The 116019-nt window shown below is 42.8% G+C and overlaps 2 protein-coding genes across 10 annotated transcripts; one reads left to right on the top strand and one right to left on the bottom strand.

The window, feature by feature from the left end:
* The first annotated feature begins 3777 nt into the window (after positions 1-3777).
* Positions 3778-56503, top strand: PIAS2 (protein inhibitor of activated STAT 2). 9 transcript variants are annotated; one of them, XR_006290885.1, is made up of 15 exons: positions 4518-5019; positions 22755-23229; positions 36624-36708; positions 38172-38222; positions 38347-38437; positions 39576-39710; positions 45247-45352; positions 46022-46095; positions 47263-47423; positions 48173-48306; positions 49013-49184; positions 51527-51666; positions 52185-52242; positions 53774-53811; positions 55855-55957. XR_006290885.1 is itself a non-coding variant. In XM_037902471.2 (15 exons), exons 2-15 carry the CDS (start codon positions 15737-15739, stop codon positions 56035-56037), a joined length of 1968 nt encoding a protein of 655 aa, XP_037758399.1. In that variant the 5' UTR covers positions 10918-11018; positions 15625-15736; the 3' UTR covers positions 56038-56503. The 9 variants fall into 9 exon arrangements, 7 of the variants coding, with proteins under 7 accessions (XP_043402544.1, XP_043402545.1, XP_043402543.1 ...); XM_037902471.2 differs by lacking the exons at positions 4518-5019; positions 52185-52242 and adding exons at positions 10918-11018; positions 15625-15859 and having other exon boundaries at positions 55855-56503; XM_043546609.1 differs by lacking the exon at positions 52185-52242 and having other exon boundaries at positions 3778-5019; positions 55855-56503.
* Positions 56504-60139: 3636 nt separating this feature from the next.
* LOC102944271 (elongation factor 2-like) lies at positions 60140-96463 on the bottom strand. The gene is given in 16 exon segments (XM_037902478.2): positions 60140-61153; positions 63690-63822; positions 65276-65458; positions 66030-66383; positions 68529-68651; positions 71902-72062; positions 72065-72159; positions 72456-72651; positions 75076-75214; positions 76454-76567; positions 77162-77267; positions 81842-82023; positions 85620-85831; positions 86297-86478; positions 87779-87993; positions 96233-96463. Coding segments are annotated over 16 exon segments (2592 nt in total). The 5' UTR covers positions 96236-96463; the 3' UTR covers positions 60140-60959.
* Positions 96464-116019: the final 19556 nt, after the last annotated feature.

Here is a 116019-nt window from a genome sequence, read left to right as displayed (position 1 = left end):
AGGGCGCATGCTGAGCAGTGTAGGACCCCTGTCAACATGTTCCCACCCTGCTGTTAGCTCCCCTTATGGCAGGGCATGTTCTGAGGGCTAGGGAACACATCTCAGAAGGTGTTTCCCCCATGTTTCCATCCTCTGTCCATAGCAGGGTATATTCAGAAGGATGTGGGATATCTCAGAGCATGCCCACCCTTACAAACCACCACTTGCACCTGATAAACCAGCTGTTGTTTGCCATCTGAGGAGGTGTGGAGCCAGAATGTTTAGTGGGTCCGGGAGGCATTTCGGATGGGAGGTAATATGGGGGGATGTGGTTGAGGCAGGTAGGAGTTTGTCAGAGGATAATATGAGGGATATAAATGGGGGGTGATGGGAGTGTGCCCCGATAGATGATACCTAGGGGGCACAGCAGCTGAATTGGTTTAGGACAGTGCAAGTAGGGATGACATGTAGCTGTCCAAAGATAATTGACCTTGGTGGGTGTGGATGCACTGAACCAATTGAATTTCAAACAAGTTCAATACAACTGGTGGCTTAATTAAAAATGACGGGTTTCAGAGTAGCAGCCGTGTTAGTCTGTATTCGCAAAAAGAAAAGGAGTACTTTTGGCTCCTTAGAGACTAACAAATTTATTTGAGCATAAGCTTTTGTGAGCTACAGCTCACTTCATCAAATGTTTCAAGTCGCTAGCATAGACAAGGTTCTGATGGTAAAGCCAATCCTAAATCTTTACTTTGCATCAGGTAAGACTGCTGCTTGGTAGTTTAAAATCAAAACCACTATTTATAGAAAGACCTGGAGTTCTCCTCACTGAATGCAGATTCTGAAACAATGACAGGAATTTCCAACAACTTTTAAAAAAGGAATCTTCAAAATACATTGTAACTATACTTATACTAAAAGCTATAGGTAAGATTGCAAAATGGTTTCAGTTATCCCGTTTCCATTAGATTCTGAAAAGTTTTCCTTTTGGGATGAAACTGCTCATATTTGGTCTCAGTCTAAAGGTTGGTTTTGTTTGTTCAGTAAGAGGTTAAAAAACTATATTCTCTTCCCATTAAAAAACATGAATCATGATTTTTTTATTATTAGCCAGAACTACAGCAAAAACTCCTAGAGTGTGAAAATTGCATGTATAAAATAGTACCTACTGAATAGTGCCTTTGCAAGTTGTAGAAAACAAAGTTTGAAAAAGAATAAGATACCATATAGGCAACTAAGAAGAAATGTTTGAGTAGCAGCCATGTTAGTCTGTATTTGCAAAAAGAAAAGGAGTACTTGTGGCACCTTAGAGACTAACAAATTTATTTGAGCATAAGCTTTCGTAAGCAACAGCTCACTTCATCGGACGCATGGTCAAATAAATTTGTTAGTCTCTAAGGTGCCACAAGTACTCCTTTTTAGGAAGAAATGGGCATTTAAGGCTGGCTTGTTGAGCAGGCTTGTTTGCTTCTTTGTAATATCACTGCATATTTTCTCTCCACCCAGCTAGACAGATGTAGGGCTGGGAATAGGATTAAACTATATAAGATTGAGAATAGACTGCTAAGTGGTTTCAAAGCCCCTCTCCAAAAAACAAACCTTGACAACTGGGATAGGAAAAATTTCAGGAGTGAAAGTATTGTGGCTCTAGCAATTTTTATTTGGTTTTGGTGTATCTGTACACTACAAATTCTGATGGTTTTTAAAGGCCCTGATCCTTTAAGCACATGAATAGTCCCATTTACTCTAATGGAACTGTATGGTTGCTTAAAGTAAAACACACATGTAAATATTTACAGGAGTGGGGCATACATTTCTTTCTCCTTCCATCATGAGACTAGGAGTCTCAGTGAAAATTAATATATTGCTATCCCTTTAATTCGGCCTACCAGAAAATATCTCCAGTCAAGCAAACATGGGAACTCAACATGTGCTCTCATTTCACACTAATGGGATGCGAGCCTGGAAGCATAATTGGAATCCCATGAATACTAACATTATACATAGGAATTTCTCTTTAAGAATGATGAAAATAAAAAAACCGAGCACAGCAGGTAAAAGGTAACAAAACTTACTCCGCTGCAACATTAAGGTTGTAAAGTTGAAATCAATACAGAAGTTAACATTAACGTGGTCCACATTGCACACCATGTATATTTTATTGTCTAAATCTAGTAAATAGGTATGCATTAAACTACACACTTAGCAGGAATGAAAATACATTGCAATGTAACTGAACCTTAACTTCTACATTTCCTTATTTTTCATTTTAGCTCTGAAGCCATAACCATTACTTTGCATTAAAATATTTTTTGCATTTAATATAACGTGCTAATATATGTTTTAGATATGGTATTAGAACTAAGCCTATCCTTCCTCTTAACTCACCAAGTAAAAGCCTGTTTGTAAAAAAGCCAAAGCTAATGAGTGGTGTTTTGTAATTGGCGTATTGATCATGTCATGTCTATGCATGCATGTTAAAATTCCATCTTATAAATTTTGTTCCTTTAATGGTCAAAAATGGACTGCCACTAGAGCTGTTTGCTATTCCATTTGGTCCCCAGCAGGTGTATCTTCTTGGTGCAGAGACCATGCATCTTGGGGTGCCTCACTGGTGTGGTGTTTGGCATACTCCTAAGGGAGCTCAATGGTCAGGGTGGGGATGGGGTGATGGCTGCAAGAGAGTAAACATACTTTTCAAGGGGTGGGATAGCTCAGCGGTTTGAGCATTGGCCTGCTAAACCCAAGGTTGTGAGTTCAATCCTTGAGGGGGCCATTTAGGAATCTGGGGCAAAAATTGGAAATTGGCCCTGCTTTGAGCAGGGGGTTGGACTAGATGACCTCCTGAGGTCCCTTCCAACCCTGATATTCTATGATTCCATGAAAGTCTGTGCTTGATTTCAGTGGTTCCAGATCAACCCCAACACCTAGTGGTTCAGGATCCATGGACCCATGCAATAATGAAATATGGCATTCCATACAACTAGGACTCTCCTTAGGCTGCTTTCCTGGGATGGGAGAAGGGGGAATGCCCTGGTGTACTGGGCAGTATATTCCAATAGAATTGTTGTCCATGCATGGACAGCAGGACAAATAATGGGTGCATCCATGACCTGGAAACTATGTTGATGTGACTGCTCACCATTAAAGCGCATGGTTGGCAGAATGGCATTGCACTCTCCTTGCTCACTGTGGGCTGCTGTCAATACTTACATCTTGCACATGCCCAGTGGGTCACAGTACTAGCTCTCCCTCCCGATGAAAGACATCCCAGGCCTAGTGGAGCTAGCTACCTGTAGGTATTTTGGCAGCTAGTTGCTCTGGCACTTGGGAGTTAGGCACCTACGCGCTTTTGAAAATCCCACCGAGAGTCTACCTGCATCTTTAGGTGCTTTTGAAAATCTGGTCCTAACGCTCTCATGGAGGGAAGAACTATGAATAAATCATTAACAAAAAACTCTGCAAACTCACACACACACATAGCAAGTGAGGCTATTTCCTATGCTGTAAAATGTTTATAAAAACTCAACCTCCTATCTTGCAACTGGTTCTGCATGAGCTAGTCCCGCAGGCTCAGGGTTGCAGTGGGCAATTTAGTGGTTTACAAGGAAGTGGGCAATCAGGTAATCCAGGCCCTAAATCTAGGGTGGGTAGAGGGGAAAAACATACCAAACCATTTAATAGAACTATTTTAATTAATTTAATAATGATTAAACAATGTATTCCTTGACATTAAACATTCTCCTGTTGTGTTTGTAACCAGTACTTTGGAGCACTGTGCTAGTATATGCGAATAGGAAAGTAAAACAGGGCACACTTCTTTTTCAAAGCTAATCAAAGGACAAAAAGTAAGTAGTGAAGAGAATTTAGATTAACTTTCATTTTAAGCTGTTACTATTAGTACTATAACCAAGGAAGCATTGCTTTAACCGGATAACATGCCTTTAGAACTATATGGATTATTTTTATCAGCTGGTACAACAGATACAGGGTTGAGTTATACTGCTGCCTTCCATTTCTAAGCTTTGTTGTGCCAATCATCAGGCCTACAGGTCATTTCAGGAATAATGCGTAATGGGTGTCTTTCCAACAAAAATTAAGTTTTCTTCAGCTATAGGTAACGGAAAAATAAGGTTTACAACAGGCAGAGCACAAACTGAAACTATAGACAGTAGGCCTGATTCTCCACTAGGCTTGTGTAGTTGTTAACACCTGTGTAAAGAGAGTGTTAAATGCTACTAAATTAGAATTCTCCTCTCACTTTCATTGGAGCTAATATGTTACACTCTCTTTGCACAAGTGTAACAAGACAATGAATCTGACTCAGAACTTGCAGCTTAAAGGTTAAACATCTTTATGGTTAAACATCGTGAACCCCATTCAGCCCTTACCTGTTTCAGCCTCAAAACACAGCCTATCCCTGCTGCTAGTTTGTATTCATCATCCATATACCTGCTACCAGTAAGGCTAAAGAACACAGGAATTTGTTGGGGTGTAATGCTAATAATTTGTTAGATGGCTGTGAGCAGCTGTGGGGTTTCTAACTGCCTGGCCCAGGGTTTAAACCCTGGCTTGCAGGCACCACCTAGGCTTTACTCATGCTATCAATATTTTGTTAGGCAACAAAGCTATACCAGAGTCAGTATTCACCAGCATGCATGGCAAATGACCTTGAAAAGATTATTATTAAGCTAATGATGTATTTCTCCATTAACAAGCCTATCCCTATGAGGGGAGAGAGCAGTCTACTTCTAGAGGCTTAGCTCCCCAGTTTGAGCAGTGTTTGCATAGAAAACCCTGCAGTTCTGGCTTCCTACTAGTAAGAGGTACTGAGGGGCTGCTTTCCTGATGGCTACTTCACAGCAAGGCAAGGTGTCTGCTCCACAGATAGCTGCCCCCTCATCCAGCTCTGTGCCTTTCACTACAAAACAAGAGAGGGCAGAAGGAGGAAGTGTGGGAGATGCTCCTGGGGCAGGGGCTTCCAAGAGGCTGAGGAGAAGGAGGAGGTGGAAGAAGCTGCCAAGAAAAGTCACAGTTGAGGTAAGCATGTTTAAAGCTTAGATGAGGGGTTGGATCATGGGGGGGGGGCTGAAGTCCTAGTAGGCTGCTGGGGGTGACAAAGGCTGAGGGTGGCTGAATATCTGATGGCTGGGGTATGCCTTTTTATGTGGGGAAGCTGAAAGGCAGGGGTTTGTCTGTATGCACAAGGGGTAGTTTTCAGAGTAACAGCCGTGTTAGTCTGTATTCGTAAAAAGAAAAGGAGTACTTGTGGCACCTTAGAGACTAACCAGTTTATTTGAGCATGAGCTTTCGTGAGCTACAGCTCACTTCATCGGATGCATAGCATATCGTGGAAACTGCAGAAGACATTATATACACACAGAGACCATGAAACAAAACTTCCTCCCACCCCACTCCCCTGCTGGCAACAGCTTATCTAAAGTGATCATCAAGTAGAGCCAAAAGGGGTAGTTTGAAATTCTTTGGGGATGCTGAAGGGCTGATGCACTAGGAAGGGAAGGGGGACATCTGCCCCATTTGAGTGTAATTTTCTACTTCTGGGGGATGTCCCCCAATGCAATGAATTGAAAGATAGCCCCAGGGTAGGAAGAGAATGAGGCAAGACCCTGAGTGAAAGGAAGAATGTGAGGGGGTGGGTCCCTAAGAAGGTGGGAAGCAGGAAATGAGGAGGAAAGGGGGATGGCAGCTTTGGGGAAGGAAAAAGGGGAGACAGGGAGAAGGAGGATGGAAGGGGGAGAACACTTGTGAAAAGAAGAGAGTGGGACCTGGGGAGGGAAAGAACATTGCAGGAGGTGGTAAATTGGGAAGTCTTTGAAGAAAGGGAATAGAAAGGGCTGGGGAAGAAGACTGGAGAACAGAGGTGAGAGGGAGGAAGGGTTGAAAAGAAGAGTTAACAAGAGGGAAATGGAGTCAAAAGAAAAGTGGGAGACAGCAGACGAAAAGCAAGGTAGACTAACTTTATTTCTTATTGTCTTATATCATGTTAGATGTCAAAACATTCCAAAAACAGTCTGCTTGCTTATATAGGTCACCTGACATTGGGAAATGTGATTCTATAGGTTGCTGGCTGGATAGATGTGGCTGTGAATTGGAAGAGGATAGAGAAGCCTGGCGTCCCTCTGTGTGAGGGAGAAAATATCATGCTTTCGTGTCTCTTCTGTGTCTCTGATTCTGTCTTGAATATGTTTCCATATGCAGCTGAAGGGAGAAATATGAGGTGCATTGTAGGGAATGGCGGGGAGGGTCTAACATAAGAATGGCCATATTCGGTGAGGTCAGTGGTCCATCTAGCCCAGTGGTTCCCAAACTTTAACAACCTGTGAACCCCTTTCACTAAAATGTCAAGTCTTGTGAACACCCTCCTAAAAATGAATATTTCCAGGAATTTTCTTCTTTACCTGAGTATAAATTATAACAGCAGTTATCTTGGAAATATAAAATTTGCTTTTATGACATTTATTAATTATTTATCATTACAGTATTTTTATTACATTATGAAAATGGCAACACTCTTCCAAGATCTCCCTTTCGTAGCTTGTATCACTTTGAATAAGCCTGTTATAAGACCAGGCTCCTATGTTTCATCAAGGAGTATCAGATATGAAACAGCATGAAGGTACTTAAGAAGCCAACTCAAAGAGTTCCTCCTACACAAGCATTCGGGTCTTGAGCAGTCAAGGCAAATAATGCACATTACAACAAAGTTTAAAGTTTTTCTTCATAATAATTTTAAAAACCATACTAGTTGCCCATTTAATTTGAAAAACAGCAAAAAATATCCATCTCCCTTTCCATTTCTTATAAGGAGTCTTGAAGTTTAAATCTCCTCAGTGTGATAGATATTCTTGCTTTGATTTGCTTAGCTCTTGGAAGTCCAGGGGCTCCGGGCTGCTGGCCCCGGGCTGCCCGGGGTCCCTAGGGACAGCTCTGTCCATCATTAGGGAATTTTTCCCCGAGAACCCCTGTAACATTTTGCAAACCCCAGTTTGGGAACCACTGATCTAGCCCAATATGCTGTACTCTGACAGTAACCAGTGCCCGATGCTTCAGAGGGAATGAACAGAACAGGGCAATTATCAAGTGATCCTTCCCCTCTCGTCCAGTCCTAGCTTCTGGCAGTCCGAGGTTTAGGGACACCTAGATCATGGGATTGCATCCCTGACTATCTTGGCTAATAGTCACTGATGGACCTAACCTCCATGAATAAGATCTGGTTTGGTTGGTTGGGCTGCATGATGTGTGTGTAATGGTCTAACTGAACCTAACTTTTTGCACTAGAACTTATTCTAGTACAGAATTTCAGATGCTACATGGGTTTATTTAGTTTACTATCTTGGATTTTTGAGCCAGATTATGGTAGGTTGTACAGAAGGGATGGGACAAGGTCACCAGGAGCCTTCCTTCCCCTAGGCTAGCTGCAATGGGCTTGTCTTTGCTAAATAAATAAATGAATGACTAAATCAGGTTGTGTTATGATAATCTTGAAGAGTTGTGACAACTTTGTTAAACATGAGTTTACAGTCAGTAGGCAGGACAAGTCATACCTAATCATGGTTTAACCTTGATGGAACCATGAGGTCCATCTGCAACAGCTGACATGGTGCTAAACACAAAGGTCCCTGTCTAAACTGACTGCAAATTTGTGTTTAACATTGAATTAATTAATGTGATGCCTCAAGGTTATAACATGATGCAATCTTTTTAGAGTTGTTGATCCCAATGTGACAAGCGAGTGTAGATGCTCTGTGTGGCGTACCACTACCAGCCTCCCCAAAAGAGCAAGGGCGGTGCAATGTTTGCAGTCTTCCATGGTCAGCAGAGCTGATTGGGCTTGAGTGGGGATTTGCATGTTGCCCTCTGTCCCAGGGCAGTGGAATTCTCACTTCAGTATGCGCTCCCCAGAAGAGTTAGCCAGAATTCTTCCTGACAGCACTCGTTGCAGTGTGGCCTGCTGCACAGGCCGTGGCTAACTCATATAGTCTAGAGCCTTCTGTTTTGAAATGTTTTTAAAAAACATTTTGTATATTTGTTACAAGCTTAAAATAAAAGTGTCCCTTCTTGCTGACTGCAGGAAATTTTGGAATTTCAAAACCTTCTGGGGCAGGAAGCCCGTATCTTCCTTTTTTAATGCCTCTTCTGTGTCTTCTCACAATCTCCCTACGTGAGCTGGTCTGGTTGCTTGCCTGTTTGTTGGCTCCATATTGCCTTTTAATAAATTGGTTGTTTGACTTAACAGCAACATTGCCAACAAAACTGAATATTGTGACTAGGCAATTATTGTAACTAGATAATTCTCTCTAGCTGCTTTTGAAATATGCTTTTCAGTTGCACTTCAGTGTTTGTTTTGCTGTAAATGTCTCAGCATTTCCTTTGCAGCAGGAGACCCATTATTCCATTTCAAAGTTTACTGCCAGTGACATTTTTTACTACATTTTATTAATAAAAATGAAGCAAAAATATCTCATTATCACTTCTGTTGTGACGAGACTGTATCTGATAGTAAATGGATAAAACTGAGAGCAATGAAATTATGGGATAATAATTCCAATATATATAGATATTGCACTTTAACATGTTCAGACTTATGACAGCTATGCTATCTTCCCTCACATTAATAGAATAACATCACTTCATATAAATAAACAAAAATTCAATAGTTGAAGCTCACACTTCTGTCCAAAAGAATAATAAATATTCTTGTTAAGGTGCTGGACAGGGATTCAGGAAATCTGGATTCTAATATCAACTCTGCCACAGACTTCCTCTTTGAGATTGGGCAAATTAATTAATTTCTTTGCTTCCATTGCCCTTCTGTAAAATAGGCTAATACTTCAACAGCTACTACAGTGCTGGAGAGGTCATAGGTAACACTATAAATAAAGATTTTTTGATAAAATATAGATAAAAGCATTCTGTACCCATATGTTGTAAGACTTTTTAGAAATTAAGTGTTTCTTTGGTAAATGTTTGACAGTCATGGTGGCTGAAATCCTCTATCCACAGAACAGGAACAGTAGCAATGCAAGCTTGTGCTACCACTTCCTTTCATATGCCTTAGTCCAGACCTGGAAGGATGGTTTGTGGGGTGAGGAGGTAGTTTTTGTTTTTTCTAACTCCACACACAATAGTGCCAAATAACTCCTCTGGCTTTTGTGATCTGGATGCTTATTCACGAAGAACTGAATTCACCAAATGGACAACCAATACTTTTCAGTCATTATTTATCTGGACTAGATTTGAACTAGCTGTAGTTCATGACTAACTAGTTAAGATTTTTGTTGTGCTTATCATCTTTCTGTCATGTCAAACAAGATTTATAGGTCTTTAGCATTCTATGATTTTCTACTTCAGTTGTAAGCTTTCTGGGGGCAGAGGCGTCTTTTAATGTACGTTCTGTGAACAAAGTGGGCTCTGATCTATGACTGGGGCCCCTAGGCACTGCTGCAGTACAAGTAAATATCAATTTTGAGGAAGACTCCATCGTGAATTAGTTAAAAAGCGTTTTTAACGTATTTCCCTATTACCGCATGTAGCAGTGGATTACTCTTTTGAAAACCACTATCTTGTATATTTCTAAAACTCCTTTTACTGTAATATGAGATACAATATACAACATTTGTAAAGGTTTATGGGGCTTTACAAACATATATGGTGATATTCCCTGACCAGTCCAAGACAAGAGAATGGACAGTCGTTCAGAAGAGGGGGGGTTTGAAGACGAGGGACTGGTAGACGTGGTGGATTTTAAGGAAGATACAAAGAGGAAGGGGAGGTATTCCAGGCATAGGGGGCAATTCACAGTGCAACATGATAGATTTTTAGATTGTAAATGGTTTATCACAGGGACTGTCTCGTTCTATGTGCACATAGCACCTAGAACACTTTGGGTATCATATAAATCAAGAATAGTTATATTTGGAGGTTGTTTTGTGATGATATTCTGGGAGAGTGGGACAGTAAGTGATGCTGTGCAGATGGCGGTGTGAGGGGGAGCCAAGTGTTGAACCAGACTGCAACACTGCAGCGGCGTCATGTTATGGGGGGGGCCAGGCCATGATGCTGTATGAAGGCCACATAATGTGGAGGGACAGTCCCAATAGCTCAGTGGTTTGAGCATTGGCCTGCTAAACCCAGGGTTGTGAGTTCAATTCTTGAGGGGACCATTTAGGGATCTGAGGCAAAAATTGGGGATTGGTCCTGGTTCGAGCAGGAGGTTGGACTAGATGACCTCCTGGGGTCCCTTCCAACCCTGATATTCTATGATTCTAGTGGGGAAGATGTGATGCTGTGTGGAAGCCTCATTGCAGGGGGCTGCCAAGAAGGGGAGGGGATGATGCCAGGTGAAGAGGGGGGCATGACAGGAAGGTGATGCTGTAAGGAGGCCTCATGGGGAGACAACAGTGACAGTTGTGTTTGAGACAGTCATGATGTCTATGGGGTGGCCTTGTTGCAGGGGGGGCAGTGCCAGGTGGGGAGGCTGTGTGGTGGGGGACGTAGTAAAGAGGAGGGTGTCAGGTGGGCAGGGTAGTAGTGGGGGCAAGACATGGTGATGTAGAGGGCAGAGTATGTGGGAATGGGGGATGATGCCAGGTGGGCTGTAGGGAGGATATGTTGTAGGGAGAACAGTGCCGGGTGAGGGGGACATAGTGGGGAACACAGGCTGTGGGGAAGTATGTGGGGTATATGGTGTCAGGCCAGTGCATGCGGTGCTGTGGAGCGGGGATGCAGTAGGTGGGGTATGAGGGGGCATGGGGTGCGGTGGGGAGGGGGTGCTGTCGGAGGGGGTATAGGGATACTGTGGGGCGGCGATGGCCTGGGCACGGAACCACCCCTTCTCCCCACCCCCTGAGGGGCCCGTGGCCTAGCGCCCGCCCCGCCCCCGTGCGCAGCGGGGCCGGATGGGCTGCGGAGCCCGCCCCGTCACGTGGGGAGCGCACAGAGGGTGCAGGATGGTGGCGGCTGCGGCGGCGCCCGGCGGCGGCAGCGGGTAGAAAATGGCGGATTTCGAGGCGCTGAGGGTGAGGAGAAAACTCGTCGCTACCCCGAGCGCCGGCCTCCCCACGCCCACAGCTCGGGCTGGACCCCTCAGCCGGGGCCGGTCACTGATATAGGGTCTACCCCCCCCTCCCCGCCCGCTCCCACTGGCCTTTTGGGGGTCCCCACCTCAGCTGCCAGCCCCCACCAGGGTCTTCCCTCCCCCGCGTCCTTCCAGCCCCGCAGGGTCTTGACCCACTAGCCCAGATCTCCCGCGTCTCCTTCCCAATCTGCCGCCTCAGGGTGTGCGCCCCTCCCCCCAGTGCTCGCACACTGCTGAGGGCCCAGGTTGCATTCATAATTCCCACACGGGGATGGGGGGCGGGGGCAGTCCAAGTGGAGGTGCCCTGCCCTTGCTCCCCAGATTTGGAGCTTTCTGTGATTGCATGCCCGGGCATTGATCTCTCGAATTGTTATTTGTCAAAGTTAGGTGGGGGAGAGGAGAGGAACCCCCCCCTTCACACACACACAATTCATTGTGAATGTGGCTTTTTTTTTTTTTAATCTAAAAAGGGAGGACACTTAAGCTATCTTTTAAATGTGACTTGAAGTTAGAGATGAATGCAGGCCTCAAGTTAAGGTGCTTTGTGTGCGCGCACACTCTATCTTTCATTAGCACATCTCAATGACCTTGTAGTCCTCACCTGTATGTTCTTTGACTTCCAAGAAAAATGCTTTCTATTGTCATACTTTTTTTAGAGGTAGAGGAGTGGAAAACTTGCAAATCCTGGTTTCCATTTTCATGTTGAGATTGTTTTCCGACATCTTGAAATCATCCTTATGATTACATCCAGTTTACACTAGTATAGAAAATTTCTGCCTACTAAGTGAGATGATTTGTAATTGAGATCTGAAAGGAGACAATTACGCAGTCACATATGGTACCTTTTTTCTCTATTTCACAGAAATGTGTATCATTTTGTGTTAATTGGGGGCTAGGAGGATTCTCAAACTGATTTTTAAAATCAGATTTGAGAGGTTAAATTTGCCATCCAAATATATTAATTGAATGAATTTGTGAACAGTATACACAAATGCAAGGGCTATGGAAATCGGTATTTTTTTGTGGCAGAACTATTCCATCTACCCTTTTTCACTTGATGTCTTTTTACACAGTTACATTGAACTCCTATAAACACTTTCAACATCAAGCGCATTTCTTCCTTTGAAATATCTGTTAAAAGTCTAATACAAAGAGCTGACTACATCTGCTTTTTTTTAATATCTTTTTAATTTCTTTAAAGCATCTGCAAACATCTTTTTTTGGTATATGACATATACCATATATGACATATACCTTCATATTCTTATTTTTAGTAAATACAGCACAGCCCAAGTCTGCAAGAGTGCCATGCTTGCAGTGGGAGTTCTATGTGTAGGTTTGCAAAACCACTCTTAAACTTTGTCTACGGTAGGGATTTCTGCTGTCACCAATTAACATGAACCCCAGTGCTAGCACCAGTGGGAGCACCATGTGGGAAACGCTGGCAGTTGCCAGAGCTCTGCCTGTGTTAGGGCTCCCGCCAGTGCTCACATTGGTTCAAACAAATTGGTCACTGCCCTGGTGGGGAATTTTCCTAATCCAGATAGGATTTGAGGGAAGAGCAGAGTTTGGTCTTCCTGAATATGGGCTTTCTTTCTGAATTGATTTAGTAAGATTTTTTTTTTCCCCCCCAGGCAATATAGGTGTCGTTTGGTTTTGTTGGCTTTTTTGGGTTTGCTCGTTTGGTGTTCCAACCCCCCTTCCCATGTCCTACTATTGATGGTCTTGTCTCCCTACAAACTCTACACCAGGGAACTTCAGTCTCTTGTTTTAGCTCATTTGCAGTTTGCAATAGAAAGGAGGATATAGCAAAATGGGTGTTGTCTCAAAGGAGGTATAAGATAAAAGGTTCCCATAAAGTTCATTCCATCTAGCCCCTAATTACATTCCGAATGAATTGGAAATATACATCTGAAATGTCCAGTGTAGAGGTGGACATCCTGAATTTCTTCATTAGACGATGTAGGTTTTGACATGGCTTAAATTGTCTGGAAGGGACTCTTCCTTCTCCATACTTCTATAGATAGAAACTTCTGTAAATTCTCCCCTTCTGCAATTTGGTTGTTGGTTGTGCTGCTTTATCTTCCCCTCTATTTTTATCTCCTCATAACACCAGATAGCAGGAAGTAAGTTATATGTGGTCTTTAAGCATATTACTACCGTGCAGGAGCATAGCTAAAGTAGCTTTAACTGTAAGCCCTTTGAGGGATGTGATTTGTGTGATGCATTAATAAACTATACACATCTATGTAGATTGTCTCTTGCTATGGCTGATAGAGGGCTGTATGATCCAAGAAAGCTTTATATTATTACTAGTCTGGTGAATTAAATGATCCAGCAGAGCAGTGGTTTTCAAACTGGGATACGCGTACCCTTTAGTGGTACGTAAGATTTCATTGAGGCATGTGAGAAAAATCCTGTATTGGCAGACAATGCATCATGTTATCCCTTACAGACCGTATCTCTCTTCTCTCTCTTATCCCCCCCAACCCCCATTTTCATAGGTATATGACAACCCTATCTCCAATGGGGGTACACAGTAGACTGCATTATTTGGAAAGCAGGGTACACAGTTTAAAAAGTTTTGAAAACCATTGCAGTGGAGAGTAGGGGCAGGATCACATTCATTGTAAACTATAGGAGCCTCCAGCTTCCATGATGAGGGTAGGATTTGATGAGGAAAACTATGCTTTCCCTTATCCTCATACCCAGTTTATATTCCTGCCTCAGTTATTGGTTTAGATAAGATACATTGCTAGGGGGGAAAAAAATCCCCATTGTCAAGGCACCTCAGTGACTCTCAATCCTCAGTGTAGATATTTTCAGAACACTTCCTCTGGGGGAAATGTTGTTACCCCCATTTTACAGATAGGACAGTGAGGCCAGAAAGACTCAGGCACAGATTTTTAAAAAGAAAAGGAGCACTTGTGGCACCTTAGAGACAAACAAATTTGTTTGTCTCTAAGGTGCCACAAGTGCTCCTTTTCTTTTTGCGAATACAGACTAACACGGCTGCTACTCTGAAACCAGATTTTTAAAAAGTAGTTCAGCATTGCTCTGCTCAACATTGCAAGACCTAAGTACCATTAACTTCAGTGAGACTTAGGCTCCTAAGTCACATAGGCCTTGCATTGCTGAGTGAGTAATGTCCATATTTTTAAAGGCATTTAGGTCGTAATGACTTGCCCAAGGTCACACAAGAAGTTTGTAGTGGAGTAGGGACCTGGGTCTCTTCAGTTCCAGGCTAGTGCCTAACCCCTGGATTACCCTTTCTTTGTAAGAGTTGTAGGGTAATGCTAGATAGTGACTGTTGGTCCAAAGTGATAGCTCTGATGTTTCAATTTCTATTTATCTTACTTGTAAACTGGGCTGTCTGTGATCTGGATCCTCTAATCCAGAGACTATCTTGATGTCTGTTTAGCACAGGGAAGGTGGTGGTTTATGAGCCCTTTTTGTGATCCTATGTTGCTGCTGGAGAGAGTGCAATGCAGTGCATGTCTAGCCATTAAGGCCTTTATTCCCATTGATAGATCACAGTTTAAAAGACTGAGCATGAAGCTCACCTGTTTGGATTAGTGATCTGAATTTCTGTAATTCAGTTCACAGATATCCTTTTCTTTTAGACAGTTTCTTTTTGACAGCCACTCCTGCATGCCCCACAGTCGAGGAGGAGAATGGCTTCTTCTCAAACTGCTTTTATGGATAAACCTCCAAAAATTTCCTCCCTAAATTAGTGTTTTGTGGATTAATCTACAGTATTGTCTGTGGCAGAGTTACTTGCTACGCTGATGCTGAGCAAGCTGTTCACCTCAATATGTGGTCTCTACCTGTCTTGTGAAGGGACGTTAGGGCAGCTTGGAAAGCTCAATTTTTATAAGTAAGGTCACTGGCAGTTTAGAAGCAGCAGATCAGAGTTCAGGCTTCAGCTTGATTCTGGGGTTTTTTAGGCCAACAGAGTGTGAGAATGCTGTAGAGGCAGCGTGCTCAGCTTTCTGGGGTGAAGAAGCATTTTTATGTTGTGTTTTATGATTGTGGTATTAACATACTGTGTGGGGAACCATTACCAAAAGGTTGGGGGCAGTAAGCCTTTCATTGTGGTGAAAGAAAACCAGGAGATCTTGTAGCCACCATATTCCCAATTTTTTTGGAGGGGAGTCATGGATTGTCACGGTACTCTATTTATTTTGTAAAATTGAATGCTTTTTATTATACTTTATACAAATACACCAAAGACTATTGCATTAAAGTATAAGCTTTTGTTGTGTCTCATACAAATGGTCATTGTTGTTCCTGAGCAAAACAATGCTCTGAACGTAGTTTCAAGAAAGTCTTGAGAAAAGTTGTTACCAAAAACATCCAGAGTAAGCCTTACCGCTCACAGACCTTAACATTGTGGAAAGATAAGATGAATTCTGATCAAGATGGTTTAACTGCATAGTGTATAATGGTATTTCTTTTAAAAGCATTTTGGCAATCTGAGGAACTCTAAGATTTAGGTTGAAAGAAGCACACATTTGTGCTTATCTCTTAATATTTTGTGTTTTTAGAAGGAAGACTTCCATCTGTGTGGACAATAGAAAAGTTTTAGGTGAACAAGAATATACATGTTCATGCCTTTTATATTAGGAAACAAATTAGGTGTGACATTGGGAACCTGTCATGCCATTTGGAAGGAAAGAAGAATGTGCCAGCAGAAAGAAATTCAAGTGGATCCACATTTCTGTACCTAAAAAGAAGTTTGAATCCACGTCAGGTTTCGTTAGGGCTTGTAAACAATGGAAAGTAAGTAGCATCTCATTTTAATAACTACATCTGCTTTCTGACTGGGTAATACTTGCTGAGACGCATCTAATCAGTGAACAGAGTAAGGGACTAATAATATCCTACTCAAAAGACACAGTAGCTGACTTTCTGAGTTTTAAACTTCAGTTCCACAACAGAATCCTTGTGCAGCCATAGACAAGATACTTAACTTTTCTGCATCCATTTCCACACTTTGTAAAATGGGGAGAATAGTTGCCTACTTAACGAGGATATTGTGAGGATTAGTTAGTATTCGTACAATGTTTACAACATGTAAAGTGCTATATGTGTCCTTAGTATTAAGAAATAGAGTAAGAAAATGGTAATAGGATGTGCAGGTATACAAAACATTTTTGTATATCTACAGTAAACTGTACTATTGCCATACTGTGTAACATTAGTTGTTCAAGTATAAAATTAAAACCACTGCACTTAACCCATTTAATTTTATCCAGTATAATAATGCATTTTAAAGCATGGGTTCTCAATTGCTAGCTAGGAAGGAAACAGCATATTATAAAGTGGATGAATTTTGTTTATCTTATGTCCCATTATGCACATCTTTCAGTTTTTGTCATGTATTACTTGCATCAAGGGCTCTGGGTTTATGATTTCTAACCCAAAGCCAATGTGTAATTCTCGATAAAACTTGAGTGGTGGAATGCAGCTGTGACTAGACAGTGAACAATTGTCTGTAACTATATAATGGAGAGATCTCGACATTGTTTAGAACATTCCATTCATTCAGTTTAATAAAATAACTGATTAATTGTAGATGGAAGATAATCTGTAACACTTGGGACTTCATCCTGTAGTCCCTGTACACAAATATCCCACTGATTTGAACAGAGATTTTGTGTTACAGGTTTGGTACCTTAGATATTAAATGGGGGGGAGATGAATTGTAATACTCTAGATTTTTAAGATCCAGTAATTCACACAAGCGATATTTAAAGAATGTTAACCTGGGGAAAAAAGTGAGATAATCCATTTCATAGGGTAAAAAAGCTATGGGTTGCTCCTTAATACCTGAGTGGTGAGCATGAGGGCCAAGTTTTCAGAGATTTGTGTGCATCCAACACAAGCATGCAGTTATGGTTTACAATACCATGTACTGGAATGCATGCAGCTTTGAAAACCTAGTGCTTAATTTCTACATTTCCTCATTAGCTATAAATTGCATTGTTCTTCTTGCCCTCCCTATTAGGGCCAGATAATCAGATGGTGTAAACAAGAATAGCTCCATTTATTTCAGTGCACATACTTATTTTTGAGTTAATCTTGCTAACATAATTTTTGTTACATGAGTGTAGAGTAGAGAACTAGAATCAGGAGGCCTTGTTCTGTTCATGAGTCTGTCACAGTGTTGCTGAGCCACCTTGGCCAAATCACATAAACTCTCATTGCTAGGGCCCTTCCAAATTCATGGCCATGAAACATGTCACAGACCATGAAATCTAGCTATTGCAGGGGAGGGGCAGTGACGGGGGCACCCCAGCCCGGGGCTCCTACCGCTAGTCCACCCCTGGACTGGGAATAGACGAGACTTAATCTTCCCCTGCACAGCTGCTCTGGGCAGGGAGATCAGACCCACCTCGGGCTACCTACCCCAGCTGCAGGAAGCTCTGGGGCTGGGCAGGGAAGAGCAAGTCCTGTTCCTCCCCAGCCCGGCTGGGACTAGCAGCTAGGAGCCCCTGGGGCACCCCCAGCAGCACGGGGGAGGTCAGACTTACCTCCACCTCCGGTAACCTCCTGTGACTGCAGGAAGCTCCAGGGCTGCTGCCTTCAGAACCCAGCTCTGAAGGCAGCGCAGAAGTGAGGATGGCAATCCCATGGATCATGCCTTCTCTTACTTACACACACACACGCTTTGCCACCTCCCCTATGACTCCCTTTTGGGTCGGGACCCCCACGGTTACAACACCCTGAAATTTCAGATGTAAACATCTGAAAATGTGAAACTGACTAATTTTCAAATTCTGTGGCCATGAAATTGACCAGAATGGACTGTGAATTTGATAAGGCCCTACTCATTGCCTGTGACAGTCTTGAGATCTTTGGCTGAAAGGTGGTATGTAAGTGCATCAGCAGCACTATTAGCAGTCTGCAGAGTAAAAGATGAGTTGGGAAAAAGAATGTAGAGATTCAAGTACTACTTGGCTGAGGTTTTTTCCAAGTGGAGTAGTAGATTTAGACATGTGCCTTCCATTACTTTCAGTGGAAAATACCTAAATTCCCTAGATTGCTTTGGAAAGCTCAGTCCCTGTTCACCTGCTACACTTAAGGCTTGAATTGAAACAACCATGACTAGTTTTTGAATAGTAACTACTTCTTAGGAAAAGGAAGAACTACTTTGATTTCAACTTCTTTTTAAATGGGTGAAACTTTCCTGTCTATATTATTTGGATCTATTGACCTTCAAAACCTTGTTTTTGCAAAAACACACTTGAATTATAAAAGCACAGGAAAAACCACTTGAAGTTCCCAGACTATTTTTCCTGTTTTTAAAACTTAAACATGGTCCAACAGAACTTCCTTCAAACTTTCTCCTGCCCGCCGCGACACCCTTCTCTCCCCCCCCCCCCCCCCCCCAAGAAAAAGGAAAGAAGCTGATTGGGTGCAACTTTGACAAAGCATGAAGTCATAGCTGGAAGAGATTTGATTTTTACATCTGAAGCTTGCATCCGTGTTTAAAAAGGGTGATGATGGTTATATGTAGGAGAGACTAGAAATTAAAACTAAATCATGAAAGCACCATCAATAGCCCAGATCAGTAGTGTGAAAAACACACTGGTAACTAGGCTATAGTTTTGCAGTGTCTAGAGAACAAACAAAAAATGAAAATAACTTTTTGGAACCTACATTAGGTATAACTTGTAAATGGAAATATTTACTGGAAATTACTAAGGCATGATATTGCAAATAGATGCACAAGAGTAGATGCTTATGCCCCTACAGGTTCCTGTTGATTTTAATGGGAATCCAGAGAAACATAAGGTCTGTTCTGATGGATCTGTTTGCAGGATCAGGAAGTAAATTATGAAATAGGGACTTGATCCTGCATTCCTTACACATCCAAAACTACTGTTGACTTAAAGGGAAAGCAGAATCCAGCTCTAAGTGGGATGCTCTGTTAATGAGAGTGTTTAATCACTTGCAGTAAAATCAGTGTTAGCAATATTTTTCTTCAAAAGCACAAGTTTCATACATCAGTGCAGTGTACATATTTTTCTACTTACAAGACGTATCTGAGGTGCATTGACTCTCCATTTAACTTGGGGGTTGTGACATTGATACCAATATGCAATAGCAAAATCTAGTCTTTAGAATTTCCACATTAAGCATGAGTTGTTTCTAGACATGCTTGACTGCAAATTTTGCCTTGATTAATTTTCAGGAATGCACATAAGCAGCAATAAGGGAAATGGAAAGCGTACTGCAAGGCATAGCCTGTTTCTTTAACCCTTGATCAAGAGTTTCCACATTACATTTTGGTTTAAATTCTGTTAGTCACAATGGATTCCATAAATACTGTCAGCAAAAAGTTTTGTTCCCTAAACCTAAAGTAAGATTTTCACAGTGCTATAACATTTCTTTGTTGCATTTGGTATATAAACAGTCTGACCTCCAAGAGCATGTTAAGCCGATAAAGCATCTTTCTTTTTAATATTAAAATCTTATTATTTTCCTATATTTTTCTAAATTTTAAATACATTGCAAGACTGTTTATAAAAATTAGCTTACATTAACAGTATAATTAAGCCCCAATGTTTTCTTTAAATCTCCATCCCAGGCCCAAAAATAAACCTTAAAAATTTGACTTCATAGGGAGCATGATTGGACCTGAAGGAGGGAAATATGTCAAAGGATTTAAAATATATATGTCCTTTTGACAGTTTGAAAGTCATTTCTGTTTGGCTGGATATGTATATTTATCTCGAATCCATTTTTTTTCATGTTCAGTTTTTGGAGATTTTCCGCTTTAACTGAAGGGAGTGAGAATTTGAGGTGACACTTTTTTTTTTTTTTTTTTGGCAGTCAACTTGAGAATTCTGAGTGTGCTAATTTTAGCACATGTATTATACTGTATAGTGGGAGAATAGTTGCATATCTACAGTAAAGTTGTTTGAAAAATAGAAGTTCAGAGATCATGTCAATACCTGCAATATGGCTAATAACTGCTGACAGCCAATTTGATTATAGTGATTCTAATACCAAGTTGTTACGGAGAAATAACTGTATAGTGAGTGATGTGAATTGGACATACAGAGCTGGGAACTATACAACCATGGAGTGGAGGGGGGAAGACTAGGATAACAAATCAGTAACTCGTTTCAGAGTAGCAGCTGTGTTAGTCTGTATTCGCAAAAACAAAAGGAGTACTTGTGGCACCTTAGAGACTAACAAATTTATTTGAGCATAAGCTTTCGTCAGCTACAGCAAGTGAGCTGTAGCTCACGAAAGCTTATGCTCAAATAAATTTGTTAGTCTCTAAGGTGCCACAAGTACTCCTTTTCTTAAATCAGTAACTGTGTTACATCTGTGCTCTGGTGGAGGCAACTGTGGTTTAGACTAAAAATAACTTTTTCCCTACTTACCTAGTCCACAATTATATGATGGATTTATCTGCTCTAATACCAAAATAAGGAATAAAACTATCTTGAAATGTATTGTCAACAGTTTCCAATATCAATATTTTATTTACTTTCAAAAATTCCAAGACCATTTACGAGTTGGCAGTAAACAAATAACGTTTTATAGAATCCTAGGTCCCTGCCATTTCAAACTCCTATTTAGGTCATCTGGTTATCTCCCTGGCTAGTTAGTATTGTTACTTACAGTACATTTATAGCTATCCTGGACAAAATACTAGAATGTGTCAGATCATGGGACTTCCTCTACTTCCTCTGGAAGACTTCCACATTGCACACCTTACTGTGTTTCATTCTCATGAAATCTCTCCTGTTAGTCACCCTAATTCTTCCCTTCAGCAGTTTTGATTCTGTAACTTCTAGCAATATCACGTATCATTCTACATAATTCCTCTCCACCTTTTACTGTTCAAATAACTGTAGCCTGTTATCATAGTACCTTTAGATGGCATCTGTTAGCCAAGTATTAATGGGAATTCTCACTAAAAAGATGTATCAAGACTGTCCAAGACTTTATTGCACACTTATGAGAAACTACCTTTCCAATCACAATTACTGTCAACTGCTAATAGTCTAGGAAAAACACACCCCACTTCAAACATTTTAGATTGTAAATATTCAAGATAAGTAATTAAAGGATAATTATTCAGTGGTGATGGGAAGAAATAATAGAAATGTATGGTCTGGTTTTCCTGTTTTCCCTTCATCTTTCTCCCTCAGTTCCAGCTGAAGTCAATGGGAAGTGTGGGTGCTTCACACCTTTGAAAATGAGGCCCTTAGTTGTCATCATAATAAGATAGAAGGGCATGGTTTACAGAACATTGTCTGGGAACCAGGAATAAACTACAGTAGAACCCCATTTAACTGAGCCTCCATTATACAGCTCTCCATATTTATCAAAGCACTAGCTGCCTGGGGCAGACAGTGGCCAGGGCTCAGGAAACCATTCTCTGGGTTATTTGGATTTTTGGTTATCTGATCTGGCCCCAGTCCCAATTAGATCGGATAATCTGGGTTCCACTGGAATTTTAACACCAGCTCAGCAACTGGTCCCCCTGTTGTGTTGAGTGAGTCTTTTCAAGGAACTCTCAACTTTCAATTTTTTGCTAAACTGACTAGATTTAAAGTAGTTTTATGTATTAACCTGCCTCTGGCAGGGGGGAAATAAATCAGTCTTGTGGTTTTGCATACACATTTTCCAGTCATGTTTCCCTCTCTCCCAAAATTATCTTCTCTGTGGAACAGTCCTCTACAAACAGGGAAACTGACCGACTAGCTGAATATACAGGAGAAATAGTAAACAGTCTAAATACAGAGAACTCTCATATTCACAGAGTAAACAAGCTGAAGAAAGACTTTATTTTTTTAGGTGCTACTTGTGATAATAGGGGGGGAAGGTCAGGTGGGTGTGAAGTTTTAAGTTGACAGTATCCTTTTAATTTTCTAAAGCATGAAATCAGATCTGAAAATTAATGAGTTAAGTATAAAATGGCATGTAGTAACTATTGTTTGGGACCTAGATGCACTTTAAAAAAAAAAAAAAAAAGTAATCAAAATTACCTTTAAATGAGCACGAATCCTTTTTAAAATGTTGTTTTACTTTGAAAAAATCAGTGACGTTGAGTAGTAACAATTCATAATTCATATAAATTTTTGCAGAATTAGTTATCTATCGAGTTCATGGTTTCCCTAACTCTGGAAAGCTGAGCCCTTCTTCAGGAGAAGAAACCAACTGCACCTCCTTTTGATCCTACCTGAGGAAAGAAAAGGAGTACTTGTGGCACTTTACAGACTAACCAATTTATTTGAGCATAAGCTTTCGTGAGCTATAGCTCGCTTCGTCGGATGCATTCAGTGGATTCCATCCAATGAAGTGAGCTGTAGCTCACAAAAGCTTATGCTCAAATAAATTGGTTAGTCTCTAAAGTGCCACAAGTACTCCTTTTCTTTTTGCGGATACAGACTAACACAGCTGCTACTCTGATACCTGAGGAAGTGATCCCGCTTTTTAGCAAACACTGGTCTAGTTGAATAGGCAAGATCATACTCAAATTTTGGAAATGCGCAAGGGGCAAAGCTATACTTAGGGAGAGGCATTACTGGTTTTTAAAGAATAAATACTAAACTTGAGCAATAAAAATCTATGTACTTGCAGAAATGAATTTTATATGCTGTACATATTGGGAGTACTGTGCTAACCTTAACTTTTTTTCTCCCTTTAGAATATGGTATCAAGTTTTCGAGTTTCTGAACTACAAGTGTTGTTGGGCTTTGCTGGACGTAATAAAAGTGGGCGCAAACATGACCTCCTGATGAGGGCACTGCATTTATTGAAGAGTGGCTGCAGCCCAGCAGTTCAAATTAAAATCCGAGAGCTCTATAGACGTCGGTACCCAAGGACAATTGAAAGTCTGTCTGACCTGTCACCTGTAAAACCTTCAGTTTTCAATTTGGATAGTAGCTCCTCTCCTGTGGAACCTGACTTGGCTGTTTCTGGAATCCACCCACTACCTTCTACTTCAGTCACCCCTCAATCCCCTTCATCGCCTGTTGGTTCTGTGCTGCTTCAAGACACTAAGCCTCACTTTGAGATGCAGCAACCATCACCTCCAATTCCACCTGTCCATCCTGATGTTCAGCTAAAAAGCCTCCCATTTTATGATGTGCTTGATGTTCTCATTAAACCTACAAGTTTAGGTAAGTGTTAAATTAAGCAATCTGTAGAGTTTGTTGTTAAGACTGACTAAAGCAACCATCATTTTGATCATTACATCTGATCAGTAAATCCAGATCCATAAAATAGTGAGCTTCCCACATTAGACACTTGTATAGAGGTCAACATTTCCACTTTTTAAAGACAGACAGTGCTGCTTGTCATTTTATAAATTGCTCTAATTTCCACTCCCAGAAGCAATAATGTTCTTTACCTGAGGCCAAGTGACGCTCAAAATCATGGTTCTCTTCTGCCTTTGAAAATACTAAAGAAATGACTTCCTATATGATCTTTGCAGCAAAATGTACCTATGATCAGTATAACCAAGAAGCAAACCTATCAGGGCCAGTAGAAAATGGATTTTGGAAATAATTTTTGATCCATGTGGGTGATCACAAATTGCGCTGTCGTGTTGCTAGAAGGAAGTTGTCAAGGCTAGCAAACTGTCCTCCAGCTACAGAAAATTTGAGATGTTTATTTTCAGGGTAGGCTATGAAGAGCCCAGCTCTTCCATAATGAATGTGACATTATACCAAATGAGTGAAGTAGATTTAATCACTTGATGAATGTTGGTTGTGCAGAAATGATTGTTCACCTTACCTGTTGTTGACTGAGGCTGTTGCTACATTTGCAGAGTTTTTACACTGTCAGTTTCACCGGTGATAGGGAACTGGTAAAAGAAAAGTGCTGGTTTGTGTTCTCGCTTACTTCCACAGGGATCAGATCATGTTCACATTTGTAGCACTTACATTGCCGATGAGAGCAGCGCATTGAGGGCAATTATCCCACAGTGCAGCTCTCTCCATTTTGAGGATAGGTCTTGTGGGAAGGAGGGGTGATCGCGGGGCATCCTGGGTCTCTGCACAGTCTCCTCTCCCCAAACACTGATCAGCTCCAGTAGCTCAGCACTGCTCTAAGCAGGGGATCATTTGCTCTGATAAGTGAGCACGTGCCAAGAAAACAGGAAGGGGAGTTTTAAAGTTCCTGGGGCTTTACAGCGGGAGGGGTAGGACATCTGTTTTACCTGGTGTCAGAGCTGCTGGCCAGAGTGGTCACCTTAGGCACTGTGGGATATCCTCAGGAGGCTAAAAGCCATGTGAACAGGAAGAATGTGTCTTCACTTGCACATCACCACAAAAGTATCACCTGTAAGAACTGTACGCCTCTTGTGGAGGTGGTTTTCTGTTTGTGGTGAAACGTCTGAGTTTCACAGCAAAAAGTCATTGGCAAGTGTAGATGCTCTCGTGGTTTTTGCACAAAAAAGGGACTTTTTGCGCTTTAAATGACAAGTATAGACATGCCCTGACTGTTTTTATTGGAGTACAGAATAGAACTGTTGTATGCGCTTCAGCAATTTGAAGTCCTGCTTATCCTCAAAGGCCCAGATTTTAAAGGTATTTAGGCCGTGGCGCACTCAGTGTTGCAATGCTTATGCGATTTAGGGACCTAAATCTCATTTTCAAAAGTGATGTAGGCACTTATAGCCTTGGACTAGATCACTTTTGAAAACAAGATTTAGGCTCCTAAATGATGTAGGCATTGCAATGCTGAGTGGACCAACGCTTAAATACCTTCAAAATCTGGGTCTAAATTCAGCTCCTCGAAAACATATTGTATCTTTATGAATGTTGGTTTCTGCTTTTTTTTAACTTGTTTGTTGCATCATATTTAATATTCATGCCTCCGAGACTGCGCCTAAGATGGTCCCTACCTCCATCTTTGCTCTCATTTTCCCTCACGCTCCCTGCTAATTGTGGGGATTTTTCTTTTCCTAATTCCTTTGTTTTTTCCCTTCACTCTTCTGTACCTGCCCCCATGACTGCGATAGACGTTCTCATTTGTTAGTAGCTCCCTCTTTCCTTAAAAACCCATTTCTTCACACAATATCTTATAAGTGATCCCTATACTCTTCCCTCAATTGAACTTAATCTTTTGCCTTGTGGAGTTTACAATCCAAGGATTGTATTATTTTCTGTTTTTGTACAGTACCAAGCACACTGGTGGTGAGCAAGTAATATAATAACTAGGACTGTTGATTAATCACAGTTAACTCACGCAATTAACTCAAAAAATTAATTGCGATTAATTGCAGTTTTAATCACACTGTTAAACAATACCAATTGAAATTTATTAAATATTTGTGAATGTTTTTCTACATTTTCAAATATATTGATTTCAATTACAACACAGAAAACTAAGTGTATAGTGCTTACTTTATATTATCATATTTGATTACAAATATTTACACTGTAAAAATGATAAAATAGTATTTTTCAGTTCAGCTCATACAAGTACTGTAGTGCAATCTCTATGGTGAATGTGCAGTTTACAAATGTAGATTTTTGTTTGTTACAGAACTGCATTCAAACAAAACAATGTAAAACTTTAGAGCCTACAAGTCCGCTCAGTCCTACTTCTTGTTCAGCCAATTGTTAAGACAAACAAGTTTGTTTACATTTACAGGCGATAATGCTGCCCGCTTCTTCTTTACATTGTCACCTGATTGTGAGAACAGGCGTTCACATGGCACTTTTGTAGCCTGCATTGCAAGGTATTTACCTGCCATATATGCTAAACGTTCATATGCTCCTTCATGCTTCGGCCACCATTCCAGAGGACATGCTTCTATGCTGATGATGCTTATTTAAAAAAAAAAAATGCATTAAATTGGTGATTGAACTCCTTGCTGGGAGAATTGCATGTCTCCTGCTCCTTTTTTACCTGCATTCTACCATATACTTCATGTTATAACAGTCTTGGATGATGACCCAGCAAATGTTGTTCGTTTTAAGAACATTTTCACTGCAAATCTGACAAAACGCAAAGAAGGTACCAATGTGAGATTTCTAAAGATAGTGACAGCACTTGACCCAAGGTTTAAAAATCTGAAGTGCCTTCCAAAATCTGAGGGATGAGGTGTGGAGCATGAGGTTCCTCCCCCACTCTGAACTCTAGGGTACAGATGTGGGGACCTGCATGAAAACCTCCTAAGCTTACTTGCACCAGCTTAGCTTAAAACTTCCCCAAGGTACAAATTAATTTTATCCTTTGTCCCTGGATCTCCACTGCCACCACCAAACTCTAACTGGGTTTACTGGGAAACATAGTTTGGACATGTCTTTCCCCCCAAAATCCTCCCAACCCTTGCACCCCACTTCCTGGGGAAGGTTTGGTAAAAATCCTCACCAATTTGCATAGGTGACCACAGACCCAAACCCTTGGATCTGAGAACAATGAAAAAGCATTCAGTTTTCTTACAAGAAGACTTTTTTAATAGAAGTAAAGAAATCACCTCTGTAAAATCAGGATGGTAGATACCTTACAGGGTAATTAGATTCAAAACATAGAGAATCCCTCTAGGCAAAACCTTAAGTTACAAAAAAGACCCACAGACAGGAATAGTCATTCTATTCAGCACAGTTCTTTTCTCAGCCATTTAAAGAAATCATAATCTAACACATACCTAGCTAGATTACTTACTAAAAGTTCTAAGACTCCATTCCTGGTCTATCTCCAGCAAAAGCAGCATATAGACAGGCACATACCCTTTGTTTCTCTCCCTCCTCCCAGCTTTTGAAAGTATCTTGTCTCCTCATTGGTCATTTTGGTCAGGTGCCAGTGAGGTTACCTTTAGCTTCTTAACCCTTTACAGGTGAGAGGATTTTTCCTCTGGCCAGGAGGGATTTTTAAAGGGGTTTACCCTTCCCTTTATATTTATGACACGCCCCCCAAATCTCAGCTAGGGTGAAATGCTGGCTGGGATTTCTTCCTGGAGCTCTAGGAAAAACAGAGTTAATAAGACACATGCACCTCTAAATATACTACCAAGTACATGAAGACTAACAGTATTTTCCACATCTCAAGGACGATTTTAACCAGTTGATTCTGGGAAACTTTCACGGGAGAGTGCATCAGCCACTTTGTTAGAAGCTCCTGAGATGTGTTGGATGTCGAAATCAAAATCTTGGCAAGCTAAACTCCACCGAATAAGTTTTTTGTTATTTCCCATGGTGGTACGAAGCCACTGTAGTGCAGCATGGTCGGTTTGCAGGTGGAAACGCCGTCCCCAAACGTATGGGCATAGGTTTTCCAGAGCGTAGACAATGGCGTAACATTCTTTTTCACTGACTGACCAGTTGCTTTCCCCCTCAGACAGTTTTTTGCTGAGAAACACTACAGCGTGGAATTCTTGATCAGGTCCTTTCCTTTAAAACTGCTCCCACACCACGCTCGGACGCATCTGTGGTTACTAGGAACGGTTTGTCAAAGTCTGGGGCCCTTAGTATAGGGTCAGACATGAGTGTCGCTTTAAGCTGGTTAAAGGCCTTCTGACACTTTTCGGTCCACTGAACGGCATTTGGCTGTTTCTTTTTGGTTAGGTCTGTCAGTGGGGCGGCGATTTGGCTGTATTGCGGTACAAATCGTCTGTAATAACTGGCCAAGTCTAAGAAGGATTGAACCTGTTTCTTTGACTTTGGGACAGGCCACTTTTGGATAGCATCCACTTTGGCCTGTAGAGAGCTGATAGTTCCTTGACCCACCTGGTGTCCAAGGTAAGTCACTCTGTTTAGGCCTATTTGACACTTCTTAGCCGATGAAGTGAGCTGTAGCTGACGAAAGCTTAAGTTCAAATAAATTGGTTAGTCTCTAAGGTGCCACAAGTACTCCTTTTCTTTTTGCGAATACAGACTAACACGGCTGTTACTTTGAAACCTTTAAAAGACCAACACTCCGATGCGGAATCTCTAAAACCTGAACCCCCAAAACAGAAAATCATCCTTCTGCTAGTGGAATCTGACTCTGATGATGAAAATGAACATGCACTGCTTTGGATCGTTATCGAGCAGAACCCGTCATCAGTATGGACACGTACTCTGGAATGGTGGTTGAAGCATGAAGGGACATATGAATATTTACATGCCAGATGCAGTAAAGATTGCTATGCGAACGCCTGTTCTCCCTTTCAGGTGACATAAACAAGAAGTGGGCAGCATTATCTCCTGCATATGTAAACCGATATAAACAAGAAGTAGGACTGAGTGGACTTGTAGGCTCTAAAATTTTACATTGTTTTATTTTTGAATGCAGGGGTTTTTTGTACATAATTCTATATTTGTAAGTTCAGCTTTCATTGATAAAGAGATTACACTATGGTACTTGTGTTAGGTGAATTGAAAAATACTGTTTCTTTTGTTTTTTACAGTGCAAATATTTGTAATCAAAAATAAATATAAAGTGAGTGCTTGTACACTTTGTAGTTTGTTGTAATTGAAATCAATATATTTGAAAATGTAGAAAACATCCAAAAATATTTAAATAAATGGTATTCTCTTATTGTTTAACCACGATTAATGACACGATTAATCGCAGTTAATTTTTTTAATCGCTTTACAGCCCTAATAATAACTGTTAATTTTTCAGAGCTGTGAACATGTCTTAATGATTTAATAAATTTGTTAATGGTAAATAATGGCTTGTCCAGTAGTGTGAATAACTACCAGTTAGATTTTCAGCATGATTGTGTTCAACTGGCAAACTTCAGAAAAATACTTCTATATGGGTACAGAATTACTTTACACAGGGATAGGTTTCAGAGTAACAGCCGTGTTAGTCTGTATTCGCAAAAAGAAAAGGAGTACTTGTGGCACCTTAGAGACTAACCAATTTATTTGAGCATAAGCTTTCGTGAGCTACAGCTCACTTCATCGGATGCATACTGTGGAAACTGCAGAAGACATTATATTCACAGAGACCATGAAACAATACCTCCTCCCACCCCACTCTCCTGCTGGTAATAGCTTATCTAAAGTGATCACTCTCCTTACAATGTGTATGATAACCAAGTTGGGCCATTTCCAGCACAAATCCAGGTTTTCTCACCTCCCCCCCCCCCCCCTTCCAAAAACCACATACACAAACTCACTCTCCTGCTGGTAATAGCTTATCCAAAGTGACCACTCTCCTTACAATGTGTATGATAATCAAGGTGGGCCACTTCCAGCATAAATCCAAGTTTAACCAGAACGTCTGGGGGGGGGATAGGCTACCTTGCATAATGACTTAGCCACTCCCAGTCTCTAAGTCATTATGCAATGAACGTCGGGGGGGGGGGGGGGGGGGGCGGAGGGTGAGAAAACCTGGATTTGTGCTGGAAATGGCCCAACTTGATTATCATACACATTGTAAGGAGAGTGATCATTTTAGATAAGCTATTACCAGCAGGAGAGTGGGGTGGGAGGAGGTATTGTTTCATGGTCTCTGTGTATATAATGTCTTCTGCAGTTTCCACAGTATGCATCCGATGAAGTGAGCTGTAGCTCACGAAAGCTTATGCTCAAATAAATTGGTTAGTCTCTAAGGTGCCACAAGTACTCCTTTTCTTTTTTCTAAAGAAGCTGACCAAATGCCTTACTAAGGCTGCTTAAAATCAAACAAGTACACAGCCAATATTCATAACTTCGAATGCAAAAATGATACATGCATACAAATAGGATGAATATATTCAGTAGATCATAACCTTTGCAGAGATATGTTACATGGCATATGTAGCATAAAACATATCCCGGTTATGTCATATTTACATTCATAAGCATATTTCCATAAGGCATTATGGGGTGCAACGTCACAGAAGGTAGCAAACCTGCATGAAATTTTTGTGTTCCAATATTTCAACCAGCTCTGGCAGTGTCCATATCTTCCAGGGTGCACTGCTGTAAGTGAGTTTGCTGACAGAGAAAAGTGAGGCAATGAAAATGCTAAGTTTTTTTGGATCTACGTAAATGTGAACTGTTTCTCTACAATGGCTATGATTAAAAAGGAAACTGATTAGGTCTTGAAAATGACTTGATAATTGAGTATTACAGGCACTGAACCAAGAACAAAGAGATCAACATATGGCAAGGAAGTTGCAATCGAGATCTGGTGGTTGTGTCAAATTTTCTTTTAAGACATTTATTAATATAAAGTTTGCTTAAAGTTTTGTGGATTGTTTGTTTATAAACCATCTATACATATTACTATTCTTAAATGGCAGGGTACAGGATAACTTCAGTTTTTTCACTGTTGTATAACATGAACCAAAAGTTGAAATTGGTCTGAAATACTCTTCAGGAAAATATGGCTATAGGCAGTAGGTACTCTAGCCATGGCTCAAATGAAAGTCCCCATGTAGATTGAAGACAGATGTCCTAGCCTTTGTATATATTGGATGCTTATATACTATGGTGTTGGATGCCAGTATAAGGACACAAATGATTAATAAGGACAAAAGAACATAAGAATGGCCATACTGGATCAGACCAATGGTCTATCTAGCCCAGTATCCTGTCTGCTACCAGATATTGAGGGAATGAAGAGAGGCAATTATTGGGTGATCCATCCCCAGTCATCCAGTCCGAGCTTCTGGCAGTCAGAGGCTTAGGGACATTGGAGCATGGGGTTGCATCCCTTACCATTTTGGTTAATAGTCGTTGATGGACCTACCCTCCATAGAATAACCTAGTTATTCTTTTGACCTTCACAACATCCCCTGGCAACGAGGTCCATAGGTTGACTGTGCATTGTACGAAGTACTTCCTTATGTTTGTTTAAAACCTACGCCTATTTATTTCATTGGGTGACCCCTGGTTCTTGTGTTATGTGAAGTGGTAAATAACACTTTCTTATTTACTTTCTCTAATCCATTCATGATTTTTTCAGATCTTTATCAAGACCTCTTCTGCCACCCCTCCCTCAGTTGTCTCTTTCCTAAACTGAACTGTCCCAGTCTTTTTAATCTCTCCTCAAATGGAAGCTGTTCCATACCCCTAATAATTTTTATTGCCCTTCTCTGTACCGTTTTAAATTCTAGTATGTCTCTCTTGCGATGGGATGGCCAGAACTACATGCAGTATGCAAGGGGTGGGCATACTATGGGTTTATATAGTGGCATTATATTTTCTCTTCTTACGTATCCATTTCCTAATGGGCTCAAACAAGGACCACTTTTGCTTTTATAATAGTAATGTCAGTTAGTAGCGTCAGCATAGGAAACCTTCCCAAAGAGATCTGGGGTCAAATTTTGATGTACATGTGCATGGCTTGTTGGCGGGGATAGCATTTTCCTCACAGAACTCAGTACGTACTCTTTAAAAAACGACTCCAATATTAGAGTGAAATTTCACTTTGCATCTGTATACCCTTGAAAACCATGAAAGTGAAACCATATTTTGCAACTGCAATGAGTTATGGCATCCCAGCTGTACGTTTTGAGCAATGCTAGTTAAGTACCTGTGTATCTTCTAGTGGTATTGAAACTTCATTTTGTTAGTATTTCTGTAGGGCATTAAATTTTAAAAGTACTGTGCATTGTGCCTCTAGTGATCTCCACTTTTGAGTGGCTTGTGGAGCTGCTTTTGTTTCAGTCATGATGAAATACTTAATTTTGATTTAGGGATATTCTTTTGTAACCAAGTGCAGATTTCATACACGATTTTTAGAAGGTTTCTTTACCATATAAACTAACTAAACCAGGACACGAACCAGGAGTTTTTCTATCTGTTGGAGGTGTGTGTTTGTAAAAGCAACTAATAGTCTTGAAAGATAATGTTAAATTAGACATAGTATAGAACCAAACCGCAGAATTTCCTTAAATGATTACTACAGTGGGAACTGCCGGCAGTAAGGGGAGACTTGATAAAAATTAATGCTAACTCCAGGAAGAGGAAATGGACAAGTATTCCCACCTTGAGAATCTGGCCACAATATAAAAGCACAATTGTGCTACATGTTTGCATTCCTGAAGCAATTAAACCCTTCTCCTTGCTGGGTATCATGCTTATGAATTCACTTTTTTAAAAAATGTTTTCAACTGCAATATTTTTCAGCCTTTCAAAGCCATAAGCATCCTCAAAGATAGGGTGAGATGGGCCAGTAAGACCCTCTCCATTAACTTGCAAATTGTGAAGAGGAGTGATATTGAGCAGTTGTTGGCAGTATCATTTGTTGGCTTCCCATGTTTGAAGAGGGCAATGACTCACTTCATGACAGCTTTTTAGGCTTGTCACCTGCTAAGTATGACTATCTTTTAAGAGTTCTCAAGGTGAATAACGATGATGATCTACCAAGAAACTCATGCTGCAGACTACAAGCAAACTGCAAGATGCAATATTAATGGTTACGAACTCATTGCTGCTGTGAATGATGTTCAGTGCGGCCTGGGCATGGTCTTAAAGATGTCTCAGTCCTGAAGGATCCCAAGACCATGGGAATTTCTATTGCTGCAGTAAGAACTTGGACAACTGACCGTAATGAATGCGTGCAAACCTCCAAATCTTGAATGGCTGAAGCCTGCATTTCCATTTTTTCCCCATTTGGCTGTGTACCTTGGTAACTTAAATAGCCACCACTCAGAATAGGGCTATAGCAGACATGATGCAGCTGGTGGACCTCATTTTGCAGATGTCTACCATCTTTGTTTAGGTTCAAAATCAGGGACTTCTTGCTTTGGCAGATAGAACACTGAACGCAAACTGGACCTCTGCTTTCTGATGAAAGACAATAGTGGTTTTCCTCTGAAAACTCACAGACAGTGCTTGGAGACTTTGCTTGCAGCCAACACTGTTCTGCTATTCTGCAAGTCAGTTTAGATGTGCATTGCATATGCCGCAGTAATTGTAGAAAGGATACACCATATCTGATCAATCCCAGGACTCTGACCGCCTTGTTTATGTTCTTACCAAAGGTGCTGTGAAACATGTTTCTCACAGCTATCACATGATCTATGCTCCTTGTGGCAGCTGAAGAGTATGAGAAGAACTATGATCTGGACACAGCAAAAGCACTAATCGTCATGGAACTCTGCATGCCTGAAAAGATGGAACAAAATAATGGAGGTTCTTCACTACGCTCATTCTAGTAGTAAAGCCTGGGCGCTCCTCTGTGAGCTTGAAGTCACTGACCTGGGAAAAACACTGTCAACCAAAAGTGACAGCCAATGCTATCACCTCACCGACCTCTTGTAGTTCGAAAACCAAAACTGACCCGTTTGGCTAGACAGAAGGTTTAGAAAGAGCTCTTTCTAAACATCCAACAAAGTTCTGCCACTTAACCTGTATATCCCCATATTCCATAGTAGAAGAAATCAAGGGTCTTGTGGCTACTAAAAAAGGAAAAGCTGCTCGCAAGGATAGCATTGTTAGCATGTTAGAGTAAGGCTGTACAAATGATTTTGGGCAGTTGGGAGGAACATCACCACTTTTTACTGAACAGATGTGTTCTCTGTGCATATTCTGATTTAATAGAAGTCAATAGAAGTGTTTTTACTTCTGTTAGTCCTGCACAATTGTCAGTGAGTCCAAGAATTTTGCCTGATGAATTATTACCAGTGATGACGCAGAAGTCAAGAATTTTTGCTTGATGTTCAGATCCCAGGCTGTTTGCAGGACTGACAGGAAAAACACTTTAAATAAAATAAATTTAAAAAAAACCTCGTAAACCAGGCATGCTTGAGCTAGCGTTTTATTGAGAGAGAGTGAACCCTTAAAACGCCATTTTTACTGTCAGTTTGAATGAAGTACACATCAAGCTCTACAAATTAATATTTAGAGATTGGCTGCAGCCAAGACCTAAACAGAGCTTTACTTGGTGTAAGTAGTTCCATATGAGTTTTTTACATGAAATATATCAAGATAATTACCTACTGATTTTGTGTGTGAATGAGAACTGGTTTTAAAATAAAACAGACTTGGATTATGCATAATCCCATTTAGTAGACCCAGGAAGGCTCTTGAGACTGAAAACAAACAACTTGCTGTGTGTATTTGAGAATTAAGGATTTGGAGGGCAAATAGACTCTTATGGTTGAGCAGCTAAGGAGTATAGTTATTTCCATATGACTTTTTGAAGGGATGAGTAGTTCATATATTTGCATACTAGCAATATAGTGTAGTGTTTGGTTTTTTTTAATCTTAAAAAACCAAACCACATGTAGGCTAATGTAATACTCCTGCCTTTCCAAATGATCATGAGACTTTTACCAGCTCAGGCTCCCCCCCGCCCCCCCCCCCCAAAAAAACCAAAACAAAACAAAAAACAGCCTATGGGCCCACCCTTAACTCCCTTTCTGCATAGTAAGAAAAACTTGTAATATTTTCTGGATCCTGACCCTTCCCACAATCTGAGATTTCTGGACTACTGCCCTCTTTAGATACTGGCAGCCCAGGCTGTTATGCGGCTCAGAGACTTGGCCATGCCCCTTATGACCTTGCCCCCAAATTCTCTGCCTCCACTGGTACAATCAACATGGCAGTTCAGGGCTTCCAAGTTGCCTGTTGCAATCCTAGTTTTTATAGGCAATCTTTGGAGCCATAGCGGCAAAATCTCTAAACCCACACCCACTCTTTTCTACTTTTAAGAGATGAAAATTTCATGGGCCTTTTCTCACTGACAGGGAGGACAAATGGAGAGCCCCAGACTTGTAAACAAGTCTGAACTGCTTCAGTATTATGGGTGAGATTGGTCCCAGAAAAGAAATCCATAAGGTAACACATTTTGCACCCTGTTCTCATGTTAAAATAATTACCACCGCAAATGGCCAAGTAGGAGTCAGTAAGAGGATTCTGCCATTAGTCTGATTTCCTCCCTGCCTCCTTAAATATTCCTAAGGGGGATCCCCAGGCACATTTAGGCCTTGTCTACACTACAAAGTTTTGTTGGTAAAAGTTATGCCGCTTTAATTAAAGCTCTGTGGCATGTCCACACTAGCTCCTTGTGTCACCAGAGTGCATCCACACTCTTGCATCAACAGAGAGCAGTGCATTGTGGGTAGCTATCCCACTGTGCAACTAGCCGCAGGGTGCTTTGGGAAGGGTTTGCAATGCCTCGGGGGGAGGGATAGCTCAGTGGTTTGAGCTTTGGCCTGCTAAACCCAGGATTGTGAGTTCAATCCTTGAGGGGGCCATTGAGGGATCTGGGGCAAAAATTGGGGATTGGTCCTGCTTTGAGCAGGGGGTTGGACTAGATGACCTCCTGAGGTCCCTTCCAACCCTGATATTCTATGATTGGGCAGGTACAATGTCACATGACACAGATTTCTCAGTCCCATGTTCCAGGTATCCTAGTAGATTGTCAGCTGCTTTTCAATTGAAATGTTGGGGGGAGGTAGAGAAGAGTGGTGTGTGTGGGGCAGGGGAGACATCAGGCTGACTGACCTATCCTATTAGACCCCAGCTCAGCTAAGCAGTCTCTTCCCCCAGTCTCTTCTGCTCTGCCTGCCTGCCTGGGGTTTTCTGTGATTCCCTCCGAATTCTCCCACAGCCTCTTTAGCTGCTGGAAGCGGCATCCTGAGCAGCTCTGTGAGCTCTCCCTGCTGAGGAATGTCAAAGCAGCACAGCAGTTGTCCTGTTCTCCCCTGCCCCCCTGTGTTCCTAGTGCAGGGCAGAACAGGAGCATTCCACATTAATGATTTGCTCTTTGTTCCCCAAAGGGAGCTGCACATTCAGCTGTCAGATACTTCCTGGAGCTTTGAAAGGGAAGGGGCGCAGGGCAGCAGAGTTCAAAACAGTGAGCAGAGAGGTCACGGCAGGCATTGTGGGATACTGGTGGAAGCCAGTTATGTCGACAAAACAAACAGCAGTGTCTACACTGATGCCTTGTCACTTTGCCACAAAAAGCTTTATGCCTCTCGTTGAGGTGGTTTTATTTTGGCTGCAAAAGAGCTGAGTTTTGCCACCAAAATAGCTAAGTAGTGTGTGCACACCTCCCGTGTTGTTGGCAAAAGCTGTCTTTTGCTGACAAAACTTTATAGTGTAGACAAGGTCTTCGTATAGATGGTTTTCTTTAGCATTGAGGTCTGGTAGTTTCCAAAGGTGTAACTTTCTTCACCACTCCTGGGATTAGAGCAGTTTTCCAGTGAATCGTTCTCCACCTGGCCAATAACAGCTTGTGCACATGCTTGTCTGATAACTACTTACTGTAATATCTCAAACTCTACTTATATTTTTATGAGGATATGTGGGAGGAAATGCAGGGTTGCTGTTTGCTTTGCACGTTCGCCTGACACCCAGCGAAAATTCTGGGACACTTCAATCCTGTATAGTCCCTTGTAAAATCTAGGAATAAAATAAACCTAGTTTTCCAAGCTTCTGAAGAGGGCAAAAATATCATTTTAGTATTAAATGTAATTTTAATATTAAGCTATCTGACTATAATTGAATGATTCATATCCATTCCTCATTGACAATTGCATGCAATCAGCAGCAACTCCATTATTATGTGACCTTTGTTTTGTTCAAGAAAGCAAAGTTGTGGACTCTTCTATTAACTCACCACCCTTGCAATCATTTGGACTTTTATTAGTGGACCATTCTGTTTTAAAGCTGCTTTGCATGTCTTCTCTCAGTACAGAGCAGTATTCAGAGGTTCCAAGAGAAGTTTTTTATCTTTGCTTTAACACCTCAGCAAGTCAGAGAAATCTGCATTTCCAGGTAAGAGGGAGTGCCTGGCATTCATTTGTGAGCATGTGTTAAATCACTGCTTTTGCAAAGTTGCAGGGGAGTTTCAGAAAAATCTTCCTTCACATCTCTTCGCCTGTGGAACAATCTTTCAAGTAAAGTGGTGGGTGGGAGTCTATTATTCAGAACACCTAAACTAGTGTTTGTACAAACACATAATGGTTATGTTGGGGGACAATCCTACATCATCAGGGAGTTAGATAAGAAGATGGGACCTGATTATTTGAAATCAAATAGCCTTCATGGCTGCTGCAAGAGTGGTTTTCTTCCCGTGTTCCCTGGTTGCTGGTAGGGATGTAAAATATTAACTGGTTAACCGGTAAGTATTAGTCTAACCGTTAACCCACCCTAACCATTAACCCTATGCGCGCGGGTCTCGACCAGGTTCTGGCAAGAGGTGATTATGGCAACCAAGAAAGGGTGGGCATCACGAGGGTCACTGGGAGCCCACCCCTGTCTTAAAGGGGCTGGGTTGATATTAACGCTCTAGCCCAGCAGGGTTTTTGTCCCAGGGGCTTTGCAGGGATGGGGGGGGGTGGGCACGGCCAGCCAGGCAGGGTGTGCGTGTTTGGCCAGGGAGGTGGGCAGGGGCTGCGGGCCCTGTCGGGGGGGGGGGGGGGGTAAAATCGTCCCCTGGCTTCTCCCTGTGCCACTGGAAGGGGTTCGGCTGCAGAGGCAGTCTGCACACCGGTAAGGAAAGCTGCTGCTGGGGTGGCATGGAGTGTGTGCGGAGGCCGCATCGGGACAAACTAGGTACCTGTGGCCCCTATCCCTTTTCCTGGGTACTGAGGATGTGAGGGAGGTCCTGGGCCCCCTCAACTACCCTAGGCTCTCCTGGCTAAGCCTGTTGTCACCCCTGGTATGAGCTCAGCTGCCCTTCCCATCTGTCTGGGGCAAGGCAGGGAGGGGAGATACGCCATCCTCGGAACAAAGGTCCTGCCTGAAATGGAGAGAGTCCTGCACATGAGGCCCGAATCTCTGTTTAAACTATTAAATCTGTTATCTTTTAAAACGATATTTACATCACTAGTTGCTGGGGTGGGAGGCTGCTTCTACCCTCTACCCTTGTTTGTCAGTGGAGTGCAGTAGGGAGGACCTCCTTTGGGCTGGTTTTCCCGCCTCAGGTGGCATCAGATTTTTTTTTCTCCCCTCTCTCTTCACAACCGCCTTGGAGTCCCAAGACCTTGCACAGACCTAGTTTATCCTTTTAATTAATACAAATAGATTGTTTTGGTTACAAGTGCTTTCTTCTTGTACTACATGGGTAGTGCAGTAATGAGAAACTTCAGAGTCTTGAAAGTAACTTAGAGATGTTGGAGCAGGTCTGTCCTTTTTTAAAATGTGATAAATTGGGGTGTGAGATTTTGTTTCCCCTCCAACCCCTGCCCCTCTCTTTCTCTCAATGGACTTTCTTTTTTTTCTTTTTCCCTCAACAGGGACTTCTTGCCAGGGGGCAGGAGGGACTACACAGTCCAAGTTCAGCTAAGGTGATTTAAGGTTTTTCTTACATTAAGTTTGTACTTGATTATTTTAATTCAAATATATTTTAACACATGTAAATAGTTTTGAGTGTAACGTCACTTAAAAATTAAATTTCTCTTTTGGAAATAGGTTATGCTTAGCAGAGACTAGCTGCCCTCAAGAAGATAACTATCCCAATAGTTTGTGCATTAAAGTAAATGGGAAGTTATTTCCATTGCCGGTAAGTTGTTGAAATTCTATTCAATATGTAGCTTTTGCTGATAGATTAGTGTGCTTAAAGTCTAAAGTGGGGGAGAAAAAGGGCCTGACTTTTTTCAAAAATATGCTCACAAATTTATGCCTATTTTGCCTGTACAGTTACTGATCTATACATCGGGCATTTTTAGGCACTGATGATCACTAAGATACCAATGCTAATATTTATCATTTTACATGTTAAAAGTACTATGTAGATATTAATTAATTTTGGTCCATTTGTGACAAAGATAAATTGCAGCATAAAGATTCTTTTTAAAAATTCTGACTGTGGCTGTGAGGGAAGCCTCTCTACTTAGCATCTGCAAAATCTTATCAGGTTTGCTTTGGTTGTACGTAGTCTGTTTTTAATCTGAGTGCGCTTTCTTTTTTTTGTGCTCAGTAGATGGCTTGAATTCCTGGAGTTGTGAGGAAATTTTGTAGAAGATATCTCACTCCAAAATTTGAGCCATTTATAGCTGTTGGTATATAGCAATATTCATGGTGAGGATGAAGGACAGACAAATACTAGGCCAATAGACAAATACAAACATTGACAAAAAGTGGTGGCGCCAAACAATGTTAGCAACTGTGGGAAACTTTTTTTGCAAAATCTCCCTAGCACAAAGAAGGCTAATGTGAGACTCATTTCTACGGGCAGGTGTTTTCATAACAGTTAACATTTGGGCAAGGTCGTGACTTGTATGCACTAGAACTCTGAAGCTTGAGGGTAGATGAAAATGGAGGAGAACATTACCCATTTACAGACAATCTTTGTACAGCTCTGTAAAGCTGTACAGAACTTTTCTATATTGATAACAATTTCAGGACAGAGCATGTAACTTGATGCATACCCAATCACTAGACTGAAGTAAAGATCTCTTTGCTAGTGATTAAAAGAGGCTTATTGGGGTGGGAGAGAAGGGTAGGTAAGTAACTGATTTGTAATGGCAAAATACAAAATGAGTGCCAAAAAATAACTCCAGAAAACAGTATTTTTAACTTTGTATAAAAACTTCTGTTTTCCAAAAACCTTGTAATGGTGTCTCTTTGGTAGATTTCAGAGTACAGTCGGAGGAGTTCCTAAAATTTTAGAGAGACACTTCTTTTCTTCCTTATTGCAGGGATATGCTCCACCACCAAAAAATGGAATTGAGCAGAAGCGACCCGGCCGCCCATTGAATATTACATCTCTAGTTAGATTATCATCAGCAGTGCCAAATCAGATCTCCATTTCTTGGGCATCTGAAATTGGAAAGGTAAACTATGTTCTTTGAAGTATGAGAGTAACCTCACTCAGTATTACTCCTTCCTGATTGTTGCTGACCAGAGATGTGCTAACATATGTTGCCTGTACTCCTTCACTATAAAGATTTCCACTCTCTTCCCATCCAGTAGTTTGCTAGGAAGAAAGCATTTATCTTAAAAGCTTTAATAAAAAGTTAAATAGTTTACAGGAATGTAGGGCTTGCAGAAAAGTTCCATAGAGCGTGTGCATGATTAATCACTATAGGAGAAAACCTGGTGCCATTGAAGTCAATGGCAAAACTCCAATGAGTTCAGCAGTGCCAGCATTTCACCTGAAACTTATTAAAGTAAAACAATAATGTAAAAGGATTTAGAATTCCTTCAGAGAACCAGTTTTTTTATTCTTCACTGTTTGTAGTGAGATGAATAATAAAAATGACGAGTAATGAGAGGAACTTGCCATTTCCTAACTTGATATAGTTTGTGACAAAGAAAATGCTCTGTAGCATGAGTCTTCTATGAGGCAGTTGGCCATTCAGATCAGTAAGAGAAATCAGTGGGCACAGTAGCAGACATTTTGAAAATGACCAGACATGCCCTGTCTCCAGCCACCCTCATACAGACATGCGTTTGAGTTTCCTATTTTCTACCCAAATGCTGTTCATTTTTCAGGTTTCAGAGTAACAGCCGTGTTAGTCTGTATTCGCAAAAAGAAAAGGAGTACTTGTGGCACCTTAGAGACTAACCAATTTATTTGAGCATAAGCTTTCATGAGCTATAGCTCACTTCATCGGATGCATACTGTGGAAAGTACAGAAGATCTTCGTATACACGCAAACCATGAAAAAATGGGTGTTTACCACTACAAAAGGTTTTCTCTCCCCCCACCCCACTCTCTTGCTGGTAATAGCTTATCTAAAGTGATCACTCTCCTTACAATGTGTATGATAATCAAGTTGGGCCACTTCCAGCAAATCCAGGTCCCCCCCCCCCCCCCAACCCACTCTCCTGTTGGTAACAGCTTATGCTCAAATAAATTGGTTAGTCTCTAAGGTGCCACAAGTACTCCTGTTCATTTTTCAGTAATGTTTTCATGAAACCAATTTTAATTTCACAATTAGTAAATAAAAGAAATTACTTGAAAATAGCTAAGTCTCTAGTTTTTCTCACACACTAAGTTCAGTGGCACTGCTCATGATAAAACTGAGCATGTGCATAATTATCTGTGGTTATAATGAGTAGCATATCATCCTCTATTGCAAATGGAGCCTGGTCCCTCAAGGGCTGAGTGACTTCAGGGTGGGTGGAGAGGAAGAGACTCAAAGTAATTCTCTCCTTTCCCTAGTCTCCATTTTTCTAAGGGAGCTGTGGTATACCTTTTAATTTATATAAGCTTTAATTGTTTCTAGTGGAAAAGAGTATTTTGAACTCCAAGTGGCAGGGAGGCGTGCGCGCGCACACACACACACACCACCACCCCCCCAAAGCAGCTCTAGAAAATCTCACTTTCTTGTGAAAATGCAAAGGCTACTGTCAAGTAATTTAGGTTTTAAGATTTTTTTTTCAAAAGAGACACATATTAATAGAACTGTTTTCATGATCCTTTTTAAAAATTGAAATGAAAACTGTTTGTTAGAATTGAAACACTCATCTTCAGTGTGTGTGCAGTTCAGGTATTAAAGCATTCTACCCGTGCATGGAAACCAGAAAGATAAACTGATCAGTTTATTTTCACTGCCTGTGATGAAAGTGGAGTGCAATAAGTAAGCCACATAAATTGTGTAAAGTAAAATGAGACTAGGAACTGCTGAAAGATGAGGCTTTTTTAAAAAACAAAACACTGCAAGTGGAAAAAGAGGGAGTCAGCCATACAAAGTTATAGACTCGTGTAAAGTTTTCATGGAGAAGACAAATAAGCAAAAAGAACAGACTGAGTTTGAGCTACGCTACAAAAAAAGCTTGCTTACGGTGGGTTTGTTAACCTATATTAGCTAATGTAAGTTAAAGTAGCAATGAAGACATGACAACTCTGACTTGATCTTGGGTTAGTAGCTCAAGTTCAGCCCCAGGCTCCCATATGGGCTTTAGCTTTAAGTTGCTACCTCGAGTTAAAAGCAGAGTTGCCATGTCTTCATTGCTTATTTTAACCCGAGTTAATACATTTATTTGTAGTGTAGACATACTTTCAAGAGGCTAAAGGGAACAAGGGTGTTTTAGAAAAAAATGTATTAGAGGAAAAATTAGTTCCAAAAGGAATTTGGCTTTAATAAAGGAGGGAAATCAATGATAGCTGAAAAGGTTGATACTGAATTTGTTTTTTAAAATGTCTTTGACAAGAAAGCTAAAGGAAAGAGTTCGGACAACTAGGAGGTGAGGAAGACCATATTAAAATGGCTATTGATAAAGAGCAGGTAAGGGATACTTGAAAAATTTCAAGATCTATAATTTAGTTGGTCTGGAAGATAGTCGCCCTGTGATTATTAAGTGAAGTTAGCAAGGAACTTGCTGTATGACTGACACTTCAGTCCTAAAGTTGGGAAAACTGATGAGATGCCAGAAACATGTAGTATCTTTACTCAAAAAAAGGAACAAGGTTTGATCCTGACAACTACATTCTGTAAAATAAATATTAGAGAGGAAGACAACCTGTAATGATTCCCTCATAGTATTCAGCATCTATATGAAGCCAGTGGGAAAGCTGGTTAGACAACTTAGGTCTAGTGACATTATAGCCCATCTCATTTCAAATATACTACAACTGATGCTAAACACATCAAGCCATCTGCATAGCAACATGGATTGCCGCAGATACATCAATGCGGTATTCTCTGTGCACTGGTTCCCAAGGCTCCTTTTGTGCAAAGTGTGAAGTACTCTGACACTGAAGCCTGTGGGACTACTTAGAAGATGTAATCTAAGCACACGGTGAAGTCCTTTGCTAGATCCAAGTCAGAGTGCTCAACATCTTGCAGGATTGAGCCCTGAATTCAGTAGTCTGGTTCAAGGTCTCTGTCATGAAATTAGAAATCTTTCATGGTATTGATCCCAGCTTCTGAGAAATCCTCTCTCCCTCAGTGATCATAACCTCCCACAATAGCTACATTCACCAGTGATAAATCTGTTAACTGATAGTGGAAGCCTTGTGAATGCAGAACTTTCACAGGAGCTGGATCTACACTGTGGAAATTGTGCCTGCAAGAGACAAGTATGATCACAGACTGCTTTAGAACTTATTCAAAAACTCTCTCTCCCCTTTCCCCCCGGCTTCCCTCAGTCCCCTCACATGCATGTAGACAACTTTTGTGCACCCAGACATGACTATTCGTCCAACAGGTTTCAAAGGAAGAAATGTTGTTTTCGTTTCTATTTTTAAATATTTAGGAGTGTTTCTGTATTTAAATAGGAGGCACTCTGATACTACAGTGATGGGAGCCATAAGACCACAGCTAAAAGAAAAGAAAACTGGCTGTGAAGAACTGTAAACAAAGGGTTATAAGCAGCAAATTTTGTTGGAGGGGAAGTGTCTTTTGGGGGTACTGTAGTGTCTTAATCTTCATCAGTGATCTGAAAGAAGTGATAAGTGAGTTAATGAAATGAGCAGATGGTATGAATTAGGGAGCAGTGGTAAACACCAGTGAGGACCGAAAATTGCAAACTGAGATCTGATTTAGAAAATATAAGCAAGGAAAAATAGACCAAAACAGGTCAATAATGGAGAAACCTCAAAAGTAGTAATGGTACAAATATACATCAGACTAGGCTTGATTTTGCTATATGATACAGTAGTAAATAGACCAATACCTTCACATATGTGGCACAAAGTTATATCATAGCCCAGGAAGGTAATGGGTGTGACCACACCTGAAATAGTGTGCTCTGTTCTGAGTTTGACCAAAAAGATGGTGACAAATTGAAGGGAGTTCAGAGGACAGCATCTAAAGTTGTTTGAGGCCAAGAGTGCTTAATTTGCAGGAGGAGTGAGTTAAATATTGTTTCATTCATTTGAGTGACAGTTATGTGTGGGATATGCCTTCTAACATTGCCAGGATATAAATAACAAGAACAGGTGGAGGTGTTGTTTGACATTGTAAAAGGAAGTATAACTGGGAGTACAGGGTTGCAGGTAAGAAGGGGAAAACTTAGGGTAAATCAGGGAAAATTTTTTGCTGGTGAGATCTGTAATACTGAGGAATAGTCTTTCAAGTGAAGTATCGGAATCAAGTTCTTGTAATACAATTTAGACAATGCAAGATATTAATAACTACTACAGAGAACTATTGCACACTGGAGGTAGGATAGAAGAAATAATCTATCTCTACATTATTACTTTTTCCCTGAAGCAAACTCCCATCTTGAGCTCTGATCCACTCTACTACTGGTATTGGAGATGTCTAGACATACTACTCTCTTCTACACTTTCCACAGTATGCATCCGATGAAGTGAGCTGTAGCTCACGAAAGCTTATGCTCAAATAAATTGGTTCGTCTCTAAGGTGCCACAAGTACTCCTTTTCTTTTTGCGAATACAGACTAACACGGCTGTTACTCTGAATACTCTCCTGCAGTTGTTCATTTAGGAGCCTGCTAAAGAGATGTGGGAGAAAGTAATAGTGTTAGAATTAGTCTGAAATCTGCACTAATAATGATTAGGTGGGCAGGCATGTGCTTTTGTATAAACAGTTTTATATTCTGTTTTGGGTCACCTTTTGAGATACCTACCATAAAACTGACAAACACATGACTTGACATTTGGCCAAGTTCTCTGTTGGTGTAAGAGGGTGGAACTTTGTGAAGAGGTGCACTGTCTTGAACCAATTGTGAATTTATCCCACTGATTGCAATAGCTTCAAACTTTGGTCAGCAAACTAATAAATGGCTTTACTTAGGAAGAAATTCCATTTCTGCACCATCATTAATCTATAGAAATATTTCAAAAAGGTGTGACCAACGGAGAACTGATTTACATTTAATTCTACTAGCATATTTAAATCTTACTGTATTGTGAGGTATGTCTGTTACTGCATGAAATAAAACTGTTTTTGTATTTTTTTTGTTTTCAATTAAAAGGCAAGGAAACAAAAATGATTAGGGGACTGGAACACATGAGTTATGAGGAGAGGCTGAGGGAACTGGGGATGTTTAGTCTACAGAAGAGAAGAATGAGGGGGGATTTGATAGCTGCTTTCAACTACCTTAAAGGGGGTTCCAAAGAGGATGGCTCTAGACTGTTCTCAGTGGTAGCAGATGACAGAACAAGGAGTAATGGTCTCAAGTTGCAGTGGGGGAGATTTAGGTTGGATATTAGGAAAAACTTTTTCACTAGGAGGGTGGTGAAACACTGGAATGCGTTACCTAGGGAGATGGTGGAATCTCCTTCCTTAGAAGTTTTTAAGGTCAGGCTTGACAAAGCCCTGGCTGGGATGATTTAATTGGGGATCGGTCCTGCTTTGAGCAGGGGGTTGGACTAGATGACTTCCTGAGGTCCCTTCCAACCCTGATATTCTATGAAACTTTTCCATCCATAATCATATTTTTCTTCCTTTGTAGAATTACTCCATGTCTGTATATCTTGTTCGGCAGCTCACTTCAGCCATGCTTTTGCAGAGGTTAAAAATGAAAGGTATCAGAAACCCAGACCATTCCAGAGCACTAAGTAAGTTGGTTGAATTTTTCTAATTTTTTGTTTTGTTTTGTTTTGTTTTGTTTTTTTTTAGAGAGATCTAGAATTGGTGAAAGGTACCAGATTTACAGAAGTCTTCTATCCCCAGTAGAGAGAGAGCTTGCACTGCTTTTGTTCATTCCAGACCATGTTGGAACACCTACTCAGTGCCTGGACACTCTCCTGATATTGCTAAGAGCACCTCTGCAGTGGCGGGCTGTAAAGTGTAGCACTTGTGTTGACATCAATATCCATTAATCTCTCCACATGTATGAGGTGCCCTTCACCTTCCTGTGAAGTGTAAAGACTTTTTTGGAGGCCCCCTTCAAAGGTTGTATTTGATTCAGCCTATATATAGGTTAGGGCCTGCTCTTGCAAACACTACTGTGTCTAGTGCTAACTGCTGTGGGTCATCGGTGGGATTACTCTTGATGGCAGTAAGTACTCTGCCTGCCAGTGTTTGCAGATTTGGGCCTTAAGCTAGGAAATCAATGCAAATTTGATACTTGCTTCAAGCAGATTTCCCAGCTTCTCCATATAGATGGCTTTACATGAAAATTAAACCATATATTAATGAGTATCTACTCAAACACTTGAGTGGTAAGAGTGGCATTTTTAAAAATGGTTATGTAATATAATTTAAATTGTTTTTCATTGTACTAGTTAAAGAAAAGCTTACTGCCGATCCTGATAGTGAAATTGCCACAACCAGTTTGCGGGTATCTCTGATGTGTCCTGTAAGTAAAGTTGTGAAGTATAATATGCAATTAAATTTTGGGGGGAATCATTCTTTATTTTTATTCATCTTAAATTCAAAGTTAGATTATTGTAAAAAAGAACCCACAACTCAGAACTTTGTAAAATAGCTTTTACTGTAAGAGGAATTTCTATAATATAGTAAGTGGTATGTTTTTTAAATACAAACAGTAGTCAACAAGTAAGAGCATAAAAGTGCTGAGAGAGCATCCAGTGCAATATACTTGATCATGTGTACCTCTCAAGACCTTTTAAACAGGAGAAGAAGTATTATCATCTCTCCCCACCCTTACCCCCCCTTTTTTTAAGAGGGTGAAACTGAGGCATTAAAATTGACATGACTCATCTAGAGTTTCTCAGCACATAAATGGCAGAGCTGAGAATAGAAATTAGATCCCCTGACTCAAATGTTCTACCTACTATACCACACTACCACCTTTTTATAAGAATAAGCCAACTCTTGACCACTTTGTCACTGAATGTTACCCAAGCATAAGACCTACAAATAACTTTGGGATTCTCTTTCAGCCTATTTAAATTGAAATCATGCAGGAAATAATGCTTCAAGTCTGTAGTAGTATAATCTTTTTAACAAGAACACGATGCCTGGGAGTCAGAACTGTTTTTACGTTTTATTCTCGGCTCAGTCATGATTTGTTTGTGTGACTGTGACCAGCTGAGTGATCTCCTTTGTTCTTCAGTTTACCCATATAAAGTGGGTATAATACCAATTCAGAAGTCAGACTTCACTAATCAGTGTTCATAAAGCACTTTGAGATCCTGGGATAAAAGGTACAAAATATTATGACTGCTTCAAACATTTTACCATAACAAAATTTTAGCGATAGAACACGGACATAGGGCCAGCACAATCTGCTATTAAAAATGCCTGTGCTGGGCCTTGACATTTAGAAACATTGGTTTTCTCTCTGTGAATGACACAATCCTGTATTCTTTCTGCACATGCAACTCCTGTTGATTTTGATAGGATTTATGGGCATACCAGGACCTTGGGACTGGGCACTTATTTACCAACAGGAAACCATTCTTATCCTGTGATTGGTTTATTTCATTGTTATCTCTGAAAATGTATTGCGGTTCCCTCTTGTCTGTCATGCTGATACTTGTTTCTATTGCATCTCTTGCAGCTGGGAAAAATGAGACTGACAATCCCATGCCGTGCTGTTACCTGCACACATCTGCAATGTTTTGATGCTGCTCTTTACCTACAAATGAATGAAAAGAAACCCACCTGGATTTGTCCTGTCTGTGACAAAAAGGCAGCTTATGAGAGTTTAATATTAGATGGGTAAGAGATTGAGTTTGTCATTTAGCTTTTTTACAGTAGTTCTGTATCTTAGAATGTGAATATAGCAAGTACAAACCTATGCTATGCTTTCAACATTGAGATTTTCAGTTTCTGGCTATCTTATTTCAATGTTACTTTATTTCCTTGAATATTCAGAGATGTCAATGCCAGAAAGGACCATTTATGATCATCTCAGCTCACCTTTTACATAACACCAGACCACAGAGCCTCCTCCATAATTCCTGCATCAAGCCTATAACTTCTGTTTGAGCTATAGCAGATCTCTTAGAAACACATCAGTCTTGACTTAGACATCAAGTGATGGAGAATCCACCATGTCACTAGGTGTTTACATAGGCAGGCTGTACTTCTGAAATCTTTGCATGGAATTGGACCGTAAAATATTCTGTAACTGCTTCAATCAGTGTCAAGCATTTATTCCAAGGCTATAATTTTATCTTTAATCCCTATTACTCCCCTGAAAAGGTTCATAAATACCAGTAATGCTCCCCAGGTGGAGTGGGTGTAGGCTGTGGTATTCTGAACAGACTTGAAATCTATAGAGAAGGACAGCTGTAGCGGTGTGATTGTAGAGTAATGTTGTAATACCCCAGGTAGATGAAATTTTTTTTTCTCTCCGTAGCTTCGTTGATGTAATTCACACTCCATCCAGAAGCTTTTAACTTCATTACTTCTGATTTAGCTCAGGACTGCAAACAAAACCAAAGCAACTCAACTTTATTTTCCAGGCTCTTTATGGAAATCCTTAATGAATGTTCAGATGTGGATGAGATTAAATTTCAAGAGGATGGTTCTTGGTGTCCTATGAGGCCTAAGAAGGAAGCCCTGAAAGTGTCCAGTCCTCAGTCTACCAAAATAGAAAGTATGTATATTTGGGTACTGAATATCAAACGGATAAAAATATCCAAACATTATAGACTCTCGGATGTAATGAGGATCACTCTTTTAGCTACCGGCAACGAGTATGGGGGCTTAGTATCCTGGCCCTTCACCCATTTAGATTTTAAAAGAACATGCCTTTCTCTCTCAAAATATTCTTTCATGTTGATTCTTTTGGGAAATGGACTGTTCATTATCCCTGGGAGAGGCCCAAGAAGCAGTTTGTTCCCCTCGGTTTAACACAGATGCACTGGATGATCCAGGTCTTTCTGGGGCTGGTCTTCGCTATGGCGCTAAATCGGCACCACTGCGATTGATTCAGTGGCATCAATTTAGCGGGTCTGCTGAAGACACGATAAGTCAATGGGAGAGCGCTCTCCCAGCGACATAGCATGGTGTAGACACTGCAGGAAGTTGATGTAAGTTACGTCACGTGGGGGTGGTCTTTTTACACCCCTGAGCAACGTAACATACGTCGACTTAGGCGGTAGTGTAGACAAGCCTTTGTAGCACCCAATCTTTGGTATAGGGAGTAGAAATCCCAAGGTTGCTTCTGAATTCTGATTTCATATATAGAGGCCAGAAGGGCAATGTTTCAGTTCAGTAGGGTAGAATCTGAGAAGCTATTCGTACCACAAATGGAAATGGCTCATGTTAACATCGCTTAAACAATCATGCTTTTTCTTTAGGTTCCAGTGTTGTCAGCAAACCATGTTCTGTGACAGTGGCCAATGAATTAAACAAGAAGAAAGTAGATGTTATCGACTTGACAATAGAAAGCTCTTCTGATGAAGAGGAAGATCCTCCTGCCAAAAGGAAATGCCTATTTATGTCTGAAACGCAAGGAAGCCCAACCAAAGGGTTTGTTAATTTTAAAGTTAGTTGTTATTCTGTAATGTCTCAGATAAGCTAACATGTGGATGGACTTGTAAGTATCTCTTCGGGATGCAGTTCCAAATTTCCACATCAGAACTTCTGTTAGGCTACTTCTTGCAGAAGGCTGTATTAATATATGGTATCTTCGTACAGGTGATTATTTTATATAGTTTTACATCACACAGAGATTTGCCCTCACTTGCTGTGTATGCAGTAATGTACTCTCTTGGTGTGATAGCTGTGGTAGTGGGGGTTCCCTGTGCGAAATGCTAATGCGTTCCTGCTAAACTAGCTTTCATTTAAGGGTTGAAAATACCACAAATAGTAAAGGGCCTGCCTCCTGAATACCTGTAGTGCTGTTTCATTGATATGCTTAAGTCCAGCATGTCAGCCTTGGAAGGGAAACCCTATACTGTGTTGAATCAACTCCTAGATTTTCCTTCCAAAGTCTGCATGCAGCTGAATTTCTTAAACCTGATCATCAGCCAGAAGAGAGACAGAAAACACTGTGTGTGAGAGAGGAAAGTTAAGTGGGATATAGTTAAAGGGTCAACCTTCTGGCATTTCTGACTGGTCACGATCAAATTTCCTACAACATTTGAGAGTCACAGCATAGTCACTCATGTCTTTCCAGCAATGGGAGTTAAGGACCAAAAAACAACAACCACCCCAGAGGTTGGCGGAGATGGCAAAAAGCCATCCTGCTAAAAACAAGAAGGCCGTATTCACTCCTGGTTACAATTCTGTTGCTTTAGTAGAGTTACAAGGGGGATGGATTTTGTTCAGTGGCTCTTGTCAGGCACAGTCAGAAGTGCTGCTTCCTAAAAGTTCTCTTATCTCCTCATCCCCATGTTTTTCCCAGGTGGACACAGGATTCCTAACTTCCAGTGAAGTTCTTACCATTATCAACATTTCTTTCCCTTCTGGGTCCCTCCCATTTTTTACATCACTCAACTGCAGTCCCTGACTACAACTTCCCATCAGGGCTTTTCAGTTGGAGTACTTTGGGGGCCTGAGAGACTTTCAGATACTCATCTAAAGAAGGGGAATATTTGTTAGGCTGACCATTATTAGAGCTGAGCATTGCTCCACCAACCCATTCCAGAGGGTCAACCTTCTGGCATTTCTGACTGGTCACGATCAAATTTCCTACAACATTTGAGAGTCACAGCATAGTCACTCATGTCTTTCCTCAAGTAAATTCTTCACCCCATGCCCAAAACTTACTACTTTTCTCCCTTCTGCCACCTGATGAAGTATTGAGCATGCCCTGTTCACGCTGCAGCAACGGGTGTTTACTGCTCTTTTGCAAGTCTATAGTTGAAATTACTTTTTCATAGATTTCCAGTGGTGACCCTCTTTGAATTCCCATCACTTGTTGTGAGAGCAGCAGAGGAGTCAGACTTCTTCCCCTCTCAGTACTGATTGCAAATGTAAATAGTCCTAAATATCTTCAGGAAAGAATAGGTTTAATAGTAACCTCAGATGCCAGTGACTTCCTTTCATAGTGCTGCTGCCGCCACTTTTTGGCAAGATGGGTGCAACCAGCCATATGTTTGTCCTATGTTGGTCTGAAGTATTCCTGTCTGTTTTCTGAGCACAAAAACATCAGCTCTACTTCTGTAGAATTAAGGTGTCTCTTAAGCCATATTTTCAGTGTCTAGAAATGTGTGCATTGTGGCATCTTTCGTGTGTAAATTTCTATCATTGACTTGAGGTTACAAAAAGATCTTCAAATATTTGAGGGGATAGTTGGCCCAGTGAGTTACTGTACTGTCTTGGACCTTTGCAGAGCTGAATTTAACTCTTGCTTTAAGTTGTGAATGAAGATGAGTTTGGTCTTTTCATACCACACATTGGTAAGAGAGGACTGATAAATGCTGGACCAACTTTGTGGCACTAGAGATCAGCATTGAGAAACATGGGCGTAGCGATACGTGGGGAAGCTTAAACAAGTGCCAGCTTGTTCGTGGCTCCAGCTAGTTCTGTCAGTTCCTCACTTCCCCCAGAGTACTTAATTCACTTACAAATATCCATTTATATTCCTGGATGATAGTGTTATAAATGACCTGAAGCACTGTACTTTGTTTTAATGCCAGCTTGCTCCTATGTCACAGCTGCTGTTGAGAGCCAAGATACGTTCATGTTATAATGAAGACTGTTATGAAAGAGGAGATTAGAGTGGAATACTGTGTAGTGAGTAGCCACACTATAGTTGTGTTGTAACATAGTGACTTTGTGAATGAGAATGCACTGTGGTGCAGAATTTCTCTCCTCTTAACTAACAGCCAGATTGTTTTTGTAATTTCCCATGCTGTTTAAAACAGGGTTCTCATGTATCAGCCATCTACTGTAAGAGTGCCCAGTGTGACAACGGTTGATCCTGCTGCTATTCCTCCTTCATTAACAGACTACTCAGTACCATTCCACCACTCACAGATATCCAGTATGTCATCAGACTTGCCAGGTAGGTGGTGGTGAATTTTTTTTTTAAACAGATTCCAACACTCTAATAACTAATGAGGTATTGCCTTACTGAGCCAGATTACACTGAGTGCTGCACTGATGCTACATCTAAACAAGAACAGTGCAAGCAGCTCACGAGGGTGTCTTTCCACACTCAGATTGCAGTCGTCGTATAGCTTCCAAAATGGTGACGTCAAAAACATTGCTCTAATGAGCACAAACTCGAGTTTGTGTGTTGGTAAATCAGCTAGAGGAGAAGTCTCACTATGATGGATTAGGTTTTGTTAGTGTGATCACCTGGCTGATGTGCTTCAAAAACACGAGACAGGAAGAGTAAGCATCTAAAGTTGTGACAGCTCACCTCAACCTTATCTTGCCTCTAGACAAGGAGAGAAACCTTTTACCTCTATCTAGCTGGTTGAGGTTTGTTCCTAGTGTTACTCTGTCTAGCCTAGGAAAAAGGTTAAGGTGTGAGCTACAATGTGTAAGCTCTGACCTTTGTTGCCTTTTTTTATTTAGACATACCCTAAATGCCCATGATGCATTCTTCAACACTGCTGCTAATAGCAATCAGAAGGTGGGAAATGGTGGTATTTTCTATCCTTGCTCTTTACAAGAATGCTGTTTGTGAGGATTCTTGGGATTCTTTCTACCTACACTAGTACACAGAGCCTTGGAAAATGGTTTCAGCCAACACCCACCCCTTTCCCTGACCTGTCCATGTCCTCCCTGCTGCACTTGTGCCTTTTTTTTTCCTGTTCCAGCCCCCACCTGGATGATGGTATTGGGATAGATCTTCTCCTCTGTGTTTCACTGCGCTCTCTGGTTCTTTTATTGCTCCCTCCCTCCCAACATGCCTCCCTTAAGAAAACCCAGTGTCTTTCTGTAGAATACTCAGAAAAGCCTTCAGTTCACCTTTAATTCTCTCCTTAAGGTTAAAGTGAATTAAAGTTCTAGAATTTCACAATGAGTTGTGGATCCCTAATGGGCGCTGTAGAGAAATCTCCTGAAACAAATCTCCCATCCATTTTTCTCAGTGGGTGGGGGGAGACAGCCTGCTGGTGAGGGAACACCATTGCCTAGATCCAGTTGGAGGCGAGGGCTGGCTGGCAAGGGAGGGAGTAGGAGGTGAGTTCTACAGTAGCCCATTCCATTCTCTATTCTTTTGTCTTTCTTTCTGTCAATATGGGGAAGGCAAGGCCAGGATTTTCAAAAATACAAGACTAAAGTGTCTCTAGCATTGGTAGGCTTCTGTTTTTGAAAGTTCTACCCTAAATGCTTAAGCACTGAAGGTGTATAGGAGGGAAGAAATTCAGTCACTGCTCCTTGAAGCTTGTAGTTTGAACTGCTTCTGCATTCCTAATGTTTCCAGACAGCTTCAACACCATAGGGATGATGTTAGAAGTGTTTCCTTGCTGGCTGCCATTGGATGGAGGAGAGGCCTGCTGTTTGGTGGTGGACTTACTTCTCTACAGCGTGCTTAATATTATGTTTCAGAGTAATGACTCACTTTATGTCCAATTGATAAAAGTTATGGTCACACAGTGAATCTTGTGCTATGCTAAACTTGCATACACTTGCAATATCTCCAATTAGCTACCTCCTCATCTATGCAACTATGTTAAAATCACCCCAGTATATCCAGTGCCTTGCATAATGACAGGTTTCAGAGTAGCAGCTGTTGAGAGTCAAAAAGAAAAGGAGGACTTGTGGCACCTTCAAGACTAACAAATTTATTTGAGCATAAGCTTTCGTGAGCTACAGCTCACTTCATCGGATGGAATCCACTGAATGCATCCGATGAAGTGAGCTGTAGCTCACGAAAGCTTATGCTCAAATAAATTTGTTAGTCTCTAAAGTGCCACAAGTACTCCTTTTCTTTTTCCAGTATATCCAGTGAATCACCTTCATCGCTGGGGAAAAAACCCACTTATAACTAGACAACTTTATTTTTCCTGGCTCCTGATAATTTGAGACAGGTGTTATCACATGTCCTTCACTAAGTACTCTATAGCTAACACTAAGCAATTTAACTATGATAAAATGTTTCTTAAAGCTGTACAACTCTTGATAACAGAGGAGACAACATTAATCTCTTATCTTTCTAGGTTTGGATTTTCTTTCACTAATCCCAGTTGATCCACAGGTATGTTTCCTGGCTACACTGATGTCTTTTAATTTTTTAAGTGTTTTGTTTTTCATGGTTACACACTTCAGAAAAATGAATCGCAAACTATCCGGACTAGTCGGGTGGTCCGATTAGTCAGGAATCCTTCTCAAACAGTGGTTAGTACCAAACATTGAGAGGAAGGCACAAAGCATCCCATGATAGACAAGTATAGAATAACTTTTCAATAAGGGAAGACTCCCTCTCTCCCCTCCCCCCAAATCCTCAGGTAGGTAGGTAGCTAGTGTCCTTTTCCCAGAAACATGAAAGTTTCCGTCCCTTTGTAATGTAACTGACTCTAGGTAGGGTATCAGACCTATTACAGTCCAGTCCCCTGCATAGGCAGGAGGCTATATCAGATATTAAATGGATACTACACTTGATCTTGATCTTAATTAAATGGCCAAGACAAGAGTAGGATTTGAGACAGATTCTGATCCTCTCCTGAGCTTTCAGGACAACTGTCATCTGTCCAGTCCTTGGAGAAAAAGGAAGTACTTACTGTTGCTGTGTCCGATAGTACTTTATGTGTCAGATGGGCAGGGCATGCGCAGGAATTTAAATGTGAACACTTTTTTGGAGGGACACTAAACACACACAAATGACAGGTTTGAGTGGACCCCCGCCCCCATTTCTCGCAATGCCTCTGGTGGGGATGCCCAGCAGCATCTCCCCCTACAGCCTGGGCAAGGAGGAAGCAGCAGGGCACCTGGTCACAAGCTCCTCCTCCCCCGCCCCCCCACTCCTACAGCTGCAGCCTGCTGCTGCTTCTGTGCTCCTGGAGTCCCAGCGCTACTGCCTGCTTTGCAGACACAGCTGAGGTGAGTCAGGGGCTGGAGGCAGAGGCAACATGGACTGCCAGTAGCAGGGAAGGAGAAGCAGCAGGCTGCAGCTGTAGGGATGGGGGGAGGAGGAGCTCAGCCAGCAGCCCTGCCACTTTCTCCTGGCCCAAGGCTGCAGAAACACAGATATGGGGGGGCTCTTGCCCTCCTTTTTGCATGTCCCTGCAGTTGGGCCATATAGCAGGGGACTCTGAGTTGGGGATCCAAAGGCTGCCAAGCTGGGATTGATAGAGGCTGTACACACAGGATATAGATTGAATATATTGCTGTAAATCAACTTCTCCAGCCAATTCAGACATTACAGTCTGATTCCAAACACTTGCTGTGACCTGAGGTCCCAGGGTGGGATGGTTTTGAAGACACCATAACAGTATGAATCCATTTAAAAACTAGTATAGTACGTTTTTAGAGTGCATCAAGTAGGTAAAGACTGAAGATGTTCTGATCCCTTTTGGGTATGGACTTGTTAAAACCTGCTAGAGATTAGTAGTGCCTTAAACATTCCTCGCTGTATTCAACCATAATAATGCTAGTTTAAAAGGAGGTTCTGCCAATTCAGGAAACCTGTTTCGAATTTGCATGAGTTTAGTTTACAAAAAAAAAAATCCGACTATTACAGCCCATTTGTCATTGGTAAAATGTTCTTAGAGTCAAGTATCTCTTCCTGTTAAGTGGCTGCACTTCAGTGGTGTGGATGAAGTGATTCTTGTAGACACAGAATTTGCAAAGCACTCTTGTGTCATTCAGGATTAAAGGTGCTATGTAAATATAAGGTGATTATACAAATGACAGGAAACCCTCTTATACTTGCACATCTGCAAATTGAGGTAAATTTTCCACTAATGAGATGTCATAGCAACACAAGACCTTGCCACACCTCCGTACTAAGATTTCATAGTATGCCAGTAAATGTTCTGTAGCATATGTATTAGAAGTAGTGAAGTGTTGTTAAAACTAACCTAGCCTTCTCAAATAAATGAGCAGAATATATTTTGATGCATTCTTTGCTTGCTGTGTTCTTGCTTGCTGGTTTGTAAAAGTCTGGTTCTTATTATGCATGTATTAGCAAGTTTCTGTTGTAGTTAACTAACTTGTTGTAGGGAAGATGCATCCTCAGAGCTTATTTTCCCTTGTGCAGTTAAGTCTCTTCCTTATCGGCATCATTGTTTGTTTCAAGCAGTACTGTCCTCCTATGTTTTTGGATAGTCTCACTTCAACCTTAACAAGCAGCACCCCTGGCAATATCATCACATCTACCAGCCACCAGGAGAGCAGCACTCACGTTAGTTCTTCAAGCAGGAGTGAGACAGGAGTCATAACCAGCAGTGGGAGCAGCATTCCTGACATCATCTCATTGGACTGAAACGCTGGCAGCAAAAAACTCTAGGAGTAATTGCACAAAGCTGCTCGTCATGACTGGAGAAGGAACTGCAGTGTCTTGGAAGCTATTTTGATATTTATTAAAGAGACAGATTGATTCTGTTGCCTTCTGAAAGTCGAGTAAAACTACATCTACAGTAGGAACTGATATGATTAGAACTCTCCCCTCCCTTCCCCCCACGGTCATAAAATATTTGGAGTAAAAAAGATCGTCAGAACAAATGTACTGTTTGGCTTGTTCTGGAGAAACTGACTTTGTTTTGTTGTTGGATGGATTCCTACACAGCAATAATGTAAAAAACAACTTTTTTTTAAATAAAAAAAGGCACTTAACCACTCTAGAATGAAAACAGCATATGTTTATCCTGGATACAAGAGAAAGGTGCAGAAGTCTGCATTGCTGAATTCTTTCACTGCAGCCTGTAATAAACTTCATTTAGAATAATGAAGGTTTGTGAAATAGCCATGATTTGTGCTATATTTGTTTGTTCCTTACATCCTTCTTTCCCCTTCCTCCCCCTTCCATGGGGGGGAAAAAAATCCTGTAAATTGGTTCCGGACTGTGTTGTTTACTTATGAATGCAAATTCCTAAAGTGTTCTTCCTTGTGTATTTTGGAGAAAAACTATGCAAACCCTTCATCATACAGATGTTAATGTGTGCTTTCAATTCATAGTGTAAACACAACAAACAAACTGCTATGCAGAACCTGGCTTTGGTCCTTTAACTTCTGGCCAGGCCTCTTGCATAAGGTGGAAAGTAAAAAAACAAACAAAAAAACCATGTTCAGACGATGAAATCCTTTTTCTTCCTTCATGTAATTGCCTACCCATACTAGTTCATAAAACTAACCTGTGTCCTTCAGTGCAGCTGTCGGAATCACAAAGTAGTTACTTATCTCTCTAGTCTGTCTTTGGTCCAGTGCAGGATTGTTCTCTGTGCATATTTGCCAAAGCTTTGTCTAGTTGAGCTTTAAATGATTCAAACAGCTTCACCCGCCTTTTTTGCTACTGCACAGTTTGACACTACGTTTGGGAAACTTTCTTTACTCTTTCAGCCCATTACTCCTTGTTAAACTTCACGGTAGACTAGAGGGTTTCTTTGTTGTGATAATCGTCAAACAGGTGTAGACACTGTCCCTGCCGAGCCAAAATATACATATAGGGCCAAATCATACAAGGTTTCTTAACAGTCCTATTGTGTATAGTGTCTAGAAGGGTTTGCTGATCAGGACTATAATTAATCTTTCCTCCTAATCCCTCCCTTTAATATTTTTGATCTTTGCCTTCCTCTTCCCTGATATTTTCTTTGGTGGTACCCAGAATTTTACACAGTATTCTATGGATGTTCTCAGTGCTGCATGTTGGAAGGGGTTACAGACCAGGAAAGTGATAAGGAAATGCTTTGCTTTAGAGCTGGAATCTTGGTATTGTCTGTATATCTTGACATTGCAACTTCTCCAAGTATAGTGTTTCTATTGACTATATTTAAAATTCTTCCCCTAACAACTCATTTTCATTCTTTCCTGTCTCTTCCCTAATATATTTTATTTATTTTTTGATACTAGATGAGGAAGTGTTGCATTTAGTTCAGTGTGCTTTATGCCTTCCGAAAGCCATACTCATGGCACTTGTTACCATAGTATTTGAACTAAGTGTAAATACAGGAGATGTTAAAACAGGGCTGATTTCAGATCCCTTTGCAATCCTCCACTCCCACCCCAAATTATCGGCATTCCTGTTACTTGTAGCTTTTTTTTATGCTCTTTCAGCCAGTTTTCAGTTCATGTCAATCTTAATAGTGCATCCCCTACTCTTTTCCCTTTGTCTACTAACTTTGTACCTATTAAATGAGCAAGTTTTTTCTGGCATGATTTGTTAATAAAGCCAAGCTGCTTATTGTTTCTAATTTTCTTTAGGTGATTAGTGTTTTTCTCTATACTAATTGCATATTTGAAGTAAAAATAGCATAGTCCTGCTAATGTTAAGACACTAAAGATAAACAATATTTTTAAAAGTTCTCTTGTACTGAGAACATCTGGTACTTTGCAGATGCTGGGATGGATCAGTATTTGTCACACACGCTCAGTATCTGGCCTGGGCCGGGGAAGCTAACGATCCAACCAGCAGACTGAATTCAGTGGTGAATCCTGGTTATGTGCCACCTGAGGCATGTTGTGCATACGACAGCTGGAGTAGAAGTCAGTGACCAAGACTGGTATTCTGATACAGTGGATCATAAACTAACACGTGAAGCACTGAATTGCAATATGCAATTCTATAATTTCCTAGTCTGTTGTATCTGCTCAATTAGAAAGAAAGATTTCCTTTTCTCAGAGCAGCAGATAACTGAGGAAACATACTTAAGAATTGCCCATGATCAGATTTGTTCAGTGCTCCCTTCCATTTGAGCAGGGTGGAAGGGTATACACAGTATACCTGTGCCTCGTCTGCTTGCTTGGAACATCCATACTGCAGCAGTGAAATGAAGTGACAAGCTGTCCCTTCACAATTTGAGAACTTTATGCAGAAGGTTTTGCCCGTGATGCCTGCAGTTCTACAGCAACTAGTATAGTCTGTTTTTCACTTCTCAGACGGAAGTCTAGTGCATTGGCTTCAGTTGCCAGAAGCCAAAGTTGTGTAGTATAACTACCTTAGTCCCAGTCCAAAAAGAAATTTCTGGTTTGACCTGTATAGTTGCGTGAAGATTATTTACAGTATGTAAAACTGGATGGAGGGAGAGCCAAAAGCCCACAACAACCCTTTGACCTGGACTGGATTTGAAGAACTGGCTGTGCAGCAATGAGAAATGGACTTCACCAGCGCATAGCCACAGGACAGATTGTGCCACTTCTCCAGGAGTCCCAGCACCAAACATACCCAAGAGGCAAAAGGTGGCTTTAGCCACACTTTCTCCCTCTGCCCAATGCTTGGTTGGCAGGAAACCTGCTGTGGGCCGAGTATAAATTAGAGCTGCCATGGGGATATACTAGCATACAAGGGGCTCCAGAGGGCTGCTCTGCAACCAGGGACAAGAAAAAATGACTCACCTGATAAACCCACTCCAACTTAGCGCAGCAGGTAACAGTGGGCTGCATCATGGGTGCATGATGGCAAATGTACCCTGACAGACAGAGCCCCCTGCAGAGGCTGTAGTAGAAGGGATAATCCCTCTCAGCTTTATGCTTTGATCAGTGCTCAGTTTCTCAACAGTACATTCTTTGTGAGAGACTGAGTAATGGAATTTATAACAGAATTGAAGTATTTCCTTGGCACCACTCGTTGGTATGTAGCAAACACTTCATTAGTATAAATCAGGTGCAGGGGGAGAGGAGTTGTTCAGCCATATAACAATGATCATTATGTTAAGTAAGTGGAGCAAATGCAGTCTCCACTTTCAAACACTGCTCTTCTCGGAGAAGTTTACAAGCACTGAGAGGAAGTCAAGTTTGAGCTCTGTGTGTGATTTTTAGCTTGACAAATGTAATTCAATTTCGTCCATTGCTGTTTTCCCCGTCAGTTGCAAACTGGCAATTGCAGAATGAGATGAGTTATCGCAGCAGTTTTTCAAAGTTGGGCTTCTTTTGTTTTAAAAACTGGCAAAACTTTTTGATGGAAGTCCTATGCAAGGTTTACATTCAATTAATAGGAAAGCATAGTGCTAAATATCAGGCCCAACAGTACAGTGAGAGCCATGAATGCAACTGAAAGACTTCTATGGACAAATTATAGCTGGCTACAGTTCTAATACTATACAGATGTACATACAGCAGCTACTAGTTAAGACATTTGTGGATGGTTCCTAACAGACTGCTTTGACATGTCAGCCATACCAACCCTTCTGCTAGAAAGTTTATACTGAATATTTTGAGTACTCTAGGGAACGCAGTTTGCAGTGTTGGAGAACGTGCTGAATTGGGCAGCATAGGGTACCCTTATTGCTCCCATGCAATAGGGGGAACATTTAAGGCTTTGTACTTCAGCATGTTCCTCGCTTCATAGCAAGATTGATATATATTGAGGGGTTTTTTTAGTGTGATAAAATGTAAGAGCACTTCCATTTAGCTTCCACTGTAAAGAATTTTTTTTTTTTTTGCTTGGAGTGTAACTTAATTGAACTGAACAGAGCCAGATACTGTTCAGCTGCTAGAGGAAAGTAGTTTCTACCACTTAAAAAAAAAAAAAAATCCCTACATTATTACATACTCTGAGGGGTAGAGAAAATAGTGGTAGATAAAAGCAAAACTAGCCTCACCCCAACAAACTGATGATGGCTATTATTTGGAGCAGCTTGGGAGAAGGCTTTCCCAAACACCTTTTTAGTTACATTATTAAATTCTTTCAGAAACTGGAACAGGCTAGTAAGAAATTGGGGGCTGTTTTTTCTAATTGTCTACTTCAGTTTCCCTAATACAGAACAGATAATCTAGGTTCATTCAAAACCTTAATCTTGTGTTAAAAGGCTTGGTTTCTAAGATCACTTTCACTATATCATCAAGAACATGTACGTTTTCAAAGTGAAATAGATTATTAGCTTTAAGGGGACTAAGAAGAAAAACCTAAATTTAGTTAAGAATTCCTGCATAATTCTATAGTAAAGCAGCTGCCTCCACTGTTTTCTGCATCAGGACAGTTCTGAAACAGACTACGTGTTAATGGAAAGAATCTCTTTTGTGAAAGGTGTAGGTAACTACTGAGTGGCCTGCTTACAAAAATAACCCCTCTAGTCAGTCAACAATTTTTTTTTATAGTTTTTTTGGGGGAGGCAATGAACATGATATAGTTGCAATATGCTGGATTGTTTGTATTCAATGTAATATTCTCAAAGCTTACTACTTCCTTCCTGGTTTTGAGGAAATGTAACAAGGTGAAACTGGGCATTGTAACATGATAAACAGAGAAGGTGGTTACAACTTATCTAAGAAGTTGTCTAGAGGTGGAATACCCTCCTTCAAGCCTTTGCGCTTGCGTATTTCAGCCACAACTTGCCAAAGACGAGTAGTTGCATCATAAGGATCTCCAGGCAAAATTTGCCAATGATCAAAGATACATTGTGGGAAAGCTAGACCACCAGTGTTGGACCTCAAGTCAGCAGTGAAACCTGGGGGGGGAGGAAAGCAAAGTCAGCCAGTCATACCTGCTGTGTCTAGGCAGAGTTGGAAGCCCTACTGTGGATTTAATAGTTTTTGCTAGAATGGCACAGAGGAGTGAGATTCTTGAGGTGCGTTTAGCTCTAGAGCAGAATACCCAGAGAGACAAAACATTGAACTCCAGTTCCGGTACAAGAGAGAGCCTCTCCTTTCTAGCTGTGTAAACACCGAGAAGCTAAGCTCAACTTGGGCAAGAGCATGATTAGAAAGCACGTTAAACCATTAAAATAGCCAGTGTTGTATTGTAATCCCCCCCCCCCCATTGTTCAGTGTTTAATTCTTAGAACATCAGTGACAATCACACAAGGCACCTGGTTACTTCACGCAGGAGTCTAGCACCTCTAATCCTTCCTTCACACCTACCGCTTGTGCTCCCGCTGCAATTGGTTGCTCTGTGCTGGTTTCTTAGTGGAAAGCAACAGCCATGAAGCCAGAAAAAAGATTAGGGGATAGGGTGGAGCAGTCCTAGCTTGACCCTTCCTTTCCAACAGCTAGGAAGTCTTGTGTGGTACAGTGCTGTACATGTGCTGTCCCAATTACAACCTCTGGGAAACTGACCACCCTGAAGTTTACCATTTTGTTTTTTTCCAGGTTTCTAACTGAGCACATTAACCTCTTGTTTACTTTTCACCTAACTGTAATTACAAGTGAACGACTAGTAACTGTATTGCAATGGTTAACTTCCTGGTGGAATCTCAGCCTCAACTTAGGCACCCGTATTCATTGTACGATGCACAGGAGAGACCTAAGCACCGCAGAAGCTAGCAAGCTGAATGGGGAGCTGCCTAAATTAGGCATGAGTGAAATGCCAAGAAGACTAGGTGGATGGGGGAGAAGAGAACCCCTCCATTACAAGCAGGGTACTCACCTGGGCTGAGGGCAAGTCAGGTTCAATCGCTGCTGGGTCCTTGAACCTTACTCCCTCATCACAGGTGAGAGTACACTGACTCCTGGATTATTGTGCATTATGGACATACACACCTGTCTCATGGATGGGGGCTAACCCCACAGGTGTGCTCTGAGAGTGCCTATACCATCAGGCCCTATGGGGAGATAGGTGAAGAACACGAGCCTGAAAAACTGCAGGGTTTCAGCAAGAGCTGTAGTCCAGTGTCAGGACTGCTGCTGGCTTTTATACATGCACATCAGCAGAAACGCAGCTGGCAGCTGAATGGCAGACACACCTAAATGATGTGAGCTGTAGCTCACGAAAGCTTATGCTCAAATAAATTGGTTAGTCTCTAAGGTGCCACAAGTCCTCCTTTTCTTTTTAAGTACCTTTGTGGATCTTGCCCTTTCTCCCTAGATGAGTGATTCACATGCATCAGAACTACTTTGGATGTAAGTATATTTATTAAAGAAGGATGACTGACTTATTTCACCTTTCCCTCTTCACCAAACAACGACTGCCTCCTTTTTTCTTTTCCAGCTGCAGCAATTCAGCCATGTGACTAGCTCCTTCCCAACTGCGATATCAGTACTCCTGGGAATGCAACTTAGTATGAGCTGTATGGAAAATATCAGTTTTTGGAACAGCTTCAGTTCCTCAGCTGAGAATGACAAGCCTTACCTATACCAAGGAAATCTAGGAGCAGCTGTTTCAGCATTTGGGTTTCTACAAGATGCTCAAGCTGCAGAATAATATGCAACCTCCACAATGTATCCTATCATTAGAAAAAGTTCAAACTTCTGATTGCAAACAGCACCTTCCAAATAGGAAACAAAGAAACCCATGTACTGTCTGTCTGAATCTCTAGACACAAACAATAGTTCTGATGTGTTAATTGTCTCCTTACAATGTTAACTCTGAAATCTAAAGATGATCCTTTAAATACTCATTTCATATTGATAATTTCAGCAGAACTATCCAGTTAATGTGCTTCTCACACTATGTCAAAAGCCCATCTGTTACCTTGTCCCCCTGCCCCACAGCTGGCAAAGCCTCCAGCTTCACTACTAAACACATCCCCACTGCAAAAGGGCAGTTTCAGTTTATATATATTAAAAAAAAAAAAAGCACACTGAAAATTGACAAGTTGTGGGCAGTGAAAGGAAAGGGATATAATATCAAGTTAATCAGTAAGGCTATGTAGATTGGGTTATTGGTTTAAAACATCAGGCTACCTCCTCGGCTGTGGTAAGCTGGTATAGCTCTGTGTTACACAAGTTTGCTAGAGCATAAGATCCTGCTTTTAATAAATATCTTTAGTGACAGAAGTAGGGTCCTGGTCACCCTGGAATGTCCTCAGCTGGGAAGAGTAAGTTGCATGTGTCCGCACAGGGTGCCAAGAAGACATTAAAGCCCAGCGGAGAAGGCTGCCTGTCAGCACAATGAGTTGAAGATGCAAAAAACACCAGGAACGAAGTCAGATGTAAGAATTCCCATTTCATTAACTCCCAGCCACGTTGTTGGAAGCCCTCCCCCACCATCCAGACATACTTAAGGAAGGTACAAGGAGTTGGCTAAAGACAATATGGCCTCCTTACCAAAAGACTCATTTACAGGTAGATAAGCCTTGACCACAAACATCGGGGTTCCTGCCATTTGGAATTCGTCAAAGACATGGCCCCGTTTCCTGTTCAGCACACCATAGATACCTCCAACCACTTGTTCGGGGCACTATGAAGAAAAATGTTACTAAGTTACATACAAATAGCAGTGGCTTGGTCATTGAAGATAGCAGCACTAAACTTAGCACCAGACAATCTCTTTGGATTCTTCTCCCACCCTGGAACCACCTCTATGTGTGCCTGCCTCCCTTCTCCAAGGCGTTTCCTCACCAACCTCTGCACCAGACTCGGGTTGTACAATCCCCAGCATGTCATTTGTGTCTGCAATAGACCACACTGCAGCATATGTTTGTGCAGTGCTGTCCAAAGGTTGTGTGTTCAGTAAAGAACTTCTGCTCACTTTTTGCCCCAGAATAATAATTCTCTACGTCTTTTAGTGAAAGGGCAGATCAGTGATAGGCAGGGCTCCCATCATTTGTCTAAAACTAAATGCACACTAAGGTAAATATGTAAATGGAATTAGTTAAAAGAATGCTTGACACACACTGATAACGCTATGTTAAAACAGTCAAGGTACTACTACAGGTGCTAAAAAGAACGGCTTTGCAGCAGTAGCCACAGCAAGCAGATCCAATTGTTCATTGCAATGCCCTCACTTGGCTGGGGGGACTGCGGGAAAGTGATGTGATTCAAGCAACTCTACTGTTAGAGTGTTTTCTGGTAGGGGATTTTTACCACTACACATTTCTAAATTATGGCAGGCATTGAACTTGAGGGGTATTTTTTTTTAAAAAAAGGCAAACCAGTATGTGTTTTGCTGTAGAAAGTAATACATACTTTTAGTACAAATAGAAATTTCCTGAGGTCTTGCATTTACCAAACAAAGTAATTTGAACCCTTCCTCTCCCCAAAACAAATCAAGAGAAGTGAGTGTTAGGCTTGGTCTACACTACAGAGTTAGGTCGACAAAAGGCAGCTTATGTCAACCTAACTATGTCAATGTCTACTCTATAGCCTTGCTCCCACCGATGTATGTGCCCTACTATACCGACATAACTCCATCTCCACAAGAGGCGTAGTGCTTAGTGTCTATGTAGACACTGTGTTCCTTATGTCGGAGTTGTGAAATTGATAAGAAAGCCGGCTCCCAGCTGGGCTGCCACCCAGGCTCCCAGCTTGGGCTGCTGCCTGCCCCTCTTCAGTTGGTGGAAGTGCTCCTGGTGGCTATATAGGTTGATTTAAGATCATAGTGTAGACACAGAGTAGGTCAAAACTCTAGAAAAACTGCTGTTTAAGTATACAGAGACATATTTAGAAATAGAGCTGCTTATACTGAGTGGCACTGGCAGTTCATGAAGAACAGTGTGATTTAACCCAATGCATGTAGCTCTCACTGCTCAAACTCTACCCTGTTCCAGACACACAAAACTCCAACTCTACCATCCTCAGAAAACAGGACCAACTTCCTAAAAAAACCCAAACCATAGCAAGTGCAACTTTCTTAATAGTACTTGTACAATTACATTCCTTTCATGTCTCCTCTAGCTCACCCTCTTACATACCTGGATCTCCACAAGATAGATGGGCTCCATAAGTCTGGATTGTGCTGTAAGAGCAGAGGCATACAGGACACTTCTGACAGTGGGAAGAATTTGTGCACCACCACGGTGGACCGCATCGGCATGCAGAGTAACATCATGGATATCAAAACGAATGCCCCTCATGTTCTCCCCACACAACACACCCTGCAAGAGAGTCAATGACCTTTTACAGAATTGAAAGGAAAATGGTGGATTTGATACTGTCACTTTTTACTACTTTGAACGTTTTTACAGATATGGGAGTTCACGTGGAAATATATTTGACAGTGTGCTTACACTGACACCTTGACCTTCAACTTAAGAGTCATGAACACTCCTTTTGGTACTGAGCAGATATCCTGAAGGAATAGAAGAACTATTCATTGCAACATGGAAATGCAAGTTTTAAGAACACAGGCGTTTTCACAACAAAGCTGCACTTGGAATCAAAGTTCAACCACTCGCAGACTACAAACTATTTAATATTTGGGTGGAGGAATTCCATGCATTTACAATCACTAGAAATCGTTCATCTAAACAGAGTGTCAATTTTTTTTCTGTTCTTTGCTGAAACTGTTCATAGTTTTGTGTAATTTCCTAACAGTTCTAATAAATAAGTTGTCTTTTCCTAAAGGTTACATATATATTCCATCAGTAGCTAAAAAGGTGTTTGGATAACGTCACAGATTTTTAATATCTAATAATATCCTGCATGTAAACTATTATTCATACTTACTTCTTTTGTTGCCCACTGGAAGCCAGCAACAACACTGTCTTTGATTTCATTTAGGTACTGGACACCCCTGGTGATATCGACCAAGATATTTGGACCAGTTCCATCAGGTCCAAAGCACCAGATCTTATGAACTTCAGAAACATCCCACTCATATTTCTCTGCCAGGTAATGGGCACGCTGCTTCAGTTCTTGACGGGAAGTGACTTCTCCTTTGTCTATGTCCTCTGCCAAGCCATCGGGGAAGGGCCGAGCTTTCATATACAGCCTGTTGTGTTTATTGGCAGATTTGGACAAGCACATCTGGCTCGACTCTTCACTGACTGTTTCACGATAAGATACAACTGGGTCTGATTTCTGCGAGGTAGCAAATAAATTCCAATAAAATTGTAATAGTGAACATCCAACATTTTACCCTAAAATTACAAAAGGAACCTACTATGTCCCGTCATTCCCACATTTGTATTATTTGCCCTTTTTATAACAAAAGTTCTAAATCATTTCTTTGCCTTAGGTAGCAGGTTTTATTTTGTACTCCTGGGGGGAATTCTATGCCACTGCGTGTGCGCGCGCGCACACACACACAGAGTAATCATGTCCGGTGCACATTCCCCCCACGCCCCCGAAAATACATTCTACCCAAGAAGTCCTGCAGTTCTGCCTTTCGACCACCAGAGGCTGCTGTGCTGCCAGAACACCTGGCTGACCTGCAGAAACGGCGTTCATCTGCTTGTGGAACCAGGTTCAGAGGCAGAGTGGGGCACATGGGGCTGTTGGGGTGTGTGTCACAGACTGAGGTTCAGAAGGGCTAGTGGGGTGGACAGACTGGGGTGCAGGCTCAGGAGCAAGTGGGGTGACAGCATTGAGCCAGGGGCTGAATGGGAGGGGGACTCCAGGACCACATGGCGATAGGGGCAGATGTGCCTGACTGAATGGGAGAGGCTCGAGGTCAGCTGCGGTCTGCATGGGGGAGGCTTCCCAACTCTCTAACAATCCCCTTCTCCCCAAAAAGAAACTGTTCCATACTTTTCCCACCCACACCCAACAGTCCTCCAGGATTCACTCTCAGGCTCCTTCCCTCTGCCTCAGCTCCTGTATTACCCCTGGCTTAGAATCATAGAATATCAGGGTTGGAAGGGACCCCAGAAGGTCATCTAGTCCAACCCCCTGCTCGAAGCAGGACCAAGTCCCAGTTAAATCATCCCAGCCAGGGCTTTGTCAAGCCTGACCTTAAAAACCTCTAAGGAAGGAGATTCTACCACCTCCCTAGGTAACGCATTCCAGTGTTTCACCACCCTCTTAGTGAAAAAGTTTTTCCTAATATCCAATCTAAACCTCCCCCATTGCAACTTGAGACCATTACTCCTCGTTCTGTCATCTGCTACCATTGAGAACAGTCTAGAGCCATCCTCTCTGGAACCCCCTTTCAGGTAGTTGAAAGCAGCTATCAAATCCCCCCTCATTCTTCTCTTCTGCAGACTAAACAATCCCAGCTCCCTCAGCCTCTCCTCATAAGTCATGTGCTCTAGACCCCTAATCATTTTTGTTGCCCTTCGCTGGACTCTCTCCAATTTATCCACATCCTTCTTGTAGTGTGGGGCCCAAAACTGGACACAGTACTCCAGATGAGGCCTCACCAGTGTCGAATAGAGGGGAACGATCACGTCCCTCGATCTGCTCGCTATGCCCCTACTTATACATCCCAAAATTCCATTGGCCTTCTTGGCAACAAGGGCACACTGGGGCACAAGGGCACAACAAGGGCTTCCCCATGCCTTTGCACTGCTTCTGAGGGGTGCAGAAAATACTTTTCTGTATTGTAGTTTAAATGAATTACCCAAAGTTCTGTATTAATATGCCTAGTAAGGAATCTATTTGTCAAAAAAACATTTCCTGAAACTTTTTTTTTTGTCTGTATTGTTACAGACATACTTGCTGACAGGTATTTTGAAATAAATTATCAAAATAATTGAAACTGGTGTGATTATATTGTGTTATTTTGACAAATAAAATATGCAGAATTTTGCAGAATTTTAAAATATTGTGCACAGAATTTTTAATTTTTTGGCGCAGAACTCCCCCAGGAGTAATTTTGTTCAAGGTAGACTTTAAAGTCAGTTTCATTCACTAGTACAAGTGTTCCCTGACACAGACCACAGACTGCTAATTTCACTGAGACAATAAAATGCAGCTGAAGAACTGTGCTGTATTGACAAGTAGAATCATTATCTTCTGATTCCAAGATTTTCTGTGAAAAAAACCTCAGGACTTATAAATATGGAAAATATCCTGTGAGAAGGAATCCTAGTAACAGAAATATTTTTCCATGGCCAAATAAGTTTTTATGCAAATGAAGATGTCTGATATTAGGATGGTATTTTCAAAGAAGCCTAAGGAAGTTAGGTGCCCAATTTGCATCAAATACCCTTTGAAAATCCCATCCTTAATATGTAATCATCTTCTGTACATTGCAGATATAGACACAAAAGAAGCCTTTTATACCTTGATTGGAATGCAAGCATGATCTTCTTCCAGATCTTTAAGGCAAATTTCTAGATGCAACTCACCAGCTCCAGCAATGATATGCTCACCCAACTCTTCAATAATACATTAGAACATGAAATACTAGTTGTGTAAGAGTAAAAAAATATTTTCTTAAATTAATTTAAATCAGAACATTCCACAGGCAATTTCTATTAGATTATTCTGTGACTTATTTTTTCCAAAATTGCTTAGTAATAGCTGTTATTGTGGAGATTAACCAAATATCATTACATTTATGAAGTGCCTTTCATCCCAATGACTTAACAATGAATCACCTGACCCACCAGTGAAATGTTGCAGGTGGTCTAATATCATACAGCAAAACTACACAATAGCTTACGATAGGAAATGAAGAGCGCTCCATAACATTGGAATTGTATATGGAATTCAGACAGGTAGAAACTGCCCATGCTAATTTAGCCAGACACTAAGCCTTGGTCTACACTACGGGGTTAGGTCGAATTTAGCTGCATTAGGTAGATTTAAAAATGACTGCGTCCACACAACCAACCCCGTTCTGTCGACCTAAAGGGTTCTTAAAATAGACTTTTGTACTCCTCCCCGACGAGGGGAGTAGCGCTAAAATCGACCTTTCTGGGTCGACTTTGGGGTAGTGTGGATGCAAATCAACGGTATTGGCCTCTGGGAGTTATCCCAGAGTGCTCCATTGTGACCGCTCCGGACAGCACTTTGAACTCCGATGCACTAGCCAGATACACAGGAAAAGCCCCTGGACCTTTTGAATTTCATTTCCTGTTTGGTCAGCGTGGCGAAGTCAGCAGCACAGGTGACCATGCAGTCCCCCCAGAATTGTAGAGCATAGAATGTTTCTACGCTCCTCCTATCATCTCCATCCCTGAGGTTATCACAGATTAGAAGGCAAAAAAACCGCACTCAGGATGACATGTTTTCCGAGCTCATGCAGTCCTCCCGCACTGATAGGGCATAGCTTAATGCATGGAGGCATTCAGTGGCCGAGGCCAGGAAAGAATTAAGTGAGCGCGAAGAGCGGAGACAGGACGCGATGCTGAGGCTAATGGGGGAGCAAACGAACATGATGAAGTGTCTGTTGGGGGAGCAAACAGACATGATGAAGCAAGAAAGCCAAAAAGAGCATAGATCCCCACTGCATCCACTGTATAACTGCCTACCCTCCTCCCCATGTTCCATAGCTTCCTCACCCCGACGCCCAAGAACACGGAGTGGGAGGCTACAGGCACCCAGCCCTCCACTCCACTCCAGAGGATGGCCCAAGCAACAGAAGACTGTCATTCAAACAGTTTGATTTTTAGTATGGCTACAATAAGCAATGTGGCCTTGTCCTTCCCTCCTCCTCCACCCACCTGGGCTATCTTGTCCGTTATCTGATTTTTAAAAAATTAATGAGAATACATGGTTTCAAAACAATAGTTACTTTATTTCGAAGGGGGGAGGGTGGTTGGCTTACAGGGAATTAAAATCAACAAAGGGGGTGAGTTTGCATCAAGGAGAAACACACACAACTGTCACAGCGAAGCCTGGCCAGTCATGAAACTGGTTTTCAAAGCCTCTCTGATGCGCAGCGCGCCTACCTGTGCTCTTCTAATCGGTGTCTGGCTGCTCAAAATCGGACGCCAGGCGGTTTGCTTCAACCTCCCACCCCGCCATAAACGTCCCCCCCTTACTCTCACAGATATTATGGAGCACACAGCAAGCAGCAATGACAATGGGAATGTTGGTTGCGCTGAGGTCTGACCAACAGTGCCAGCGAGCTTTTAAACATCCAAAGGCACATTCTACCACCATTCTGCACTTGCTCATCCTATAGTTGAACTGCTCCTTACTACTGTCCAGGCTTAATGAGCAATGGGAGCAAGGGGTAGGTGCAACCATGTGGTGCTGCTGGCTGGGAGAGCAGCCTGAGGCAGAAGCTTGCAGGAGAGCAGAAGAGGAGAGTTGCAGCGGAAGCGGTGGAGCCGTACACCATGCCCTGGAAGTTGCTAGGAACCGGGCAGGGAAGACGTTCCCAGAACCTCCGGCCAAGCTACATGTCCGAGAATGACTACCAGTCCTACTACACCGTCTGCTGCGGAGTTGCAGAAGAGCAGAGTTGCAGCGGAAGAAGTGGAGCCATACACCGTGGTTGAGGACAGCTAGCAGTCCTACTGCACCATCTGCTGCGAAGGCACCCAGGAGCTGCTGCTGTGTAGCAATCCCAGCTGCTGAAGGTGCTTCTGTGTCGAATGCTTGGAGGTTCTGGTAGGGCAAGGTACCTCGGCCAAAGCAAAAGAGCAAGAGCCCTGGAGCTGTTATATGTGTCAACCACAGAAGTGTTATGGGGTGTTACAACGTCGACCGGACTGGAATGTACGGCTGCAAGACTTCTTCGCCAGTGACAAAGGACAGGAATATGATGCACCTAAAATCTAAAAAGGCCCGCACATTTTCCAGAGTCACTACCCTTGATAACAGAACATCAATGATTGCATTGGCTACTTGGATCACAGCAACCCCCACAGTAGACTTGCCCACAACAGAAGTGGTGACGGTAAGCTGAGCAGGCTCCATGCTTGCCGTGGTATGGCGTCTGCACGGGTAACCCAGAAAAAAAGGAGCGAACCGATTGTCTGCCGTTGCTTTCATGGAGGGAGGGGCGACTGACGACATGTACCCAAAACCACCCACAACAATGTTTTTGCCCCATCAGACATTGGGAGCTTAACCCAGAATTCCAATGGGCGGCGGAGACTGCGAGAACTGTGGGATAGCTACCCACAGTGCACCGCTCCGTACGTCAATGCTAGCCACGGTAGTGAGGACGCACTCTGCCGACTTAATGCGCTTAGTGTGGACATATGCAATTGACTGTATAAAATCGAATTCTAAAAATCGACTTCTATAAAATCGACCTAATTTCGTAGAGTAGACATACCCTAAGACTAATAACATCCCCACATCCCCACACTTGGAAAATCTGTAATGACAAGTAGTCAGGATCTCGGTTTTACAATCTCATCTGAAAGATAAGCAACTGCCAACATCATGCTGGGACATTGTTTCAGTGCTAAATCAGAGGGAAGAGTGCTGCCTAATGAATAACCAATACTACTCGTTACAAAACCTGGGTTTTCCTTAGAGATTTCCTATCCAATTTCTGACTAGGCCCATCCCTGCTTAGCTTGTTCAGTCTCATATGATTACAATGTAAGTGGTATGGCTGCAGATTCTAAATGTCAGATTATGAAAGCTATCGTGAATAAGTATCTTTTTGAGTAAAGTCTAGTCCCTCAGGAGTACTTCACTGAAAACCAGCAACTCTAAAACTAACACTCACCTGAACACTAACACTCACCTGAACCATGGGATCAGACTTGGCCAGACGCTTTAGACCTTCAACTAGTTTTGGTAGATCAGCAGGGTTTTTTGCTTCAACAGCAACACGTACAACAGGACTAACACTAAATTTCATCACACGCATGTTGTGTGCATGCTCAAAGGTGGTAATTGTACCCTCTTCACTAAAAACTGGTCAACACCAACTAGACCAACAATGTTGCCACAAGGTACCTCCTCAATGGGCTCAACATAACGACCTATCATCAAAATGGTTCTATAAAGACAGAGGTTGGGTAACAATCCTTATATATCTGTTGAAACTATGCCTTTTTTTATCTTAGGAAGTTTCTATAACTGCCTTTTATTTGCCTGCATTCCCTCTGGTACTCATTTTGTTACGTAATCCAAAAAAAATCATACAAATCTGGTATTTTCATTGACAAAAGTAAACAATGCTCCTGGTTCCCAAAAATAGGCTTTGCAAGCATCTTGACTTTTTATTTATTTATTTTTTTTTTTGCATGCATGCATGCATGCATTCTTCAACAGAAGCAAACTATTTCCATCTACCTTTGAACAGATTTTAGGAAGAGATCTTCCTTTTTGCCAGGTGTGTAGTTTGGTCCCATGATTCGAACTTTCTGTCCAGTGGAAACAATACCAGAGAAGACTCTTCCAAAGGCACAGAAACGTCCCTTATCAGATGTGGGGACCATTTTGGAGATGTACATCAACAGAGGGCCCTTGGGATCACAGTTTTTGACACCTACAGTAAAACAATGCATTTCAATGAGTCTTCAAAAGCTGTTTAAAACTAGGCCTAACACTTTACTGAGCATTTCCTTCCCCTTCCACTTTATAAGCCTTGTTTTTCATATGGTACCCATTATTGTGAATGCCTCCCATGCATCCGATGAAGTGAGCTGTAGCTCACGAAAGCTTACACTCAAATAAATTTGTTAGTCTCTAAGGTGCCACAAGTACTCCTTTTCTTTTTGCCAATACAGACTAACACGGCTGCTACTCTGAAACCTCCCAAAATTAAATATGCCTAAAGTTATAATTAACAGCTCTCCTACTTTCCAGTCCAGAGGTCACAGGTCTGTGTTTGTGTGTGGCAGGTGTATAATGTGGTAGACTAGCTCAAAGGAGTGGGTTTTGGTTTCTGCTCTTTGGACACGGTGGTTTGTGGTCAACGTTATGTCTTCCAGGTGTGAGTTCCACAATTCGGTCAATCATCAATAAATCTCTGTCTCCTGCAAGCACAAGTTTTACTTTTCTGGTTGCAAGTTCCGTTGCTCCAGTAGAACGCACTGGAAAAAAGATCAGGAAAAGCCAAGATCACAGAGTGAGGTGGTCCCTCATGTAACTTGGCCTACTTGGACGTAGATCTCGAAGAGGAGGGCAAAAACTTTGATTTTGACTCACCAGGAACCAAAGCAGCACAGTGTGCACAGAAGTGACATGTTGCCAGTATTCTGTACAGAGGAGACTGCCTGACATTAGTGACCAACTGATTTTTTTTTAAGTGGTCACCTGTTTCAGACGTAGGTACAGAGAGTTTCAGAAATCAAGTCTGGAGGTCATGAATGCCTGGTTCACTGTGGCTAAGTCCAGATCTGACAGGAGGCTGCGCTATCTTCTTGCCAAATCTAGATGGTTTTTGGATCCATATTTATTTGGGTTTCTAAAAGCAGTGAAATGTCAGGTGGACACTGAAGCTGCAGACTGTCTTCATGACCTAAGGGAAGAAACCATCAATGAAGGGCAATATTATAGAGACGATGAGTTCTGGACAGTACTTCCTTCTCCCTACAAGCATCATTTCAGTCTTTCCCAGGTTCAGCCTCAGCCATTTGCTCTTTATCCAGTTGCTGATCTCAGCTAAGCCTTTGGATAGCTGGTAGATGGCACCATTTGCCTCTGATGTAATGGTAATGCACAGTTTCCCTTAGTGGCTTCATGCAGATGTTGAACAAGATGCAGGTGATGATAGTTTAATATGGGACTCCACATAAGGAGTTTGGAAGTGGAGGAGCAGGTGCCCATCATGATTCTCCAGGTTTGGTCTGATACAAATAACCAAGACATTTCAGCATGATCCCACTGTGAGGGGGTAGTCTGCCCCATTAGGCATGCTGAGGCCTACAGATCAACCCATCCCCATCACATGTTGTGGCCTTTTAAGATTTTGGGAGGTCTGATATATACAAGGACCCTAGGAGATATTGGTAGAGAGAAAATGGTTCTGGGAATTAGTGTTGGGAGGACATACCATTACCATTTCTTTAAGGGATCAGGAGCCTTGCAGAGTGGGTGGGACACGGCTCTCCTCTCTCCCAGCCAACTGGAATGATCCTTAGGAAGAGGATCAGCATATATACTGCCTCATTCACAGCAGAAGGCCTGCCTGCTGAACCTGAGGACTAATTGGGGAAAAGGAGCAGCTGGGTAAGGCCCTACAGCTGGCCTAAGCTATAACCACAGCTCCAAGAGGGGCGCTGGGGAATTCCTGCTTGGGAGAAACCATCTGAAGTACAAACCCAACTCCAGGAAAGAGCGCCTCCTGAATAGAGGCAAGAAAACCTATCAAGACTCTTATATGGAGCCAGAGTGTGCATGAATTCCAGCAACTAAAGAAGTGATTTAATAAATCAAAACTCCACGAAGTGGGTATGTGCTCTGAACTAATCCAGCCTGGGTAACTGAGTGGAAGAGTCCAAGCGGGTGCTGTGAGCAGTGTACTTGCACAGCCCTCTAACACGTCATGTCTCGGGTGGGACAGCAGGATTCCATCATCCTCCAAACTCATCCCACCCATGTATTCTCAGGGACTGAATTAAAGAGTACAGTTTCACACACAAGACCATCTAGCACATAAGGAGGTAAAGTGGATTGTGCAGCAGCATGAAAACACTGAATTATTATTACTGAACAATTGTATTGTGGTAGCACTTCGAGACCTCAACCAGTTTGGAGCCCCACTGTGTTAGGCACCATACAAACAGAGTAATGGAACAAATTAAATAAAGAAAAGGCCAGCACAATGTAATAACCAACTCAGAGCGAGATTTATGTGGCTTGTCAGCTAGTCAGTTTTATTCCATCCGATGTGTATAACAACGTATTTTTATCTTTGCTATGGGCATTGTGTAGTTAGAGTTGCAAAGTCAAACAGCTCCCTCCTTACCCATAGCAGCTTCATCGTCAGGTGGCCCCTCATACAGAAGTTCACAACAATATTTCTGTGCCGCTACAGGGGAAGGCAGGTGCATGGTGATCATCTGAAGCAAGGCATCTCCAGCAGGCAGCCAGTGGCGCATCACAGCCTGAGAAACACAAATGTTGCATCCTCACTGAAACTTTATTTGGTGATAAACATAACAACTGACCCCAGAAATAACTAATGCCCTTCTACACACTAGCCAAAAACAGAGTTGGGGCAAAAACCAGGACAACTAATCAAAGCTCTCCTGGGACCATTTAAAAGTTCAAAAGACTTTAATCTAATTAAGCAGTTATTCCACTCATTGCCTGTTTTTTTTCTTTTTTAATGAAAATAATTAACATTTGAATTATTCAAATGGAGCATTCTGAAAACTCAGTTTTTTCAAGCTGGTGCACTACATTTCAGGAGGAAGCTATGCTTCGGGCCACATTAAACTCTGAAGCTATGAATGGAAGCAGCAGTTTTAATGTTTATTGATAAACCATGAGTATAACTGTAACTTTTCTATGTGTAGTTTTGCCATCAAATTTAACTAATCAGTTGTGGAAAATTGTAGAAAGGAGACCCAATTACACCATTATTCATGACATTTCTAGGAGTTATTAATTCTGTGCTCTACAGTAATAGTAATTGCAGCTCTTTGTGACGGCTGGCTCTGCACAGCCACGCTACCTGCCTGCCTTTCCCTCTTCCATGGAGTCTTATACCCTTAAGGATTCTGGGGTTTAGCAGAAGAACTGAGATAAAGCTTCTTACAGCCTCTGCTCTGAACACTAAGTGCTGCAAAACGGTACCTGTGAGGTCCCAATAGTCACTGCTTTTCTAGACATTTCTCAAAGCTCAATGGACAAGTTAGCACATCCCATATGTGGGAATGTGCAGAGGCAACTTTGAAAAAGTTATAGTTCTCAAGGCAACTGATGCAAAATATATATATGTTGCATTAGCAGTTTTCTTCAGTTATTTATTTACCTGAATGTGCAATCTACGTTCTCTCCCTCTTAACCAATATGCCTTTGTTTGGTTGTACAATATCAGACTCAAATCCTGTTCACATATCTCAAGGGCTCACACTTCCAGATAATTTATTGTGAACTGTAGCACTCTAGATACACAAGGTTGTCTTTGTTTGCCCCCTATGATTAGTTGATAAATTTGAGATTTGCAACTGACAAGTAAGGTAGGTCCTTCTAAGACCCATAAAGTATTCTGGAGGGCTGTGCTGTGTAGCAAAAATAGAAGGGGACCAGCAGCAAATGTTGCAACTCCATTAATCCTGACTATTGGGTTAAAGGAAAAAAGTCAAACTGAATTATTGCATTAGATCTTTTTAAAATACCTTCAGAAGTGGTTTGCCTTCTTTGTCTCGATCTTCAGCATCCAGCTTGATGTTAAGTTTCTCTATCAGCTTGGCTGTCTCTTCCTTGTTAAAGTTCATAATAGCATCAAAGATCTACAGAGGAAAGTGTGGTAAAAGATTTACCATTATACATCTTAAATCTGTTCCAACATATTGCTGTAAATAGTGGATCTGTAACATGCAGATTGAAAATGTCCTCACAGTCTCCAAATTTAGGTTTTTATTTAGTAATTCTTTGTTCTGTATAAAAAATAAAATTCATGATTTCCAGCAAAGATCTGAAAGATGACAGTCACACCAAATGTATTTTCTAAACCTCCCAATGAAAGATAATTCCTAAACCTTTGATTTGGATAACACCAAAATAATTTCTTTTTTATATTAAAACAAATTCACTGCACTAACAATTTTTTTTAAATGGAGAACAACAAGACCTGTGCCACATTCCATTCCTCTTTCAGACTTTGTGTTGCCTTCTTTCTCCTTCATACTGTTGTATGTAGTTTACCTAGATCATAAATTCTGGAAGGCAGGGACTGCACACATGGTGTGTGCTGTACAAATAACCAGCTTATGGAGCCCAGGTTTGGTGAGTGAGCCTCTGTCTTTTTCTAGGCTGAATCCTACACTTATACCACCGGATGAAAATGCCAGTTGGGGCAGCTACAGATTAACTTTTTGTTTTACCTTAAAGATGGGATCCAGAATGAGCTGGCAGAATGTCCGTGGCAATTTCTTTCCATCTGGGCTGGTGGCTGATTTGCTGAATTTTCCGGTTGCTGGATCAAAATATCTAAATAAAAAGTTGAAGGAAGAGGTGAATTAAGATTTATTTGGGCCTTGGGCACAAAGAACATTTGGGCCTCCCACACTCCGGGGGCCTAAGGGCACCGGAACTAGGTGGGCCAGGGTGGCCATGGCCTGCCGGCTTTTTAACATGGCTGTAGTAGCCTTGGGCAACGTGCCCCGGGGAGTGGGGACACGGGCTGGGGGCTGCTCTCAGGCACCCTGGCCCCTGCCCAGGTAGGTGGAAGGTCTGGGGCTCCCCACAGCGGCCCGAGCTCCCTTGGTGGCTCTTACCACAGCCCAGCTCCAGCTTCTGGCTGGGCCAATGGGTGGGGCCCCAAGGGGGAAGAAAAGGAGCAGGGGTAGAGCTACCATTCTGGCACCAGTGGCCCCACCCCCACTTTTACACAGGTGTGGTTAGATGTTCGGCTGCATGTGTGTGTTCTCCCTGTGTACTGCCCCAGCTCTGCGCAGACATCCGGCAGAGCAGACCTTGAGCAAACAGCCCAATGACCACAAGATCCGTTAAGGTACGAAGGCACCAGGCCAGGTTTACTGTCAACAAAGCACGGTAATAGCACCTGGCAAACTTGACAAGAATACTAAGACATGCCTGTGACAATGGACACAGCTCAGTGAATGGTGGGACTTTCCATTCCCCCCTCGGCTAGACAAAAGTACTCCCTCTGAGATACATCTTTATACCCTGATACAAACAAGTTAGTACTGCCTCTGACATAGTTAGTTACTGCCCCCTGACATGGCTATTTATTACCCATCACCTTGTACATGTTGGTTCAATTAAAACATCTCTATTACATACAGTCATCCTAGCCTTATCCTTAAGAAGGGGCCAGTGTGTTCCTGTTATCTTTGGGGAATGTTTTTATACCATCCTTAATATTGGGATGTTCTGGTACCACCTAATATCGGAATATGTTTGCATAAGTACTCTATGCTTAGCATTTCTTAGGAATGTGTACTTCTGCATTATTAGCCCTGTTCTTGCCAAATTTTGTAAGCAGGTCTTGCCTCATACCAGGCCTCTAATACAAGGGCTTATGTCTCAGGCTCTCTTCCTACTACAACAGGTTCCAGTGCCCCTCTGGGGGGCCCCAGATAGGCCAGGGCCCTTGGGCGTTAATCCGCCACTGATTTAAGGTGCTTTACTCATCCGGTTTGAACTTTGGAGGAAAAGTATTTGAAGAGATGATAATCATCCATGGTTTGAAAACTTTTCAAGATTTCTACTGATCAATCACTTTCTGAGAACAAGACTGTGCTTCAGTGTGGAACACCTTGAATTATGTACAGGGCACTAAAATAGTAGGAAAAGGAGAGATTCCTACTTGGAACATTTCAGAGCTGTTACATTCATAGGGAGAAGAGTTAGTTGCTTTGGATAAAAGAAGTACAGGAAGCAAGTGTTTTTGTTTTGTAAGAGATACCCATGCACTGGGATTAGATTTGTATTTTCAATCACCGAAATTGGTCTAGTGGCTTGAGCAAAGAATTGGGTGCCGGGAACTCCTGCGTCTACCTAAAATACCTTTTGTTATCTTGGATAAATCACCTCAACTCTATGCTAAATATCCCCATAAACTTGCTTATCTCATGAATAGGACCTTACCAATTTCACGGTCAATTCTGGTCAATGTCACGGTCATATGATTTAAAAAATTGTAAATTTCATGATTTCAGCTTTTTAAATCTGAAATTTCAGGGTTTTGTAATTGTAGAGATCCTGACCCAAAAAGGAGTTGTGGGGGAGTCACAGTACTGTACGCTTACTTCTGTGCTGTGGCTGGCGGTGGTGCTGCCTTCAGAGCTGGGCAGCTGGAGAGCAGCGTCTGCTGGCCAGGAGTCCAGCTCTGAAGGCAGAGCTGCCACCAGCAGCAGCGTAGAAGTGTAAGGATGGCATGGCATGGTATTGCCACCCATACTTCTGCGCTGCTGCATACAGAGATGGACCCTCAGTCAGCAGCAGCTCTGAAGGCAGCGCAGAAGTAAGGGTGGCAATACTGCGAGCCCCCTAAAATACACTTGTGACCCCCCTGCAACTCTCTTTTGGGTCAGGACCCCCAATTTGAGAAACCCTGGTCTCCCCAATGAAATCTGTATAGTACAGGGTAAAAACATAAAAGACTAGATTTCATGGTCCATGATGTGTTTTCCATGGCTGTGAAATTTGGTATAGCCCTAGTTATGGAGTAATATTAGATTTTATTTAACATCTGTAAAGGACTTCGCACTTCCGTAGTGCCTTTAACCTGAAAATTTCTTTCTAAGCATTAATACATCTTCTAATAATTAGCCTGTAACTTCCAAACAATGCAGTTATAATTCATCTGTGCATAATTATTCCTCCCGCTATAAGGCATGGTCCAAACGTTACCCCAGAACTTGATATTACTGAAGTCAGCCATTTTGTGTGTTCAGCGACTTATAGCTGAAAACCAAATACCACATAGCTAGAAATAATTTTAGGGCTCTGAGAGGCAAGGCCAAACAACTGCATGATTGCAGTTTTGCTAATCAGAATTGGAGGATGGGACAAAAAGGTAATATATCATGAAAATGAAAAGAATGGTTGGACAGCCAACATTGGTTTTAAGTGCTCCTGACATATAAATTTTATTGTTGTTATAACTAGAAATACCAGAAATGCTTTAATAAGAAATAATGAGTAGTTTGCTAAAATTAAGAAAATTGGTGACCCACTAGGGATTAGTATGGTGACCCACTAGGAGTCACTACGAGTTATGCTTTGTTTAAGCTAGCTATAAAAAAATTAAGCAAAAGAATACGCTTTGGAACAGTCCAAAGAAGCTTTTCTTCGGGCAAAGAGTTGACACCTGAACTCCCCAACAGCTGGACAAAAGGAAGCCCCCCGGAAGCCTAGCTATTGATCACGTGAAACCATTTCAAACACTGGGTAACTATAATATTTGGGATACTCTGAACCTACCGCTACAGCATATATGTGTGTGTGTTTAAGACCTGAGAAAAAAGCACTCTGGTTTGTACCAATCATTTAGCAGACGGAGGAACTGTGTCCCCATTGATTTATTCCTGACACTGCCTGGAGAGAAACATTTAAGTTACCACTGCTTTGGGTTCCGAAAACCCTGGGTAACACAAAGCCCTCTGAATTCAGTAGAAAGACTGCGACTGATTTCAGTGGGCTTTGGATAAGGCCCATAATCTAACTTGCTGCATATTCATTTTATCCACACATTGTAATAAAAGCAAATTCCATCCTAAAGTTCTGGCAACAGTCCAGTCTCTCTCTCTCTCCCACCCCACCATGGTTTATGCCATCAGAATCCCCCTCTGGAATATATTTGTATCACATACGTGTAGTATTCCTAATAGTTTTATATATACACACACACATGCACACAGACATATTGTTGAGCCATACATGTTAACTATGTCTAGTTCTTCAGGCTGCTCATTAACATTTATTTTTTGTAAAGGCATAAGCTACTTCTCCACAAACTGTCTGGATTAAATATGTATACTGGAACAGGGTGCCTTGCCCAGGGGCAGGAGAGCCTGGGGCTAAGCCAGCCCTGATTACAAGATGAGCCCCACCTAAGAGAAATCAGGGGACTTCTATATAAAGTGCAGCAGGCAACTGCTGGGGATGGTGGATGAGAGAGCAACTGAGGCTGCTAGAGGCAGGAAGCCTGATACTAAGCCAAGGAAGTTCAGGAGAAAGCTTTCAAGGCAAGGAGAGATCCTGCCCAAGAAGCAGGGGACAGATAGCAAAGGCCTACCTGGAATGGCCTGCGGAGAAGGACAGACTCCAGGCAAGAGGTAATGGGAAGCAGACAGAATCCTCAGGAAGGATGGGGCTGTGCCTAGCTGAAACTGGGGTCAAGACAGTGAGAGTCTGTGTTCTGTTTTCAAATACACTGCGATATTTTGGACTACTGAGAGAGAGAGAGAGACTGAACTGGGGTTGGGGCCTGGAGGGCCAGTGAGTACCCTGTGGAGTAAATAAGTGGGACCCCTTGTGGGGACTGGTTGAACTACTCTGAACTATAAGTAGGGGTCCATTTAAATTGTGGAGTAATCACACATTTTTGCAAGTTGGTCATGGCATAAATAGCAAATTTCATGGATGCGTTCATACCATGCTACCCTTGCTTCTGGGCTGCTGCTGGTGGCAGTGCTGCCTTCAGAGTTGGACACCCAGCCAGCAGCTGCTGCTCTCCGGCCACCCAGCTCTGAAGCCAGTGCAGAAGTAAGGGTGGCAATACCGCAACCCCCTGACAATAGGCTTGTGACCCCCTTTTGGTCAGGAGCCCCAGTTTGAGAAATGCTGTATACTTTTGTATACTTTTACAGTATAGGGTAAAAGTACCCAAAAGATCAGATTTCATGGTTCATGACACATTTTTCATGACCATGAATTTGAGGGGGTCCTAACTATGAGTTCTTAAAGGGCCCTAAAGGGGTGGGGGACTAAGCCACTGTGCTAAATATATACACTTCATTAAGCTATTCCTGAACAGCCTATCGCTGTGGTATCTAAGCACGTGCCTATGTATACATGTGTATTTCATCACTCACTTTTCTCCCCAAAGCTTTTTCATCATATCTTTTACTTTCTTTGAATGTTCGGCTGGAGGGAGTTGTGCTTTTTCACCTTTGGCATCAAATTTGGCCACATACATCTCAGCAAACTGCTTCAAAGTAAATGCCCAGCCATGTAAACCAGAGCCAAACCCAACAGTACAAATAAGGGGATCAATCTAAAAACAGAATGATAGTTAATGCCTGTGACAAGACACTTTGCTTTCAGTGGGATGTAGCATGTGATTGAGGCTCCCACAATATTCTGCAATCTTGACAAGACTGGTCTTGTTGGATCTTACTTTGAAGCAAGAGTTCTATTTTGTCCCATTTTGCTAATCCAATTACACCCAAAGAGTTTTGATTATATTTTACAAAGATATCTACAGCAAAAAGTTTGTTTAAAGCCTTCCAAATATTTCCATGAATTTCTGTGAATATTTGATATTGAATTACCTCTGGAAGTTGAAACCTGGGTGCCTAAACTTAGGCAAAGTGGTCTGATTTTAAGTGGCTGGGTATCTGCAGCTCCACTGAACCCCAATGTGGAAGAGCCTAGGATACAATCCTAGCTAATAAGCCCTCGTTCTAACCTCCAGACCATGATGTAGTAGGTTGCGATAGAGGCCATTTGGTGGTTCAGTACTCTTTGCAGCAGCTCTTGTCAGGCCTGACATACTTACTACACCTACCACAATGTTACCTTTTAGATACAGATTATGATGTTGTGTAAGATATCAGTGCAAAACTAATAACTCACTGATCATTAACATTCTTGCATGATATAGGTACCGGGTGCATAGAAAGTTATGAATATATGCTAGAGTTATGTGCTTGGCAAGCAGTGCATAAGCCCAGTCTGCCCTAATGGACCAGTGTATTTGTTTGTCTGAGCAGCCTGGCCATCAGACAGAGCCAATGAAGGTGCATTTATTCAAAACGTAAACAAAACCATCAAGCTAACAAGGGGAGGAGGTAAAGACTGAATTATCACCAGTTGGGGAGGAATCAGCATGAAGTCTTCACCAGACAACATGGCGTCCCTTCCTAGAAGGAGAAAAGGATCTTTATCTGAGAATACATTTCAATGATTTACTGGACTATAGAGACAGGAAGTCTAAATCTCAAATGATAAGTAATTTAATCAACTGATTATATACAGACGTTCCCCGACTTACGCAAGTGTTCGGTTCCGGAACGCGTTGTGTAACTCGAATATTTCATAAGTCGGAAATGTATCTCTAACCATTACGCAAAAAAATCCCAACAACCCTCCTATTTCTAGCTTACGGAACTTTTTCCATAAATGCGGATTTGCGTAAGTCGGGTTAGTGTAACCCGGGGAACGTCTGTACAATATTGCTGTATTATAATAAGTGTCTCAAGGAAGGTCTCTTATTAATCACCAGGGTGTCATTAACTTTCATATAATTGTGAAATGTAAGTATTAACACTGCATGGAGGAGTTATGAATACTCATTATGGTTTAAAGTTTTGACAAAAACAGGTTTTCTCCCAGAAGAGGTGGGAAGGCAGCTATCTACCTGTCACTGCTGAAATTAAGCAAGGTGTGACCAAATATAATGAAAGCCTCATTTACATACAAATAAGCAGGGGGATGGGAACTCCACAGTTAGGGAAGAACAACATGAGGTTATCCTGAGTCTGGAGACAAAACAGTGAGTTGGGGAAGCTATAAGGGGAGAAGAAGACACCATCTTGGCTTCCATCACTGCACAGATACAAAGGGACAGAGCTCTTGCAATCTCAGAAAGATGGGTCCTTCAACCAAGGGGTTGAAGACTCTGGGAACTGAATATAGGTGAGAAATCTGCTTAGGCAAAGACCCTTTACTGAGAAAGACAAGGGGAACTAGCACCTTGTACTTCTGTGGAAGGTCTTGACTGAAAGTCAGCCGTGGCTGGAAAGAAAAAAAAAAAGTAAGAAATCTACCTGGAACTAAGGCTATAGCTTGTTGAATTAAGTCTTAGCCACTAGAAAGCATATTTTACTTTTCTTTGCTTGTAACCATTTTGATTTTATCCCTTATATTTGAATTCAACACCTCCATTTTGATTAAATAAACTTGTTTGACCTTTTAGTCTAAAATCTAAATCAACCCCATACTGTATTTGACTTGATGTGATTATTAACTCCAGTTACAGCAACAAGCTGCTATGCTTTTGACTCTTTAAAGGAACAATGAACCTTATTATGCCTCCAAATATTCCAGGAGGGGGCTGGACATTTCAGGGCACACACTTTTGGGGAAATTAGGGCCTGGGGGTGTGTTGGGGTCACCCTGCAAGTAGTAACCCAGGCTGGCGGAGACCACAGTGCGGCTGTTGTGTTGTAGGCAGACTGGTGGGAGCAAAGTACTGTACAAGGGCTGCAGAGCACACAGATATTCAGGGAACTGCATATTTGCTGGCTGTTGGTGTGCAAGCTGTGAACCATAGCAGCAAAGCATTTAAGGCACCTACAGTTACAGGGCAGAAGAAGATACTATCTCTCATTGGTCTGAACCCCAAAATGTGACATGGGTATTGTCAGTTTTATCAGTTAGCTGCAAGACAAGTTAGTTCTTTGAGGTAACAATTTTCAAAGTTGGCGGCTTCTAAAATTAAATATGGATTTAGAAGCTAAACTTTAGGAATCCAGGTCTGAAATGTGTGGCTATAAAGAACTAGCTTGTCTCAGAGCTAATGTATGAAACTGATTACACAATACTTACTACAGCATGATCTAGTGATTAGAACACAGGACTAATAGTCAGGATTATATTTTAAACTCTTCCATACTGACTGTAACCTTGGGCAAGTCGCATCATTTCTCCATGACTTGCTATTCCTAAGTGCAAAATGGGAATAATACTCATACATCTATGTCAAGCACCAGATAGAACAGCTTTCATTCAAGGCTACGTATAACATATTATTACAGTGTCAATGATTTTAGCTCCCAATAGCCTAATTAGGTCGATCAGAGGACAGCAAATCCAGTTTGTGTGCCACAAAAATGTTATAAACGTCTAATACCAGCTGCCATCTGATGATTTTGAAGGGCTTCACGTATAATTGTTAAAGGAGCCTCACAGGATCACTGTGAGGTAGTGAAATATTGTTATCCTCAGATGGGGAAACAGAAGCACAGCAAAGGAAGTGACTTGCACAGCATCATAAATGAGTTAAATAGCAAAATCAACAAAAGAATCCAAATCTCCTAATTCTTGGTCCTTGGTGTGAACCCCAAGGCTATGCCTATGTCTACACCTTATTCTTCTCTCAAAGGCAGAAGAAATGCTGACCCTGAAATGCTTTAAAATTCACAATATTTTAATGTCAAAACATGCATTTAGGAGTACCTACCTTTCTTTCCTCTTCTTCAAGCTGTCTTCCCTCCTGTTGCTCCATCTATTCCCCACTATCTCTCTGATGCCCTCCTGCTACCTTTTCTCCCCCTTCAGCTCCTGATTTCTAGTTGCTTCCTTTCTCAACTGGTTGCCCTCTCTCATATATTTCCTGTTCTGCATGAGGATGAAACAATACAGGTGGCAGGGGGCTGATCAGAGGTATCTTCAGGTGGTAGGCCAGAGGATCTTGAGTTCAAGAAACTGCCAGCTTCCACTGTGGAAATATTTTAATTCATTCTCCTATACAAAATCTACAAATATGTTTGCGACAGGATCCTGGTAAGGAAGTGTGAACTACCACAGAAGCTTCTGGATATATTTATTCTTGGTATCATTTAAAGCAAAAACTTGAGTTTTCTTTACCATAATATTACCCATCGGTCCAGTTTCACCTTCTCCATAGGTGGAAACGATGACATTGACACTTTCCACAATACGCTGGAAGGTCTGATAAAGTTCCTCTGGTTCTAGCTGTAACTCCAACAGAGCACGATCCATCTTGTTCATCATCAGTACTGGCTTGATGCGCTCAGCAACTGCTTGACGCAGAACAGTTTCTGTTTGAACACACACCCCTAAGAGGAAAAAAAGTCAATGGTTCAGATTCTTCAGTCTGCTAAGGCCACTTTATGCTATATAAACTGGCCAGAGAATCCCAGCACAGAAATTCCTTGTGTAGCCTCAGTGCTTCGTGCAATTGGCAGGGACAGACTGCAGCTATTATTCCAGTCTATAAACTGGGATAGCAATTGTAAAAAGCTGTGGGGAGAAATGGGGAGTTTGAGCAGCAGCCTTGCATTCTGATGCTGGGTTGGAGGATGGATTTCACTTCCCAGCCACTCTACACTTCACCCACAGAGCCTGGGTCAGATTCATCCCTCGTGATGTGAACAGGAGAACATGCTAGGGACTAAGACCCACGATCAATTCACTTTCAACTAAACTGAAACTAAACCTTCAAAGCAAGAAGGCCAGTGCATTAAGTCACCCACCAGGCTTTTTAATGATGCAGCAAAATCTTTTAATTAAAGCACACTCACCTGAAACACAGTCAACAACTACAAGGGCACCATCAGTGACACGAAAAGCTGCTGTAACTTCAGAGGAGAAATCTACATGTCCAGGAGAGTCTATTAAATTAATAAGAAAACCCGAACCATCTTTGTACTCTTTGATAAAGGCCAAGTCATTGTCCGAGAGTTCATAGTACAGAGAGATTGCCCTACAGGAAAGAACATTTTATTTCAGTAATTTAAAATGTATATTATGGAGTCTCCTGTAGCTCCTCTGTAAAAAACACAGTCATCACGATGTACATAAACTAAAGGAAAATGAAAGAGAAACTACTCAACACTATTTTTGGGCTCATAGAATTCTTGGGATCCAACATTTTGCTCTGGCTGTAAGGAATTTCTGTTTTGATTCAAGACCAACATAGCAGGATAGTTGTCATGCTATAACACTGTAGTCCTGGCCCAAATCACTTGCTCTACAAACTTATTTTCAACTGGTTCACACCATTGCACGGAGTCATACGTCACATGTCAAGATGCTATTCTCAATCATCACAAATGGTCAGATTCTGCCACTTCTGGTCAATGAGTCGTATCTTACTCTGCTGCAAGTAATCCTGTTAAGATCAAAGGAACTACTCAGAATAAGGTACTGCTCATTATGAGTAAAAGTGTCAGAATCTGGCCCAGAGCAAGTAGGAGAGACCACTACATGCTGTTTATAAGATGAACCCTGATATCGTCCATTTTACAAAAGTATTTGTTACAAAAATAACTCTAATATAATTAGCACTACCTACAAGTTATCTACAAACTAAAATAATTTAAAAACATTCATACTAGATTCTTAAAACTAAAAGCCATCAAAGTATTTCAATTTAAATTCTACGTGCACAAGTGAAGAAAAATGGCAAATTTAATACTAAAAAAGAATGAAATGTCAATTAGTGGGTTTCATTTTAAATGTGTGCTGTTTCAAGTAACAAATAGAAAATATTATATTAGGAGAAGAGTGCAACTGTAAGAATCCACTTGAAGATTTAGCACTTTAAAACATAAAGATCACAACATCTGTATGGAGGATATAATATGTATTCTCAATTCAAGAAGCATAGCTGCAGGACATTTTGGCTCAAAAGAAACAAGTGGAACAGCAAATAATTAACAAATAAGATATCCCCAACTACCCTGTAAATTAAAGGTCCTAGCATTGACGTAGCAATGCTTTGATAGTGCTATATTCATTTTATTAATTCAACTGACTAACATTTGTATCTTCTGTAGGTAAGGAATTCTGAAAATAATCGCTACTATGCTTTTAGCAAAGTATGGTGATACAGTCATCAGATAGCATGGCCTATTAACATTAATTTTATTAACAATAACATTAATCCATGTATGAATATTCTCATAAAAAATCTGAGTGTGTGTGGGGTTGAGAGGAGGCAGTTTTACAGTGTTGCATTACAAGATTCAGACAAAGGTTAAAAATAACTTTATGGTACTTACGTAGACTTGATTGTGATACATCTTTCTTGTTCATCTTTCCGCGTGTCTGTGAATCGTGTTTCACCAGCTTTGGCTGAAGCAATGATACCTGCTTTAGATACCAAAGAGTCTGTCAGTGTCGATTTGCCATGATCAACATGAGCAATCACAGACATGTTCCTGATATTGGACTTTTTGTCCATGATCGCTCGGATCTGGTCTACAGTGAAATTCACCTGAGGCGGGGAAAGAACCAGTGTTATAGAAGACTTCTATAGGATAGTACTGTATTTTATACTTCAGTGACATCTGAAACAAATTACATACACATTTCCCCTCACGAAAATTGCCTATTTTGTATTATTGTTAATTGTGACATTTTAAATCATCACCATTAGGCTTCAGAGTTCAAATACAAGAGAGCTGAATGGAGTAGTTCCTAACTCTCTGAGTTATTGTTACAGATATCACAGCATTGAGATATACTCAGTTCACATTTTGCAGATAGTTTTTGTAACTATAAAGGCTAGAAACTTCATTTTCAAAGTTACTTGATTTCACAATACAAATTGGCAACTTCTTAAAAAAATGTATCAACTTGCTGAGGCAGCATAAGCTGGCCCAATGTGATCCCTTCCTATTTCTCACAAGTCAGGAGATACAGAGTTAAGGTAGAACACGTGTGTGGCTATAGATAACTAACAAACAAAAGTATTATGAGATGTGCTCTTACTAATTAAACCCTTTCCTTCTATATTGTAAATACCCTTACTTGCATGTCATAGGAATCTAGGCCAGGCCTACACTAAGCCACTTTATTAATTTATGTAAATATTGTATCTTTATTTCCTTGAACTTTGTCATTTATTTTCTCCAGAACATGCCTGGTTTGCCACTTTCCCCCCCAATACAATGCTTATATAAGTAGAAAGTTATTTCTACACATACACATGCAAACAATGTACAGTATACTCCCATTTATCCAAAGGGCCTGGGGGACATCCAAAGCTTTTGGATAACTGGGCATTCAGATAAGCAGAAGTTCTAGTGACTAACATGGGGATGCACATGGATTCAGATAACCAGGATTTTCGGACAAAGGGAATTTGGATAGCTACAATGATACTATATTTGTTTTGATTATTTAGTTTTTGAAATAAGGGTCAGAGTCACATTACCTGTTTAGGCCACGTCTACACTACTGAACTTACAGCAGCACAGCTCTCCTGTCTACATAATAAAACCACCTAAACAAGAGGCAGTAGCTATGTTGGCAGAAGCACTGTGCACACAAGTGCTTATGTTGGCAAAACTTATGTTGCTTGGGGGTGGGGATGGGAGTTTTTTCACACCCCTGAATGACACAAGTTTTGCCAACATAAGTGGTAGTGTAGACATGGCCTTAAATTTTCTGTATTCTTTGCTTTAACGCAGTTGCTTTCCATGCAGCTGTTTAGTTTTTCAATATTAGTCGTCAGCTTGAATAAAAGTAATTACAGTTCACACACTTCTTTCACAGGACTGGGTGTTCTCTAAAAGGTGTTAAAGCTGTTCCTATAATTTGAGTTACACTGATATCAGTGAGAAGATTTGTACATTGCAGATTTGAAATGCCATGTATTTCCAACATCACTATTTATATTACAGTAGCAACCTGAGGCCCAACCAGGAAGGGGGCTTTGTATTAAGTGTTGTAAAAACATATAGGAAGATACAGTCCCTATCCCAAAGGGATCTGAAAAGACGAAAAACAGATGTAGGACAAGCTCTTCAGGGCAGGGACTGTCTTTGTTATATATTTGTACAATGCCAAGCACAATTGAGCCCCAGTCCCTTACTGGGGCCTCAGATGCTACTGCCATGCTAATAATTAATAATGGCACAAGAAAGGCATACAGCATACAAGCAAAGTGACCCAGTTAATCCCACACACATGGAATGTCAGTTCTAAGGGTTTGTCTGCTTTTTCATTTTTAATATTTATATTACTATTGCTTTTGGGGGAGTGGTTGAAGGGGTAAAGAAGGGGTTACGTAAACAGTAGAGGGAAAAGAGGAGAGTGGTAGATGGGAAAGGAGATAAACACAACAGCAGAAGAGTGAAGTTAGGCAGGGTCAGGGTGGGAAGAAGGGGACCAACCACCAATGGAAGTCAGGGGAAAAAATTCCAGGGGAGTTGCTAGTGTAGTTCCACTGAAGTGGAGAAGCAGGCTCCCAGATGTCAAGCTTCAGAGTTGAGTGAATATTGGTGTCAGAAGACCTGGGAGGCTCCTCCTGGCTTCTGTCTCCCATGGGGAGGAGAGGCCACTGGTCCAATAACCAGGGCAGATCCCTCTGTTTCAAGTGTGTGTGTCCGTAGAAGGTGGAACACAAGAGAAGTGGAAAGCCGTGACTTAAACTCTGTGGCCTTGGCTGTGGATGGCGCTAGCTACTTTAGGAAAGGAGCCCCAAGGTTCTGGAGATTTCCATAGTTTGTCCATTACAAGCTTTCTCACTACTGCTCAATATGTGGAGAGAGTAAGAGGGGGGCTGCTGGTCATGCTTCCCTGGGCAGACCCCTCTAAGTCCTTCTAAAACTTACAGTGAAGACTAGCTTCTCATAAGCCGAAGAATACATTACTATGTTTCTATGTATCATTGCAGTGATAGTAATGCATTTATGGTAATATAATCACAACTGATTACATTCTCATTTTCTTAAAATTGGCCTAGGAAGGATTTTACAAAACAAATAAGTTAAAATTGTGCCTTTTTTGCTTACAATGTATAAAGGTAGCCTGCAGCAGGGTTACACTGGCAAAATCAACAAAACTGGAGTGAATCTGGCCCTAAACTTCAGCTATATAAGTCAAACCAACAAAGTTAGATATACAAGACAGGAATCCGATGAAGTGAGCTGTAGCTCACGAAAGCTTATGCTCAAATAAATTGGTTAGTCTCTAAGGTGCCACTAGTACTCCTTTTCTTTTTGCGAAGACAGGAAGAGGGACTTATAAATCAGCAGCATAAAGACAAAAGTAGAAATTACAAAAGCAGATGAGAATATCCAGGAATAAAGTCTAGAGAGAGAAGAGAAATGAGTAGAAGACAGAACCACCCTGTAGGGTTCCCATAGAGAGCTTTCTCAGGACAATCTACATAATGGTTTGCAGACAATTTAAGTTATGACATGTCTAGATGGTTTAGGAGACAAACATTCCTTTCCACTATTTCCAGAGGATCAAAGAATTCTGGAATTAAATGTTTATTTCCAAATATGCCCAACTGTTATAAATTACATCTTTAAAAAGAGACTTAACATACAACTACAAACATCCCTTATAAGCTTCTATAAATGTTCTGGATATGAAAGAGGCCGAGGCACCAACTTCCCCAGTTCCCAGGGGGTGCTTGACCCCCCACTCTGCCCCAGGCCCCGCCCTCACTCCACCCCTTCCCCCACCCTGACCGCCTTTTCCCGCCCCACCCCATTCCACCCACTCCCCCTGTCTCTTCTTACCCCCGCCCCTCCGCCCCAGCACCTCCCACTCCATAAAGTCTTCCTGTTTCTTCAGTTCAATTTCAGGATGAACTGCGGGGTTCAGTACCGGTGCTGCCTCTTTAGCAGAATAAGTGTAAATGGATCTTCTCTTCTGAACATGAGCTGGAGCACCCATAGGCAATTCAGGCTTCTTGGCGTCTGTGGGAGTCTTGTAAAAGAACATGGCTGTTGTGTCTAGGCTCCCAATTTTAAAGTCGCAGTTGGAAAAAATACGTGGCTTTGAACACATTGAGGAGTTGGTGGATGTGATTGCAGAGCCATTAGCCATTAACACTGAAAACTCATGGCAATCAGGGGAAGTCCCGGATGACTGGAAAAAGGCTAATGTAGTGCCCATCTTTAAAAAAGGGAAGAAGGAGGATCCTGGGAACTACAGGCCAGTCAGCCTCATCTCAGTCCCTGGAAAAATCATGGAGCAGGTCCTCAAGGAATCAATTCTGAAGCACTTAGAGGAGAGGAAAGTGATCAGGAACAGTCAGCATGGATTCACCAAGGGCAAGTCATGCCTGACTAATCTAATTGCCTTCTATGACGAGATAACTGGTTCTGTGGATGAAGGGAAAGCAGTGGACGTGTTGTTCCTTGACTTTAGCAAAGCTTTTGACACAGTCTCCCACAGTATTCTTGTCAGCAAGTTAAAGAAGTATGGGCTGGATGAATGGACTATAAGGCGGACAGAAAGTTGGCTAGATTGTCAGGCTCAACGGGTAGTGATCAATGGCTCCATGTCTAGTTGGCAGCCGGTATCAAGTGGAGTGCCCCAAGGGTCAGTCCTGGGGCCGGTTTTGTTCAATATCTTCATAAATGATCTGGAGGATGCTGTGGATTGCACCCTCAGCAAGTTTGCAGATGACACTAAACTGGGAGGAGAGGTAGATACGCTGGAGGGTAGGGATAGGATACAGAGGGACCTAGACAAATTGGAGGATTGGGCCAAAAGAAATCTGATGAGGTTCAACAAGGACAAGTGCAGAGTCCTGCACTTAGGACGGAAGAATCCAATGCACCACTACAGACTAGGGACCGAATGGCTAGGCAGCAGTTCTGCAGAAAAGGACCTAGGGGTTACAGTGGACGAGAAGCTGGATATGAGTCAACAGTGTGCCCTTTTTGCCAAGAAGCCCAATGGCATTTTGGGCTGTATAAGTAGGGGCATAGCCAACAGATCGAGGGACGTGATTGTTCCCCTCTATTCGACACTGGTGAGGCCTCATCTGGAGTACTGTGTCCAGTTTTGGGCCCCACACTACAAGAAGGAAGTGAAAAAATTGGAAAGAGTCCAGCGGAGGGCAACAAAAATGATTAGGGGACTGGAACACATGAGTTATGAGGAGAGGCTGAGGGAACTGGGGATGTTTAGTCTACGGAAGAGAAGAATGAGGGGGGATTTGATAGCTGCTTTCAACTACCTGAAAGGGGGTTCCAAAGAGGATGGCTCTAGACTGTTCTCAGGGGTAGCAGATGACAGAACAAGGAGTAATGGTCTCAAGTCGCAGTGGGGGAGATTTAGGTTGGATATTAGGAAAAACTTTTTCACTAGGAGGGTGGTGAAACACTGGAATGGGTTACCTAGGGAGGTGGTGGAATCTCTTCCTTAGAAGTTTTTAAGGTCAGGCTTGACAAAGCCCTGGCTGGGATGATTTAACTGGGGATCAGTCCTGCTTTGAGCAGGGGGTTGGACTAGATGACCTCCTGAGGTCCCTTCCAACCCTGATATTCTATGATTCTACATGGTCAAATGCTCACTGGCTAGAGTTTTTCAAATAATCCACTCTGCAACAGCCCATTTCTGAAAGGCTCTTGTTTTAAAATCTTGTCATGAAAGGACTGGCTCAAAAAGTGCATTCTATGACGTAGCTGTAAAACAGCTTCTGATTGATCCACCAAGAGGCGGGGATAGCTCCCAAGGTTCGTCTCCCAGAACAGTTATTATTTCACTATCGGCAGTTGCTGGGGTAGGATGTTTCGCTCTGCATGTGTTCAGTAACACAGACTCTCTTATTGTGTAATTTTTTTTTTATTCTCTAAATCCTTTTTTCTTTGCCCTGTGCTTATTTTTCCTCTCTTTCTAGTCTTTAAAATCATCTCTCCTTACTAAACTAACCAAACAATCTTTCTTTTCTTTTTTCCTCTAAACTAGGGGTGGTCAAACTTTTTGGCCCAAGGGCCACATCTGGGTGGGGAAATTGCATGCAGGGCCATGAATGTAGGGCTGGGGCAGGGGGTTGAGGTGTGGGTGTGGGAGGGGGTGCGGGATGCAGGAAGGGGCTCAGGGCAAGGGGTTGGGGCACAGGAGGGGTGCGGGGTGTATGGGGGGGCTCAGGGAAGGGGGTTGAGGTGCAGGAGGGGGTGTGGAGTGCGGGAGGAGACTCAGGGCAGGAGGTTGGGGTGCAGGAGGGGTGTGGCATGGGGCTCAGGGCAAGGGGCTGGGGTGCGGGGTACAGGAGGGGTTCAGGGTGCAGGCTCTGGCCCGGCGCTGCTTACCTGGAGTGGCTCCACGGTGGCAGCGGCGTACAGCGGGGCTAGGGCAGGCTCCCTGCCTGCCCTGACCACACGCCGCTCACGGAAGCGGCCGGCACCACGTCCCTGCGGCCCCTGGGGAAGGGGGCAGCAGAGCGCTCTGCCCTCACCTGTGGATACCTCCCCCGAAGCTCCCATTGGCTGCGGTTCCCCGTTCCTGGCCAATGGGAGCTGTGGGGGGCAGTGCCTGCAGGCTAGGGTAGCGTGCAGAGCCCTCCCCCAGGGGCTGTAGGGATATGGTGCCAGCCGCTTCTGAGAGCACTCCCGTGGCGCCGCAGGCCAGATCCAAAGCCCTGATGGCCCAGATCTGGCCCGCGGGCCGTAGTTTGCCCAACCCTACTCTAAACCTAACCAAAACTTTTTTTTAAAAATAAACTCATTTCCTTTAAGCTCTCTCACTCTATTCTTTCAACCTTTTCCTTTAAATAATCAACCAAACGCATCAAAGCACAATCACGCAACATTTCCCTGACCAAACATAAAAAATAAGAAAAAAAAAATTTCAAAATGGCCGACGGCGCCAAACCTCGACACCAAGGGAAATGGAAACTGAGGGCGGGACATAAGCCCAAAATGGGGCGTGGAAACCTGTCAAAAATACATGGTGATGAATGCTATCGAGCCATATACTACTCACATTCCTCCCAAATTGTGTCCCAAAAGCCCCAACTGAAACCTTACTCAACTGTAAAAACCTCTAAAACCACTCCTGAAAAATTCTATGTTACAGTAACATATTCCTCATACAAAAATTTTTGGCATAAAGAAAACTGGAAATGTGGACACAGCATAAAAAGTGTTATTCTTTATATTCAATTAATTTACAGGATTTTGTTTTACGTTTAAACAAAGCTGCCGCTGAATTTCCAGTATGCTGCACCAGACTGCCATAGAAAAGAATCCTGCCACAAAACGTAGGTCCAGCTTGCAACAGAGTAGCTGGGGCTTAATAGTATGGAGACAGGGCAGGTGAAAAGGCAATCCAAAAATGTAGAGTATTTTTCTCCCTTCCACAAGTAAAATACAGCAGATTTTCAACAAAACCCAGAAATTTTACAGCCACAACTGTGGGAAAGCAGAATCACTCCTGGACAACTACATGAATCATGTTGGCTGCACATACTGCAGCAGTGCTTCTCACCGGCTCTCAGCAGCACCGGGACATGGGAGAATCAACCTCCATCCCCCCATAACAAGCTTCCCCCTCTTCTCTTGGAAGTGTTTAGATCCCCACTGTAAGGCAGGGAGGAATGACCCACAACTCAGTTTCAAGTCAGGAACAGACAGCGACATAAAGTAAATATGTACACACCCCATCTAAACTTATCGCTGATGTCTGTAGACACAAGTAAGGGAGGTATAAGTCAGTAAAAGGTGTACCTATTGTCATGCCCCTCCCAAAAGTTACAGAAATAGGACTGAACTGTGATATCTTAACAACATTAAAGAAAAGAGCAAAATGGAGATGGCATTTATTTATCACAGAACCAGGCTCATTACAGACTGATCCCTATGATAAAAATATTCAGCAGAGATGAGATACATTATTAACAGCCAGTGCTATTTAGAGTAATAGGGCCCGCTTGCCAACAAAATAAACACAAATAAATTTAAAAAAAACAACAACCACCCAGCCGTGCCTCCAATTTCCTAGGAAAACCCAGACGATCTGATTCAGGCACAACAGATCTGAGCAGGTATAACACAGGATGTGTACTGACACGCCCCAAACCCCTTTCAGATCTTGCCTCAAAGGGTGGGGTACCTTTTACCTCCCTTACCTGTCCATGCTTCTAAACCCCTCTCTACCTGCGCCAGGCACCATGTAACTCCAGAACCGTAGGGGGAACGTGTGGCTCAAGGATGGGCAAAAGGTACAACACACAACAAAGTCCTGGCGTGTGTCATGACCTCCAGCACCCCCTAAAAAACAGAGCAGCATTTCCCTCTGCGGCCTGACTCACAGGCCTGCCACCTTGATGGGAACAACGGGGATTATCAGGGGGTCCGAAAGAGAACCCGGAAGCGAGGTGGAGCAATAGCACCGTGTCAACAGCCCCAATCCGGAGTCAGGGGCAGTTCGGAGCATTGGGCCGCCCGCGCGAGCGGCAGGCAGGCTCAAAGCAGCCGTTTGGGAGGGTCCCCACCCCGTAGCGCTCCCACCCCACTCTGAGACTCCAGCAGCCCCGGGGCGGGCTCTCAGGGGGGTGATCCCGCTCGGGGGGACCCCGGGACCGCAGGGGGGACTCAGCAGCCCCCCAGGCCCCGCCCGCCCCAGGACAGACACGCCGCGGTGTCAGGGACCCTGCCGGGAAAATGGCCGCGCCCCGCCTCGGCTGCCCTCTCCTCAGGCCCCGGAGCAGCGGCGGCCCGGCTCGGGGCGGCGCGGCGGCCTGCCGCCCGGGGGGCACTCACCATGGCGGCGGGTGGCTCCGACGCCTCCCCAACCCCCGGCTGCCGCTGCGCTTCAGGAGCCTCCGCCCCAGCCGAGACCGAGCCAGGCGGAGACGGGCCCGGAGCAGGCAGATTCGGGACGGGGCGACACAGCCGCGCGCGAGCGCCCGCCTGCCCGCGGGGCTCGGGACTGCGCCGGCTGCCCCGCGCCCAGAGCCGGCGTCCCCCGGTAGCAGAGGTGCTGGGGATGCAGGAGCCGCCCTGCCTTGAAGCGGTTCCCGTCAGATATAGGAGGGTTACTTTGGTTCAGTGGGTTTCAGCATCCCTCAAATGGTTCCCACGGTACTGCCCGGTACCCAGTGATGCCACCTTCCCCGGTTCCCCTCCCGTGCCAGTGCCCCATCCCCTGTCCCCTCCCGTGCCAGCTCCCCCATCCCCTGCTGTGCCAGCTCCCCCCAGTACCCAGCGATTCCACCTTCCCTGGTTCCCCTCCCGTGCCAGTGCCCGTCCCCTGTCCCCTCCCATGCCAGCTCCCCCCGGTACCCAGCGATTCCACCTTCCCTGGTTCCCCTCCCGTGCCAGTGCCCGTCCCCTGTCCCCTCCCATGCCAGCTCCCCCCGGTACCCAGCGATTCCACCTTCCCTAGTTCCCCTCCCGTGCCAGTCTCCTTTCCCCTCCCATGCCAGCTCCCTCCATACCCAGCGATTCCACCTTCCCTGGTTCCCCTGCCGTTCCTGTTCCCCCCCCGCCCCCGCATCCCCTCCCATGCCAGCTCCCCACGGTACCCAGCAATTCCACATTTCCCTGGTTCCTGTCCCATGCCAGTTTCCCCCATCCCCTCCCATGCCAGCTTCCCATAGTACCCAGTGAATTCCCCTCCCATACCAGTTCCTCCCGTCCCCTCTCATGCCAGCTCCTCGTGCTACCCAGTGAGTCCACCTTCCTCTGGTTCCCCTCCCGTGCCAGTTCCCTTCACCCCCCCATTGTCCCCTCTTGTGCCAGCTCCCCCCCGTCCCCTTCCGTGCCAGCTCCCCGCGGTACCCAGGAGATTCCACCTTCCCCTGGTTCCCCTCTTGCGCCAGCTCCCTGCATCAGCTCCAGTGCCAGTTCCCCCCAGTACCCAGCGATTCTACCTTCCCCTGTTTCCCCTCCCATGCTAGCTCCCCAGGTTCCCCTCTCGTGGCAGTTCCCCATGGTACCCAGTGATTCCATTTCCCCCGGTTCCCCTACTGTGCCAGTTCCCCCTGTCCCTTTCCATGCCAGTTCCCCCCGGTACCCAGCGATTCCACCTTCTCCTGTTTCCCCTCCCGGGCCAGCTCCCCCCAGTACCCAGCGATTCCACCTTCCCCCAGTTCCCGTCTCATGCCAGCTTCCCCACCATTCTCTCCCGTGCCAGCTCCCCCGGTACCCTGCTATTCCACCCTCCTCCTGCCCTCTGCCCATGCCAGCTTTGCCCCAGTACCCAGCTATTCCACCTTCTCCCCATTCTCCTCCCGTGCCAACTTCCCCCCCCCCCCAATTCCCTCCCATTCCAGCTCGCCCCTGGTACCCAGCTATTCCTGGAGGGGAAGGGGACATGGTTCGCAGTGGTGAAAAGTGGATGGGCCAGGCCCTTCCACTTTTGAAAAGTGGGAGGGTCGTGGCCCCCTGGCCCCCCCTGTTCCGGCACCACTGTCTCCGGTATGAGCTTCCTCCCACCTTACCCCCACCACCCAGCTCCGCCAGAATATACCCCTTTAGTCACATCCTACTCACTATTGTAATAATCTTTGTACAAAGTACACCTTGCAAGGTGTCATTTGAAAACTCATCATTTGCCTATCAATATAATCCTGTTAAAATATGTGTGGCAACATTGTGTGTGAAATGATAAGACGTCTCTGTATGGTGTTATTAACACATGTTCCAAACTGAGGTTGGCAAACAGGTCTGTCTTAAACAAAGGAATGTGTGCTCTGCTTAATTTGAATTTAAGCCATAATCAGAGTCATCAAACAGGAAGGGAAACAAAGGAAGCTCAAACAAGTGAGAAAAAAGTAGCAGGGAACATCCTTCCCTGTAGACTTCTTGTCTCCAGGTACCCAGAGGGAAATATTCTTCAGATGGGGGGACAGACACCCCAAGGTACTTTTCCCCTCCTCACCCCCCCCCCATCGACTCACTGCACCTGGAGGGATAAAGGAAGCAGCCGTTGGACTGGGGAAGGGATCCTGACCTAAGAAGTTTGGATGATAAGACTGCTGAGAGCATGTGGTGAGGAAACTTTGCTTTGAATTTAACATAGTTTGTTAAGTTAGGCACCAGTAGTGGTTTATATTTATTTTTCTTGTAACCATTGATTTTTATGCCTCACTACTTGTACATACTCAAACTCTATCTGTTTGCAGTTAATAAACTTGTTGTATTGTTTTATCTAATCCAGTGTGTTTAAACTAAAGTGTCAGGGAAGTTCTATTTGGGGTGGCAAATTGTGTGCATATTATTCCTTTTAAAGAAATAACAGACCTAATATAACCTGTACTGTCCAGGAGAGGGCTGGGCAGTACAGGACTTACATTTCTGGGGAAAATCTAAGACTGGGGGTGTGTTGAGGTTATCCTGCAGTATGACCCAGGCTGGTGAGAATCCAGAGTGTAACCCGAATGTGGCTTGCATGCTGTTATGCTTTTTGTGAGAGGCCCAAGTGGGAACTACTTCAGCGAGGTATTGTAAGGCATTCAAGGTTGCAGGGCAGAGGTAACAGAGCTGCTCATTAGTTTGGATTGTACCCTGGTATGTCACAGCCACCATCCTGTGCCAGCTTTCCCCGCAGCAGACGTCCCAAAACTGGTGGTTATTCTTCCATGAGGTGTACCAAACCAGCAACAAAAGTAAACTTCTGTCTCACCACACTGGCTAACAAGAAGTCAGAAATGCAGCCTCCTTAGGTATTCCAGTCCTGGATTCAACACCCAGACACTAGACTTAATGAGGAGTGGTTATTTAAAATCAATTTCATAAAACAAAAGGGTTCTTTTGATCCCAAAGGACCAGCCACATAGCCAGGTCAATCTACAACTCAGATCTTATCCAATAATCATGCTGATGCCAATCTTTTAGTATCTAATATCTAAAGGTTTAATTATAAAACAGAAAGAGAGGTGAGAGTTAAAATTGATTAAAAGAATCAAATACATACAATAAATGCAAAGTTCTTGGATCACATTCGTAGCAGTGATGGAATAAACTGCTGGCTTGTTAAGTCTCTGGTTGCTTCCAAATTTTTGGAAGGTCCTCAGTCCCTTGGTTAGAATGCTTCCATTAGTATAAGTCCATAGTCCAGACGTTTGAGCAGGAAAGAGGCAAAATGGAGCTGTTCCCAGGGCCTTTTATAGCTTCTGCCAAGAGTAGGGAAACCCATTGTTCTCACTGTGGAAAATTACAGGGAACAAGATGGTGTTTGGAGTAACATGGGCAAGTCAAATGTCCATGCATGCTTCGCTTAGTCACAGTAGAAGCCATCACAGGAAAGTCCATTAAGTGTAGATAGGCATCTCCCATGGTCCATTGTGAGTTAAGCGTTCTTTGATGGGCCATTCAACTTGAATAGTTCCTTCACAATGTACTGGCTAAATATCTTGTGTGTGTTACTCAGAAGCAAACACGTTTGAAATAGAAATATAGAGCCAATATTCACAACTTCAAATACAAAAACGATACATGCATACCAATAGCATAATCATATTCAGCAAATCATAACTTTTCCATAGACATCTTACATGCCACACTTTGTACAAGATTTGTTGTAATTATATAACAGTGGTAGCAACAATGATCTATGTGGTCATATTTTAATTAGATAACATCACAGGCACTTTATATTTTTTCATACAGCTTTTCATTCAAGAATATCCTTTATGAATATCAACGATTTAAGCTTCAGACCAGGCTGTGAAGTGCAGAAAGCATGTACGTAGAGCTTGTTACCTAATTCTGAAATGCAGCAGCCTCTGGGTTGGAACATGGTAGCTGTTTCAAAACTCCAGAGCAACACTACACAAACATGTAAGACAGGAAATGAAGAATATTATTTATTTTATTTATTAACATGTTATCTATATAGCTCCATAGATGTAATTGGTGCTTTACAATCACATAGAAAGCATAGGTCCTTGTCAACAAACATCTTTCCACCTAAAACCTTGACCATGTGAGCTGTCTGCATGTGGAACTACCATTGAGTTCCCCTGAATATCTGCCCATGAAGGGCTTGTAGGATCATGCCCCAAATTAGACACATTCAACAAAAGCAAATACGTTGCAGAAGCCAGAGGAGCAACAGAAAGCCCCAAGAAGAAATCAGTTTTGGATGTGCAAGGGTGTTTAGAAAAGCAGAATGTAGGAATATAGCTAGCACACCAGGATTAGCACCCTGTGACCCAGGGAGTCCCTCAGTGCCAACTGGCAGTGGGCATACCATACTATCACTCACATCACACTCATTGCCCCAACTGTTGCCATAATCTGTATCTAAAAAGTGTCTTGGGAGGTATATGCAAATTGGTAGCATGCTGGTCATTATTATTATTGTGTGATGTACGTAAGGGGGTATGTGTAAAGAATTGGAGATGTGTGCTGGAAATATGTTCTTAAAAGGTGTTTTGCAAGCAGTGCCTAAGCCGAGCCTGGCCTAGACAAAGGTATGTTGTTTTTCTTGTTTCCCTGTGTCTCCGATATAAATTGAACCAGGTAATGCCTCAGAGAACAATGAAAAGTACATGTACATATAAAGTAAAAAAAACCCCAACCGGCTGAAACAAGAGGGGGAAAATACCATTTAACAATTACAATGAGTGATGGAGCCTGCATTCCCCAGGAAAGCTTCCTGCCTCTTGAACATACACAATAGACCAGGGCATAGGCACTGACTCTGTGGGTGCTCCAGGGCTGGAGAACCCATGGGGAAAAATTGGTGGGTGCTCTGCACCCACTGGCAGCTCCCCACCCCAGCTCACCTCCGCCTCCGCTCCGCTTCCTCCCCCAAGCTCCCAGCGCTTGCCGCCGCAAAACAGCTGTTTTGCGGCGGCAAGTGCTGAGAGGGAGGAGGAAGGAGGGGGAACGTGGCGTGCTCGGGGAAGAGGTGGGGCTGGGGTGGGGATTTGGGGAAGGAGTCCAATAGGGGCAGGGAGGGGGTGGAGTTGGGGCAGGGACTTTGGGGAAGGGTTGAAATGTGGGTGGGAGGGGGCGGGGCAGGGGTGGAGTCTGGGCGGGGCTGGGGGGGGGTCAAGCACCCACCAGCACTGGGAAAAGTTGGCGCCTATGGACCAGGGGTGGCCAAATAGTGGCTCATGAGCTGCATGTAGCTCTTTTACAAGTAAAATGCGGCTCACGGAATACCCCCACTCCCCCATTCCCAACCTACCAGACTGGGGTGTGGGGAGTTCAGGGTTTCTGCCCCATGGTAGGCACCTGCCAGGGCTCAGAGCTTCAACAGGAGTGGGGCTGAAGCCCCGAGCCCCAGCAGACACACCTTGTAACAGAGCATGAGTCTGTAGAATATTTGCCAAATGAACAGGCTCCACCAAAGGGTGGCATTAATCTGGCTCACCCTCCACATATTGTTTTACACCATGTACAGGACCTTCTCCCCCTATAAAACTGACAGTTCTCTTACCCAAAGTACCTTTTGACTTGTACACCATTTACAGAACTCTCTTTAAAGGCTCTTCCTCTCTTCCTCTTCCTGCTCTTTATGGTACATCCACTGACACTTTTACATTTCTCAGGATGCTGCTGTCCTTATTTTCTCCTTCACAGCATAAACTTCCAGCCTCTGCTGTCAGACTGTCTGCCGCTAGAATACACGTTGCTGAATTAACTCCAGGTGTAACTCCACTGAGGCAAGGTGAGGGAGTTGAAATTAACAGAGTTATGCTTGGAGAATGAAATATGTATGTATTCATATGTACCCTGGGACAGGAACTGTCCCCAAAAGGTGCAATTTCTCTCCAGCTGCTTCCCCTGCCCGCAGGCAGTACTGCTCCAGGAATGCTAGCTGCCTTTGGCTTAATCCCATGGTATCCTGCACCATGCCGGCCTTGGGGAGGACTGTGAAGGACGTGCTACAGCTCTGAGCTATGTTACTTGCTGCTCAGTTTTCCATGAAGAAATTGTATAGGGCATAGTATTGCAGGATGGACAATATCCTGCTGCATGTCTTTTTTTGCCCTGTATCCTGAACTCTGCAGAGCTCCAGAATAGGGACATCCACATAGGCAGAGAGGGATTCATGGGTGGAGAGCTCCCTCTGTGTGGATCCCAGAGTGATGATCTGGTTTATGTTCCAGGATATTGGGGAGGCAAGGTCTAATAAAATATTACCTCACCCACCTTGTCTCTCTAATAGTTCTTCTGTTCAGATCACAGTGGAACCATGGGAATTATCCTGCTGGATCAGACCAGTAGTCCGTCTAGTCAGTATCCGGTCTAACGGGGGCCAGGACCAGTTGCTTCCAAGTGTAAGCAGAGTCAGGATGAGCTCCACCCTGACATCTGGTGGTGAGGTGTGCAAGTTGTGGAAAAGAACTTCAGGGGCTGATCTCATTTGCATAGGCACACCCACCCCATCTAGAATGAGGCCATAGCTGCCCAAATGGTCACTTTGGCTGCTGTGGGATCCCCAGTGTCTCTGTTATTGGGACAGGAAGAATAAATTGTTATTACCCTGATTATGGGAATCAAGGGCAGAGGAACTGTACTTGGCCTTTTGTTATGATGGAGGGATTTGCCATCAACTAAGTAGCACTTGCTAGGCAAGGGACATAGGTTCCAAAACTCTGTGAATTGAGAGAGGCTGGGGACAGGTATTAATACATGGTGGTATGGGCTCCTGGGTGAGGGCCTTACATGCTAATTGCAATTCCTCCTCTCTCCACTGGGGAATATCAGAGCTAATTTTGATTCCATTAGGAGTCTAGTTACAGGCTGCTGAGCTGAATTCACTTTGAGCTAATGGTGCACCAGCACTGAGGCTCCCCTACTACAAGCTGAAATCACAAAAGAGCTAAACTTACTAAGAGCTGAAATCACTGAGTGTTGTGTTAAGTAGTGGGGGAGCCTGAAGCTATATGGCAGAGCAGTTTGCGGGATGGCGAGTGGAGCGGCTGGCGGAGCAGAGCAGTTTGCGGGACGGCGAGCGGAGCGGCTGGCGGAGCAGAGCCCCATGGAGAGGTGGGGCCATCAGCGTTGGACGACATAAGGTGCCCCTTAACCCCCCCCCCCGCAATCTCCACCCAGGTTGGGAGGTAAAACCCTGCAGATAGACTTTTGAACTCTGGGGCTGCCCTGACCAAGGACAGAGACTTTTGGGTCGTTGGACTTTTGGGACTTTGGGTGATTTTGGGTTGCTGGACTCAAGAACCAAAGGGAAAGGACATGCCCCAAATTTGCTTGGGGTGGGTTTTGCTCATGGGTTGTGTTATGAATCCTATTGGTGGTGTTTCCCCAACATAATGCCACATTGTTTCTCTCTGTTATTAAAAGGCTTTTTGCTACACTCAGACTATGTGCTTGCGAGAGGGGAAGTATCGCCTCTTGGAGGCGCCCAGCGGGGGTGGTATACATTTGTCCCAGGTCACTGGGTGGGGCTCGAGCCGGTTTTGCATTGTGTTGTTGGAATGGGACCCCTAGATACTGAACCCGGCCCTTGTGGCTGCCAACTCTGACAGGCAGAAGGGTTACACAAGGAAGGTGTGTGAATCCCTGCAAGCCAGAATTTTCGAATCATCAGCCCACAGGGGAAGTCTTTCTAATCTCAGGCAGTTTAGTGGTCGGTATATGCTCTGAAGCAGGAGAGGTTTTATGCCTCCTAAAACTTGTTTCTGTTTTCTCTAATGTAAATGTGGGCATATTCAGTATCCAGCCCTTTGGGAAATCCTGCTAAGCTCATGGCCTCCATAATATCATGTGGCCATAAGTTTCCAGGAGCACCATTAACTCCTACAGAGTACCTGCTGGGGATGCTACTGAGAGTCTTTGGGGTGGGAACTCAGCCAATGGCAACAGGGCTCCGACTGGAGCCATACTGCCAAAGGTGAGGTGACAACCAGCACAGCATCTTTAAGGGGCAACTCTCTGTGCACAACAGCTCCTGTGCCCATAAGTTCAAGGCTTGCCATTCCTTATGGGTCACCTGGATTTGAGCAGTAGGCTTGTCCTCTCTGTGTTTGCTGTCATGCCTAGAGAGAGTTATGGTCTGAAAACTCCAGGAGAGTTACCATGTGGTGTTTACAGTCCATTGTGGTCACCTCCTGCTAGCCTCATTGTACCACATGGAAAAAAATGAGGGGACCCCGTCACAGGGCACACGCTACTTGCAGTGCCTCCTGCTGGCCATTTTGGGGATTAGCTCTCCCAGCTTGCACTCTCCCTTTGATATGGCTTTCTCCCCTCTTGTCTTGCTCTGCCACCGTGCTCACTAGGGTGACCATATTTCCGAAAGAGGAAACAGGACACCCCCAGCTGCTCGCCCGAGGGCCCCCCCTGCTGTTGCCCAGTCGCTGGAACCCGGTGGGGAGGGGCGCATGCTGGAACACGGCTTCCTCCCCCTGTGGGGGGCGGGGTAGCATCTCTGCTCACCCCCTCTGCACTGCACCCCACAGTTTTGACAAAAGTGGGCATTTGTCCCTTAGTTCTTGCACCAACATTTCAGCAGAAGCTTTTTTCTGTGCAAAAAATGAAAAATATGTGTGGCTCATTATTTATGTGCGCATGCAGTAGCACAGAATTCCCCCAGGAATAATCTACTCTGCCTAGGCATGCAGCAGTGGGAGCTGCTTTGCCAAAGTGACCAATTTTGGCTGGTGTTGGGTTACAAATCACTTTATTGTAGAGGTAATGGAATGTTTTCATCCTTATTGTATGAGTAAAGGATGGCAGAACTATACTTAGCCTGTCCTGATTCAGGGATTTCCCCTAAACTGTACCTCATCCCTACCACTTGCTTGGTGAGTGCCAAATCCCACTGAAAGAGAGACAGAGAGGGTGGGGACAGGTGTTTCTACTGGAGGGTGTGGGCTCTGCCTAGAGAGTTCTGGATGCTATTTGGCCCTTCTCTATTCACTGTTTAAAGACAGAGCTGATTAGATTCAACTGAGAGTCCTTGTTTTGTTCAGTGATTGCTAGAGCTGAAATTACTAATAACCAGGTGCTGAGCCGTGGACATGGTGTGGGACAGTATTGCAGTGAAAAAAGACTACACAGTCTGCACTATCCGTGAGTTCTCCACTAACCACTGAAATCATTGAGAGCTGGGTCAAGTGGTGGAACCTTGGAATGTGCCCTCACAGCTGAGGCATTGCTCAGTACCCCCCCACCTGGCAGGGGGTGGAATGTGAATGCACCTCTCAACTCTGGGTCTTCACTGACGCAGGACAGCAACTGTGAGTGGGGTGCAATGGAAGAAGAGGGGAGTGATGTGTTAAAGGAACATTTGCTGTTGGACTTTCACACCACAAGATGAGAAACTGAGGCAAAGGACACTGCCCAGTGTACCCAGGGGTGGGTGTTTGCAAATGGTCAGATGCTTTTGAATCATAGCTGAGGTGTTTTCCCAAAGTAATGCTGGGTTCCTTTTCTCTTTTTATTAAGTTTTCCTTGTTATACACAGACTCAACGCTTGCGACTGGGGAAATGTTGCTGCTGAGCGGTGCCCAGGGTGGTGGTGAATTTTCCCAAATTACTGGATGGGGGCTCGAGCTGGTTCTATCTTCTATTGTTAAGGGGAGCTCCTAGATATTGAACCCAGCCCTTGTTACTGCCGACTCCTCCTGGCAGCAGGGCTACATATACAATAGAAAAGTGGTTCTCAATCAGGGATACCTGTATCCCTGGGGGTATGTCAAGGACTTCCAGGGAGTACATCAACTTATCTAGATATTTGCCTAGGTTTACAACAGGCTACATAAAAAGCACTAGTGAAGTCAGAACAAACTAAAATCTCATACAATGACTTGTTTATACTGCTCTATATATCGTACACTGAAAGGTATGTACAATATTTATATTCCAATTGATTTATTTTATAACTTTATGGTAAAAATGAGAAAGTAATTTTTCAGTAATAGTGTGCCGGGACACTTTTATTTTTATGTCTGATTTTGTATGCACGTCGTTTCTAAGTGAGGTGAAACATGGGGGAACGCAAGACACATCAGCCTCCTGAAAGGGATACAGTCGTCTGGAAAGGTTGAGAACCGCTGCAATAAAAGATTGTCCCTGCCCCAAATAGCTTATAATCTAAGACCCTGACTCTGCAACTACTTATCTAGCTGCAAGTAGAACTTTACTCACCCAAGTAGTCCCAAAGAAGTCAATGGGACTGCTCACATGCAGGATCAAGGCCTAAATACATTTTTAAATAAAACTATTTTTGGCTTGCCTTATACATTTTTAAAAAGCTGAATTGATTTTGATTTTTGTTCACATTTGAAAGGGAGGGAATCCCCGCCAACAGGGACTAAAACCTCTTTTTAAAATAATACGGTTTGATATTAGAAATGCTACTAAAAGAATCTCAAAGGGACGTTGGACGTCGCTGCAGATCAGTGGCGCATCATGAGCCAAGCAGAGGTTTCACTCAAGGCACAGGCTGCTGTGCTAACAAAAACAGCTGCTGTTGTCATATAAAGGAGAAGGAAAGCTCCTGAAGAAATAGGCCAGATATTGCAGATCCAGCCGAAAAGGGGAGCTGAAAGGGAGTGAAGCATGAACAGCATGAGCCTGCTCCTGTAGCTAATAAAGTCATGAAACTCCCATTGACTTTTACAGGAGCAGGCCCACGGGATTCCACTGTTTGTCCCTTGCTGACCTCCTAGGCAGGATTTCAGTGCGGGAGGGCACGCCAGCTACTGATACAACTGCCCAGATGAGGGGAGTGTTTTGTGCGCGGACTGAAATTTGACATCGGGGGAAGCTGGAACAGTGCATTGGTTGCAAATACCCGTGAGGCAGAGGCTGGATCTGGCTTGACGCATATAGGAGGTGGTGAGGGGTGGGGAGACCTGGTGATCTGAAGAGTTTAAGAAACATGAGATTGACAGTGGAGGACAAGCAGAAAGAGAAGGGAGCGGGGATGATAGAAAAGCTGCCACACTCACTGAAGGTAAATGAGAAATCATAGTCTGCCAGTCTGTTTGGCAAAAGTCTGATTGCTGCTGACTTACTGTTCTGTCTGGAGCTCTTGCGGCTGGTAATGTGTGATGTTCTCTGGGGCACTTTCTGATCTGTTCATTCAAACCTTTACACAAAATTTAGATCCCTGGTGATCTGCTTAAGCCTCTTGGATTTTAAAAATGCAAATCAACTCCAAACGGTTTAGGATTTCATTTTCAAAATGGAATGCCTGAATTCTAAAGTGAGATGTTTTGTGTCTAAAAATGAGAGAGTTCAGAGGAAGGTGCAGTACAAATGAGATGTCAGATGCAGGCAGATAAATGCATAGTACCAGGAGGGAGATTTCCAAAGGCATGAAAGTGAATGGGAGTTAGGCATGAACTCTCTTTTGTGCCTTTGAAAATCTCCCCCTAAAGAATTTGGTAAAGGGATTTGTTAGGTGTAATAACTATGCTGGGCTTGTCACCGGAAGATCTCAAAGTGCTTTAATAACCATGATAGTTTATGGTAATAATGGAAATGTGTAGAATGCTAACAGAAGTAGGAAATAAATAGGTGTCATAATGAAAGATGACTGTTTATTGAGGAATAAACAAATGAGAAGTCAAATTTAGTGATATGAGATATGACCTAGAAACTGGCTTGACTGAACTTGACTTCTTAGGGTTATTTTTTTTTTTTTCCCAGCTGATATATAGATGATCTTTAACTGCTATGAAGTTAATCACAGCTGAATATTCCTCACAGATGTCCTTTGAGGAGACCTATCCCAGATCTTATTTCCTGTTTCTGAGTGATGCTCTGAATTTGGATCCAATATAAACGACTCAAAAATGCTGGGCCAGTTACAGTAATGAATCTTTCAGTCACTTGCCTAGTAGCATTGCACCACCCTAATTTTCTTTAGGGTGGGTGAAACACAAAAACAGAGGAACAAGATGAAAGACATAAAAACCAACAGATCCCTAATTATATTGGAATCAGTATATTCTAGACCAGCCCCAGTAGGCAGGAGGCTGCTTAACACTTTTGCACTTGTCACTCACCATGAAGAATACATTCCACGTAATGTAAGTTTTCCTGGGAGACTGTAGAAAACAAGCCAATACCTGTAATCCTCCTAATAGGTGGCGTTCACAGCTGTGTCGTATCAAGCCCTGCATTTCTATAACTTGCTACCTTTTTTTAAATGCATCATTTTGAGGGGGAAGGATACTGATACCTGAGCCACAATATTACTCACAATTAATAAAGCATGGTTCAATTTCTTAATGTTCACATAAAGTGTATTAAGAATTTTCTTCAATTATAGTGTATAAGAAAAGAATCTTGGAGTGATAAAGCGCCTCCTTATTCCACTTGTGGAACTCTAATGGACTCCCTGTGAAACCATTCATCTAGTGGTAGAATCTGAATGGTATAAAATATCACAACGAAAGGACCAAGCCCTGGAGTTTGGTTTCAGAGAGGAACGTCTTCATATTTCAGGACTATTCAGATCTGGAGTTTTCGTTGTGCTCAGTATAGAGACAGGGTTCAGGAACATAGTCTGGTTTTCAACCCAAACATTTTGGGTCAAGCCCATCTCTGCACTAGGACTGTTCACAAAGCTTCACACACACTTAAAAGTGAGAGGTGTTTATGAGAACCCTTACAGCATATGACTATTTTATAGCCTTACAGTATAGCAGAGCTGAAGGCCATGTCCAGCTTCAAAGTATCTTGGAGTCATCAAGTGATCTTAAGTATTGTTAGATCTATGGTGCAGGTCCTACTTATCTTCGTGAGTAAGGATCCAAGTGTTAGTTTTTGTCTTGTTGCCTGAAAGCATGCAGTAGAATTAAACACCGCAGAGTGAAGTAACAAGTTGTGGATTCAACCAAAACAGTATTTTAAGATACTGTAATCCTCACCTATTTTGATCTAAAAGCCTAGCTACAGACTAATAGAGACTGCTTCTCACGTGGACTGAAGCTGGCTATTCAGTCTTCATTTAGTCAAATTCTTCTATCAAGCGTGCAACTGACTTCCACCCAGCAGTCAGTAGCTGTCAGTACACAAGAATGAAGACTTCATACATGATCCTGATCCTCCTCTCACTGTAGTTCATAGCAAAATTACTTCACCGAGAGGATTGAATTGTTACAACCGGGCTCAGTCCCACTCTGGATGCTCACCAGTTTGTTGCAAGTGGATCCAAGTGTTGGGCCCCATATGCTTCCAAATCAACTAGGTCTACTCTGAATCTAGTCACTGTTTCTAGATCTGGGTCTCTAGGGACACTCCCAGGCTCAGACCTATTGCTGGGTCCTTTCTTGGGATATGAGATTCAATACTCCAACCACCCCAGACCCTGGACCCAGAGTCTCAGACCTCCTGAGCCCCTCAATTGCTTACATGCATTCCTCCAGAATTCCATCTTGCTGTGGGTGATCTGACTTCTAATGTAATTACTTTGGGGACAAAGTGGCAAGAAAGCAAGAACAGAGACTTAGCAAAATAACTTCTTAATCCTAGGAGCTTTACTCTTAAAAAAGCACTAGAGAGTTACAGATCTTTGCAAAATAACAGGTCCTGAGATGCACCCCCTGCCCTTAATCTAATCTCACCCCTTCTATGAGTCTGAGGTCTCCTCAGTGGTTCAGACTAGGTGGAGTCCCTCCCGCCTTCTCTCTCTTTCCCTTTCTCTCCAGCCCTCTCTTCTTGAATATGGTGATGGATGTTCCTCTCTGCTCAGAGAAACATCCTCGCCTTAAATATAATCTCCCTCTTTGGCTATGGGGCCTGCGTGAGAAGCTGCAGATCTACCAGCCATGATGGTGCCCCGGTGTAGAAAATCCATTGTTCCATGGGGTTGGGCCATCAGCTGAGAGACAATCAAAGTAGGTATCTCTAGATTGCTCTGTGATGGCTTCTCGGTCATAGTCATTCATTTAGCTGTTAAGCGCCTTTCCTGGGCAGGTTGGCTGCCTGGACTACATTATAATAGTCTTAGGTTAGACATAATGTAAGCACACAACACAAAATAGCTCTCCTAATCCAAAATGGAGATTACAACACAAAATGGTGCTCACAATTAGATCCAGTCACATCCTACTCTGTCCCATGGATCACATGGTCCTGATCCAGAGACTGGACTGAAAACCCAATTGACTTCTGCCCCTATGTGTGTAAGTGAAGTAGTGATGAATAAAGTCCCCAGCTACGGGTGGAGCTTGAGCACTAGAAAGTAACATTATTAGCCCCAGAATTATTATGAATAGCGACCTTCATGCTATTGCCAGTGATTAAGTCAGCATACTCTTTCCCTGTAGAGCCGGTTTACTGGGTTGGGGCTGGTGAGTCTAGCTTTTCCCTTGTACAGATAAGACATGATGCAATGGGCCACGCTGAGTTAGCTCCTCTATAAGGGCAACCTTTGCCTTTCTGATGTGCACTGGCTGTCTTGTGGAGCTTCCCATTGCCACCAGTGATGAGTCTTCATGTTGAGGAAATGCAGTATCGGCAATAGAGAGCCGCAGTGCAGATAAGGGTTTTGGGTGGAGATCCAAGAGGAGACGTTTGCCTTAAAGGTTATCTTTGATGTGGGTGCCCTTTGCAGAGCTGAACTACTCTTCTGTTTCCACTAGATGGCATTTAATTTCCTTAACAAAGCTCCTCTGCTTGTTTTCCCACAATTTCTTTCTCTATTATTATGGCCATATCAACGTTAGCCTCTATTTTATATACTTTTAACATCTCATTTTTTTGTCTATTTTTTATCCCCTGAAGCCCTCAGTTGCTTTTTTCCCCCCTTTGGCCCAGGCTTGAGTGCATTGCCTGAATCTCAGACTGGAAAATATAGGCGAGTTTGTATCCTTCAAGGTGACCTTAAATGGCATTAATAGAAGGAAAGCAATCTGATGCCATTAACAGCATTCTCCTGGATTAATGGCTGGCACAAACAAGGCTCCTTGGTGAAGATGCCCAGAGCCTTCCTGCATCATTGTTATTTTGGGCCCTAGGATTTGTAATTGTGTTACCCAGCAAAGCTTAGCTAAGCCACAGTACCAGGTTTTTAGTGCCCTTGGATTTTTTCCCCACATTCCCAGCTGGGTTGACACATCTAAACAGCCAGCAGCACCAAGTCTGAGTCGCCAGACGTGCTACAAACACTACACTACAAACTGTAAACAGCACTTCTAAGTTGCGGCTTGGGCTCTGAAGCCCACTCTCCTTCCTAGACTTCCAAGCCAGAGCTCCAGTGTCTACACAGCTATTTTTAGCACGGTAGCCCAAGCCCCACAACCCCAGGTGTGCTGACCCGGGATGAGAGGCTCACTGCTGTGGGCTGTGTAGACATACACAGAAAAGTCAAGTGCCTTGGTCAAGGTCACACAGTGAATCAGTGGCTCTGCTGCATTTAGAACCCAACATCTTTCTTGCTCTCAGCCCTTTTGATTTAATCACCTGTCACAAGGCTGGCCCTTTAAAGGAGTCAGATGCCCAGGCTACCAGTGACAGGGTTCCCTGAAGGGCATGAACCAACCCAGGTCCAAACCTGGAGCCACAGTGTTTATAGGATGAGTCACACCCCTCTATCTGGTAGCCTGCTGATATTTGCTTTCCTGGGACCCAGGAAGCCCAGTCCCAATTTGAGGCTCCGCCCCTGCAGCCTTATTGGTGGAGCCCCAGAGCAGCTGATTGGCCTGCTGGCCCTACTTAAGCCTACTTAAGTCTTAGGCACAGGGAGCCGTTTGAATAACTGGGCTCCACTCTGTTCTGGACTGTGTGCTTCCTACTCCTATTCCCCTGGCTTGATTTCCTAGTATCTGATTCGAGGTTCTGACCTCCAGTTTGTCTCCTGCTTCTGATCTCTTGGTATACTGACCCAGCTGACTGCTGTATTGTGACTGCAGACTCTGGATCTGACTACTAGGGCTGGCCACTCCTGACCCGGATGCGACACCTGGGTCTAATCAAAGGCTTAGGACAGATCAGATAAATGAAGCTCCTGAGGAGGGGAGCCTCCCAGAGAGCTTGAACTAGGCAAAAGCTTTCTAGTTAGGGAGGCCTCAGAGAGACCCTGATAAAGTAGAAGAAAATTTTCCAGACAGGGAGGCCTGGGAGAGACCCAGTGTCAGGCTCTCTAGAGTAGCTCATGGGCTTGAGTGCTAACCTCAAGGCAGACTGTCAAGGAACAGGGCACAAACCTCAACCTGATTGTATGGTCTACTATTAGACTTCACCAACCAAATAACATGTGTGAACTCCTCAAGCACTAGAGCAGCCTTAACATAGAGTCACATGGGCATTCTGGTGTATCTTGCCACCCAGGCCAGCCTGCCTTTGTGATCGATGGTCCCTTACACCAAAAATCACAATATTCAGGTTACTTCCAGTCCCAAAGGACCAGTCATTTACCCCAGGTCGATTGTACTTCAGACCTCAAACCAAAGACAAGGCTTGTAGCCAATCCTATAATACTAACTAAAAATTTATTAAAGAAGAAAAATGAGTTATTTACAAGGTTAAAGCAGGTAAACATACACACACTTACACATGAGAAACGTTCTTAGGTTCCAAAAGGTAATAGAAGCTGCTATAATATGCAAGCTCTATATGTCCTTTAGGGCTAACCCAAAGCAAGCAGCTTGGGGATCCCTGCTTATGCTTAGAAATGATGCCCTCTGAATTCCAAGCAGCACAGTGACAATTCCTCTTTGGCAGGGATTTTTATTCCCCTCCCTTAGCATTCAAACTGTGATGGGATGAGTGTTTGTGCATGTCTGCCCTTCATGGGGGGTGAGAGGGGACATGTCCACTCATGTTCCACAATGGTTTGTCTGATATCTATAGGCCTTCTTTTGTTGGGCCGGAGATGACACCTCTTGTGTTGAACTAGTGTTCACATTTGGTCATGCTTTTCTCCTGACTCGGTGGGTTTCCAGTCTCATAGTAAACACTTTTTTATAGTTACAGAGAAAACACTTATATCTGTATCCCATGCTCTAAAGTAGTATTTAAGAGAGATTAATGCATGCAGCAGTTTACGAGCATTTCATAAAGTCTAAACACGTTGTTATAAATGTATAAAAATATCTATTTTTACAATGCTAACACTCAAGTGAGTCAGACTGGTCTCCAGCTATGCATTTGTCAGTGTTCAGTGAGGCCTAGGGGCCTTGGCGTGAGCTGGCACCTGGTGTGCCAGTGTCATGCCCTGACCAAGCAGGAGGGAGACTGCAGAGCTCTCCAGGCAGTGGAGAAGCCTGAGGCCTTACAGCAGAAGGTAAACTGCTGTTGGAACCCAAAGACTTTTGTTTGGGGACTTTTAAGTTTTATTTGGGCTCTGAGGTAAGAGCCTTTAAACTTATGTAGGAGTGTTCCTTTCAGAAGGCTTTACTGAAGGGAGATATACTGCTGTAAAGCAGGATGCTTGGCTTCTCCTTGACTGGGCCTCTTATGTGACCTTATTGTGACCTTATTGAGATGGGGAAACTGAGGCAGGCCACATTCAGCCATAAAGGGGGTGCTCAGGAAGCAACGATGCCACCTGTACACTGCTGGATGACCTATCCCTTTTTATCATCTTTAGTTGAACAGACTGGCTGCAGGAAAATCAGCTCAAGCTTTGTAAATGTACGTGTATACAAATATATATAATGGGTGACGTTGTCTCACAGGTTCACCAGCACTTGTTGGGAATGGCTGCCTTTCTCATGAGCAATGAAGCCACAAAACACTTATTCAGGACACCCCAAACATGGACCAATAAAAGCTTTATGCCCCACCACACCACTTACAAGAAATCCACCATCTTTTTACTTCCCCCTCTCCCCCAAAAAAGTTTTGTCTGAAAGCCACAAACATTTCTCTCAAGAAGTTGTCCAAAAAAAAAACCCCCTACCAATTTTACAAACTTTTTTTGGTCAATAATATTTTTTTCAGAGAAGACACCAAGTGTGTTTATTGCAAAGCAGCATTCTCAGAAAAAGCTGCCGGGGCCAATTTTGTTGCCACTGAAGTCAATGGTCACTGAGTTCAGTAGGAGCAAGATCACCTCTTACTTATATTTCGAGGAACGTCTGCTGCAAATCCAGCAGTTTCTAATAATTCCCACACAGAAGCAGCTGCAGGGGAAAGTCCTTTCCATTCTGGGGGAGCTGGTTTTTGTAATAGCTTCCCCTCCCCCATCCAGATGGGCTGAGGCAGCTGCAGGCAAAGTCCCTGGGGAAATATTACAGAACTAATTACAATGATCGGTTAATGCTTTTATCAGCGCTATAAAAAACAAAATTAAAAAACAAAAGGAAAAACAGGTGGCCTGAAATGATCTTTCTGGATGTAGATCCTGGAAGATGCTGAGTGCATTCGGGACACTGCTAGGAGCCTTCAATTCTTGTAGACTTCACTGGAGGATAAAGGTGCTCACTATTTTGTTGGACTGAGGTTGTATGTGCCTGCTTCTACGCCACTGATGTCAATGGGAGTTTCACCATTGACTTCACTGGAAGCAGGGTAAGGCCTTCGTGGCCATTTTTTGTGTTAAGCTTACACAGGCTGGTCGGGATGCAGAAACCCAATTAGATTCCTGAATTGACATAATGTAATGATCCAGATTGTGCTACCTCTATCTATCCCCCGTGAAAATCAATAGACAGGCTCCCATTGATTTAAATTGGAATTGATTTGGGCTCTATGCCAGTGGCGGCACTGAATCTGGCCCAATTATTCAATTTTATATGAGATGTGTGCGTTAAACACTTTGGGCCAGATTCGTCCCTGGCATAACGCCACTGAAATTTGGCATCTGCTCACTCATTAAGTGTTTATTATTAAAGCATCAGTTTCTATTAAAACCTCCAAACTGTACAGAGAGTGAAGTTTCCATTTGTTAGCAGCTGGCATTTTAATGTCTCTTCCTGAAGTATTCACAACAAGCAGAGCTGAGTACTAGGAAGCGTAGCCTTGGTGAGCAGATGTTAGCAACCCACATAGCAAAAATGGTGTTTAAATTTTAAACTCCGGGAGCATGACACAACCAATGTGGCTTAGGTATGACTTTAAAAAGGAGGGGCTCTTTCAGAGTGAGTTTGTGAATCCCCCCATCCTCCCTTCGGAGCCCTGACATTGTTCTAATTCCCTCCCTTTTCATATTCCTCGCCCTATCCCCCTTGTCCATATGATGGCTATCCTCAAGGGTGAATTAGGTGCTCAGATATCACAGTGATGGACATGGTGTAAAGCCTAGATTAGATAGAATTAGGATTAAGCTTTATAAAGAGTAATCCTAGACAGTGCCATGAAAGATCAAACCAGTGCTTCATTTTTTCCCATATCCTGTCTCTGACATTGGCCAGTATTAGATGCTTCAGAGAAAGGTGCAAGAAAACTTTGTAATGAATAGTTACTGAATAATCTGCCCCAAAGCAGGCTGCGGTTGATTTATGCCCTGAGTCCTGAAGGTTTATATGTAATTGTAAAAGTTTTTATTCTCCATTCAAAGACACAGTCAAATCAGTTTGGCGAAGTCTTGACACTGTTGCGATGAGTTCCCAAGGCTCTGCGTTGTATAAACAGGCATTTCCTTTTACCAGTTTTAATTGTATTACCTTTTAAGGTCAATTAAACCCTTTCTCACAGTACTAGAATTTAGGATAAGCGAAAGCACCTGA

This window comes from Chelonia mydas, chromosome 5 (assembly GCF_015237465.2).
Source record: "Chelonia mydas isolate rCheMyd1 chromosome 5, rCheMyd1.pri.v2, whole genome shotgun sequence".
NCBI lineage: Eukaryota > Metazoa > Chordata > Testudines > Cheloniidae > Chelonia > Chelonia mydas.
Note: the sequence above shows the minus strand (reverse complement) of the source record. Positions and strands in the feature narration are given on the sequence as shown.

Coding starts and splice junctions, on each gene's coding strand:
- PIAS2 (XM_043546608.1), top strand. CDS start 4,828: ATGGCTACTTCACAGCAAGGCAAGGTGTCTGCTCCACAGATAGCTGCC. Junction 38,438..39,575: donor GGAAGTTATTTCCATTGCCG/GTAAGTTGTTGA, acceptor TCCTTATTGCAG/GGATATGCTCCACCACCAAA. Junction 51,667..53,773: donor TATGTCATCAGACTTGCCAG/GTAGGTGGTGGT, acceptor TTATCTTTCTAG/GTTTGGATTTTCTTTCACTA.